The sequence below is a fragment of the Asterias amurensis genome, chromosome 17 (assembly GCF_032118995.1).
Source record: "Asterias amurensis chromosome 17, ASM3211899v1".
NCBI classification, from domain to species: Eukaryota; Metazoa; Echinodermata; class Asteroidea; order Forcipulatida; family Asteriidae; genus Asterias; species Asterias amurensis.
The window spans coordinates 2,635,685-2,743,400 of record NC_092664.1 but is presented as its reverse complement, the minus strand read 5'-3'; the positions used below and the strand labels follow the sequence as shown (position 1 = coordinate 2,743,400).

At 39.7% G+C, this 107,716-nt stretch overlaps 2 protein-coding genes across 2 annotated transcripts; both read right to left on the bottom strand.

Moving 5' to 3' along the window:
* Positions 1 to 8,404: 8,404 nt before the first annotated feature.
* LOC139949474 (uncharacterized) lies at positions 8,405 to 49,114 on the bottom strand. Its single transcript, XM_071947827.1, has 16 exons — positions 48,954 to 49,114; positions 44,327 to 44,734; positions 35,367 to 35,595; positions 33,968 to 34,012; positions 32,266 to 32,375; positions 31,723 to 31,790; positions 25,372 to 25,568; positions 24,014 to 24,100; positions 21,871 to 22,072; positions 18,071 to 18,342; positions 16,593 to 16,750; positions 15,914 to 16,073; positions 14,958 to 15,365; positions 13,299 to 13,530; positions 12,689 to 12,858; positions 8,405 to 12,049 (listed from the first exon to the last, which is right to left on the bottom strand). Exons 2-16 carry the CDS (start codon positions 44,627 to 44,629, stop codon positions 11,913 to 11,915), a joined length of 2,778 nt encoding a protein of 925 aa, XP_071803928.1. The 5' UTR covers positions 44,630 to 44,734; positions 48,954 to 49,114; the 3' UTR covers positions 8,405 to 11,912.
* A 640-nt stretch (positions 49,115 to 49,754) lies between these two features.
* Positions 49,755 to 107,279, bottom strand: LOC139950000 (uncharacterized). Its single transcript, XM_071948617.1, has 31 exons — positions 106,961 to 107,279; positions 101,278 to 101,488; positions 100,190 to 100,237; positions 99,009 to 99,101; positions 97,567 to 97,614; positions 96,328 to 96,541; positions 94,356 to 94,627; positions 93,244 to 93,404; positions 90,382 to 90,559; positions 87,403 to 87,744; positions 84,617 to 84,988; positions 82,274 to 82,399; positions 80,386 to 80,599; positions 78,420 to 78,691; positions 74,578 to 74,738; positions 72,519 to 72,672; positions 71,468 to 71,818; positions 69,871 to 70,251; positions 68,900 to 69,037; positions 68,016 to 68,214; positions 67,041 to 67,306; positions 65,503 to 65,654; positions 64,798 to 64,957; positions 62,814 to 62,989; positions 62,023 to 62,170; positions 61,297 to 61,701; positions 60,167 to 60,310; positions 58,448 to 58,643; positions 57,246 to 57,514; positions 54,895 to 55,037; positions 49,755 to 52,242 (listed from the first exon to the last, which is right to left on the bottom strand). Exons 1-31 carry the CDS (start codon positions 107,168 to 107,170, stop codon positions 52,042 to 52,044), a joined length of 6,405 nt encoding a protein of 2,134 aa, XP_071804718.1. The 5' UTR covers positions 107,171 to 107,279; the 3' UTR covers positions 49,755 to 52,041.
* Positions 107,280 to 107,716: the final 437 nt, after the last annotated feature.

The window sequence follows — 107,716 nt, the reverse complement described above, 5'->3', positions numbered from 1 at the left end:
TACTATAATAAGCGAAGAGTTCACACGGTCAGCTCATTACCATAATGCCCGCGAAAGACAAGACATGTCTACATCACACACCACCACCACGGACGCTCAGCGAGCATGATAGGTGTGCGTGATTGGACGTCAAAATGAATAATTCATTTGCCTCACATCCTATGTTGTTTGATAGGTCTGTCGAAAGACATACATATTCATCGGCTGCATACTAGCATATCTGAGAGCCCCCCCAATTTTTTCCACTTGTGGACATTTTTCAATACAACACGTTAAACCCGGAAGTTACAGACCCGACAAAGCTGTCGGCCTGACGGCCTCTGCATGCGGTTAGTTGTACGAGTGCGGATGACTTGCGTGCACAGTATTCGTACGATGTGACAGTGTGTACATACGGGTGGGTCATGCGGTGTATACGGGTGGGTTTACAGCGGCGTTTTTTCGGAGCGAATAATGCGACTGCCTTGAGCAAGGCTAGCATCAGTTAAAAATTGAAAATGCAGTGAGGTGTTGGTATTTTTAAAAAACGCAAGATCGCCGGACTTGTACGATCAAACGTTGCCCTGTTTTAAAATCACTGGCCGAGGGCCTGCAGTTCAGTGTTAAAAATAACAACATAAAATTTATAAGGCGCACAGTATCTAGAAGGTACCATTGTCAAGTCTCTGTAGAATTTGTAATAAGTAGGCCTATTGAAATTTTGGTGGTGGGCATTAATTTACTCTTCCTAATTAAAAACTGTATTTTAAAATGTTTAAGGTCATGTACATTTGTGTACATGTATAATGTACATTTTGACTGTCTTTTATAGCATTAGATGTATTCACACATACGTAATGTCCTGCCATTTTCAGCATTGTCACTCATTGTGAATGCCGACAGCCAAGACCAGGAATAGAGCTGCTTTGGCTCAAAAGTAGCTAAGCTCAACAGAATTTTAGTTACAAGCCAAAATACCATGTCACATATGCACAATATAGGACTGGTATCCTGCTCGTTCTTGCTTAATTAGCAGTCAATTTTAAAACAGCATTCCTAGTTTATAAATCAGCTCGGTCTCAAAAAATTGCTTGAAGCACAACATATTTATGCTAACAAGATTAAAGGTACCAACCTGGCTTAATTTCACAGAGCTGCTTTTAAAACACACAAAGTAGATGAGCACAAAATACAAGAATGCTTGCCAGAATAAGTTTACCAGGCACACGCACAATTTATGATTTGTATCCTCTTTCCCCTTCTTGCTTCTTGCAGAAATTTGTTCAGCAATATTGCCCACTTAAGCAGAGCAGCTTGGGCTCAAGAAGTAGTTCAAAACAAAATGTGATGTAATTTTACCAAACCCTGTGTGTTATTATTATTACATGTATCCTGACATTTTGTACTCGCTTCCGTTCTTCAATTAGTTACTAAGAAGATAGCAATAACCTTTGTTCAGTGTTTTTCTCGTTATCTTCTTCTTTTCAACTAGGGTTCTCGTGTTTTGTTTTCATTCGAAATGGTCGACTCTTCAAGAAAATATATTAAAATCAATGCTACTTTTTTATATATCAAACTGGTGCCAAAACATAATTTCCTGTGTGCTGTTTCACAATTTATTTTAATATAAACCACAAGGGAAACTGACTGGGTAAATTTGTAAATGATTTTATATTGATATCTGAAACAAAAAGTCGCATCCCCTTAAGGTGATCCCCTAGCTGCCGCTTCCCAGGTTGTATCGTAATTTGGGTGTGATCCCTGCATGGCTACACGGCAGTTAAAGGTTGTATGGCTTCTGACTGGCACCCCTGAACAAAGATATTGACAAAATAGGGACACTGCCAATATAGGGCTAGATAGCTCAGTTGGTAGAGCACCGGCACGTTAATCCGGAGGTCGTTGGTTCGAATCCCACTCTAGTCAATTCTTTGTTCAACCCCAAAAATAATTTATTTTAATCAAGTGTAGGGGTTAGTAGGGGTTGTATTGTGCATTTAATATTTTGTTTCAACTTTACTTTTTCATTCGACCAAGTCTTTGTTAAAGGAAAACCTTGCCTTGGATCAGACGAGTTGGTCTATAAAAAGCGTTTGAAACCAGTTGTTATGAAATGCATATGGTTAGAAAGATGTTTTAAAAGTAGAATATAATGATCCACACAAGTATCACTCAAAATTGCACGGTTTTCCTTTTACGTCGTGAACTAACACGGTCGGCCATTTATGGGAGCCAAAAATTTGACTACCAATAAATGGCCGACCGTGTTAGTTGACGAGTTAAAAAGAAAACCACGCAATTTTGAGGCATATTTGTGTAGACCATTGTACTTTTACAACATCTTTCTACCCATATGCATTTTGTAACAAACGGTTACAGAACGCTTTTCAAAGAACAACTCAACCGATCCAAGGCAACGTGTTCCTTTAACTGTTGCTACTCTAACGAAAGTGGGTGACCCAGGAATGAACTGTTTAAAAATCGATCCAATTCCATTATAGATGTGAACTTTGCATCGGGATAGAGAATTGTATACCCATTGTGATGATTCGTGGCAGGTTACTTACCTCAGTGTGAAATATAATTGAAGTACAGTGTACTTTTAGGGGACTACACAACATGAATATAGTGTAGTACTCGAGTATGAGTTAAAGTATTTGAGCAAGTATTCTAAAATTTGAGTACTAACAGACTAAGTCCATCACCAAAGTACCAAGATCTCCGAGAACAGGTACTTTAGCGTGCGTCAGCATTGTTTCATTTTGTCAACAAAATAATCCACGGAAATCTTACAAAGAATACAAATGGAACATTAACAGAAATTAGGACAAAAAAAAAACGTTTTTGAGGTATTGTGGTTCTCTACAATATCTACATGTACTACATTATTAAGAGATGGCTTTTTATATAGCGCGCATATATCCATCACTCTGTGCTGCTAAAGGCGCTTTAACATACAGTATTTTCCTGCAAGGTATGTTGGACTATGTTTGAGTTATGAGACCTCTTCTCCTTTAACATACAATGAGCTGTGTTTACAAGGAGCTGTGGCGCAATATGCTGCCAATCAAACTAGGAATACCAGGGCACTTTTGATAAGTGCACTGGGTTCTTTTATGTGCGTTGCACACCACATGGGACCAACAGCTTTTTTGCCCATCCGAAGGACGAAGCAATGGTTAAGTGTCTCGCTTTTAAGGACACAAGTGTCATGACTGGGACTCGAACCCACACTCTGCAGATCAGAAACGCCAGAGTTTCAATTTGGTGCTGTTAACCGCTCGGCCACGACACTTGCAGCACATTTATAAAAACAGAGACAATGAAAATAACAGATGGAGTACAAACAAGTAATTATAAAAAGGCATGTTGCAAAAAATGGGCAGTTATGATTAACTGTATCAATTCTAGTTACATTTGTCCACATTTCTCACATCATAACAAATCTATGTACTTAATTGTGGGGTATCGTGGCCGGGCGGATAAGAGCACTGAACTCAAGCTCTGGTGCTTCTGTTCAGCAGAATGTGGGTTCGAATCCCGGTCGTGACACTATCTTGTGTCCCTGAGCAAGACACTTAACTATAAATGCTTCTCTCCACCCAGGGGTAAATGGGTTCATGTGAGGGCAGAGATGGCTCTTGTGATTGATTATTTAAAGCTGAGTAGCGCATATTAATGTTGCACAGGCTGTATACTACCCAGGGAGCTGAGATGGTTTAAAAGGAATGAATTGAGGCCAAGTGACCAGGGGTAATAAAGATTTGGAAGGACTTTGAGACGCCCTTCTGGTGTAAAAAGCACTCTATACATAAAAACTGGTTATTATTTTTATTATTATAGTAATTATTATTATTACTTGAAAAAGCCAGACACTTAGTGTACCTCCCTAAGAACATGGGTACAGTAGTTGCGCCACTACTTTAATCAATGCCACTGTTGAGGACAGCAGGGGATAATACACAGAAGCCAGGTCTACAATCCCGGCCATATCTCGTTGGGCCCCCCTGCCCCCTCTCAATGTTGGTTCCAATTGCCGATCGTCTTCTGAGTTACATCAGTCAACATTGAGCGTTGTGAATGGGAAGTGCACAGTGAATTGTTTTATATAACGTTAGGAATGGGTGGCCCAGGCATTTTGGCCGGGATTGTATAGACATTGACAATGAGGATCAATTCAGGATGTAACCACTGTAACCACAGTGGAAAATCCAGGCACGTTGAGCACAGTAAGCAAGTATTGTTCGCAGCGGGAGTTTCTTTTTTCAAAGCAGTGGACACTATTGGTAGTTACTCAAAATAATTTTTAACAAGTAATGGCGAGAGGTTGATAGTAGAAAGCATTGTTAAAAACGGCTCCCTCCGAAGTATGTAGTTTACGAGAAATAAGTTATTTTCCACGAATGTGATTTCCAGACCTCAGATTTAGAATTTGGAGGTCTCGAAATCAAGCATCAGAAAGCACACAATTTCATGTGACAAGGGTGGTTTTTCTTTCATTATTATCTCGCAACTTCGACGACCAATTGAACTCAAATTTTCACAGGTTTGTTATTTCATGCATGTGCGGATACAGCAAGTGAGAACACTGGTCTTTGACAATTACTAATAGTGTCCACTGTCTTTAACTCCAAGCAGACCTTTAGGTAAGTTTCCAATGTTTACATTTCTGAACATACACGTACATGTACTCACTTGAGTCCAAGACCAATAGAACTACATGTACCTGGAAAGTCTGCTGCCACCTAGAGTCCTCACAAGTCTCCCATTTAAAGTGGAAATGACAATAATCACTTGTGTTCGTATGTAATGTATGTATACAAAGGGCACTCAAAGATGGGGTCCTGTAGCACCCCTTTGTTGATTTTAAATGTTTAAAGTTCATAGACCTACTCGTCTGGGAGACTACAACTCTATTTTCTGAAGTACTGACTTTGTAGAGCTTTAGTACGAAAGCAAATTGCCTTTACATCGCCTCCACATCAATAAAAACATCTTATCGTGTACTTACACAAAATCTTTAATGTACATACACATGTACATGAAAAACTTATATTGTATACTGTACATAATAAATCCAAACTTGTTTGTGTACATGTATCAATGTACACAATAACTTATCGTGTACATTGTTGGTGTAAGAGAGGTAAACATACAGGATAAATCCATAATTATGTTCTGTGTACGTACATGATAAAATTCAAACTTATTATGTACGTACACAATACATGTAACTCATAAAACGTTTGTGTACAAATACATGTTTAACATTTATTGTGTACGTACATGGTACATTTTGACTTATCATGTACGTACATGACAACTGGATTTATTATGTACGTACGTAATAAGTTATACATAAACGATAATTTTGGATTGTAGTCTATTTAGTAAAGAGCACGGTAACCAGAATGGACTGACATCATAGGGTTCAGTGAGCAAGACTTGGCACTCTTCTAGATATGGATCTATATTCTCAAATGCTCATTAGAGTCAAATGAGAAGAGTTGTGTAATTATTAGCCTCAATGATGATGGTGAAGGAGGTCATTGCCTCCTTGGCCTTGGTGCCCCTTCAAAAGGTTCCCATTGACTTTTAAATTCTCCAATAATTCCCCCTTGAAAAAATGAATGGCCCGGAAATATTCCAAACCTGTAGAATTGTATGGCTTTTACTATTGCCTACTTCTTTCCCCAAATTGTTTAACCCAAAGTTCAAAATCTTAATTTGTAAGAGGTCACGTTGCAATAAATACTCATGTGCGCGCTGCTGCATAGATTTAAGCTCACAACTTGTTTTCAACCTCTAGCAACTTTTTTATCCTACTGTAAGCAGGCATACAAATAACACTCTGATGCTTTTTGGCTAATTAATACTTACTGACTCTTTTATTTGGAACTGTGTATTTCTAAAGCGTTTCAAAGATATCTATCCAGAGAAGTGTCGATATGAGAATATAGTGCAAGAAAAAGAATAGAGAAGGACACTGGATTGGGCTCACAGTGCAAGATTTTGCACAGTGCAAGATTTTGCACTGGGCTAACCAGAATGTTCTGTCAAGGAGAGTAGACTATTATAGAGAAAAATGACCGAAAAGGGAAATAGGACAATTATACGATGGTCAGTGCATGGATGAAGAACATATGGTCAATGAGGGTGGCCAGAGGTCATTAAAATAAATGTTGGACACTGCATGGTATTCTGGGTAGGCAAATGGGATGGGCTGTGTTTGAAAACAGGGACCCTACAAAATACACGCTGATACACTACACCACCCTTGAGGATAAAAACTACAGCACACACACCCACTCTTCTCATGTATGGTTCTAACAAGAGCGATGAAATATAGACGGATATTTAAAGGCAGTGGGTCGACACTATTGGTAATTGTCAAAGACTAGCCTTCACAGTTGGTGTATCTCAACATTTGCAAGAAATAACTAACCTGTGAAAATTTGAGCTATTAACATTACAATTATACAAAATTGCAAAGGTCATGGGTTCGAATCCCACCCAAGTAATATGCCTGTGAATTTTTTTTTACAGGACTCAAGAAAGTGCTGAGTATGTGCTAACCACAGTATCGGTGTAAAAGGTAAAACCAAAACTAATTATGTTGTATCCCTTCAGAAAGAGCGGCTTGTCACAAAATGCCCACCAAAATGGCAACAAGATTAATTTGACTTTACTTCCAATCAACTAAACAAATTAAAGTAAAGATCACAACCTGAATTGACATTCTCCAATAATGCCCATATTGGGCAAATAGAATCTACACAAAACAAAACGTTTTCTTTCTGTTGACTGGTCAATAGAAACTCATCTACATCTGTAACTCCCATGCCTTTAATTGGCTTTTGGCGCTCGGCATGTTTAGGAAATGAGTGGCTCAACTCAATATTATGCCATATAGGCCTATGTATCTGGAACTCTCTACCACTAAAATCATCTTGTCTGTGTACCACACAATTCAAATCTCTTCTCAAACTCATCTTATGTCACAGGTTTTCATAGCCCAGGTTGGACTCCTCCGTTGCATGCAACGCACGGAGTCCAGGGTACATAACATTTTATGTACATGAGCACTTCATCGCACGGGCTATGCTACTCTAGTCTGCATTCTACTGTACAATCCCTACATAAATTCTGCATGAACTCAGAACTGGCCTGTTGATTCACACAACCCCACCCCAAATTATTTTAGGACGGGAGACGTCCATCCAGCTGAGAATATCATGACATCATGACGACGTGGTTAACAGAACAATAAAAATGGGTCGGTGACACGACTGTCAGAAATGGGCATGTGCTGACTAATGACAGTGGCCCGGGCAGGGTTTTAACATCGGTTTTCCCGCAGCATAATCGCCATTTTATTTTTTTCAGCCGACACACATAGAACAGAACCGCTTTAAAAACACAGCACAACAGATCAACAAGGTAAGCAGCGCTAAATAACTTGGCATTTTGGGTTGCACAGAACCGTCTTAAATCCCCCATGTAATCCACGGCGTGCAATACGAAATAAAAAAGCATAAAACTGTGTTAAAAAAATACATTGAGTAATAAATTCACACGTACCTTTTCACTCCTTGAAGATCCCGCTGTAGACTGACGGTCCGAATAACTCACGCCCTCTATAGCTCAGTATACAAGATCGCATAGCGCCACCTGTTGAGCTTAAAATCTGTCGCTAGTATGTGAAGCGCGGCATTATTGTGTTTAAAGCCAACACCCAACACGTGGTTTTTAGTGCGTATTATTTTTGAGTTGGGTTTTAAGATACTACGGAAAACTGTGTACGGGTATAATGTGTTACAATGAAACAAACTGTATCTCTGTGAAGTGATTAAAAATTAATTTTGGTGATACAAAATTTAATTTCCAACATAATTATTTTGCGAAGAGAAATTGTAATGGTTCGAGTCCAATTATCTTATAAATGATGGCAGAAATAGACAAGTTTTTAAAGGCACTGGACACATTTAGTAATAATTGTCAGAAACCAATATTCTCATTTGGTGCATAAAACCGGCATATTATGTAGACAAATAACGAATCTGTGAACATTGGTCTCAATATTGGTCATTGAAGTTGCAAGAGAAAAACGAAAGAAAAACACCCTCGTTGCAGTTGTGTTCTTTCAGATGCTTGATTTCGAGACCTGAAATCTAATTCTGAGGTCTCGAGATCAAATTCAAATGTTTTAGTGAGGAATGACTTCTTTCTCAAAAACATTGTTACTTCAGCGGGAGCCGTTTCTCACAATGTTTTATACCATTAACAACTCTCCGTTGCTCGTTACGCTCACATTTATTTTTGAGTAATTACCAAAAGTGTCAAGTGCCTTGGTAATAAGAACTAAGTGTAAGACACAAAAATACACCTGTGAACAATTATGTAGAATGGCAAATATTTGGCTTGATTAGCTGTCCTTTAATATCACTTTAAAGTTGTGCCGTTTAGTTCAAATTCAAATTACAGACTACTAAGAACAAAACACCCCATCCAAAAATACATGAATACTTAAGTAAATAAATAAATAAAGAAAACAAACAAATAAATAATGAAATAATAAATAATTAACAATAACAAATAGTATAACGTAATAATAATATAACAGAATTTGCCAAAAATTTCATTTCAATAATTTTGTTGTTGGTCACACATCCAATTCATCTAAAAAGTTTGATAAATTTATATAAAATTCTATTATAAGCTATATTTATTTTTATTCTATAATAAGCTGTAAACAACATACTGATAACTATTTTTCATAATGCCAAAATGTAGAATGTTATAATATCAAAATTTATAAGGGAAGTTGGCAATTCAACTATTTCCACCCATAATTAAGACAAGCATTTCCTGACCTTGACACCATTTCATAAGAGCTGTTTAAAGTAGCTAAGCACAATCAGAATAAGGCTCCAAGCCAAAATAGCATTCCTCATGTACCAATATTTGTAAATGGCATTCTGCCTATTCTTGTGCTTAGCAGAATTTGTTTTAAGCGGCTCTTTAAAATTGGGCCTCGAATTGAGAGCTGACAGCTCTTCGTTTTTTGAGTAAAATCATGTGCAAAACAATAGGTCATAAAAATTGATATCTTATACCATCTAAAACAAAACCTTAAAGCTGTAGTATTGTGTTACATATGTCAAATACAGGAGTGGCTTAACATAATCGTGACCGAGTGGTTAAGAGCACCAATTTCAGATCAGAAGAGTGTGAGTTCGAGTCCCGGTCGAAAAACATGTATCCTTAAAGAGAGACACCATTTACTTCGTCCTTCAGTTGGGGACGTAAAGCCATAGGTCCAGTGTGTTGTGTAATGCGTGTAATGCACGTTAAAGAACCCAATAACCTTATCACTAAGAGGAGGAGGTTTGCCCGTGTGTCTCTGATAGTGGCCATTGAAAACCTTAAAACCTGGAAAAGGTGCTATGTCTAAATACTTTTGATCTGATCATTTCAAAAATTTCAAGAAACATGTCTTAGAACGCTTCTGTCTATTCAAGCGCCAGCAGTTTTGCGCCAGTACCTTTTGGTCGATGCATGCGCTATCATAATATAGATACTATTAGTATTATTATCCCACGGTTCCTGTTGACAGGTTATTCAGTCTATATACTAATTACAAAATATACCCAGATTGCATCAATTCCCTTTTTTAGTACGAACAATATTGAGCAATATTACAGGCTATCATTTTCATTATGTACACAGCAAGATTCTATTGGCCTTTTTTTTTTTGGGGGGGGGGGGGTGAGGGCATTATCACGCCATGCAAAATTACGAGTCAAAAGACGTTCACAATAATGGATTTAAAGATCATGTCCCCCCCCCCCCCCAACACACATGCAAAATGCGTGTGTGAACTCCAATAATTGACCCCCTAGAACTTGTTTCAACTCTTTTTCTCGATAAACGTGAACCCCAGGGCTTGCATTGATGTGTCATGGCTAAGCGGTAAAGAGCGACAAACTGAAGCTCCAGAGTTTCTATTCAGCTGAGAGTGGGTTCAAGTCCCACTTGAGACACTTGTGTGTCCCTGAGCAAGACCCTTGACTGTATTTTTGTGTATTTATGTATAGATTTTGCCTGTTTATTGTTAATTCCATTTTCTTAATTCTGTAAAAACTTTGTAAATTTGAATGTTGTCAACCTTTTGGTTGTTTTTTATTCAGATTAAAATAAACTATTAATAATAAATTTGCTTCTCTTCACCCAAGGGTAAATGGGTATCTGTGAGAGCAGAGATGGTTCTTGTGATTGATTAAGCCGAGTAGTGCATTTTTTATTCATGCACAAGCTGTTGTATACTCCCCAAGGAGCTGAGATGGTTTAAGGAATGACGATGGCCCAGTGACCAGGGGTAATGATGTTGGAATGGCTTTGAGATGCCCTTTGGGTGTGTAAAGCGTTTTATGTAAACGATTATTATTTTTATTATGTTGGTAAAATTCCACAATACCACCAAAAGAAAATTCTGCATGGAGCACAATTTATCTTACCTGACTAGAATCTGAATAAGAAAGAACTTTCTACAAAGTTTAACATTTTAAACTGTTTACTTTACCCAACATTAAAGGCACTGGACACTATTGGTAATTACTCAAAATAATTGTAAGCCTTAAAAACTTGCTTGGGAACGAACAATGGGAGAGCTGATGATAGTTTGAAACATTGTGAAAAACGTCTCCCTCTGAAGTAACGTGTATGTTGAGAAAGAAGTTATTTCTCACTCAATGTTCAAAGACTTCAGAAGCCTTTTATTGGGCATTATTTTTTTGCAACTTGGATGACCAATCAAGCCTAACTCTTCACAGATTTGTAATTTCATAAAAAATGTTGAAATACACCAAGTGAGACTACTGGTCTTTGACAATAACCAAATGTGTCCAGTACCTTGAAGGGAAGGTTGATCTCAGTTTTATAAAGTGTAGTTTGACACTGGAAAGAATCTATCAAAGTCAACATTTGAACATCAGAGAGGTAATACTCAATTAAGTGGTCTGTGGTTCAGTGTAAAATTTGAGCCCCGAAACCATATCGTTTTCCTTTGTGATAACAATCGTGGATATCATTACTATTGTCCCTTTTGTTATATCCTTGAATATTGAATGTCGTCACACACCCCAAAACCCACTCCAGCGAGAACCACAGAGATTCTTAAGTAGGAGTTGAAACTTTGCATGGTGGAAATACGATATGGAAAGGTTTGCGGTAACACCATATAATGACTATCTCTAATGAGTTGGGGTTGTTCTGAAAAGAACCGTTGGTTTAACTCCACTGAACGTCTTCTGGCTTTCTCCAGAAGACAATCAGAGCATACTGATCAAAACGACGAGTTAAACCACAATTCTTTACAGGACCACCCCCAACTCATTAGAGATATAGTCATTACATGGCATTACCGTAAACCTTTCCATAACACAGAGATTCTATCCCACAGTTCCACTTGGCGATTAAAACGCATATCCAATTTACTCTTTTTCACGTACCTATCTCTGCATATTGACACCACACTGGTCCTCCCTGTGATTATTTACATGGTACACAGATGATTCTCAGACAGTTGCTCCACCCGACAAAACCCAATGGCTTGGAGTCTTATGAAGGGCGACTCACGGGCAAAAATGTTACTGGGGAGGGTTAATCTACATGTATAGACACTATGCACAATGAGCAGCGCACATGTGCGTCTCATTCCGCCATTTTGGGTGTCAAAAACGGGCACAGAAGGATGCTTTTACACACCTCCAAACAAAGGGCATCCACCATTTCTGCCTTTTTGGGGATTCAAATCCTTTTGTGCACGTTTCGACACCCAAAATGGCGGACAGAAGATGCATGTGTTTGTACCCTGTGCATTGTGTATATGTATTTACAGTCACTGTTTTCATAAATAACAAGTGCTTTCTTACTCAAATGGTGTAGCCGCTTGTGCAGTTTGTCTCATCTTCGCCACCACCACAGTCCCTCACTCCATCACAGCGCCACCAAGAGGGGAAACATGCATCATTTAAGTTACAGCTATCAACACCACTCTGGCAAATGTCACCTAAAAATGATACAAGTACGTCAACAAAATATGCACACAATGGGACAGGCTTGACTATAATCAATAGAGACATTCTTGGTAGTGTAACTATGTGAAATTTCATTTTGGGAAAGCTTCATTGTAGACACTGGACTATTGGTAATTATCAAAAGACCAGTCTTCTCAATTGGTGTATCTCAACATATGCATAAAATAACAAACCTGTGAAAATTTTAGCTCAATTGGTCGGCGAAGTTGCGAGATATTAATTATAATGTCACACAAAGTTGTGTGCATTCAGATGCTTGATTTTGAGACCTCAAAATCTAATTCTGAGGTCTGAAAATCACATACATGTACGCGGAAAATAATTTCTTTCTCGAAAACTACATTACTTTAGAGGGAGCTGATACCAAGTATGTCAGCCTTTGCACTCAAACTCTCGATTCATGAAAGCTTTGTCATGTGTCCGAATTGTCCAAACTACTTCAATAGAAACAATAAGGTATCTTTTGAACAAAGACTTGGGTGCGATTCACATGCACAATTATTGGCAACATTTGAGCACATTTGCCAGCAATTTTGAACAGTAAAAATGAAAGTACTAGACTAGTCCCAAAACACAATGACAATCTGGAAACGAGAGAGAGAAAGACATACCTAACTGTGTGTGTGTTTTCGCTGTATGCGTTTCAATGGTGAAATAGGATTCTGTGGGTTCTTCCTCCAGTAGATCAGGCATACTGGCGAACAGAATCCATGCCTCATTAGAAGGTATGGCGAGGGGATCAGGGATGACTGAATCAAACTGCTTATGTAGAATACTGCTCCTGTGGAAGTGTAATGCACATAAAAGCAGGTTAACAAAATAAGAACTCAAATAATAAATGGCAATAAGGTGAGGTTTGGGGTAGCAGCATGTTTATTGTTTAAACTGACTGGGTGAATTTTAAATGATTTGGGGTAGTACAAAGAAAATTTTACTATAGAGCAGGATTTGAACCAACGACCTCCGAATAAACATGTTCTACCAATAAGTATTGTTATTATTATTTTCTGGACAGTGTGCACAAGCAATAACTGGAAGACTTGTGTTTTTTCCCGAAACCTCGTCTTAGAGGCCTACAAGATTGTTACGATTATACGGTTACGATGGTCCAAAGTTGCGGCAGTCAAGTGCATTGCTAAAACATGGATGACACGAGCAACGTGTTCCAACAATCAAATGACAAGGATCTATTGAGTTATACAAAACTAACATTGTATTTACCTATTTCCAGCATCAGACCCGCTTCCAATTACAATAATTTTCCCTAAACCAGACGTGGGGAACTTGAAGCGAGTAAACTTGATGACGAGGGACATGTGCAGCGGCCCGGTGATCGTCCATGTGCAGCCATTGGAGGGTTCAGAGTACCCACCAGGCAGTGGTGGTGAGTTAATGACAGTGTGGTTCGAGAATGTTGGATAGAGGTGGGTGATACCGCAAGCTGGGTTAACACCTTATAGTAACGAAAACAGACAGTACACACAAATTAGAAAGGGTTTTAAGACACTATTGGTATTTACTCAAAATAATTGTTAGCATAAAAACTTACTTGGTAAAGAGCAATGGGGAGCTGTTGATAGTATGAAACATTGTGAGAATTGGGTCCCTCTGAAGTAATGTAGTTTTTGAGAAAGAGGTAATTTCTCACTCAAAAATTAAAAGACCAGGCAGAAGCCTTTAATTAAAATGCATCTGAAAGTACACAAATTTGTGCAGTAAGGGTGCTGTTTCTTTCATTATTCTCTTGCAACTTCGATGACCAATTGAGTCCAAGTTCTCACAAGTTTGTCATTTTATTATTATGCATTGGGAAAGGGCCTTCATCAATCGAGCAGGGGTCGAAATTAAGTGTATTTTCATGGTAGTCAGCAGGGCTAGTAACCAATAATTTTTAGTAGCCCTGATGAGATTTTGGTAGCCCGAAAGACACATTATGTCTCGAGTCACGGCTTAAACTTTATAATACACCATAGAACAGTTCTTTGTTGTTTGTAATGATGATTGTTTTTCCACTAGCCCGTCGGGCTATCAAACTGGAAAAATCAGTAGCCTGGCTGTAAATCTGGTAGTCCCGGGCTAGCGGGCTAGTGGCAATTTCGACCCCTGATCGAGAATTCTGGTCTTTGACAATTACCAAACGTATCCATCCTTTAAAGGGAAATTATATGTTTGGTAATCAAGCTTATAATTAAATAAGCCTACAGCAGCTTTTCGATAGTTTAAAGCATTTTGAGAAACTTTTCTTGTCAAATTTATGTGCGATGTAAAAAAGATATCAGTTTTTATTTCCCAAGATTTGAATTCAGTAACACTTCTCAGAATGAGTGCATTTCTATTAAGGACAGTGGACACTATTGGTAATTGTCAAAGACTAGTCTTCACAGTTGGTGTATCTCAACATATGCTTAAAATAACAAACCTGTGAATATTTGAGCTCAATCGGTCATCGAACTTGCGAGATAATTATGAAAGAAAACATACCCTTGTCACACGAAGTTGTGTGCGTTTAGATGGTTGATTTCGAGACCTCAAGTTCTAAATCTGAGGTCTCGAAATCAAATCCGTGGAAATTTACTTCTTTCTCGAAAACTATGGCACTTCAGAGGGAGCCGTTTCTCACAGTGTAATATACCATCAACCTCTCCCCATTACTTGTCACCAAGAAAGGTTTTATGCTAATAATTATTTTGAGTAATTACCAATAGTGTCCACTGCCTTTAAAACATTTGCAAACATTTGACTGCCAAAAAACAAAAGTATACTTTGCCTTTTAGGAATAAAATAAATTTTCCAGAGACCAAGGATTATAATGTTTGAAGTGCAATGATCATTCTTTGGGACATAAATTGTTTTGATTTTATTATCATTTTTTCTCATTACCTTTTCTACAGAACATGTCGTTACTCGTGGCTCCAGTTGGATACCTCTGGCAGTTTGCTGAAACCGCAAACGGTAAGAACGACCCTTTCAAATAGCCGCTCCCGGCCTCCATGCAGAACTCACGACACGGCACGACGGACGGCTCCCGACCACCGGCCTCGCAGCTCGGAAACATCGTCAAGCACATCAACGTCTCTACATCCTCTTCAGTAATCAGAACTGAGCTGTTAGACCCCATGGGGTTTGCGGAGGTGTTTGGGAGCCTGTTAATCTCCATCGGGTAGGAGGTGTTCGGGAGAATGGTGAGGAACAGAGACACGTCGGTTTGGGAGACCGGGTAGATGCTTGTGTATGGGAGGTGCTTTTGACATGTTGGTTCTACGAGCTCCTCGCAGTGTGTGGTGGGCTCTGAATCAACACGAAAAGGAAATTAATTTGAAAATATGATTCAGTGAAACTAAAAGCACTGGGGTGGATTTCACAAAGTAAGACTAGTATTATCTCGAGTTAGGACGAGTTACAGAAAGAGGTAATTTCTCACTAAAATATTTGAATCTGATAAAGCCCGCAAGCCTAAAGCCTTTTTGGGCATGTGAAAGCACTAAAATTTGTACAACAGAGTGGCTTTTTTCTCTTTCATTATTCTCTTGCAACTTTGATGACCAATATGAGCCCAATTTCACAGATCTATGTTGGGATACACCAACACCAAGGTGTCCATGTGTTTTTAAAATAAAGTAGTCCCAAAATTCTGCACTTGGCAGAAATGGCAGAAAAGAGAAAAACTAGAAAAGTCCATGCCTAAACATATAGTGTTTGAATACCGTTAGTTCCACTGAAGAGGGGTTCAAAAGCCAAATTCAGTTTTGCGATTCACTCATTTTCGAATAGATAGAGTCCTTATGAAAATGCCCTTGCATTGAATGCTTACTAAGATGACAAAATTAAACACATACCTTCTTTAACGGCTGACGATATATAATCCCAATATCTGGACACCCTGGTGTAGACACCAGAGAAGTCTGGCCGTCCGCAGCCAAAACCAAAACTTGTCAGTCCTACAACCCGCCATGATCCGTCATCCCCTTGGCACGACAAGGAACCTCCGCTGTCACTCTGTAAGAAATTATTGGTTCAAACAAATAAGTTTATGTAAATCTGTGATCTTAGACAAGCGTTATGTTTTTAACATATCGTTTGTAAAGAATTTCAATTCATCTAATGTACAATAATTTTGGTTTTACCCATGACACCGCAATGTGAGTTTAGCACTGAATACTCAGTACAGTCCCAAGCTCTGTTAAAAAATATCACATGCATATTACTTGGATGGGATTCGAACCCATCACGACCCTTGCAATTCTAGAGCAGTGTCCTACCAACTAGACTACCGAGATTGCCCGGTAGCTAGAGGCAGTTTGAATCCTTTGTTTTGGCAGCGAGTACCGCAACAATGATAGATGTTGAATTTGCATCAGGGTTAAAGAATATTAATTTTGGTTTTGCCCTTAAACTGGTGTGTGTTAGCACTGAAGAACTCACGCGAGTCCTGTTATTGTTCTTATTATTACCAATTCCGTATAAAACTTTTAAACAAATTGTTTGTAAAAATTCAAGTTCAAAATCTTTGCATACCTGACAAGAGTCGGCTCCACCAGTGTCTTTCCCAGCACATATCATATTATTGGTGATAACAGTGAAACTAACTGATATGTGTTCCCGGTACTGTCCGACACATACATCCCCATCAACGAGAGGTATCCTAACTTCCTGCAACACTGCTGAAATGTTACCTGGTACAATGGAAGAGAAAGTTCATCAGTTAAAACCTCCCAGGGCAAAGTATACCTTTGGTTTTTGGAACTGTCCAATTGCCTTATAGACACTGGACACTATTGGTAATTGTCAAAGACCAGTCTTCTCACTTGGTGTATCTCAGAATTTGCATAAATTAATCAAAAACCTGTGGAAATTTGAGCTCAATCTGTCTTTGAAGTTTCGAGATAATAATGAAAGAAAAAACACCCTTGTCACACGAAGTTGTGTGCTTTCAGATGCTTGATATCGAGACCTCAAATTCTAATTCTGGAGTCTCGAAATAAAATTTGTTACTTCAGAGGGAGCCGTTTCTCACAATGTTTTATACCATCAACAGCTCCCCATTACTCGTTAACAAGTGAGGTTTTATGCTCATTGAGTAATTACCAATGGTGTCCAGTGCCTTCAATCCTGTAGATGCATCAAGCATGATATTTGGTTCATGGAAAAAAGTAGAAAGATTTTATTGAGTAAAACCTAAGGGCTGACCTACATGTTCACATGGTGTTTACTCTAAGACTTTTCAGGCAATTTAAAGACAAATTTCCTGATTTTTCCAAGGGCAAACAAAATCAGACAAAAGTAGAAAGAATATCATGCATGATGTCTTTGTGAAATCCACCCAAGGAGATTTTAGAGTGACATCACCACTTATACCTAAAAGACATAATAAGCCATTTGCCTGTTAGCTTTGAATATTGTCTGGTACAATGACGTGCTTGATCACAAGTTACCACTTAAATTTGAATTCCTTAGACTATAGAGACGGTTTCTATGTCACATGATTAAGGGCAAGCTTTTGCATAGTTATGAAAGCGACTGTGAACACCCATACACAATTCTGAACGGGTGTGTATGGCACAATGGTACCAGGGTTTGCTCATCTGGAGGTTGCATAGGGTGCGTTCGTTTAGCTTCCCTGGGTCAACCCCCGTCTGCCCCGGTTTGTTAGAATAGCTTTGACGGGGCTCACCTGGGTCAGCCCCCAGTGCCCTGCTTGTGGAGTGGGTCACTTGGGGGTGACCTGAGGTGCATGCCGTCACCACGAGAGGGCAAGTGTGATTGTTCGTTTAGCTCTTGTCAGGGGCTCGCCCGGGTGAGCACCGCAGGGTAGACCCAGGGAAGCTAAACGAACGCACCCTATAAAAGCTTGCCCCGAACTGTTTGACATAGCAACTGTCTCTATAGTCTTAGGAATTCAAATCGAAGCAGTACATTGTGACTAAGTGATTTTACCAGACACTATTCAAATCTAACTTGCAAATGGCTTATATTCAATCTGAAACTCAACATACCATATTCCTGAGTGTTACCCCAGCCTGCAATGAAGCACTCGTCATATCGCTCAACCTCAAATGGCTCGGTCTCCACGCACACCGGCGACACGTTCTCATCAAATCTCACGCGAGGTGTGAACTTGAGCAGCGCGACGTCGTGGTCGTGCTTACCGGTCACGTATCCGGGGTAGACGTGGATGCGCTCGATGTACACCTTCTGCCTGGACGGTGAGTTCCCGTCAAGATCATTGTCACCGAAGATCACATGATCTAAGATGTAACCAAGCCCCCTGCAAAGATAAAGTTGCACATTTGAATATTCATACTCTCTTAATAAAGACAAGTGAAAAACCACTTGTTTGTCCGCCATGCCACTCTACGGCGGACAGCTTTTTTTAGAGTGAAAGACGGGTACTTTCAACGAACAAAGCATCAGGCCCAGATGGTATCTCTGCCAAGGTTCTGAAAAACTGCGCTGTAGAACTTGCAGCTCCCCTCGCCAAACTTTTCCGATTCAGTTTCAGCAGAGGCTATTTCCCCTCCCAGTGGAAAGTTGCATCAGTTGTTCCTGTGCACAAGAAGAATAGTCGATCTTGCCCATCAAACTACCGGCCAATTTCTCTCCTACCTATTATTAGCAAGGTGATGGAGACCATAATAAATGATCAACTACGGAAACATCTCTTTCATAACAACCTCATATCAGACAACCAATTTGCCTTCAGAAGCCTCCACTCTGCCCCTGATCTCCTCACCTTTATGTCTCATCGATTGTCCAGCACCTTAAACGAGAGAGGTGAAGCTCGAGTGGTCACCCTGGACATAAAAGGAGCCTTTGACAGAGTATGGCATCATGGGCTGTTTCAAAAACTTACTTCATTTGGAATCACTGGCCAACTGCTTACTTGGATGAAGAGTTATTTATCTAACAGACATCTTGAGGTAGTGGTTGCTGGGCAGAAGTCAGCCTGCTATGAGATCAGTGCCGGTGTTCCCCAGGGCAGTATTCTTGGCCCTACTCTGTTCCTGATCTACATCAAAGATCTACATGATGTGATCCGCCATTCAGAACTTCTTGCCTATGCTGATGACACTACAATATTCACATCCATCAAGAACTCACCTCCTGAAACAAGATCAAGCATGAGAGTAGCTGCTGCTAATCAACTACAAGAAGACCTGGAACGAATAAACATAAAGGCCCGGAAGAGCAACTGAACATAATCTTAGCAGTTTATCCCATCGAAGAAATGTTGCAGCAGCCTCCTGTTTATATAGGATGCAGTGCATCAAGTGCCCCACCTTGCTGAAATCGCTAGTCCCACCTGTAAGGCAACCTGCAGCTCGACTGACCAGGCAATCTTTGCTACTCAACAGATATGCTCTACACTCCCCGGTCCCTCAGGGTATGACTTTTCTTCCTGCAGCTGTGAAGATCTGGAACAGCCTACCATCATCGGTTATATCAGACATTACTATCCAGGGCATGCCAAGGTTTTAGCCAGGATTTGGTAAAAGGGTGTCCAAATTTGCTGGAAATTTTAAAACTGGGTGTCCAAATTGTTCACTTACAATAAGTTTGCATGTAAATGACAGATGAAACAGGGTGTCCAAATTAAAAACAGGGTGCCCAAAAGACACCCAGACACCCCTCTGGCTAACACTATGGGGCATGCAGTCATTCAAATGTAGAGTAAATAAATACCTTAAGTAACGTCCTGTTTTACGGCAATTATGATTGCCGGTGATGCTAGTTGTTGTGTCTCTCATCACTTTTTAGTGAGTGAGGCATAGTCCAATAACCAATATCTCCTTTCTTTTCTTCTTGTTTTTTTTTTTATCGTGGAATAGTATGTTGAAACAAGCTCTTAGCTATCCCTATGGGATATTATGCTTGTCTTTTCAGGGGGCTCTCCTTAAAAAAAAAAAAAAAAAAAAAAATAGACCTGAATAGGGATGATTTTCCAAGGAGGCCTTGGGACACCCAGTCCTTAAAGCAGCTAAGTAAGTACATTAAAGGCACTGTACACGTTTGGTAATTGTCAAAGACCAGTGTTCTCACTTGGTGTATCCAAGCATAAAATAACAAGCCTGGGCTCATTTGGTCATCGAAGTTGCAAGAAAATGATGAAAGAAAAAAAGAACCCTTGTTGGACGAATATGTGTGCTTTCAGATAAAAGGAATAAAAGACTTCTAGCTAGAAGTCTGTTAATAATTATTTTACTGAGAAATTACCTCTTTCTCAAAAACTATGTTACTTCAGAGGGGGTGGTTTCCCCTCTCCAATGCTCTTTACTAGGTCAGTTTTTAAGTTAATACTTGTTTTGAGTAATTACCAAATGTGTTTTTTTGCACACATTTATTTCATTGCTGCCCTACATTTAAACTTACACACTTTACAAAGTTTTATAAATATATTCAAATTATGAGTAGTTGACAGTATTACTTAGTATCTTAGGATATGAAAGTTTACAATGATTTAGTTAGATATATATTAGGAAGCTTTTAAAATAGGACAACCTTCCCTTTAAGAGAATAGTAACAGGCCATGTTCTCCCCGGTGGTCCGCTATCCAAAAATAGCAGTTAAAAAGTATCAGGACCAATCAAAACCAAGTGCCATCCGGCTGGCTAGTTCAGTGTTAAAAAGCACTGAATTAATTTGAAATAAGGACTAGTGAAAAAGTGGACGGACTTGCGAAATGACAAGCTCACTGGTCCTGCTTGCTGATTAAAGACAGTGGACACTATTGGTAATTGTCAAAGACTACTCTTCACAGATGGTGTATCTCAACATATGCATAAAATAACAAACCTGTGAAAATTTGAGCTCAATCAGTTGTCGAAGTTGGGAGATAATAATGAAAGAAAAAACACCCTTGTCACACGAAGTTGTGTGATTTCTGTGATGCTTGATTTTGAGACCTCAAAATTCTAAATCTGAGGTCTCAAAATCAAATTCGTGGAAAATTACTTCGTTCTCGAAAACTATGTTACTTCAGTGGGAGCCTTTCTCACAATGTTTTATATTATCTACAGCTCTCCATTACTCGTCACCAAGTAAGGTTTTATGATACTAATTATTTTGAGTAATTACCAATAGTGTCCACTGCCTTTAAAACACTAAAAAGTTAACGACAAACCCTGATGTAATTATCATTACCGCAGCTTTTTATTAATGAGTTAACTCTAGAACTAACGAGGAAAGTTTTTGAAAATCATAGAGAAATCTTTGCCGTCTCGGGACTTTTCAGCCGGAGATTTTACTCATTTCTCACAAACTACAGCACCTCAGAAAGTCGTATTTTAAGGGAAGCTTTCTACTATCATAATCGTTAAACAATGTCAGTTTAATGTAAATCTGTGGACATTTGTGTATCGTGACATTTTTTAAATTTCTTTTTATGCAAGTCGTCAGACACACAAGGCCTGAAGGCCACTTCATAGTGTGGGCTACAATTATTTTTTCCAGAGGCCGTTGCCATCTACTCCTAGGGCTGAAACAGGGTTACTTTTGCAGTCCATATGTAGGCTTGGGTATCATCAGTCCGAGGCCTGGCCGGTAGAGCAGAAAGCACTACCTCCCCAATTTTATGTAGCAAGTGTCACAACCGGGACTCGAACCCACACTCTGCTGATCAAACACCAGAGCTTGAATCCGCTGCTCTTAACCGCTCAGCATGACACGCCACATACAAAAAGAAAGTACTCACTCTTTCAGCTGTATACAGATTTTTTACCAAGTTTATAATACACGGCCTTTGACTAAAAACTTACAGCTCAAAACTCCAGCGACTGAGGACCCTAGTGATACTCACCCATCCACGCAGTGTGCAGCAGTGATTGCCCACTCCGGGTTTAGTATCGACGCAGCACACCTGTGAGCCAACTCTGACCCCAGTCGGTACTGCATGGATCCGAGCCAAGGCCAATTCCCCTGCTCCGCAGCATTCCCACCAATGATGCGCGCCTGGAGGGACGACTTGGTCCGGATGCCACATCCACGCTGATTTATGAACCCTGATGAAGAATAATGAACAATATCATTTTAGGCCATTCCCCAAAATGGCACATGTATAGGCCTGAGTGAGTACTTTCCCCGAGTCCTGTGAAAAAATATCACAGGCACTCGGGTGGGATTCGAACCCATGACCCTTGCAATTCTAGAGCAGTGTCTTACCAACTAGTCTATCAAGATTGCCTGGAAGCTAGAGGCAGTTTGAATCCTATGTTTTGGCAGCAGGTACCGCAACAATATAATAGATGTTAAATTTGCATCACGATAAAGATTAGTTGTGGCGGCACGTTTAAAAAAAAACGGCAGTCGCAACTCGACTAAACTTTCAATAGTCATGACTTTAACCCTAGTCACATTAACTGCTTGAATTTTAAAAAGCACTAAGCAGGCACTAATTTATCTCATTTGTATTGTTATAAGGCAGTTGACACTATTGATAATTCGTCGGTCGCACCACGAACTGACCTAACTGACACAAAATCACACATTTTCGCAAATTTGTTTTAAAACAAATTATTGACAAAGTCAATGCTGTTAACCCTATCAGCAAGTTTCAGTGCCTAATATGTAATAGTTTGGTAATTACACTAATTAGTATAAACGACGCATCGCTGGACTTGCCATTTTGTCATTTCACAAAGTAACCTATCTAGAAACGTCGCTTTACCAATGGTTAAACTATGCGCTACAGCGCTCGCGATTATGGCGCGCGTGCAAATTTTCGCACCACGAAGTGACCTAACTGGGGAGCGTAGTAATTTCACAAAGTGACCTATCTCGATAGGTCTCTATTACGCATTGGTTTGTACACAGCGCGCTGCAGGCAAAAATGAAATTTTCAATTTCACAAAGTGACCTATCTGTTTAGGAATTAATTACTTATTAAAATAGTTTTAGGGATTAAAACACATTGATAGTTCTGTATGAATAAAGTATTCAGCTTTGTTTTCGTCATAAAATAATACAATAAAGTTGGTAAGCAGACTCCGAAACAGCAGTTTCAAAAGTAGTGCAACTTCAATCGTGATTTTCTCTGAACACGTTTTTTAAAACAGTTAACGAGTTAGGTCAGTTCGTGGTGCGACCGACGAATTACTCAAAATAATTATTATCATAAAACCTTTCTTGATTACGAGCAATGAGGGGAGGTTGATAGTATAAAACATTGTGAGAAACGGCTCTCTCTGAAGTGACGTAGTTTTTTCAAAAAAGAAGTGATCCAAGAATTTGATTTTGAGACCTCGGATTTAGAATTTGAAGTCTCGAAATCAAGCATCTGAAAGCACACAACTTCATGTGACCATGGTGCGACAAGGGTGTTTATTTTTTCATTAATATCTCGCAACTTCGACGACCGATTGAGCTCAAATTTTCACAGGTTTGTTATTTTATGCATATGTTGAGATACACTAACTGTGAAGACTTGTCTTTGACAATTACCATGTCCTGAGTCTCTAAGTATTCTTCCATCAAACAAAATTATTAGTATCAGACGGACAGTTGAACACAAACACAAGACCACCGGACTTGTCTGGTCATGACTAGACCGAGGCTAAAATCATTGGCATCGGGCCTGCAGGCCAGTGTTAAATTCTAGCCTCAAAGGCAGTGGACACTATTGGACTGGTAATTACTCAAAATAATTATCAGCATAAAACCTTACTTGGTAACGAGTAATGGGGAGAGGTTGATAGTGTAAAACATTGTGAGAAACAGCTCCCTCTGAAGTACATAGTTTTTGAGAAAGGAGTAATTTTCCACGAATTCCACAACACTTCCACAAAAGAGATTTACACATGGTTGTACCCGCAAGTTTCCTATTTGTTATAGTTTCTTCCTACTTTCTACCATCATTATCTTGAAACCTTGTAAGTGTAATGTAAATCTGTGGAAGCTTGTGTTGTGTCGTACAAAATATACCCAAACCCTTTAATTATCCTCACCTTGTTCGATTTTAAGAATCGAAGGCCACTCTGCTCGACTTGTTTGCGGTGCTATAGTAGACTCTTGAGATGGCAAGCCAATAAACACTGTGGGTGAGAATTGTTTTTAAAAGTATGCATTAAAGGCAATGCAAAATGGTAAGTACTCAAGAAAATTGTAAGCATAAAAACTTACTTGGTAAAGAGCAGTGGGGACTCTCCACTCCACTGGAGAGCTGTTGATAGTATACAACATTGTGAGAAACAGTTTCCTCTTAAAGGCACTGGACAATATTCTTAATTACTCAAAATAATTGTTAGCATAAAATTGTACTCGTTATCAAGCAATAGAGAGCTATTGATGGAATAAAACATTGTGAGAAACAGCTTCCTCTGAACTGAAGTAACGTAGTTTTTAAGAAAGAGGTAATTTCTCCTCACTAAAATATTTGCGCCTTATTAATTACATTATTCATTACAATAATTGTTGTTGTTATTTGATTTATGTTTCAAGTAGTGCAAACAAATTCCCGTAGCATACAGTGCAGGTTTGTTATTTTATGCATATGTTGAGATACACCAAGTGAGAAGACTGGTCTTTGACAATTACCAAAGGTGTCCATTGTCTTTAATGTACAGGTTCCAAGGCTACATTTATGCTCTGGCTAAACTTACATGCAGGTTTTGGGTTACATTTATGTGCACTACATTTATGTGCTCAACAAAATTGGAGGAATTATTGGTTTATTTCCTTTTGCACAAACATACATTAAATAATAACACTTATAAATGAATAATGTAAATGGAGGTAACATCCAGGGGAGGTATAACCCTTCTGTGGTGGAGTCACCTAGACTGCTATATACTTATAGACCTTTCTTTTGCAACTTCACAGCCCGAGTTTTTGCCAACCTGAGTTTTTGCCAACCCAGATTGTAAAACTATGGAAAGCCATAAGTGCAAATCAAGAAAATATCGCTATTTTTGTAACAATGTAATCAAATTTGTTGATTTTGTTTTAAACAAAACAACTAATTATAAGAGGTATTTTATTTAATTGAAAGTTTGCAGAAATGTTGAATTTTGTTAAAACATCTGTTTTACGATTTAGTTAGTGGCTGTTTGTTTTTTAACAAAAGGAGGTCTATAGGTTCAAAAAAATATTAATTGCATGCGAAAATGCATAAAAAAGAAAAGTCTAGTATATAGCATGGAGGTAGAAAGTAAGGTGCACTGACTTATATAACATGGAGGCCCCGACTTAAAACTTTCGTCTTCAAGTTATCATTGGTGAAGGATACAAAGTCTTCCTACATGTCAAGTCCTTCCCCCACACAAGTCAGAATTGACTAGCAGTCAATCACAATAATACTACTTACCTCTGGTGACCCTTATCGACTGGCTGTCCACATTTAGTGAAGCTAGCTGCCCAGACCTCGCCGCTTCTCTCAAAATGGCTTCAATAGTCTCTTTAGTGCTTGTTTTAATATCCTCCGGTGAGTTGTTGTAATGGTTTACGTGAGACGTCGGGGGACCGTGCAGCTGGATGGTGAACTCGACAATGATACTCCCACGCCTGGAATTAAAGCGATAGTCAGGTCACTTTTTTTTATTATCGGGGCCAAATTTCATAAAGCTGTCAAGCAGAAAATTCTGCTTAGCAATTTTTCCAATTTCATAAAGCTGTTAAGCAGAAAACACTGCTTAGCAAACCATTAGTGGGGCACTATAGTTGCAACAATGCAATTACTTTAAGGAATTGTGGCTGTAAAGCAGAAAATACTGCTTAGCTTAAGCAAATAATTAGTAGGGCACCAGTTTCTGTTCAGCAACATTTTGCTGTGCTTAGCAAGTTGTTATGCTTGCTGGTTTTAAATGACATTGGGCTGGCTCAAATCAATTAGATTAATTACTACAAAAAAGGTAAAGTTTACATTTATTTTTAACTGTTCGTTCATACACAAAAAAATGTATAAGAGTGTATAAAATAAATGTAGAATTTCATTTCAAAAAGGGTTCGTTTTGAAATGTCACTGAACATCTGGAGCGAATATGTCCACACAGGAAGAATAATCCCAAATGTAATACACAATATGAGAAGAGTACACTACGGTGATGCTTCCCAGATTCAAATTTTTGAGACATGTATCTTTTTTACATAACCACATTACTTCGAAGTGAAAAGTTTCTCAAATTGCTTGTACTACAGCGAAAGCCGCTAAATAGCTAAATAGGCTTCAACCAAAGGTTTTGAATGCCATCAGTTTTAAGATTGATTACCAAACGTGAACCTTCCTTTTGATTCAATGCAGAAATCAAATAGCTCTAAAACACAATGTCAAAATTAAATGTGTTAGGCCTAAAGATAAACAATATACGTTATTAAAAAAATAATAATATATGTTTTGAAGTTAAATTATGCTCTTTACCGAACCGTTTACAATGTACACGTTTTAGAATTACAGATTGTGGTAACTTCATCACCGTAAAACTTGGCATTTTGAAGAAAAATATAACACCCTTCTAAATATCATGGCTCAATTTGTTATTTACGCTGCTTTACCAAATCATTGGTAAATTGACAAAGGCGTAGGCCGCCATAACCCTCTGGGCCACGCATTGATTTCAGCAGGTATCAAGATCGTTTACATGTGTGTTTAGCTCTTTCTAATGCAAACAGCATAAAGTTGATATAAAGGTTGACATGTTTTCAGGGAATCCTCCCACTCCCACATTATCTTAAAAAAGGAAAATAGGCTTACAACTTTGAATTCTAGAAACGCTGCTTCCATTTTATTAATCTAGGCCTATTTGAAGAAACAAGGCCTATCAACCTTACGGTAGGGGCCTACAAACTACAACCAAAAGTTTGTCGGTTACAATACTTTTGTTTTTAAATCTTAAAGACAGTGGACACTAGTGGTAATTGTCAAAGACCAGTCTTCTCTCTTAGTGTATCTCAACATATGAATAAAATAACAAACATGGGACAATTTGAGCTCAATCGGTTGTAGAAGTTGCGAGATAATAATGAAAGAAAAAACACCCTTGTGACACGAAGTTGTGTGCTTTCTGATGCTTGATTTCGAGACCTCAAGTTCTAAACTTGAGGTCTGGAAATCAAATTCGTGGAAAATTTCTTTTTTTTTCTCGAAAACTACGTCACTTTAGAGGGAGCTGTTTCTCACAATGTTTTATACTATCAACCACTCCCCATTACTGGTAATCAAGAAAGGTTTTATGCTGATAATTATTTTGAGTAATTACCAATAGTGTCCACTGCCTGTCAAATTCAGTTCATGGTCCACTCATTTTCAAATAGAACGAATGGAACGAAAATACAATTCTCTAACCCGACATACAGGGTATAAAATGCATTATTTATTCGAAAAATCCAATTTCCATGGCGTCACATTTCAAATAAGCATGGTCTGACAGAAATTTGTCAGCTCACTCCTTAATTTGTTATGATACTCTGGTGTTTCTGATCAGCAGATTGTGCGTTCGAATCCCCAGCCTTGACACTTGTGTCATTAAGCAAGACACTTAACCATGGCTTCGTCCTCCGGATGGGACGTTAAGAATTTGGTCCCGTGTGTTGTGTAACGCACGTTAAAGAACCTATAGTGCACTTATCGAAAAGCGAAGGGGTTCGCCCCGGTGTTCCTGGCTGGATTGGCGGCATATTGCGCCACAGCACCTTGTCAACAATTACTTGTGCTAGTAAAAGGAGTGGATCTCATAATTCAAAAACCTAGTGCCACATACCTTGCAGGAAACACTGTATGTTTAAAGCCATTATACACTTTCGGAACAGAACAAAAATAAAAGTTCACAGATTTACAAACAACTTGCAGGGTTTACAGAAGGTAACAGTGAAATACTTCTCTTGAAATATTATTTCATGAAATGCTTTACTTTTTGAAAAAACATTGAAACAATTATCAATTCTCGACATCGAGAACGGATTTATAGTAAACACATGTCATGACACGGCGAAACGTGAAACAAGAGTGGGTTTTCCCGTTATTTTCTCCCGACTCCGATGACCGATTGAGCCTAAATTTTCACAGGCTTGTTATTTTGTATATAAGTTGTGATACACGAAGTGTGGGCCTTTGGACAATACTGTTTACCGAAAGTGTCCAATGGCTTTAAGCGCTTTGAGACGCCCTTCGGTTGTATAAATAGCTATATAAATATCGAATATTATTATTATTATTTATTATTATATTCAATCAAAGCGGCAGTGAAATTTAGCTTTTGACTGGTTTTCCATCTTGGGAAAATACAGACCCATTTGTTTTTCATTTCCGATGACGTCATGGTTCAGCTTTTGTTTCAACCCAAATCACTTTGGTCTCCCTACATCATAAATCCAACGGAAGACAATTATCTACGATCACAAATTCGAATAAATACCGTCATATAAATCTTGTTGCCAAACAATACATTTATTCAAGTGATCCTTGTGACTTAATCATAAATAAAATGGTAGGAAATGCGATTGGAATTTCCAGTATTCCATGTCTTTGAGTGTTGGGGTCGACAGTTCAAGATCACGAATGTAATTTAGCATTTTTGTAACTCACTATGGACCATTAGCTCGATTAAATTTATAATGAATTCAACTATATAAACTAAATGAAATGTAGGGTTCAGTACATCAACTTTAGTAAACATTGTGTATAATAATACATTTCATAAAGCTCCCTACTTATTTCTTCCTCCTCATTCCAACCCCAAAACGTTGAACAAACTACTTAAAGGCAGTGGACACTATTGGTAATTACTCAAAAAGTTATTAGCATAAAACCTTTCTTGGTGACGAGTAATGGGGAGAGGTTGATGGTATAAAACATTGTGAGAAGCGGCTCCCTCTGAAGTGCCATAGTTTTCGAGAAAGAAGAATTTTCCAGGAATTTGATTTCGAGACCTCAGATTTAGAACTTGAGGTCTCGAAATCAACCATCTAAACGCTGTATCTCAACATATGCATAAAATAACAAACCTGTGAAAATTTGAGCTCAATCGGTCATCGAAGTTGCAAGATAATAATGAAAGAAAAAACACCCCCACACGAAGTTGTGTGCTTTCAGATGCTTGATTTCGATACCTTAAAATTATAAATCTGACGTCTCGAAATCAAACTCGTGGAAAATTAATTCTTGCTCGAAAACTACGTCACTTCAGAGGGAGCCGTTTATCACAATGTTTTATACTATCAACAGCTCTACCAAGTGAGGTTTTATTCTAACAATTATTTTGAGTATTTACCAATAGTGTCCACTGCCTCACCCATGGTGTCAATTTAACAACCCCGTTTGCGCACTATCCCCGGTGACTATAGAACCTACTGCACACCCCCCTTTGAAAAGGGGATCCAAGGTCAAATTGAGTTTTGTGATGGACTCATCTTCAAATAGAGTCCTCGTCAAAATGGGGGAAAAGTTACAAGTCTCGCAAACCTCACGTTAAAATGGTGCAAAGTGCTATTTTATTTAATCTCTTTCCAAAGTGAAGCTTTTTAAAATGACGTCATCAGGCATCGAAATTGGGTCTGCCTATTCCAAAAAGGAATTTGGGGGGAGTTCAAAAGGCCAATTCAATGCCATTTTGATTGAACATCATTCAAACTACAAAAATGTGACATGCCATCGAACACTTTATGTAGCAAAACAAATGCACGTAAAGGCACTGGACAGTATCGGTAAATACTCAAAATATATTGTTAGCATAAAAAGCCTATCTGGTAACAAGTAATTAGAGCTGGTCAACATTGTGAGAAATGGCTCCCTCTATAGTATAGTAATTTTTGAGAAAAAAAGTAATTTCTCACTCAAATATTAGAAGACTTCAGGCCTGAAGCCCTTTTTTATAGGCGACTGAAAGCACACGAAGTTGTGCAACATGCATGGGTGTTTTTTCTTTCATTACTCTCTTGCAACTTCGACGCCCAACTGAGTCCACGTTTCACAGGTTTGTTATTTGATGCAAAAATGTTTGGATACAAGTGAGAATACCAATTCGACAATTACCGCTGGTGTCATTGCACTTAAGGGTACCAACCACAGCTGTCATTTTACACCGTTTTAACGCTATGGTGTGGAGACTTATAATTGTTCCCTATAATGGCTCGATCTGTTGACAAATGACTGGATCGCAAAACTGAATCTGACCTTGGAGTCCCTCTTTAAGTAAACATGTACTAATCAATTTAGCGAAAGGCACGTAATCTGTCTGACAAGTCCGCGAACTAATGCAAGATCACCCCCAAGGCCCTCAGCACCATGCCGTCTAAATTGACTTCAATCACCGCTGCGTCCCTCACCGGAACACGCTTCGTGTCTCCTAATGTAATTTGTTACGCTCTTTTAATGCTCCCAAAAGAGACATGGAATGTTTGTGTATTATTGAATCTAACATTGGGGAATGTTTCTTAATTATACCTTAATATTATGGGAACCTTTTTTTTTTCAATGTGTGGGTGGATGTTGGAATTCATCTGGACTTGTAAATGTAACTTGTAATAGGAAAACAGATTTGTTCTGCCAACTGGAGTGATGGATTATACAACATGGACAATGGCCATGTTCAGTGTGTTTTACCACAAAGTACCATTTTTCGGCATTGCTGACGACGGCAAAATTGATTCTCAGATCAACAAACTTGCGTTATCTTTTTTTTTCAATAAAACTTTGGATAAAGTACAGCAGCTTTAGATACTAGGCCTTTAAATAAAAACAATTGAGAATCATTTTACCTCGAAGTAATAAGGTTATACTGGAAAAAATATATCCGTTTTTATCCCCAAAGTTGAATCTTAGAGGCGTTACTATAGCGTTACTGTTACTTTCTCAGATTGTGTATATTCAATCGCAAATTTTTCTTCCTGCGCTGACATAATCGCTCTGGATATTCGGTGACGTCTCAAAAACACGGACAAAGTGTTTTTGTGTGATCAATCATCTACATATAGAATAGTAAACCTGTGAAAATTTAGCTTAAAGGAACACGTTGCCTTGGATCGGTCGAGTTGGTCTTTGTAAAGCGTTCTGTAACCGTTTGTTGTAAAATGTATATGGTTATAAAGATATTGTAAAAGTAGAATACGATGATCTACACAAATATGCCTCGAAATTGCGTGGTTTTCTTTTTACCCTGTCGACTAACACGGTCGGCCATTTATGGGAGTCAAAATTTTGACTCCCATAAATGGCCGACCGTGATAGTCCGCGACGTAAAAGGAAAACCGTGCAATTTCGAGTGATACTTGTGTGGATCATTATATTCTACTTTTCAAACATCTTTCTAACCATATGCATTTCATAACAAACGGTTTCAAACGCTTTTAATAGACCAACTCGTCCGATCCAAGGCAACGTGTTCCTTTAACCCCTTCGAGGACATATGACAAAAATATGCACAAGTCTTTCAGAATTTTAACACATTGTCCTTAATTTTAACACATTGTCCTTAATTTTAACAACCGAAGTTACCTGTTGTGGATTTTGTAAGTTTTCAGATACAGTTTCTCGAATATTATGACTTCATTTCAATATTTCACAGAAAATTGTTTATAGTATTAATTTCAAAAACAAGAAAGCTTTCAGATTAAAATTTGTACCTTTACATAATAGCAAGTTCTTCTTCGTTTAGTGTATTAGTATTGAAAACTGTTATTATATTTACCGAAGTTGATAACAGAATAAAAATTGAAATTTATTTACCTCAACTTGTCTACCACACAATGTGAGTACGTGCTGTTCAACGCAGTCGACACAAAAACCTTGTCTATCTGAAAAAGAACCACAAAAAGCTCACATCAAAATAAAGCAAACGACGAAAAGCCGATTAGCGCTAACAACAAAATCCGTTAAAGACACTGGACACTACTGGTAGTTGTCAAAGACCAGTTTTCCCACTCGGTGCATCTCAACATATGCATAAAATAACAAACCTGTGAAAATTTGAGCTCAATTGGTCATCAAAGTTGGGAGATAATAATGAAAAAACAACCTCGTCACACAAGTTGTGTGCTTTCGATGCTTGATTTTGAGACCTCAAATTCTAAAACCGAGGTCTCGAAATCAATTTTGGGAAAATTACTTCTTTCTCCGAAAACTACGTTACTTCAGAGGACGCCGTGTCTCACAATGTTTTATACTATCAACCTCTCCCCATTATTCGTTACCAAGTAAGGTTTTATGCTAATGATTATAAAATATAACAACTGTCTTAAAAAAAAAAAAAAAAAATTAAATAATACTTACCGCTTTTGTAAAATTGTTTGAAAAAGCACGATACGTTTGGGACCTCCGATCGCTGTATGAGTTGACGTAATGCTGACGTAGAGCAGATTCAACCTCTATTCTTACTGGACCTGAAAGTTTTTTTTTTAAGAATGATGTCAATGGTTTTAGATATCAGTGCATTTTTGTGCATATACAATAAGGTAACACTGTATAGGCTCAACGGAAACATTTTGTAGGAAGAGTGATGAGATGGTTTGGCAGGAGTTTCTGTCCCCCGGGGATTATGTGTGCCCCCCCCCCCCCCGTATGGCGAACTGCGTATAAACTTCTTCTGATAGCGCCCTCTATTGAATCCTCCTCCTCCAGCCCATGTTAATTCCCCATAAGGGGGACAGAATCTCCAAGGGGACACAATTCCTTAGGACAACGACACATGTTACCTTTAATATTGGCAGTTCAGTGATCTTGAAATTTCTTACCCCCTTGAATCCAAGGGTCAATAGAAAAAAAAATTCCTCAAAGAAAATCCCTGAAATAGTTCTCAGAGTCCCCAGTCACTACCCCCGACTCAAACTCATCATTCCAATTGAACGAAATGAGAAATGACTCCAAGATGATGAGGCAAGGCAAACACATCATGCCGAAGTGACATGGAAGGTCGACTTATCTCCGAGAGCAATCGGATAGCTGGCCGATGGGGACGCCGATAAGATGACACCCAGTGACGGATCAACGAGACCACAAGGTTTTCCCTGGTTCGAATAGACCAACTAGATTCTTCATCAACACAAAATTTGTATTTTTTATAATTATTATATTTCCGGGTCTCATGCCACATTGTTTGAATTTTTCAATGCGGTACTCTGATAACACTATGAATAGTTAATAATAAAGTGAATGAATTATATAATATTTTACGACTGAGCCTAATTTCTGTGCACAAAAAGTAATGCACAAAGCACAAAACCATTTTGCTTATATTGGCCTACCAAATACCACATCACGTACCAATTGTGACTAGTTATCAGTTAATATTTGCTTTTAATAGCAACATTTTCTGAATCAGCAATTTTATCTGAATAAACCGGAGATTTGAAGTGCTTAAAGCTACTTAAAGTAAAAAAAAAAAATAGTAAACACGAATAAATTCTAGCTCATCGGAAACAAGATACCAGCCAAAATAGTTCATGTACCATTTGAGACAGCTCAGCAGATTTTGTGTTGCATTAATAGCGAGGTTTAGCTGCACGTTACGCAAGTACACGTGAACGTGAACGTCAAACAATGCTCATGTGAACGTCAAAAGCATGCTAATTCGTATGACGTCTGCGCGCACGTTACGTACCTGACGTGAAAAATCTAAACTTCACGTATGCTAAAAACGTGAGATTTTAACAACACAATAAACCTTTATCACGGTGCAGCCATCTTGAGTTTCTTCCATTGATATCCATTATACCAAACCGAGACTGGAAGAACAAAATAATCTGGTTCCTATTTTCAAAATGATTATTAGCATGCTTTATTGTTATTTGATACGAGGAACACGACCAAGATGGAGGCAGCATGATAAATGTCTACACGTTCACGCTCACGTTGTTCATGGAACGTGCAGCTAAATCCCCTTAGTGTCTATCTGCAATACGTTAGGCTTACAAGGCGAGGGCTCTCTAATATCTATACATTTTGATACGAAATACTGAAAATCGAAGACAATTACCTCTCTGACTTCTAGATACTTCGGATTCCTCAGTCGGGGATTTAACTGTATGTGTACGAAAGAGAACAAACCTCAATTTTCTTTTCAAGAGAAACCTCATTAACACGTACTGTTTGGGATATTAAAAGTGATATCTTTTTCCATAACCGTAATACTTCGAAGTGAAGTGATTCTAAAAATGCATTTAAGTTATAGCCTATTACGATTTAAACAATTAAACATGACTTTTTAAACCTGATTTTTTAAAAATATTTTGTATTAAATGCGCAAGTATTTAAAAAATGGTTTTCAAGAGATTAGGGGAACCCACCCCGCCCCTAAAAGGGAGCCTTCATTTGCATAAACGTGACGTCATGTCGGTAACCCGAGCCGTCGGGCCCCTGCTGTGTGCATAGAGACGTGTGCACTGTGTGGCCTGGTACATAGGCGCGTGTAGTTAGGGACCAGACTCTTTTTGCCGACGACATGTTTTAATTCCCGACGTGACGTCGATGGTAGGGGGGCGGTAACAATCCACAAAAAGGGGGGGGCATGACTTATTCGCTAATTACGTAAGTCAGATATGTCGGGAATAACCGAAACACATTTTATTGATGTTCAAATCAATACATATATCAGAAATAAATGAAAGCCAAATTAACTGTTTCATTTGAATTCACTGCAGCATCCCTTTAAAGGGGACATCTGGAATTTAGAGTAAACATTGGTGCGATTTGTCGCTTCCCACCATAAAATAATCTGAAAGGTACTTCGTTTACGACCACGCCTGACATTTGAACTAGCATTTCGGGGGTGGGGGGGGGGGCTCCAAATTCAACTCTATATGGTCTATGTACTATGAAGCAAAACTGCTTCCCATTATTATGAAACTCCTGAATTTGATACCTCTCAGTGTAAACTTGACTAACGATTACAGGGAGGCAATGTTTTGAGTTACATCATCCAGGTCTTATAACAATGAAGGACACCAGCTCGACAGGAAATATCCAACCACCTTGACACTCTATAACGTGGAATCAATGAATAATGCAATGACGATCAAAATCGCTTTTATTTTCAAGACATGGTAACGTTATAGGGCCCTGTCACACGAAACAATTTACAGTCAACCGGTTCAAGAGGAGACTTCATTAACATTTCCATGTGCTACCAAAGTGGTCCTGATGCCTCAAAGTTGCCTTTAGTGACAGGTATAACATTTTGTTCTGTTTCATATATACACTACATTTTATGACCAGCCTCCATTTTTTAAAGCTTTTTTTTTTACTTTGGCTGTGTCGTTTACGAACCAGTACAATTCACGACAACACGCTAAAAATATACCCAACTCTACAAATTTCACAGTAACGGCTTTCCGCAAAAGCGTAAATCAAATAAAAGTCTACCAAATTATACCAACCTGTGAAATAGCCAGCAAGAAAGCAACCAACTCCAACTAGAAGAAGTGTTACCATGACACCAATTGCCTTGGCAACGCATCTTCCTGTTGGTTTATCTTCTTTGTAGACCGTCCTCCAATATTTTGAGATCGGCAGGGCGAGAAAGCTTCCCTTACCGTTGGACATTGGTTCCTGTACAAAGGTCACCACTGTGTCACTGAAGGAGCATTTCACGTGGTAGTGCGGACTCTGCAAAAGAAAAGTAAAAAGGACACATTGAGTAAAAGGCAATGGACACTATTGGTACTTACTCAAAATAAGTATTGCCATGAAAACTTACTTGATAACGAGTAAAGAGAGCCGTTGATAGTATAAAACATTAATTTGATTTCGAGATCTTGAGGTACCGAAATCAAGCATCTGAAAGCACACGACCAATTGAGCCAAAATTTCCACAGGCTTGTTATTTTGATGGTTATGTTGGGATACACCAAGTGAGAAGACTGGTCTTTGACAATTACCAATAGTGTCCCTTGCCTTTAAAGCCTTTTATTATGCATCTGAAAGCACACACATTTGTGCAACAATGGTGTTTTTCCTTCCCTTATTGTCTTGCAACTTCGATGACCAAATGAGCCCATTATATCATTACATCTTTGCTATTTTATGCACATGTTAGGATACACCAAGTGAGAATATTGGTCTTTGAAAAAGTACCAGTGTCCAATGCCTTTCAAACGACACATCATCAGTAAAAAATGCAGAGGTGGGCATTCATCAAAGACATTTCTAGAAGAGGGCGTGAAATTAATAACATAGACGTAAAACCAGTCGCAGCTGAGTAATTAGTAATCACTGTAAACTCAAACAATCACCTCACCTGGTCAATATCACTATAAAGACAGCTGTTGGAACATTATCTAATGAAAAACTATATTGACAGAAAGACTAACTGGAAATACTATGGCGCATCAGAATTTGATCACTCCCGTGTGGACATTGTTTTGTTTGAACAGTCCAATTAGACGTTACCGAAACTTAGGTAACATTCTTTAAGTGGCACAAGGGGTGTACCATTTGTTTCGGGGCGCGTCTGGCATATTAAAACTGCCTTTTCGTTTGCATTTCTTTGAAACAAGCTCCATTTTAGCTCTCTAGTTATGCCATTTACCTTTTTTAATTGGTTATTTTTTACCGTCGTAATTAACCGCCTATAAATATTATCACCCCAAAACATTCCAATATGAAAAACGATTCATAGACCCTACAGGAATCGTTTACAGATTTTCAAGGGTTTATTGTCAGTTTGCGAAAGCCGTGGCCAGAGATACAAAAGACACATTCATACCACACGGTGGTAGCGAGACATTGCCAAAAATATGTAGTATGTCCACGCAGGAATAATAACTCCAATCGGAATGCACAATTTGAGAAGCGTTACAGTCAGTATCGCTTCTCATATTAAAATGTTTGGGATAAAAAGCGAGATCTTTTTCCATAACCGCAGTATACTTCGTTGAGAAAAAGTTTCTCAAAATGCATTTACTATCCAAGGCTGCTGAGTGTGCTTCTAACCAAATTGGCATTAATTTCAGAGTATTAACAAACACATGTAAAAGAATTAAAAACACCACTCTTTACCTTTCGAGTTGTCCCTCAAGTGGCTCTTTAAAAAGAGTGATGGTCATTTTATAATAATTATATTCAAATTATGAGTAGTTTACAGTATCACTTAGTATCTTAGGATATGAAAGTTTACAATGATTTAGATAGTTATATATTAGGAAGCTTTTAAGGTAGGACAACAATTAGGTTAGGGTGAAGCAGAGGCTTTTGTGCCTTAACCTACGGACAGGCACCCTAACCTGCTTCACCCTAACCTAATTGTTGTCCTACTTTCACTCTTTTAGAGGGGTTTCACTCCAGGACAGATGACAAATCACTCAAAAAGATACAAACTTAAATCTAAAAGAGTGGAAGAACACTCGCAAAAGAGTTGTTCCTCATATGGCTCTTCAAACAGTGCTTTTTCACTCTTTTGCATTTAGAGAGATGTACACACCCTTTAAGACAAACCCTTAAAGAAGTCCCGTGTGATAAGGTTCTCGAACCTAGCTATGTGTACAACTTAGAAATCGGAAATGTACCAAGGAAGAAGAACCTGGTGGAGAAAGATAAAGTAGGTGCTGCATGAATGTGTGGGCGAGTACGCAGCTGGGCCCATTCAAGCGAGCGGCCATTTTGACTGTAGGATTCGATGCATTTCCAGGTGACCCGTTTCCAGAGTCTTATAAGTTAGAATGAGTAAAAAGAAATGAGGTTGACTCTATCTATACATATTTTTTTTCTAGAATCCCAGTCATTTTGGGATCCAAGGTCAAAGTGAGACTAAACTAACGCATGGCTCTGAACGCAATGGTAACCAAATTGTGGCCGATGCTGACGAACCATAAAAACTACACTTTGACAATGTTCTAGGTACATACTTTTTGTAAGACACAAAACACAATGTCCACAGATTTACAGTAAACTCACACAATTTGAAGATAATGATGGCAGAAAGCCTCCCTTTAAATATTACTTGTTTTTTTCTATCATTATCTTGAAACGGTTTAAGTAAAGTAAGTCAGTGGACATTGTGTTTGTGTTACAAAAAGTGCCCAAATCCTTTAACGTGTTAAAGACACTGGACACTATTGGTAATTGTCAAAGACCAGTCTTCTCACTTTGTGTATATCAACATATGCATAAAACAACAAACCTATGAAAATTTGAGCTCGATTGGTCGTCGGAGTTACGAGATAAATATGAAAGAAAAAAACACCCTTGTAACACGAAGTTGTGTGCTTTTAGATGCTTGATTTCGTGACCTCAAATTCCAATTCTGAGGTCTCGAAATCAAATTTGTGGAAAGGTACTTCTTTTTCGAAAACTACTCCACTTCAGAGGCAGCCGTTTCTCACAATGTTTTATACTATCAACCTCTCCTCATTACTAGTTACCAAGGTAGGCTTCATGCTAATAATTATTTTGAGTAATTACCAATAGTGTCTGTCCACTGTCTTTAAGAATAAAGGGAAGGCATACGTTATGTAATCACTCCCAAACTTATCTGACCAAGTTTCCGTTTACATTGCTCCCAATCAAGCCTATACTTCAGCGCTCTTGTTATTTCACGCCATTCGTTAGATAATGATCTGTCGTGAGTGTAAGATCATATTAAATATAATTATTGGGAAAACATTAAATTGTAAAATTTTACTAAGTAATTTGTATTCTCAAAAGTTCAGATTTCAAATGGAGGTACGGGCGATTTGGGGGTTAGGTCGCCCCCATCCCAGTGGGGCAGAAGTGTCCGTGTCACTGGTCAGTGTCCCCCATACAGCGAACTGTGTACAAACTTCTTCTGCTAGCGCCCTCTTTTGACCCCTCCTCATCAAGTCCATGCTAATTTCACATGAGGACAGAATCTCCAGGGGACAGAAATCCCTGGGACACCAGCTCAAGAAAATATGCCAATTAAACAGAACAGTAAGTCGACATGGTCCTTAATCGATCACTCTGCCTTCAAAACCCGCCATTAGGAATTCTGCCTTGCGTACTGGGCCTTGCCAAGTACATGAGATATAGGGTTTATAGCCCTAGGTGACTTACATGTCCTGCCATCCCAAATATATGCCATGAAAGGGATTTTGAAATGTGAGTAATGGTCTAAAAGACAAGCTTTTCAGTTCCGGGGACTCCGTTTTAGAATCTGCTCTCTGTTCTTGTTGAAACAAGACACCCGGCGCTGGAGGGAATCTAGACCTAGGAAAAACGCGGGAAAGTCACGAATTGGGTATTAATTCTTTGTCTTGATTGCCGAGTTAAAATTCCCTTCTTTTATTTTTTATTTTCTTTCCGGAGACGATGATAACAGTTTTATAGCATAAATTAACTGATGATCTAGAAATTTTTGAGCTGAGAAAACAGCCGAGAATAAAGAAACCGGGGGTGGCTTGAAACAGTTCAATTGACACTATTGTTTCAGTGTGGATAATAGACTTGATTTCAAATGTCAGCGCTGTACTGGGAGGTCAGTGAACCCAGTCCTAGAATAAATCAATACTCATTAAAGGGAAGGTTTTTTAGTTTACCACTGTTAAAATTAATGGCAAAAGTATAACAGCATGCTTTCGATAGTATTATAGAGCATGCATATTTAAATTATAGTTTTATTTTATAGGCTAAATCTGCATAAATATATAGGATTTAAAGGCAGTGGGCACAATTGGTAATTACTCAAAATAATTATTATCATAAAACCTTCCTTGATTACGAGTAATGGGGAGAGGTTGATAAAACATTGTGAGAAATGGCTCCCTCTAAGTGACGTAGTTTTCAAACAGGGCGTGTTTGGCTAAAAAAGCGTCACAATTGCATAGAGCCGGTAACAACAAACTGCTAAGCACAGAAACTCTTGCTTAGCAAAAGTAGGTTAACAGCCAAAATACCGCACATTTACCCTTGGTATGACTGGTACCCCACCCATTTCTTGCTAAGCAAAGGATTCTGCTAAGCAGAATTTCCTGCTATACAGCTTTATGAAATTTGGCCCTGGTTGGTGAAATTTAGGGCCATGTGCTTGGAAAATTCTTGATAATAGGCCACGGGCCAAAGCCCCCAAAACCCTTCCGGAATAACCCTGAAGGACTCAGCAGTAGCACAACATGCCTAAGGGATTTAGGTGAGACAAACACAATACATGCATAGGGCATGACACCCGCTTCCAGTAAAAACAATGTTCTGTTCTTGAAATAATAAATAGGTTCACCAGTGAGCCCCGTTTTCTTGAAACAAACTGCATACCGTAGTCAAACGGTATAATCGCCCTTTGCAAACGTTCACGCGCGCCCCGTTTTCAGTGTAATAAATTCCGTTACCCGCTACATATTTCTATACTTTTACACGTGAAACGGGAACTAGGAAAGTGCCACTTATTAAAGTATAGGCAACTTTTGAACCTGTTACTTAAAAATAAAAGTAAATTAAAGGAACAAAACAAAGACATCCAGACCCAATAAAACTCTATTTGGATTTCGAGTGAAGAGGCATGGGAGCTCCTAGTTAAGGATTCCCTACGGATTGTACAGTGAAAGCAAAATGTCTATAGATCTACATTAAACTTACAGGGTTTGAAGATATTGATAGTGGAAAGCTTCCCTTCAAATTTTACTTACTGAGGTGCTGTAGTTTTTGAGAAATGAGTAAAACAATGTCATGAAAATACTTTTGTAAATGATTAAAATAATTATCGTCTCATGGGACGAAAATTATGTTCATGACATTGTTTTACTCATTTCCCAAAAACTACAGCACCTAAGCACGTAATATTTTCAGGGAAGCTTTCTACTATGATATCTTCAAACTGTGTAAGTTTAGTGTAAATCTGTGGACATTGTGTTTTTTGTCCTACAAAAGTTACATAGACCCTTTAAAGGGAAGGTACACGTTTGGTAATGCCAAAGACCAGTCTTCTCACTTGGTGTATCCCATCATAACCATAGAATAACAAGCCTGTGAAAATTTGGGATCAATTGGTCATCGAAGTTGCGAGGAAATGATGAAAGAAAACACACCCTTGTTGGACGAATTTGTATGTTTTCAGATAAGAATATAAGACTCCTAGCTAGAAGTCTTTTATCATTTTAGTGATAAATTACCTATTTCTCAAAAACTAAGTTACTTCAGAGGGAGTCATTTCCCACAATGTTTTGTACTATCAACAGCTCCCCAATTCTCTTTACCAAGTCAGTTTTTAAGTTAATATTTGTTTTGAGGTAAGTACCAAACGTGTACCTTTCCTTTAACTCTCCAAAACCACTTTAACAGCAATAATTGAACAAAACACTTGTTGACTCTTCGGAACATTTGATCCATGACTTGTTACACACTGTGCAAGTTTTGGGATTGTATTTCCAAGTCATGCGTATTATGTGTGTATTTTGTGTCACGAGAAGTGTTTGTTTATCCTTGACAATAATGAGCCATCACAGCATGATCTTAGCGGGAACTTAAATGTCACAGCAGCAGTGGATCTTCCCCCGCAATTGGAAAATGGAGGTTATCTTTAAAGGTACTGGACACTATTGGTAATTACTCAAAATATATTGTTAGCATAAAGGCCTACTTTGTAACAAGCAATGGAGAGCTGTTAATAGTATAAAACAACGCAAGAAACGGCTCCCATTGAAGTAAAGTAATTTTTGAGAAAGAGGTAATTTCTCAAATATTGCAAGACTTCAGGCCTGAAGCCTTTTTGGGGCTTCTGAAAGCACCCAAACTTGTACAACAAGGGTCTTTTTTCATTATTCTCTTGCAACTTCGATGACCAATTGAGCCCTCTAAACGCAAAGGAGTGAAAAGGCACTTTTTGAAGAGCCATATGAGGGACAACTTTTTTTCGAGTGGTCTTTCACTCTTTTCGATTGAAGTTTGAATCTTTTTTGAGTGATTTTTCACTCTGTTCTGGAGTGAAACCCCTCTAAAAGAGTGAAATGACCACCGCTCTTTTTTAAAGAGCCATATATAATTATGAGGGACAACTCGAAATGTAAATAGTGGTGTTTTTCACTCTTTAGCATTTAGAGAGATCGATTGTATGCATTATTATGTTGGGGCTAGTCCTAAAGTTAGGACGAGTAACTCGTCCTAACTCGAGATAAGACTAGTCTTAACTCCTTCAGAAATCCACCCCAGGATTTCACAAAGGTAGTCCTAACTTAGGACTAGTCCTATAAACAATGCTAAGAGATAGGACTGGTCCTAAGTTAGGACCAGTAACTCATCCTAACTTAGGACTGGTCCTATCTCTTAGCATTGCCTAGAACTAGTCCTAAGTTAGGACTACCTTTGTGAAATCCACCCCAGTGCCTTTAAATTAAAAAAAGGGTCTGAATTTGAGAGTCCAAGGACTCCCACATAAAGAAGACAACTACCGAGATTTGACGATATAAATTAAAATCTAGTTCACCACCAATTTAGACCGCGCAAGTCTCGGGACCTTCCATGGCCCAATTTCATGCTTAAAGGCACTGGACACATTCAGTAATTGTCGAAGACCAGTGTTCTCACTGGGTGTATCTTAGCATATGCACAGATTAACAAATCTGTGGTTTGTTTATACCCAATTAGCCATTGAAGCTGTTAGAGAATAATGCAAGAAAAAAAGACCATTGTTGCACAAATAAGTGTGTGTGCTTTCATATGGACACTATTGGTAATTACTCAAAACAATTATTATCATAAAACCTTCCTTGATTACGAGTAATGGGGAGAGGTTGATAGTATAAAACATTGTGAGAAACAGCTCCCTCTGAAGTGACGTAGTTTTCGAGAAAGAAGTAATTTTCCATGGATTTGATTTCGAGACCTCAGATTTAGAATTTGAGGTCTCGGAATCAAGCATCTGAAAGCACACAACTTCGTGCGACAAGGTTTTTTTTTCTTTCATTAATTACTTCTTTCTCGAAAACTACGTCACTTCAGAGGGAGCCGTTTCTCACAATGTTTTATACTACCAACCTCTCCCCATTACTCGTAATAAATTATTAATAATAATTATTTTGAGTATTATCATGAGTAATTACCATAACAATTATTTTATTCCTATCTGAAAGCACACAAATTCGCCCAACAAGGGTGTTTTTTCTTTCATCATTTTCTCGCAACTTCGACGACCAATTGAGCTAAAATTTTCACGGGTTTGTTATTTCATGCATTATGTTGAGATACACCAAGTGAGAAGACTGGTCTTTGACAATTACCAATAGTGTCCAGTGTCTTTAAACATGGAGTGAGGTTTAACACTATGTGCTCGATAAATGGCATAGTCTCCCCTTCTATTGTATCTTCATTGTGTTTTGGTAATCTTAGGAATGGTTTTGAGGGTAGTGGGGTGGGGGGGGGGGTTCTTTTGCACAAAGAACAGAAAATGGTTTTAAAATGGGAGCCTTATGGGAGCCATCTTTTCCAGATATCGGTCATGAAGTAAACGTCCGTATCCCGCCATCAATTTTTTGTTTTCGTTTTATAAAATAAACTACAAATGAAACATTCCTTTTGGTAAAAAAAATGAGTGTAAAATTATGTGGCTGGGGTGGATTTCACGAAGAGTTCAGACTGGTCGTTATATATAAGACGCAGTTAGGCCCAGACCTCTAACATAGGACTAGCCTTTAGTTTAAGAGTCATATTCATTTGGGCCTTATCCATAACTATACACCAATGTGTGTTAGCACTGTACACTCAATACTTTCCCAAATCACAGGCATATAAATCGGATGGAATTCGAACCCACGACCCTTGCAATTCTAGAGCAGTGTCTTACCAACTAGATTACCGAGATTGCCCGATAGCTAGAGGCAGTTTGAATCCTATGTTTTGGCAGCGGGTACCGCAACAACTTAATAGAAGGAAATTTGCATCGGGGATAAAGAACATTAATTTTTATATTTACACATAAACACCGATGTATAGTTCTACCTCCTTGTATGGGAGGGGATGGGACACCAATTCTCATATTGGTCTCATGGTATAAAGTTGGAATAGCATGTGTGTACAGGGCACAATTTCATAGAGCTGCTAGACACACAAATTTGCTTAGCATGAAATTTCTTCTTTGATAAAAACAGGATTACCAACCAAATTTTTATTTGTTGCATATTGCTTGTTACTGGTATTCAGCTGTTGTTTGCTTATTCTGAAAATCATGTGAAAATTTGGTTGTTAATCTTGTTTTTATAAAGGAAGAAATTTCATGCTAAGCAAATTGTTGTGCTTAGCAGCTCTATGAAATTGGGCCCTGTACTTAGCACAGTCTGACCATTTACAAACAATTCTCCCTCCGAACTGCGGAGGAGGATTTAGCTAGAGTTTATTGATTTCCGAACGAGTCACTCAAGCTTCTGACATAAGGGGGTGATTTAGAAACGTCACTCACCAACTCAGCTGTCTCCCCAGACTCCGTGGACGTTTCCTCAGGCTCGTGTCTGGTCCGCCCACCCATGCCGTCCCCAGGTCGCACTTCACCCATCAGCGAGACGTCTCCATCAGTGGTGGACAGCGAACTCCGATACGGGGTTTCTGTCTTGGCCGATTCGCAACTGCAACGGTGTAAGGCTCGTTCCTCGAGGAGTTGCTTGGCCAAATCAGATGCTGTTAATTCCCCGTTTCTGGTAGTGTTATCCACACGATAGTCCATGTCTTGGTTGCCAACATTCCTTGCAGCATCACACCCATTCATAGCCGCTTGATGAAACAAAACAGTCCGAAATGGCGTTGGAAAGGTTTACTTCCACATCAAGCACATTTGCACCCAAGTACGCCAATACTCCTCTGGAGTGATGTGCTTATTGAAAGATGAAACAAAGCTCACAGTTCAGTCCGAGATAGCATTGGCAAGGTTTACCTCTACAACATTTGCGCAAGTATGACAATCTGGAGGGATGTACTTATTGAACGATATACCTCAGATATTGAAGGATTGGCAACAAGTAGTGCGGTAATCTTCACTTATGAAGCAGTGCTACCGGTAGTAAGGAAGAAGAAGTATCAAAGTTTCACGTCAACATATACCTATCACCACGCAGGGACGGTTTGGTTAACACCAAACCGGTCTGTGTGAAGTACCGTGTTGAATGAACTGACACCCCCGCACATGTAAGATGTTCGCCCCCGGCACACCGTGCAGGGAGCCAGGGGATCGGAGCTCTCGTGTTGGTGAAGATCATCCAAACCCAACGTGTGGATCTTGTATGCGGGATCGAGTTTCAAGCAATGGGGACGGGGTAGCACTAGACTTGACTCAAGTCCCAATCCCGTGCCAACGCCAGAAAACTATAGTTTTGTGATACTCTGCAACCTGTTCCGCACGCCTCGAGACCACAAGTGCGCACTGCTGTACGGCTTGTTTGCTAGTTGGTGCGATAAGGGATCTCTCACACGAGAACGGGACTTGAATCAAGTCTAGGGTAGCACAAGCTGTTGCAGTGATGACTGGTGGGCTCAGCAGAACTGGGAATATAGGTCGCTTAGTGTTATAGGTTATTATTGTTTTGTAAGTGGAAATTGGAAAATCAACGAAAAAAGTTCTGCGTTTAACCCTAACCCCTACTGATATTTAAATCTACGATTCTATGTTAGAAAATAATTCCTTTTTAAACATCAATGACGGAAATAATCGTTTTGATTCCCGGCGTAGAATTTCATAACGCAAAGTAAGCACGAATCGGCGCTTGCGGAAGCAAGGAATAATTCTGCGCTTACGGATTTCACGGGTTAGCGGCGAATTTTTGCTTGTGCTCGTGCGTACTCCAAGGCATTCTGTGCGTACACAGCTGGAAGAGAAATTTGACGCTCGTGCACATAAGCGTAGAATGATGATCGTTAAAGGCAGTGTACACTACTGGTAATTACTCAAAATAATTATTAGCATAAAACCTTACTTGGTAACGAGTAATGGGGAGGGATTGATAGTATACAACATTGTGAGAAACGACTCCCTCTGAAGTGACATGTAGTTTTTGAGGAAGAAGTAATTTTCCACGAATTTGATTTCGAAACCTCAGATTTAGAATTAATTTGAGGTCTCGAAATCAAGCATCTGAAAGTACACAACTTCGTATGACAAGGGTGTTTTTTCTTTCATTGTTATCTTGCAACTTCGACGACCGATTGAGCTCAAATTTTTACAGGTTTTTTCTGCGTATGTTGAGATACACCAACTGTGAAGACTTTGTGCGTTTTTTCCGTGTGCAGTGTGTAACTTGACCTGTAACTTGACCTCATGTTTTTTCAAACTTCGCGCCAAATGCTAACGCTTAAATTTTTTCTTTCATTGTTATCTCGCAACTTCGACGACCGATTGAGCTCAAATCTTGACAGGGTTTTTTATGCTTATGTTGAGACACCAACTGTGAAGACTTAGTGTGCAGTGTGTAACTTGACCTCGTGTTTTTTCAAACTTCGCGCCGAATGCTAACGCTTAAAGGAACATAACTCGTCTAAGATCACGGATTAAAAATCAAACTTACACGGTCTATAATGATGATGATATAGGATCCCTTGAAATATTTCTGTCAAAAAATAATGTCAAATTTGATGGGAAATGAACAATCCAATTTCGCGTTTGGAGTTTATCGCTCAGTGAGCGTTTTATTCAATTTTTTTCACATCAATGTCATACAAACAAAATGTGTTGTCGGATTTTCACTATTTTCTGATGACCCAGATGGCCGATCAATCTCAAACTTTTACAGGTTGTCAGTTTATGCATGTGGTGGATTACATAAAGTGCTTACACCGCAAGCAACTGTTTCGTTAGCAAAACAAATTTTGTTAGCAAAACAAAATGTCAAAGACCAGTCATTCTCACTTGGTGCATCCCAACATGTGTATCTGTGAAAATGTTGACTAAAAGTATTTGGGTTGTGATGACGTTGCAATAGAAAGGTATATTGGAAATAATACTTACACACACAAACATCATGGAAGGAAACTCTAATTCCCCAGAATCATTAAACACGATAAATAACAACAAATGACTAGATCAAGGACACTGGGACATCGAGACGGTTTCAAGTTGCTTGGACGCCGTTAGTTTTACCGTATACCCGCGGGGTAATATCAGGTGGAGAGAATAACTTAAAGGCAAATAATAACCCTTTGGTTAAAGGCACTGTACACCTTTGGTAATTGTAAAAGACCAGTCTTCTCACTTGTTGTATCTCAACATATTATGCACAAAATAGTACACCTGTAAAAATTTGAGCTCAATTGGTCGTCGAAGTTGCGAGATAATAATGAAAGAAAAAACACCTTTGTCGCACGAAGTTGTGTGCTTTCAGATGCTTGATTTCTAGACCTCAAAACCTAATTCTGAGGTCTCGAAATCAAATTCGTGGAAAATAACTTCTTTCTTGAAAACCATGTCACTTCAGAGGTAGCCGTTTCACGCAATGTTTTATACTATCAACCTCTAACCATTACTCATTACCAAGTAAGGTTTTATGCTACTAATTATTTTGAGTAATTACCAATAGTGTCCACTGCCTTTAAAGGGACTTGACACGTTTGGTATTTTTACTTGGTGTAACCTTACATATAAATAACATAACAAATCTGTGAAACTTTGGGCTCATTTGTCGTTGAATGTGCAAGAGAATAATGAAAGAAGAAAACAGGTAGGAATATGTTATCGAGTACAAGAACTGACCAATACACCCATCGTGATGGTCTACTGACATTTCAGGCTGTTTAAAGGCAGTGGACACTATTGGTAATTACTCAAAATAATTATTAGCATAAAAACCTACTTGGTTACGAGGAATGGGGAGCTGTTGATAGTATAAAACATTGTGAGAAACGGCTCCCTCTGAAGTGACGTAGTTTTCGAGAAAGACATAATTTTCCACGAATTTGATTCCGAGACCTCAGATTTAGAATTTGAGGTCTCGAAATCAAGCATCGGAAAGCACACAAATACACAACTTCGTGTGACAAGGGTGTTTTTTCTTTCATTATTATCTCGCAACTTCGATGACCAGTTGAGCTAAAATGTTCACATGTTTGTTATTTTATGCATGTTGAGATACACCAAGTGAGAAGACTGGTCTTTGACAATTACCCTTAGTGTCCAGTGTCTTTAATCACAATTTTATTCCCCAAGGGCAAACAAATCAGAGGAATATCATGTCTGTTTTTGTCTGAAATATTTCCCTGTGTTATCGGATCGAAAAGACGCAAATTCACAAAGATGAGTTTTTAAATCATAGACTTGCTGATATTATTCGTGTATGCCATCTTATTCGCTGTGCCGTACTGCTACAAATGTTAGGTCTTAATTTTGGGCAATGCTGCAATCTGTTAAAGGCAAGACCGAAGGACAAAAATGTACATAATTTGATCCAGACCAATAAAATACAAATTCCTTTGTGCATTTTTATATGTCGAGTGAAATTAAAGGAATTTAATAATACCAAAAATAAAGAGGAGTGCAGAGAAACCGAACAAAAATATCTGCATTGTAACTGTCGCGCGGTCGTGCATCGAGTATGTTATGTTCAAGGGGTGAATAAAGCACAAAAACCTTCGTAGGTTGCCCAAGACACTGTATGGACACTAACGGTTGGTGTATCTCAACATACATAAAACAACAAACCTGTGAAAATTTGGGCTCAATTGGTCGTCGGAGTTTCGGGATAATAATGAAAGAAAAACGACCTTATCACACAAAGTTGTGTGCACAGATGCTTGATTTCGAGACATCAAATTCTAAATCGTTCATACGCTTGATTTCGAGACCTCAAATTCGAAATCTTTCATTGCTTGATTTGGAGACCCCAAATTCGAAATCCGAGGTCTCGAAATCAAATTCGTGGAAAATTACTTCTTTCTCGAAAACCACGTCACTTCAGAGGGAGCCGTTTCTCATAATGTTGACTATCAACAGCTTCCTATTACTCATTACCAAGTAAGGTTTAATGCTAATAATTATTTTGCATAATAATAAATTTAATTTTTAAGATTTTTAATCAAAACGGCAGGAATGGATTTTACCATGATTTTACCTTATCTTTGGCGCAAAAGTTCTTTGGAATATACTGACGATTTAGTTTGATGTCCAATGACGTCATGTTTCAAATTTCGCTCTGAAACAAGTATAAATAAAATGTCAATTTACACCATCTTAACATAAGGTTAGACACTTGTAGTTTCCGCCCACCTTTATGGGGACAATATCTAACGGAAAATGAGTGCATCACAGAATCCAAGTGACATTAGCCACGAGGTTTTTCCAAACCAAGTTTTCAAAGTTATGGAAAGCCATAAATGGAAAGCCATAAATGCGAAGCAAAACTTGTTCAGTTTGTAACAAATGATCACAAATATTAAACAAATAGTGTTGAATTTGTTGACAGCAAAGCAACCAATTGTGTTATGTATTTTTTCATTGGGGGTTACAAAAATGTTGAATTAAGCTCAATATGTTTGTATGTTAACACGATTGAATGTTTTGCTAACAATCGGCCGTCTATGACAACAAGTGCAGTTAAATTAAAAACAGAAATGTATAGCCCATGACCATGTGCCAATTTAAAATAAAACCAAAGTGCATCGTCAGTAATGGAGTGCAGATTTTACAAAATAAATTAAGCTCCCAAGATGGACGCCATGTTTAATAGTTGCATACCGCATTGCTTCAAAATAAGCGCGCCAAAATGGTTGCCCGTGTCCCAGGGAATTCTGTCCGCCGGAGATGTGGTCCCCCATTGGGAAATTAACATGAGCTGTAGGAGGATGATTCAATAGAGGGCGCTATTAGAAGTGGTTTGTACACAGTTTCCCATAATATGGGGGGGGGGGCAGAATCTCCAGCCACACTTGCTTGGACTCCAACTTCACTTCGAATTCTTTGCGCGTGGATCATGCATAATTGACTCTGGGCAATTTTTAAAACTGAAACTGAATCCCTCGACCAAGTCACCACAGTGACAGCTGGCACTGAATCATTGGTTTTTCATCTGCCACATCTTGAGAAAAAAAACTCCACTGGACCTGCTATTTCAGGTTATCCTGTACTGGGGCATCTGTCAACACCTCAAAGTGGAATCGCAGACTTTGGCGCCCAATTTAGCCTGGGGTTAGGAAAATAAAACTAGTTAGTCCGTAAGTGCTTAATTAATTAAATACCATCCACATCTCCTTCAGGATTTTTTCAGCATCCATAGAAAGTAAGAAATAGCAAAACAAAATTAATTTTTCATATTTCTGAACTTAATTTTTTCTATGCGCAAAACCCCATAGTGACTGCAATCACCAAGCCACGAGTCCATGTTCAAAAAATATAGGGGGCGCTTTCCAGAGATAAAATAAAAATACCTTCCAACAATTTCCTCTTCAATTTTAAATATATATTCTCCAATTATTTAATAAAACCTGGGTATACGAATACAAATGTTTATATACAGCAGCTTGCAGATAATATTCATAATCCATTGATTTCAGAACAATATAAAAATAATTCCGTAAACACATGTAGGATATAGTTTTGGCAAGATATAAAATATACAGTAGTAAAAATGGAATGTGGATAAGGCATAATCCAAAATCCACCACAATTTAATAATAATTATAATAATAACTAAAACGTGTAAAGGGTCATCTATCTAAGACTAAACTTGTTCCCAGTAAATGCCTGTTTTCTGGGTTTTTTCCACAGAGCTTGGGAAAGTTCTGAATTTACAGACCAGTAATCTCACTTGATGTATCCCAACGTTTGCATAAAAGAAGAAACCTGTGAAAGTTGGAGCTCAATTGGTTGTCGAAGTTGCAAGAGAATAATGAAAGAAAAAACACCCAGGTTGCATTACTTTGTGTGCTTTCAGATGAATAATAAAAGGCTTCAGCTGAAGTATTTTTTTTTTATTCGCGTAACAAGTTACCTCTTTCTCAAAAACTATGTTATTTCAGAGGAGGGAGCCATTGCTCACAATGTTTTATACATCTCTCCATTGCTCGTAACCAATTTAGTAAGGTTTTATGCTCACGATAACTTTGAGTGTCCAGCGCCTTTAACTTAAAAAAGTGAAGTTTAAAATAAAATAAAACATAGAATGGTTGGTTATCAGTGCACTGGTAAGAATAGGTTATACATGTACTTGGGTATTGAATACAAAAATAAAATAAAACAGATACAAAAAAAGAATTCAAAAAAGTGCAAATGGTACATTTCCCATAAGGGCACAATTTCATAGACCGACTTTAGCAGAAAATACTGCTTAACAAATTTCTGCTAAGCAGAAATGAGCACTGGATACCAGTCACATATTTCACATGGTAGTTTGGCTGGTAACCTTATTCAGGTAAGCATGATTTTATTGTGCTTAGCTGCTTTTTGTGCTTAAACAGCTCTATGAAATAGGGCCCTGATCAACACCAATGCAACCCAGTGCTGACATATGTAGCCAGTGATGAGATTTGCAAAAAGTGGAAATTCCTCAAAATTTGCTTTAAGGCCTGGGTTTCCTTTACTCTACAAAGTAGATCCAAAAGCCAGACTTATTTAATTTCGAGAAAAATACAGCATCTTGATCACATGGTCACATCATCATTTAGCTGTCGCAACCGAGACCCCATGCACAATGTCTCACTAAGGTTTTTATCCCTCATCATGATTGGAAGGTCTCTTAATTTCAGACTCCGTATCTCTACCAATCACGTCAATGTAGTGGTCTACGTCCTCCATTGGGGCATGGGTTCTCCAAAATAGCACATCAGGTATAACCTGGTCTTGAGCATGATGGCAGTGGTCAATAAAGCAGACTCTGCATTGAGCAACAGCAGCAGAGATTGGTGGAATGTCTCTATAAATCTGTTATTTGGTTGCAGGAGTTAACATCAAGGAGAAGCTAATCAATTGTATGCAGGATAGAGTTGTGTAGTGCGTCAGACATCGAGCCCGACTCAAACATTCGGCAACGTGACAACTTGGGTCGACTGAGTGAGTGCGTGGTTGTTACGGTCTGAATTCAGATAAAAGACTGAATTCCTCATCACTGGGACGATGGCCTCCCAACTTATTATTTACATCAGTCTAATCAAGTACCAGCAGTCCAAGATTATATCAGCAGTCCAGGATCCAATAACTGCATTTAACTACGAGAATATTTCAATTTTGTTAGCGACAGAATCCCCCTCGCCGCTCACCACAGCTAAGATGAAGTCAATAAAACTTGCCACCGTCGTATAGAATCCTGGGTTATTAGGCTTGCCGCACCCAGTGCCAAAACTAGTCACGCCAGCAATGTACCACCTGTTGTTTGTCCCTTGACATAATAATGGTCCACCACTGTCACCCTATGGAATGAGACAGACAGGAGTGAGATTTGAAGGGTGACGGCACTATGCCCCAACACACCTATGTTCCGACAACTTAACTTTGATCTGTGTGCTTTCTGACTGTCTCTCTCTATTTTTGTATTTCTAACGCACATAAAAGAACCAAGTGCACTTCTCAAGAAGTGAAGGGGTTCGCCCCGGTGTTCCTGGCTGTGGCTGCTGAATGCGCCATAGCACCTTGTAAACCATTACATGGTGCTAAGGATTAGGTGTCACAATTAAAAAACTTCGTCCTACTCACCTTGCAGTAAAAATACTTGCCGCTCTGTGTGTTTGTTGTGTTGTCATTTAGCCTTGTTTGTTGTGCTGTCATTTAGCCTTAAAGTAGTTTGATGTGTTGTTATTTAGCCTTTGAGAAAGACTCTGCTAAGGTCGAAACGTCGGGTCATTAACTAAGTTTTGCATTTATACCACAGGTCCTTTTGGTTTGTAAGCAGTTTGCAACAGCTAAATCTATTTTCTAACGTTACTTAACAGGATGTCGAAACAAAGGGTGTACTAGTTAGAATATAGGTTGGTGTCGGAACATAGGAGTGTAAGAAAATAAGAATATAGGTTGAGATGCAGCTGAACATATCGGTGTTAGAATAGGGATTGCAACAGCTAAATCTATTTTCTAACGTTACTTATAAGGATGTCTAAACATAGGGGTGTTTGAATTTAGGTTGGGGTCGGAACATCGGGGTGTTGGAAAATAAGAAAATGTGTTGAGATGCAGGAGCATATGGGTGTTAGAATAGGGTTTGTGGTGCCAGAACAAAAGCTCTTTTCACACTGTTATCCCCGTGGAAGGCCCTGGGACTTTCTTACCCCACAGTTACCCTGGCCCACTTTCACACTGTGATGTGACGCTATTAAAGGCAGTGGACACTATTGGTTATTACTCAAAATAATTGTTAGCATAAAACCTTTCTAGGCGACGAGCAATGGGGAGGGTTGATGGTATAAAACATTGTGAGAAACGGCTCCCTCTGAAGTGCCATAGTTTTCGAGAAAGAAGTAATTTTCCACAAATTTGATTTCGAGACCTCAGATTTAGAACTTGAGGTCTCGAAATCAACCATCTAAATGCACACAACTTCGTGTGACAAGGGTTACTTTTCTTTCATTATTATCTCGCAAGTTCGATGACTGATTGAGCTCAAAGTTTTACAGGTTTGTTATTTTATGCATATGTTGAGATACACCAACTGTGAAGGCTAGTCTTGACAATTACCAATAGTGTCCACTGCCTTTAAACAGGGTTCCGGTTGCCATTTCAAGAATACCCGAGGATTTCACTGCTCACCCCTACTCCAGAGCAGGGGTGGCTAATCCTGGGGTATGCCTAATCGCCGGTAAAGCAATCATAGAGTGAAAAGGCCGGCCGGCCGTTATTCCTCAAGGCTGCCCAGGGGAATAGAGTAGTATGAAAAGGGCTTTAATAGGGGTGATCAATCATAGGTTTAGGTGCCGGAACATGTTTTATAGAATATAATATGAGGTGACCGAACATACGGGTAATCAAATAAAGGTTGCGGAGCCGGAACATATGGATGTTAGAAGTTAGAATATGTGGTGGTGATGGAACATAGTATTAGCAAGTAACTTTCATTAACGGGACACATAGCCTTGGATCGATGAGTTGGTCTAATGAAAAGAGTTTGAAACTGTATATTATAAAATGCATGTGATGAGAATAAATGTCTTGAAATTGCGTGGTTATCCTTTCACTTTACCAAATAACACAGTTGGCAATTTTGAGGACGAATTGGCGCGCCGTGTTAGTTCACGACGTACAAGGTAAACCATGCAATTTTAAGGCATATCTGTGTGGATCATTGTATTCTACTTTTAAAACATCTTTCTAACCATATAGACAATTCCAAGGAAACATGGACATAACACCAAAAAATTGTGTCACAACTTTCTTCCCACTTAGAAGTTATAGCTAACATATAAAATCAATTCATTTAAGTTGACAAAGAATGGACCTAATTTTGCCAAATATTAAAATAAGAACTCAGCTTGGGCTCCATGAAGGCTTGGCTAAAGTGACTGGAAAAACTGTAATGCGACTGACCATAATGCGACTAACCATGGTTTTGCCATGTTTACCTATTAGATCAAGGTGCTAACCGTATATATTCCTGTTGGAGACTGGTGTATAAAAGTTGTGTGTTACATGTAGTTAAACTTTCCCAAGTTTTTTAGTTAGAGCAAACTTTTGAATTGTGACTAGTGCATTTGTTAACATGTCCTTTTTGTGTAATGCGACTGACCGCTTTTTACAACGTTATAACATCCAGAGCACAAAGCCCACAACATTTTTAATATCATCACTTCAAAGCCTTGGGTGTCAAGTACAAATCAGTTTATAAACTTCGTGGAAAATATACATTATCTCCCATAGAACTACCAGCACCAAGATCAAGAAATGACACAGAAAAGTGTAATGCAACCGTCCATGGAATTGCCCATATGCATTTCATAAAAAATGCTTTCATTGACCAACTCGCCCCATCGAAGGCAACATGTCCCAGTGACTTTGTGAGCAGTAGCTCTTAAAAACATTATCAATGGTATAGCTTTATATTGAAAATGATGTTGATTTGAGAATAAATAAATCACCTGGCATGTATCAACGCCGCCTGATGTGAGGCCAGCACACATAAGGGAATCTCCCATAACCACATCAGATGGTGCCATCGACTGGCAATCAGTCTGAGAGAGAACCGGTACCTCAGCCTCCTGGAGCTCATTAGAAACTACACCTGTATACAAAAGAATACAAAATGGTTAAAGACACTGGACACTATTGGTAATTGTCAAAGACTAGCCTTCCCAGTTGGTGTATCTCAACATATGCATAAAATAACAAACCGCGAAAACTTGAGCTCAATTGGTCATCGAACTTGCAAGATAATAATGGAAGAAAAAAACACAAGTTCTAAACCTGAGGTCTCGAAATCAAATTCGTGGAAAATTACTTCTTTCTCGAAAACTAAGGCACTTCAGAGAGAGCCGTTTCTCACAATGTTTTATACCATCAACCTCTCCCCATTACTCGTCAATAAGAAAGGTTTTATGCTAATAATTATTTTGAGTAATTACCAATAGTGTCCATTGACTTTAAGGGCACTGCTGTCGATTTCACAAAACTCTTCCTAACTTAAGACTAATCTTAGGACTTAGGACGAGTCACAACCCTGCACTGTAGCATGCAGACCTTAAGATTAATCCTTAAGAGTTACTCGTCCTAACTTGAGATAAGACGAGTCCTCACTCTTTGTGAAATTGACAGCTGGACACTATTGGTAGTTACACAAATAGTTGTTAGCGTAACAACTTAATGGAGAGCTGTTGATAGTATACAAATACAGAAAGGTTTGCAGTAACACCATGCAATGACTATCTCTAATGAGTCGGATTGATTCTGAAAAGAACCGTTGGTTTCAACTCCTATACATTATATACAAATACACTGCTTCGAGTGCTATGGTGAAACCTATGACTCCCGATCGAGGTGATCCCCGGAGCATTCTATTTTCCAGAGGTCAGCCGAGGGAAAATGGAATGGTCCGGGATTACTCAAAACAGTTGTTAGCATAGAAACTTACTTCGTATCGTGCAATGGAGAGCTGTTGATAGTATACAAATACACTGCATCGAGTGCTTTGGTGAAAACTATGACTCCCGAGGTGATCCCCGGAGCGTTCTATTTTCCAGAGGTCAGCCGAGGGAAAATGGAATGGTCCGGGGATGTCTCAACATAGTTGTTGGTATAAAAACTTACTTGGTATCGTGCAAGAGAGAGCTGTTGATAGTATACATGTACAAATACACTGCTTCGAGTGCTATGGTGAAAACTATGACTCCCGAGGTGATCCCCGGAGCGTTCTATTTTCCAGAGGTCAGCCGAGGGAAAATGGAATGGTCCGGGGATGTCTCAACATAGTTGTTGGTATAAAAACTTACTTGGTATCGTGCAAGAGAGAGCTGTTGATAGTATACAAATACACTGCTTCGAGTGCTATGGTGAAACCTATGACTCCTGAGGTGATCCCCAGAGCGTTCTATTTTCCAGAGGTCAGCCGGTCAGAGGGAAAATGGAATGATCCAGGGATTACCGAGGGAGTCAAAGTTTTAGCCACAGCAAGAGTACAAGCAGTCAATATTTCTTTTATAGCACCCCAACAGACTATTTATCATCCTCTTACACAGAACATTGATACGCACATTTCAGATACACAGATGCACAACCTACATGTATTTGGTTCATAAGGTGGGTAAAAAGACGTCTAGGTACTGTGCGAGCCATGTGATAGTGTTCGGACTTCAGACTATCACAAAGCACGGAAACATGCAGCGAGCTTGAAAACTAGCAAGTATGAAGCCAAATTATTTAAATTTATCTTTAGTTTTAAAAGCCCTACTCTGCAATCTGGGGAGACTATATGGTAATATCTCAATTTCTGATAGGAATTGATAAAAAAAAAAAAATAAATAAAAAATAAAATAGGAATTTCCTTGTTTTTTAAAGACACTGGACATTATTGGTAATTGTCATAGGCCAGTCTTCTCACTTGGTGTATCTCAACATATGCATAAAATAACAAACCTGTGAAAATTTGAGCTTGATTGCGAGATAACTATGAAAGAAAAAAAACACCCTTGTCACACAAAGTTGTGTGCTTTCAGATGCTTGATTTCGAGACCTCAAGTTCTAAACTTGAGGTCTCAAAGTCAAATTTGTGGAAAATTACTTTTTTTCTCAAAAACTACGTCACTTCAGAGGGAGCCGTTTCTCACAATGTTTTATATTATCAACAGCTCTACATTGCTCGTTACCAATTAAGATTTTATGTTAATAATTATTTTGATTAATTACCAATAGTGTCCACTGCCTTTAAGGGGAAAAAAAAAGAATTTCGTTTCAAAATGAAGGAATCACAACACTTACAACTCCTTTTTCTACTTACCAAATTGCTGCTGATACCCCCATCCAATGATGTAGCATATTGTACCCGGCGGAACCGTAGAATTGGCTTCTGGTAAACAGGCAATGTTAACATGGTGATTAAGCTGCACGGGGTTGGCAAGACGAACAAGGGCCACATCGGCTTGCTCGACGGCTCCAAAGTCCAGCGCGCCAATGGGAGTGTAGACGTCTTTCACTTGGATCTCAACGTTGTAGGGAGAGGGGTTGTCTAGTTCAATGCTACCGAGGACTGCAGTGTCGAAGAAACCTCTGAAAACATCAAACACAGGCGTATTACTCTGGTGGGATTCGAACCCACAACCTTTGCAACTCTAAAGCAGCGTCTTACCAAGTAGACCACCAAGATTGCCCAGGAGCTATATGGAAACAATGTTCATTTGATTTGAGGCATTGCTTGGTTAGGTATCAATTTGGTTTGCGGTAACACCATTGGTGTATCTACTTGCTAGGTAGATTTTGTTCTTTAGAGAACTTGTCTTGCTTTATATTCTACTACCCAAAAATACTGTAGTCTTTCGAGAGACTTTTCACTTCTGAAAAGAACTGTCCTGCTTTTAAAATAGTAGCTGGTCGGAAGGTAGACATTCCCTTCACATTCTGTAAGGCTTGGGTATCATCCACTAGGAGCCTGGTTGGTAGAACAGAATGCATTACCTTCTCAACTTTTAACGTAGCAAATATGGTTAAGTGCCTTGCTCAAGGACACAAGTGTTTTGACCAGGATTTGAACCCACTCTGCTGCTGACAACACCAGAGCTTGAGACACGCCAAAACTAAAGTGTCCAAGCGGACAAGAGCACCGTTCAAGCTCTGGTGTTTCTGATCAGCAGAGTGTGGGTTAGAGAGCCGGGACACTTGCATCCTTTAGCAAGGAACTTAACCATTCGTGCTGCGTAACTTGGATGGGACGTAAAGCCGTAGGTCCCGTGTGTTGTGTAATGCACATAAAAGAACCCTTTGCACTTATTGCTTAGAGCAGGGGTTCACCCTGGTGTTCCTGGTCTGATCGACAACATATTGCACCACAGCACCTTGTAAACCATTACATGGTGCTTTAAAGTAATACATGTATGTCTCATACGTTGCTCCACACACCTTGCAGGAAATAATACTGAGCGCTTTGATATGTCCCTAGGGGTGTGATAAAGCTATACAAGTATAGAACAAAGTACACAATCTTACAGACAATGTGCCGCTGTGATGGCCCAGTACGGTGAAATGAGCGACGCCCCACACCAGTGTGTCTTGTTTTTTGAACTATCTCGTAAGGACACCATCCATGGCCAGGTACCAGCAGATGAGGGGGATCCACCTACGATGCGGTTTGCTGGACGTTCCCAATTGCCTTTAATACCGCATGAAACAGAGTCATCGAAATCTGTGAAAATGAACAGTACATCAACATTTCTTGTAAAATATGTTTTTATTATCAATAATCCTTAAAGGCACTGGATACTATTGGTAATTACTCAAAATAATTATTAGCATAAAACCTTTTTTGGTAATGAGTAATGAGGAGAGGTTGATAGTATAAAACATTGTGAGAAACGGCTCCCTCTGAAGTAATGTAGTTTTCGAAAAAGAAGCAATTCTCCATGAATTTGATTTCGAGACCTCAGATTTAGAGTTTGAGGTCTCGAAATCAAGCATCTGAAAGCACACAACTTCGTGTGACCATGGTGTTTTTTTCTTTCATTATTATCTAGCAACTTCGACGACCGATTGAGCTCAAATTTTCACAGGTTTGTTATTTTATGCATTTGTTGAGATACACCAAGTGAGAAGACTGGTCTTTGACAATTACCAATAGTGTCCAGTGTCATTAAGGCACTGGACACTATTGGTAATTACTCAAAATAATTGTTAGAATAAAAACTTCACTTGGTAACGAGCAACAGAGAACTGTTGAAAGTATAAAACAACTTGGGAACTTGCTCCCTCTGAAGTCACATTCGTTTTGAGAAAGAGGTAATTTCTCACTCAAATATTAAAAAGACTTCAGGCCTGAAGCCTTTAATTATAAGCACCTTAGTAAGCCGGGGTGACTAGTGAAATATACTACTAGTCGCGCCTAAATAGTTGCGACTTCGACACTAGTTGCGACTAATTTTTCATTCCCAACATGCATGGCAGCATATTGTTTGCCGCAGGCGCAATATATTAAATTTTACACTGAAAGGATTGAAGGATTGTTTCACTGATGTCTGATTTTGTGTTTCGTAAAGTAATGTCGTATGGTCATAAGGAACACAATGGCAGACTTTTGGATGCTAGGTGGCAGCAGACTTACCAGGTAAATTTCCATTGTTTACGTAGTTCTGAGCGTGCGCACATGACCGAGAACAATGGATTTTACCTGCTAAGTCTGCTGCCACCAAGCGTCCCAAAAGTCTCCCATTGGTTCACCAAGCAGGAAATTGCGACTATTTTTGCAGTAGTTGTGGCGGCAGTGGACACTTTTTGTAATTACTCAAAATAACTATTAGCATTAAACCTTTCTTGATTACAAGTAATGGAGAAAGGTTGATAGTATAAAACATTGTGAGAAACGGCTCCCTCTGAAGTGACGTAGTTTTTGAGAAAGTAATTTTCCACAAATTTGATTTGAGACCTCAGATTTAGAATTTGAGGTCACGAAATCAAGCATCTGAAAGCACACTGACGTCGTGTGGCCAGGGTATTTTTTTCTTTCATTATTATCTCGCAACTTTGATGACCAATGAGCTCAAGTTTTTACAGGTTTGTTATTTTATGCATATGTTGAGATACACCAAGTGAGAAGACTGGTCTTTGACATTCACCAATAGTGTCCACTGTCTTTAACATGTTTAACAGAGTAGAGAAATTGCCTCAGCGAGATCATACACCACTGGGAACAAGGTTGAGTTGTACTGAACTCACATGATGCATTGAGCCAGGGAGTTGGGCAATTATCTTCATCAATTCCTGTTGGACAATCCGGGAAGGTGTCGCAATACCACCACGCAGGCATCGAGGTCGGGCTCCCAGACTCTCCTAATTCATCAATGCACAGTGAAGCCTCATCTGAAAACAAACACATGTAACAATACTGCAGTTTTAGGGACCATTCGGATAAGTCAAAATCTTTTTACATAAACACATGTTTCTCAATTGCTTTAAAGGGTCTATGTACTTTTTCCTAACACAAAACACAATATCCACAGATTTACATTAAACTTACACAGTTTGAAGATTATGATAGTAGAAAGCTTCCCTTGAAATGTTACTTACTGAGGTGCTGTGGGAAATGAGTAAAACAAATAATTTTCCTCTCAGTTTTAGCATGTCAAATCGTATTAACCAGTCATGCTATGTTTTTGGTATAATACCAAAACTGGTTAACGGTATTTTACATGCCAAAATAATTTTCGTCTCTCTAAGGAGACGGGAATTAATTAGTGACTTGTCTCAAAAACTACAGAACCTCAGTTAGTAATATTTGGAGGGAAGCTTTCCACTATCATTATCTTCAAACACTGTAAGTTTAATGTAAATCTGTGGACATTTTGAAAAAGTACCCACATCCTTTAAACTATCAAAAGTTGCTGTAGGCTTCTATCAAATGTTTTTATTGCCATTAATTTTAGAGTGATTACCAAACAAATAACTTCTCTTTAATAAATTTCTTTGTAAAAGTTGGGGAGGTAGTGCTTTCTGCTCTACCAGCCAGGCTTCTGATGGATAATACCCAAGCCTACATCCGCATGGACTGTAAAAGGGGGTAACCCCAGAAGTAAAGGCAACGGCCCCTGAAAAAATAGTTGATTGTAACCCACACCTTGAAGTGGCCTCAGGCCTTAAGCGACTGGCAAATTGCATAAATGAGCAGGATACCAGTCACAAATTGTACATGTGACATGGTAGATTGGCTGATAACCTCATAAGCATAATTTGTTTGTGCTAAGCTACTTTTTGTGCTTAAGCAGCTATATGAAATTGGGCCCTGAATAAATGGAATGAAATAATAGATTGCTTAAGGGGTATTAAAATTTCTGACGGATAACTCTTACCTTGAATATTTGTTGCGTGGATCTCCAGCTTAAATCCTCCAAGCTGCAACTCGTCCTCCGAGCACATCGCCATGCCGATCGTAGAGAACCACACCCAGGCTTCTCTGGACCGAACCAACAGAGGTCTCCCATTGACGGATCCATTATATTGCTCTACGACTGTACTCAAGTTCCCTGGATTGTTACCGTGACCGACGGCTAGCACGTTGCGGTCGTTCACGGCGTACTGAAAGGAGAGGAATTTGAAGAGCAGTCCTTGTGACGTCACGGGTCCTGTGATCGTCCACGTGCAGCGTATCGATGCGTCGTACGATGGGTAGTGTGGCGAGTGTAAGACCACATGTTGATCTTCGGTGACGTTGAGTTGACCATTGTCGGCACTCGTACTGCATCTGGCATCCTGGCCTGTAAAGGTGTGTCAATTTAAATGTTTCTTTTTATATTAATATTTTATTTATTTATATTATGTGTTTATAACACACCTCAAGCCTCAGCCCAAGAAAAGAAACTTGAAAAAGAAAGGAAGTTTTTTAGTTGCTGTTCACAGATCACGTCAATAGCGCTGTAACCAGGCACTATTTTAAAAGACTAGTGCCCGGCAGGCACTATTCCTGCAAAAAACACGTACCAATCACTAGACTATATTAGATCACCCCACATGAATGTGTTTCAGCCAACCAGAATACAGAACAAGCAAGAGGTGTGTTATAAATAAGTTTAGATTACCATGTACACATGCCACTGTGTCTGGGGTTGGTCCGACAGGGAAGAACCAGCAGTCTATCACCCACTCTAGGGATGGCCCCTCAGTGTTATTGAAGACACCGCTACAGTTGGCCAACATCTTCTGACAAAAGTCTCGGCAAGGTACCAGCTAGATCAGAAAATAAGCAGAGGATGAAAGGTGTAAAAACATGATTGCACACGAATACATGTTTTATATACTTAAAGGAACACGATCGGTCGAGTTGGTATTTGAAAAGCATTTGTAACCGTCTGTTATAAAATGCATATGGTTAGAAAGGTGTTTTAAAAGTAAAATACAATGATCCACACACATTTGCCTCGAAAGTGCGTGGTTTTCCTTTTACTTTGCGAACTAACACGGTCGGCCATTTATGGGAGTCAAAAATTTGACTCCCATAAATGGCCGACCGTGTTTGTCAACGAGGTAAAAGGAAAACCACGCAATTTCGAGTGATACTTGTGTGGATCATTATATTCTACTTTTAAAATATCTTTCTAATCATATGCATTTTATAGCAAATGGTTACAGACGCTTTTCAAAGACCAACTCGACCGATCCAAGGCAACGTGTTCCTTCAAATAGAGAAAATATAAAGTAGTAGTAGTAGTACAAGCAATATGACCCCAAAATGAAAACATAAATCAGTGAGATTAAACAGAAGGGCAAGAAAAATATAAATGCACGATACATAAGCTATGTTAAATAAATAAAAAGGGAAGGAAGGCTATTTAAAAATAAAACAAATCTGGAAGAGCCTGGTTTAGGTTACCGGTGGTTCACATCCAGGCATGAGTGTCATAGACAGGAACTGGAAGCAAGCCGTGGTTCCTTCAAACTGGCCGAGAAATTCCTGGTAATACGTCTGTGAAGTGGCGTAGGTATTGGAGTACTGGACCACACTGGTGTAGTTCGAGGGCTGTAGCGTCTCACAAGTGGGTTTGGGGTCTAGAAAACAAAGACGGACATAAATTTGATTTGATATATCATATCATTTTGGTTGAGCACATTCCTTAGGTTTCATCCTTAACCACTTCACATCGGATGACGTCCATACACCCTGACAGACTTGCAGAGAAGGTTTTTTAACGCCAAGAACAACTCCGGATTGTCCTCCATTTTTCGCTGACATGCCATCGGCTGACATTTTTGTGTATCGTGTCAAGGCAGGCACCAACCAAAATGCACTCTGTTTTTACTCAAACAACGAGTGACAACAGTTTCTGGAAAACATGCCTTGTAAAATTATTTCTTGGATTGTTAAAAAGGAAGGGAAATGTCAGAAAAAAAAATGTATGTACTTGTTTTCCAATAAATAGAGTCCTCATATGAGTGGCCAAAAAATTACAAGTCACTAATCTCACATACTGTGTTCTTTTATGTGCATGTGCAAAACACACAGGACCTACGGCTGTACGTCCCGTCAGAAGGATGCAGCAATAATGGTTAAGTGTCTTGCTTAAGGACACAGGTGTCATTACCAGGACTCGAACCCACACATCTGCTGTAGAAACAGAAACACCAGAGCTTGAGTCCGGTGCTCTTATCTGCTCGGCCATGACACCCAAAAAGTCCGTACACGCAATGTTTTTTAGACAGACTTGCCATTACACGAATCACCCGTTAAAGGCACTGGACACTATTGGTAATCACTCAAAATTAATTGTTAATCTACTTGGTAATGAGCAATGGAGAGCTGTCGATAGTATAACACATTGTGAGAAACGGCTCCCTCTGAAGTAACATAGGTTTTGAGAAAGAAGTAATTTCTCACTGAAATATTTGAATCGAATTCGAGACCTCAGCTAAGGCCTCGGATTCAAGCATCTGAAAGCAAACAACTTCGACGACCAATTGAGTTAAAATTTTCACAGGTGTGTTATTATGCATATGTTGAGATACACCAAATGAGAAGATTGGTCTTCGACAATTACCAATAGTGTCCAGTGTCTTTAAATGCAGACTTGAGTTTGACATTGACAAACATGGGTCTGTACTCAACATTCCTTTTGCACGTTTCAAGAACACTCAAGGTTGCTATGGATCTGGGATGGCTTTTCCTCGCTCGTGGCCGAGTGATTCAGAGCACTGGATGGTGTTTCTGATCAGCAGAGTGTGGGTTCAAACCACCCAGGCATGACACTCATGTCCTTAAGCTAGTTACGCAACCATTGCTTCGTCCTTCGAATGGGACGTAAAGCCGTTGGTATCGTGTGTCGTGTAACTCACTAAAAGAACCAAGTGCATTTATCGAAAAGAGAAGGGGCTTGCCACGGTGTTCCTGGTTGGATTGGCAGCATATTGCGCCACAGCACCTTGTAAACCATTGTCCAAGAATTAGGTCTCATAATTCAAACTTCTTTCCACCCACCTTGCAGTAAAAACTTGGCGCTTTGTATCAAATATGGTTATTATCATTACCCATTTGCAGGGGTAGACCGGGGGAAAAATTATCATAGTGTGAAAAGGCTGTCAGTTTTTCAACCCCAGGGAATAGACCGTATTGAATATGATGTCACCGTTGAAATATCTGCCCTATAACATGGCGTCTGTGCGTGTGTGTGTGTGTGTACATGTGCCAGAGAAATCAAACCCGGAATATTACATGCTGTGTGCTTCATTGATGTACGTGTTTGGACGCGCATACGGGTTGACCAACAAGATAGCGACTTTAGTAGCAAAAACAGGGTTAGTCAATACGGTCTATAAAGTACATGAAGTGTGAAAAGGGCTTTAGAAAGTAGTTTAATACAAACCTCCAAGCATGGCCGATTCTATGAAGTCAATGTAAGGCGAGACCTTTGTGTAGAACCCTGGGAATGGTCGTGATCTACATCCAAATACTGCACTAACGATGGCTACTTGGTACCAGACGCCCTCATTGGTCCTGCATACCAACGCACTACCGCTATCACCCTACAAGTTAACAATCAAAAACACAATCCTGAGTTTGCTACAAAAGAGTAATAATAATGGCCAGTTTCAGTTAAGGAGACTGGATGAGAAAGTGTAGATTTGTGGATAAAATAGTACGTACAGCAGTGCCTTGTACAGCAGAAAGCACTACCTCCCCTCCCCAAGTGCCTTGCTTGAGGACACAAGTGTGAAGACCGGGACTCGAACCCACACTCTGCTGATCAGAGCTTGAATCCGGTACTTGTAACTGCTATGCAGGCCATGACGCGCGTGGTGTTTTTTATCCCATTGTGGGACCTTTGCCGAGTTTCTTTGTTTGGAGGAGCATCGAAACAAACAAATAAAACAATTAAACAAACAAACAAAACAAACAGACAAACAGACAAACAGACAAACAGACAAACAGACAAACAGACAAACAGACAAACAGACAAACAGACAAACAGACAAACAGACAGACAAACAGACAAACAGACAAACAGACAAACAGACAAACAGACAAACAGACAAACAAACAACAAACAAACAAACACATAATACCGTACACTGCATGGGCTCTCTCCATTGGTACCACGGGCACATAATATGTTTTCAGTGACGATACCATACAATCCAAGATGGCCGACAGCTTGAAGACAGTCAGTTCGCGTCATGAGAGAAACGCTAAGCTCTTGCAGCGTCGCTGATGCCTCAAACTCTACAAAGAAAACAAGTAAAAGTAAATGATTTTGAATGCTCTTCACTGGCTCCCTGTTCAATATCGCATTGAATATAAATGACTTTTTTCATTCTTTACATCATGGTTCCACTCAGTAAATTTTCAATTTATTTATAACCCGTTAAAATCTGTCTAGATGCCTATCATCCACTTCTTCGTTACTTCTTCGTTACCCACAACATTTGGGGAAATAGGGCTTTTTCTCATGCTGGTCCACTACTTTGGAACAATCTGCCTCTTAATATCCATTCCATGTCATGTATTCATAAGTTCAAAGAGGTTCACACAACCTACTTTGTCACTGCTGCTTTTCACTAGATACACATGTTTTCTTCCTTTTGCCATGAGCATCACTTGTGATGGACACCGGCGCATTATACATGTAAGTATTCTTTTTATTATCTATTATAATTAAAATATTCTGAGAGAAAAAACACCCTTGTCTCACGAAGTTGTGTGCCTTCACATGCTTGATTTCGAGTCCTTAAATTCTAAATCTGAGGTCTCAAAATCAAATTCCGGAGGGAGCCGTTTCATACAATGTTTTATACTATCAACCTCTCCCCAGCACTGGTTACCAAGTAACGTTTTAGGCTAATAATTATTTTGAGTAATTACCAATAGTGTCCAGTGCCTCTAAAGGAACACGTTGCCTTGGATCAGTCGAGTTGGTCTTTGAAAAGCGTTTGTAACCATTTGTTATAAAATGCATATGGTTAGAAATTAAAAAGCGCTATTTTTAAAGTAGAATACAATAATCCACACATATTTGCCTCGAAATTGCGTGGTTTTCCTTTTACTTTGCGTACTAACACAGTCGGCCATTTATGAGAGTCAAAAATTTGACTCCCATAAATGGCCGACCGTGTTTGTCGACGAGGTAAAAGGAAACCATGAAATTTCAAGTGATACTTGTGTGGATCATTGTATTCTACTTTTAGAATATCTTTCTAATCATATGCATTTTATAACAAACGGTTACATACGCTTTTTCAAAGACCAACTTGATCGATCCAAGGCAGCGTGTTCCTTTAGGTGTAGACTCGCAGAAACAATCTTCACTTTCATCAACGGGTGCGTTGATAAGGTTCCCTGTGTCGACCCTAGGGTGCTCATTCGAGTGAGCTCCTGACAAGAGCTAATCGAACAATCACTCACCCTATCATGGTGACGTCATGCATCTCGGGCCAGCCCCAAGTGACCCATTCCACAAGCAGGGCACTTGGGGCTGACCGGGGTGAGCCCCTGGAACGTGTCAAAGCTCTTCGTACAAACCGGGGGAAGATCGGGGGTCGACCCTGGGAAGCTAATCAAACGCACCTAACAGAGTGACGTTACAGATAGAATTAAATTCCGATTAATTACCTGATGTTGTATTACTGAATCCCCATCCAGCCACGTAACACAGATCCGACGTATTGCTCACGGGCGTGTTGAGACAAACCGGTGTCACGCGTTCAGAGTACGTCACCGGAGTCGCAAACTTTAGAACTGCAATGTCGTTTTCGATCGTGACGGAATTGAAGCCTGGATGTGTGTAGACAGACTCCACTTCGGTCTCTGTGTGATACGCAGACGTCTCGTTCAGTTTGTCATCACCAAATACAACTATCAGGGAACCTATGATTAACCTGCACAGTGAACAAAAAATCATCTTATCTAAACTCTTCCATGGCATGTCATGGCCTAGTGGTTAAGAGCACGGGACTCAAGCTCTGGTGCTTCTGTTCAGCAGAGTGTGGGTTCGAATCCCGGTTGTGACACTTGTGTCCCTGAGCAAGACGCATAATTGCTTCTCTCCACCCAGGGGTGCATGGGTACCTGTGAGGGCAGAGATGGTCTTGTGATTGATTTAGCTTAGAAGCGCATGTTATTTGTTGCACAGGCTGGATACTCCCCAGGAAGCTGAGATGGTTTAAGGAATGAATTAAGGCCCAGTGAGCAGGGGTAATAATGTTGGGAGAGCTTTGACTGTTTGAGACCATAGAGTTATATATAAGAACTAGAGGGCGCACTGGTGATGCTGCTTGCACAAACGCGCAGGACCGCAAGATGACAAGTGCGCCATTCTGTACGCGCGTTGAATATGAAATACACGTTTGAGTTTTTTTTATTGAACGCTCACGTGATGCTGTTTGTTCAACTTACAAAATGGCCGCACAAACACACGCTGTGAGATGGCTGTTTTGTCAACTTAGAAAATGGCCGCCTGCGTGCATGCCGGGGCGCGTATATAGGCCAGTGCGCCCTCTAGTTCTTATATATAACTCTATGTTTGAGACGCCCTTCGGGTGTGTCAAACAAAATAGTGTACAAAAAACAGATTATTTAATAACTTACGATGGTTCAGGGACACAATGCGCAGCTGTAATGGCCCACTGTGGGGCGATCAGTGACACTCCACAAATGTGTGTATTGCTCTTCAGTCTGCGCAGAGACCCCAGCCAAGGCCAGCTTGTAATCTCACCATCTGTACCACCGATGATACGAAATGACGGATCGGCCGAACGAACACCGCAACCATCTTGGTTGATGGTATCTATAAGGGAAAGGGAAAAAGGCCAGTGTTTCTACATTTTGCAAGTCACTTTCAATAATAATAATTATTTGGGGTTGAACAAAGAAAACTTAGGTGGACTCGAACCTACGACCTCCTGTTTAATACGAGTGGAGCTCTACCAACTGAGCTATCTAGCCTGATGTTGACGGTCTCCCTTAATAGTCAATATCTTTGGTCGGGGTTGCCTGTCAGGAGCCGTGGCAACTTTATAGGCAACTTATGGTTTATTGAAACAGAATTACGAAGTGAACAGATGTGTTTTAAAGACACTGGACACTATTGGTAATTGTCAAAGACTGGTCTTCACAGTTGGCGTATCTCAAGCATAAAATAACAAGCCCGTGAAAAATTGAGCTCAATTGGTCGTCCAAGTTGCAAGATAATATGAAAGAAAAACACCCTTTCAGATGTTTGATTTTGAGAACTAAAATTCTAAACCCGAGGTCTTGAAATCAAATTCGTGGAAAGTTACGTCTTTCTCAAAATTTACGTTACTTCAGAGGGAGCCGATTCTCACAATGTTTTATACTGTCAACCTCTCCCGTAACTCGATACCAATTAAGGTTTTATGCAAAAAAAAAATATTTTGAGTAATTACCAATAGTGTCCACTGCCTTTAAGTAACAGTTTTAAAGAACTGGCGGTGGAAGCTTAAGATAATTACCGTTGTATTCTGGAGGGGCTAGAGCACATCCTTCTTCATCCACCCCTTCTGGACAATCGACTATCCCATCACATATCCACCAATCAGGAGGAGTGTAAGGGAACTCGGTGGAGGTTTTGTTGCACATGGATGGTACAACTGCAGGGAATGGTTAGAAGTTGATCTATAAATTTCTTATGGAAATGGTTTAATAATAATAATTAATAATAATAATAACCAGTTTGTATATAGGGGCTTTCACACCCACTCAAAGCGCTTCAACATCATTACCCCTGGTCACTGGGCCTTAATTCATTCCTTAAACCATCTCAGCTCCCCAGAAGTATACAGCCTGCAACAAATATGCACTACTTGGCTAACTCATTCACAAGAACCATCTCTGCTCTCACTGGAACCCATTTACCCCTGGGTGGAGAGGAGCATGTAGTTAAGTGTCTTGCTCAGGGACACAAGTGTCACAACTCCCGAACCCACACTTTTACAGAATAACAAGAGCTTGAATTTGGTGCTCTTATCAGCTCGGCCACGACGCCCCACCCTTTGAACCCCAACTAGCCATTGGTTATGGCCGAGAATCTGCAAATCACGATGGTACTTACTGATAATTTTCTCATACCACAACATCAAATCCTGGAAACAACTGTGAGACCCTTGTCTTTCCCTTATCAAATAAGGGTTTCATTGTGTCAGCAATATTTTCAAAACTGTCACAAAACAAGCAGGAACTTCCATAACTGTGTACATGCGTGTGTGGTACATGGAACATCCCCTACACGGTCCACCCACACAGAGAAAACGGCCGCTCAACACATGTACGCTTCCATGCGTTGTTTGATGTTGAATTGACTTTCAACCTTTAAATCTTATGTCATTTTTTTCTTATGTGGAACATGTGTTTTTTTCATGCATGCTAATATGCAGGGCGCCTCTGGGCAGTATGCGGGCTAAAGGGTTAAACACTTTTAACTTACGAGTTTCATTAACAGCATACATTTCCAAAGAATAACCTCGCGTTGGTGTTACTTTAGTTGCTGTTGAAAACCTTATCCACATCGTTGAACCGGCAGACACCACCAGTTCTACGACGTCTCCAATCTGTAGGAACCTCACTATTGTTGTTGACTTGTTGTGGGCGTCATTGCCGGAACCGAACGTCAACAACTCGCAACACTCATTCACAGATAAGTCTAGCACCTTAACTACAATGCGATGGTTAGGCGGTGCTGAGACAATTGTGATGCAGTCTAGGAGAGTACCGTAGAAGCCGGAGTAGTTGTTGGACTGGAGCAACATGGGGTCGACAGACGGCTGAAGAAAAATCTCAGACTGGTTTCCACATCGGGCGTCTTCATCTAATAATAATTGAATACCAACCATTTATATGGAACTTTACGAAGAAATTTAATAAAGGAAGGGATGAAAATGAACAGAAACTAAAACAAAAATATTCCAACAACTAGCTAAGAAAATATACGAGTGGGTGATGAGGTATCAACATTTACTACACCTCATACCGATTCATGACAGAGAGTCGCGTTCTCATTGGTCCATTCATCATCACGTGCCAAGTGATAATTTTGCTTACTACCAAGCGCGCATGTGAGTATTCACGCAAGTGGTAAATGCGCATGACAAGTAATAGTTCCGCGGGAGCTATTCTACTTGTCATGCGCACAACCATTGGGCGACGTCATCCCCAGACGCTATTGATCGTGGCACCATTTGGAGCAACGCACGAACAGCGCTCTATAAGCGACATACAACACATGAACAAACTTATCATGTGCATTTTGTTCCACAGTAATCATTTTCTCTTGCTCAAAACTCGTGTTCCGGTAACTGAAATTGAAAGAAGTATAGTAAAACAAATATAACATGGTTTATCTCGGGTGACTAGTCGATGAGCTCCCCTCCGTATTGGAAGTTGACAAACTAGTGCCCGAGGCGAAGCTGAGGGAACTTGTTTGTCAACTTCCAATACCTCGGGGAGCTAATATCGACTAGTCACCCTCAAACCATGTTATCTTTGTACAATATTTCGCTTGCGGTAACACCACGTGTGTATCTATTTGCCAGGGAGAGTTCGTTCTTTAGAGAACACATATATAGAAAACTAATATATCCAAAAGAGGAGCAAGTTATGAGGTTGTTGGAACAAAAGTGTACTAAACAAATTATTGACTTGTTTCTCCGCAATGAAATTGCTGACATGCGACTCATCTAGCTTGATCGCATCACAAATAAAAATATTACTAAGTTCTGAAGCAGTGGTTTATCCCACCAAACAGGTGTATCAAAGCAATGAGGATTTGTTTGCGTATGCTTTCATAGGGCTTAAAAAGGCTTCAGGTCTGAACTATTTTAAAGTTTTAGTGACTGCCTCTTTCTCAAAACTACAGTACTTCAGAGGTAGCCGTTTATCACAATGTTTTATATACTTTTAACAGCTCTCCATTGCTAGTTACCAAAGTAAGTTTTGAGTTATTAACGATAGTGTCCAGTGCCTTTAATGGAGATGTTACTAATATATTATATTTGAGGGGAATAGTTTCTCAAAATGTTTTGTACCTCGATAGCAAAGCATCTGATCCTTCGTTCCAGCAGCTGGTAACCAAGAACACCCTACAACGCCCCTCAGCGGCATACCAGTGGCGTTCCCATACACATCTTCACATTGACTGACAACCTCGTCGCAGTACTCTCTGCAGAGAACCCGTGAACGCCCGTCCTCCGTGCATTGTTGGAAAATCGTCATGCACATGATCTGCGTCATGTTGACCGAGGGGCATGTTACGTTCTCTTGTAGGATAGCAATCACTGGTTCAAAGAACTCTTCAGTGGTTCTGAATGTCTGGTCGTAGGGGAGAACACCGGAACATGTTTCTGAGTGGATTGGTTCACATTTGGCAGGATGTGGATCTAAGGAAGGTTAAAAAACATCTTTGTATTAAAAATGAAGCAATTATAAATCAAGTTAACAGACTTAAACGAACACGTTGCCTTGGATCGGTCGAGTTGATCCATGAAAAGCGTTTGAAACCGTTTGTTATAAAATGCATAATAAGCTTGGGCGATATCGATTTATTTTATTCACGATATATCGCCGACAATATATCGGGATATTCGATATAATCGTGACTAATTAAATTTGATATCATCAGTCTTCAAACTCCAAGTGAAAGTTGTAGAAGAGACAGTCATAGCATTAGAGGGGTGTTCTAATGACCTATTCTTCTGGTTTTACTCCAAACCTATGGGGTGCAAGATGTCTCAGCTCGCAAATACATCGCGACACTTAATCGATAACGCGATATATCACGATTATCACGATTATCGCCCAAGCTTAAAATGCATAATGCATAATCCTATCTGAAAGCACACAAATTCGTTCAACAAGGGTGTTTTTTCTTTCATAATTATTTCGCGACCTCATCGACCAATTGAGCCCCAATTTTCACAGGCCCGTTATTTTATGCTTATGTTGAGATACACCACGTGAGAAGACTGTTCTTTGACAATTACCAAACGTGTCCAGTGTCTTTAACTTGAATATTTAATGAGTATGCTGCCTAGATAAAATAAAACAACTATCAAGTTCACATCAGATCATAGTACCAACCTCCTTTAATGACATTGGTGATGTAGTCCATGTAGGAGGAGATACGCGTCGTAACGACCGGATGCTCGGAACATCGTACACCGAGGCTTACAATTCCAACTATGTTCCATCTACCATCGGCTCCCTGGCACATCACTGGTCCCCCGCTGTCTCCCTGCATACATACAAACATAGACAGATTAATTAAACTGTTTTATCCCTCACTGAGGAAACTAACAAAGAACTGTATGCATTTTTTGTTTGTTTTTATAAGATATTACCCAACTCACAAGCTGGATGGCCACTTCAAGTTAAAGGCAGTGGACACTATTGGTTAGTTCTCAAAATAATTATATAAAAAAAAACCTACTTGGTGTCGAGTAATGGGGAGAGGTTAATGGTATGAAACATTGTGAGAAACGGCTCCCTCTTAAGTGGAGTACATGTAGTTTTTGAGAAAGAAGTAATTTTCCACGAATTCGATTTTGAGACCTCAAATTTATAACCAAGCATCTGAAAGCACACAACTTCGTGTGACAAGGTTTTTTTTCTTTCATTATTATCTTGCAACGTCGACGACCGATTGAGCTGAAAATTTCACAGGTTTGTTATTTTATGAATATGTTGAGTTACACCGAGTGAGTAGACTGGTCTTTGGCAATTACCAATATTGTCCAGTGTCTTTAAGGGCTACACTTAAATGATTTGGGCTATCCACCCACATTACTACATGTACATGTATCCGTCATACTTATCCACGACTGAAAGTCAAATTCTCACTGGTCAGTTCAACATCACATGCCAAATGCAATCTTTGCTGTCTACCAAGCACGTGCAAGTAATGATGCAAATTGTAAATACGCAAGATGGGAATACTGTGGCCCGGGAGACAGTCTACTTGTCATGCGCATGGAACTTCTCCGAGTGTTGTACGCATACGCGTATAATGCTCTAACGACATCCAACACCTGGGCCCAATTTTGCTTAGCATGAAATTTCTTCCTTGATAAAAACAGTATTACCAACCAAGTTTTTATTTTTGTTTACATATTACTTGTTACTGGTTTTCAGCTGTTGTTTTCACGTGGAAATTTGGTTGGTAATCCTGTTTTTATCAAGGAAAAAATTCCATGCTAAGCAAATTTTTTGTGCTTAGCAGCTCTATGAAATTGGCCCCTGAACAAACTTATCCTGGATGCAATTTTTCTCACAGTCATCATTTCCACAATGCTCCAAATAATAATGTTCAGGTAATTTAGTTATGTATGAAGTTTAGTCAGAAAGTAAAACAAATATGTCATGATTTATTTCACGTGAACAGTCGATTTGAGCTCCCCAAGGTATTGGAAGTTGACATAATATAACTATTAAAACTATTTTGTCAACTTCCAATACCTACATGGGGCGCTTATATTATCGACTTTTCACCCTTAAGTCATGTTTTTTTCAAATGTTTTTCTTTGTTATCTTGTTTACAAACTAATAATTTTGTATGCTTGTTAATTTGCATAATTTGTTAATGTATGCTGACCCACTGACCCTGTGCTTCGAATTGGTTTAGATTATATAGAAAAACATCTGATCAGCAGAGTGTGGGTTAAACTCCCCAACTTGTGTCCTTAAGCGAGACACTACACTATTGCTGAGTCTTTCGGATGGGACGTTGAGCCGTTGGTCCAATGTGTTGTGTAACGCATGTAAAAGAACCCAGTGCACTTATCGAAAAGAGAAGGGGTTCGCCCCAGTGTTCCTGGTCCGATCCGCAGCAAATTGCGCCACAGCACCTTTTAAAAAAATTACATGGTGCTATCAGAATTAGGTCTCATAATTCAAACTTAGTCCCACATCTTGAAGGAAATACTGTATGTTAGAGCGCCAGGAGTGCACTGAGTGACGAACATGTGCTCTTTATAAGAAGCCACAGTTATTATCATTATTATTATTAAGAATTGCAAACAAATTGGAAAAGGCCCTTGTGCCCCCGTTCCAGGCGCTTTGGATTGCGGCTCTCCAAGCCAACGACGGCCTTGAAAAAAGGCGAAAAGGAAACAAGGTTGTGGGTATGCAGAGGCCTACTTACATTACACGCAGTTGAGGACATAACTGAATCCGCTGGTTTCATACACAATACTCTATCAGTCATTGTTAGTCCCCAGACCTGGAATTTCTGGTACCATTCATTGCATTCTTCAATTGTCACCATCACCATGTTTCCTTCCAGAAGATGGTTGGACTGATTCCCTAATCATTGGAAGAAGACGAATAATTAGTAACAGTAACAGTAACAGTAACAGTAACGGTAACGGTAACGGTAACGGTAACGGTAACGGTAACGGTAACGGTAACGGTAACGGTAACAGTAACGGTAACGGTAACGGTAACAGTAACAGTAACAGTAACAGTAACAGTAACAGTAACAGTAATAATAATAATAATAATAATAATAATAATAATAATAATAATCCCTTAATCCCTTTACCCTCTCTTTTTCTATAAATGGATATGTAATTGTTTGTACTTGTTTTATGCCTCTGAAGAAGGTCCGGTTTGGATCGAATAGTGTGTGCTTTGATATTGCCCCTTACGGCGATGTTATAAAGTGCTATATACATGTACGAACGGAGTATTTTTATTGTTACTCTTATTATGGGAATTTCACGTAGCGAGATCCTTCAAACAGTGGAGGTGTTGTGGTCGAGCGGTTAAGTGCACCGCCACCCAATCTCAAGCTCTGACCTGTTCAAGGGAGTGTGGGTTCGGGAGTCGTGCCAATAATGTCCTTCAGCAAGACACTTAACCACTGCTTCGTCCTTCGGATAGGACATAAAGCTGTAGGTCCCGTGTGTTGTTATAACAACTACATGTATCAACGCACGTAAAAGACCCCAGCAGTACACACTTATAAATCATAATAAAACACAGCATTTGTAAGGCGCACTTTCTCTGTATACACATTCAAAGGCACCAGTCCAGGTCAATAAAAGAAATCTCAGATGTGTTCAAAGGCCAGTCTCAAAAGATGTGTTTTAAGGGAGTTTTGGAAGTGAGAAATGTCATGTGTTTCTCGTGGACTTGGGGTGTCGTGGCTGAGCGGATAAGAGCACCAAACTCAAGCTCTGGTGTTTCTGTTCGGCAGAGTGTGGGTTTGAATCCCGGTCGTGACACTTGTGTCCTTGGCACTGAACTATAATTGCTTCTCTCCACCCAGGAGTAAATGGGTACCTGTCAGGGCAGAGGTGCATTACGTGTCCGGCCCTCTAAAACCCGACCCGACCAAACCTTGTATCTGGTCGGGTCGGGACGCATACTTTTGGAGGTTTTTAAAGTGAGAAAAATCAGCTGGGAGTTGGGGGATTAAGATTGTTATCACCACTAATCCGATAAGGTTTGACAAAGACATCCTGCCTGAAGGAATCCATGTGGATTTATTTCAATTGAAGACTAAGATATTGATTGTTACAATAATTAAAATGATTAAAATTGTAAAAAGTTAATTGGTTTTCTTTTTTGAATGGTAAAAATCCATCCATGAATAGCAAAGAACGGTTATTGTTTGTGTCAACTTTCGTTCCGCCAGCTGCGCCGTACGTGCGCACTAATACTGTTTATAGATAAAGTAGTGCTGCGAGGCCCTGTCCATGACAAACATGCATGCGAACGTTTTTAAAGGCAAACTTGTTCTTTCAATTAATTTTATAAAATAAAACATCGGGAAGAAATTCTATGAGTGACAAATAACTTGTCTTTTTAACCGCTGCACTGGCCCTCGAACGTCAGCAAACACGCATAGAAATAGCACCAGATTTCACGCACAACAGCAGATTTCAAGCCCGCTAGTCGTTGTTCTTTGCGTGCGACACAAAAATACAAGAAACATTGAACGCTAGAGGGCGTTTCAGAACAATGCGATAGCATGAGATTAAACGCCCTCTATTGGTAAAATTACGCGAACTAGAAACACACACGCCTTGAGAAAACGACTTGACGTGTCTGCACATGCTCCCCCACGATGCATGCATAATAGTATATTAACGTACATAACATACATCATGTACAGCATAGTCGTCGCGCACATGGATATATATTTTTCTGTCAACATCGTGTCAAAACGGAGCAGTTGCGTGGGAATTTTAGCGTCTCTACGATAAACTACACAACCAGCATGACCATTAGTAGCCGTATGAACAAAAATGTTATTTCATTGTGTATTGTAAGATTTGTTCTTTTTTTGTTTATTTTGTTCAGTTAGATGAATGCTTTCTTTTTCTGTGGGTTAGTTTTTAGTGCATATTGGATATAAATACGATAGTTAGGAGGCAATCGATTGAAAATTGAAATGGACAAATTGGAAGAACTATTATTATTTTTTTTTTAATTGCCGTCGGGCCCTTCGCAACTTTTTGATGATTGCCTTGATGCCCTTTGAAATTTTTGAAAATTGCCTTGGTGCCCTAAATTTTTACACACAAAAAAGGCCAAAAACAACTAAAGTTATGATAGGCTCTACTATACTATGTTTGCCCTAAGACTTTAACCCGCTTCGCAAATTTATGTGTCTGCAATTTAAGCGATTTTTTAAATTTTGCTGTTGGATACAAAATTTATGGACTGCTATGCAAAATTTTGATTTTGCTATAAATAAAAAAAAATGCGTAACAGTTTTGCTACGCAGAAATACTGGACGAAATCGTTCCCATGTAAACATGGAATGCTTTTAAAAGCTGGCCAAGAGCGTGGGTCTTGTAACGTTGTTTTGCGTCATTTCCCTTTGATTATTAAATACTGTAAGTAGTCACAGTTTGCAAAGAAAGCTGCAATTATACCTTCCATACTGGGCTTTGAACTGCTTACAATATCTTTTGCCCAAAAAGAAAAGAAAAAAAAACACTTTTGTACATGTATATAATGTATAATGCCTGATCAAAATCTAGAAGCAATGTACAATAAGCTTAATTTACCCATTAATGACAGAATTACGTAAAAAGTACACATTTTAAAATACACATACTGCTCAGTTATTGCCAATGGCCATTTCATGTAGCTTTTAAAAGTAGTTCCAGAAATCATCCAGTCAGGCCCGTCCAGAGCAGGTTGTTTGTTTAAGGGATTAGAGGGATTATCACAGTTGGATGCCAGGACAGTGTGTTTACTTAAGGATCCTCCAAAAGTATGTGTGAAACCAGCAATATTTTTTAAAGGGCTGGACACGTCATGTGATTATTGTGATTGATTAGGTTAGTGCGCTACATATTTGGCGGCACAGGCTGTATACTCCCCAGGGAGATGGTTTAAGGAATGGTTTAAGGAATGATTTTAAGGCCCAGTGACCAGGGGTTATAATCTAGAAGCACTTTGAGACTATATAAAAACTGACTATTATTATTATTGTTAGACTTTGACATGTTTGAGGCAGAGAGTTCCAGAGGTGGGGGCAAGATTAGAGAAGGCCCTATCACCATAGAAGAGGTTTGCCTCGGTGTGTCTTGCAGTGCAACTTGCTTCAATTTTGAAGGTTGCACTTGAAAGGAAGAAAAAGAAGAATAATGGCTTCTTATATAGCATTCAGGTCCGTCACGCAGTGACACTCATGGGGCTCCAACATTATAACCCCTGGTCACTGGGCCTTAAATCATTCCTTAAACCATCTCAGCTCCCTGGGGAGTATACAGCCTTGTGCAACAAATGCGCTACTCGGCTAAATCACAGGTCCATCTTTGCCCCCACAGTTACCCATTTACCCCTGGGTGGAGAGAAGCAATTATAGTGAAGTGTCTTGCTCAGGGACAAAAGTGTTAGAACGGGATTTGAACCCACACTCTGCTGAACAGAATCGACAGAGCATGAATTCGGTGCTCTTATCCGCTCGGCCACGACTCCCCACTTACCTCACCACTTTCCACCCGACTTAAGCCTTTGACTTACCTCCAAACTGTGTGAACCCCCAACCCACAGCGTAACATGTGGAATACTTCTCCCTGATGTTCAAGTCATCGTCCAAACAGACAGGCCGAGCATACGGAGTAAACCGGACCGGCTTCGCTAGCTTCAGCAAGGCGATGTCATTGACGAGAGTCTTCCTATCGTAGCCCGGATGGGGGTACATTCTCTCAATCTCAACTTTCTGGTGGTGCGGCGACGGTTCCGTCAGTAGGACGTCTCCGATGACGACGTTGTTGATGAGTACTCCCATTGAACTGGGGAAGATAGAGGAGACAAAGTCAATCCTTCCATGGCCCATCTTAAAGGCACTGTACACGTTTGGTAATGGTCAAAGACCAGTCTTCTCACTTGGTGTATCCCATCATGAGCATAAAATAACAAGCCTGTGAAAATTTGGGCTCAATTGGTCATCGAAGTTGCGAGAAAATTATGGGAAAAAACACACACTTGTGTGGTTTCAGCTAGAAGTCTTTTAATATTTTAGTGAGAAACTACCTCTTTCTAAAAAATTACGTTACTCCAGAAGGAGTCGTTTCCAACACTTTTTTTATACTATCAACAGCTCTCCAGTGCTTGTTACCAAATCAGTTTTTAAGTTAATATTTGTTTTAAGTAATTACAAAAGTGTACATTCCCTTTAAGTGCAATAATAAGAACAATATAAATCTGTTCTTTTCGATAATGGAACTGGGTTCTTTGACATGCGTTACACAACACAACGGCTTTGCGTCCCATCCGAAGGTCGAAGCAATGGTTAAGTGTCTTGCTTTAGGATACAAGTGTCACGGCTGGGGATTCGAACCCACACTCTGCTGATCAGAAACACCAGAGTTTGAATTTGGTGCTCTTAACTGCTCGGCGACGATGGGTCCTGCCCATACAGAAAAGGGTTGCTGAAGGAGCTGTGCCCTCAGTACACTATCAGCAATAAGATGAATTCACAAGATCAATTTACAATTCATCCTCTGATATGCCTTCTACCTGACTTTCCCCAGTCTTGACACTTGTGACCTTAAGCAAGACGCTTTAAACCATTGCTTCGTCCATCGGATGGGACGTAAAGCCGTTGGTCCCATGTGTTGTATAACGCATGTTAAAAAACCCAGTGCACTTATCAAAAAGAGAAGGGGTTCGCCCTGGTGTACCTATCTTTCTGTATAAATGTGTATACTAGGCGCCTTGAGTACCTTGTTGGTAGATCCGGCACTATATAAGACTTTGATATTATTCAACCAGGCAGGCTTATAAAATCAAATGGCTTTTCTAGCGTCCATAACACCCGCTTCAGACAGGCTCTCCAGAGTCGCGCCAAAACAAATTCTGAATTAAGTACAAGAAAGTTTCAACGTCTTAAACAGTTAGGAGCGGCTGGACGCACTAAGAGTCGAAAGATCGACTGTTGCAGTCGTTCGGAACGACTCTGGAGCGCCTTGGCTTCAGAGGTCCACCTTTCATGAGCCAAGCCAATGTAAATTCGCCTGTGTTAGATGGTGCAAGATCCGACCTGCTCCCCAAATGCTCAGAGGGGGAATTCCAGAGGCACAAACTTGCTCTTGATCTAAATAATAATAATAACTTGCGAGGCTTATCATCCGTACCCGCAGCTAAGAGCTGAATTGCGAAGGATGCGGCTAAATTGTACGACAACAAAACTAACAATTTTAAGTTAGACGAAATAGCTGAAACGGACCACGGAGCACAGCCAGATATCGAAGTGTTGGATTTTTTCCCGAGATGGTCTGGAAAATCCTTGTGGCACAACAGAGAACCCTCGCCCATACAACTATCATATGGCCCTGGCCGGGAATCGAACCGGGGTCACCTTAGTGAGAGGCAAGTGCTTTACGCACAAGCCAACCATCATGACCATGCCCCCCTATTTGGTTCGGCATGACCCTTGCACGCCTCTCGGGTGAAATGGGTGTTAGAAATTTTCAGTCTGACTCACTTTGGTGTTGAGACACAATGCGCAGCCGTAGTTGCCCATTGGTCAGCGATTAGCGTTGCTCCACACGTCACTAATCCGTCCGGCCTATCCAGCTGTAGGTAAATCATCCATGGCCAGGTTCCTAACTCAACCTTAGCCCCATTCACTATCCTGTATTGAATGCTGCTAGGAGATGCAGAAGTCTGGATACCACACGTTGGTGTATTTAGCACATCTGTGAAAGAATCAGAGGTGAAAGTCATTGCTAATTAAAAGGTCTGAAACCTGATTCTGACTTCTTCTTTTTTATATTTAATTTTATTCAAAATCCAACAGCGCAAGCGCCAATAAAAGGACGGACAGAATAAATAAACATTAACAAACAGTAAAATGTAACAGGAAATTAAGGAAGTAAACACAACTTAAAAATACACACATGGCAAGAGGGTATAACCCTAAAAAGGAACACACAGAAAATATGAATGACCCAAAATGGACTAGAGTGGCAAGATGAGTGAGGGGGGTGGGGGGGGGGGGGCTGGAGCACTTGCTTGACTTGGACTTTGAAGGCAGAGATGGATTTGTGGAAAATGTCAATGGAAGGGTTGGTTAGGGTGATTGAATTAAACAAGGAGGCGAGACAGTGTATGAAGCCCTTTGTAGTTGCATTGACCCTGATTTTAGGACCAATACAGACCAGAGTAGAACAGGGGACTTTAAAGACACTGGACACTGTTGGTAATTGTCAAAGACCAGTCTTCTCACATGGTGTATCTCAACAATTGCACAAAATAACAAACCTGTGAAAATTTGAGCTCAATTGGTCGTCGAAGTTGCGAGTTAATATTGAAAGAAAAACACTCTTGTCACACGAAATTGTGTGCTTCCAGATGCTTGATTTTGAGACCTCAAAATCTAATTCTGAGGTCTCGAAATCAAATTTGTGGAAAGCTACTTCCTTCTAGAAAAATACGTTAATTCAGAGAGAGCTGTTTCTCACAGTGTTTTATACTATCAACATCTCCCCATTACTCGGTACCAAGTAAGGTTTTACGCTAATAATTATTTTGAGTAATTACCAATAGTGTCGCCTGCCTTTAAGGGGAAAAAGAGAACAAAGAAGGTACATGTATGTTGAAATGATGGCACCCCACCAGTTTGTATACTTTTGAAAACAATTTTAGTTTTGTTTAAACATGTTAAATGCTGTTCCCTTAAAGGCGCCGGACACTGTTGGTACTGTCTCAAAATATTTATTAGCATAACAACTTGGTAACAAGCATGAAGAGGAGTTGCTAGTATTAAACATTGTGAGAAATGGCTCCCTCTGAAGTACAGTGGTCTTTTAAAAAGAGGTAATTTTTCACTCAAATATTAAAAGACTTAAAGACCTTAAATAAAAGTCTGATAAAAGCCCAGGCCTGAAGCCTTTTTAATGCATCTGAAAGCAGACAAATTTGTGCAACAAGGGTGTTTTATCTTTCATTATTTTATTGCAAATTCGACAACCAATTGAGCTCAAATTTTCACAGGTTTGTTATTTGTGATGCATATATGTTGGGATACACCAAGTGAGAATACTGGTCTTTGACAATTACAATGTGTCCAGACACACAAGGCCTGAAGGCTACTTCAAGGTGTGGGCTACAATTAATGTTTCCAGAGGCTGTTGCCACCGACTCCTAGGGCTGAAACAGGGTTACCCCTTTCACAGTCCATACGGATGTAGGCTTAGTTATCATCAGTCCGAAGCCTGGCCGGTAGAGCAGAAAGCACTACCTCCCCAATTTTACGTAGCAAGTGTCACGACTGGGATTCGAACCCACACTCTGCTGATCAAACACCAGAGTTGAATCCGGTGCTCTTAACCACTCGGCCATGACACGTCTTTTAAGTAAATCCAACATACCAGGGATTTCGCGACAGTCCATCTCATCCAATCCCGAGGGGCAATCAACGACGCCATCACAAATCCACCAATCAGGAACCACAACTAACCCAGCATCAGAGGTGACGTTACAAAACAATGATGCATCTGTAAAATCAATATAAGGTTTTCTCATAATAGATTTAATCAATCATCAATCAATTCATTCATTCATTTAAACTTATATTTATTTCCATACTTCATGAAAACAGAGTACAAACAATTCTTTTTAAAGGAATCACCAATAAACAAGAAGCATCATCTGGAAGCTGAGGCTTATGTAGGGATGCCTGGGGACAGACAATAAACGGGGACAAGAACGAACGGACAGACAATTAGAACAAAGACAGACATGATGAAGACAACACAATGAGAATAATTAGAATTGCAAAGGTCGTGGGTTCGAATCCCACCCGAGTAAAAATGCCTGTGATTTTTTTCACAGGACTCGGGAAAGTACTGAGTATACAGTGCTACACACATCGGTGTATATGGGTAAAAACCAAAAATTAATATTCTTTATCCCCGATGCAAATTTAACATCTATTAAATAATAATCCCATTAATAACAAAAATAATAAGAAATCAAGTAATAATAAAAAAGCGTTAAATGTATAACGCCTTCTTGCTGGACACTGCGTACGGCACCCAGAGGTACCAGCCAACAAAGTCATCATGTTCTAAATTGTAAGGCGCCAGTCCAACAGTCTTTGCTCATGGCGCCGTACAGTAGCCTTTTGAAAAAAGGTGAGATTTAAAGGAACACGTTGCCTTGGATCGGACGAGTTGGTCTATCAAAAGCGTTTGTAACGGAAATGCATATGGTTGGAAAGAGGTTTTAAAAGTAGAATACAATGATCCACACAAATTTGCCTCGAAATTGCGTGGTTTTCCCTTTTACTAAGCGAACCAACACGGTCGGCCATCCATAAATGGTCGACCGTGTTAGTGGACGAGATAAAAGAAAAACCGTGTGATTTCGAGGCATGTTTGTATGGATCATTGTTTTCTACTTTTACAACATCTTTCTACCCATATGCATTTTATAAACAAACGATTTACAAACGCTTTTCAAACACCAACTCGACCGATCCAAGGCAACGTGTTCCTTGAAGCAAAGTTTCGAAATTTGCTAATGAAGTAGATTGCCTGATGTTCTGAGGAAGATGATTCCACATCCTTGGTGCTGCGGTAGAAAAGACACGACCCCCCCAACTGTGTTTGGTTCTTAAAATGCAAAAACATGTAGGCTATATTGAGACTGAGACTTAGTCCTTTCTAGCACTAATTTATTGTTTTACAAGGTGCTGTAGCACAATATGCTGATCAGACCAGGGAGTTCAGGGCATCCCCCTTCTCTTAAAGCCATTGGACCCTTTTGGTACAGAAACAAAATAAAAGTTCACAGATTTATAAATAACTTACAGGGTTTACAGAAGGTAGTCGTGAAAGACTTCTTTTGAAATATTGTTCCATGAAATGCTTTACTTTTTGAGAAAACAGTAAAACAATATCAATTCTCGTTAGCGAGAATTACGGATTTATTTTAAACATGCCATGACACGGCGAAACGCACGGATACAAGAGTGGGATTTCTCCTTATTTTCTCCCGACTCCGATGACCAATTGAGTCTAAATGTGCACAGATTTGTTATTTTATATAGAAGTTGTGATACACAAAGTGTGGGCCTTGGAAAATACCGTTTACCGAAAGGGTCCAATGGCTTTAACGCGCGTTACACAACACAACACACGGGAACTACAACATGTACATGTACATGTACAACTTTATGTCCCATCCGAATGCCGAAGCAATAATGGTTAAGTGTCCTTCTCAAGGACACAAGTGTCACGACCGGGACTCAAACCTGCACTCTGTTGATAAGAAACACCAGAGATTGAGTCCGGTGTTCTAACATGTATTTGCTCGCCCATTAACTAACATAAAAAACTGACAGCATGTCATGGCCTAGCGGTTAAGAGCACCGGATTCAAGCTATGGTGCTTGATCAGCAGAGTGTGGTTTCGAGTCTCGGTCATGACACCTGTGTCCTTAAGCAAGACATTAAACCATGATTGCTTCGAAAAGTTGGGGAGGTAGTGCTTTCTGCTCTACCAGCCAGGCTTCTGATGGATGATACCCAAGCCTACATATATGAACTGTAAAGGGGGTAACCCTGTTTCAGCCCCAGGGAGCAGGCGGCAACAGCCCCTTGAATAATAGTCAGATAGTTAATTGTAGCCCACACCTTGAAGTGGCCTTCAGGCCTTGTGTGTCTTGCAACTTGCATAAACAAAAAGTAATACAAAATGAACAATACTTACTAAATGAATGGATGGCGTGTATTTCAAGATCAAATCCAGTTTTTTCTTCAGAGCAATAGTCCGCTGATGTGAACCGTATCCACGCTAAGTTCCCCGCTGACCAAAGTACCTTCGGTTCATCTTCTCCACGAAGCATTGCAAATATCGTTGACTTATTGCTGGCATCGTGGCCGTTTCCGATCGCTAACAAGTCCGACATCTCAATATTCAACTCGCGTGTTTTCACAAGAACCAGGTGATCGGTTGGTACAGTGATGATGTAACTGCAGTCTAGGTAGGTCCCGTACGGGTTTGGGAAATGGTGCGACTGTAGTCGCTTGTGACTGTTTGGATTAAGCTCCATGGTTAGCTCGCCACAACGTGAATCTTCATCTAAATGAAATGCAAAGAAAATTCTTGATTAATAATTGTAATGATATGGGCCAAATTTAAAGCGCTGCTTAACAGTAAGCAAATTTTTGTGCTTACTGTCAGACTGTAGCAGAACAATTCGCTAAGGTGCAAGCGTATTTCACAGGTTACCATACAAATTAGGCGGCCATATTGCGTGTATATTCGCCACATCATATTGGGTGTATATTCACCACATCATTCCTCCGCCCCAACATGGATTTGCATTGTGACGTCAATTATTTTCCAGGAAAGGTAAGCATGCCTTTTCGTGTGCTTTCGCTTAGCAGCGCTATGAAACGGAATTCGCACAGTTAGCACAAAATCATTGCTATAAAATAGGGCCCACGTGGATGTGTGGGGTGTCTCTGGCTGAGGAGCTGAGGAGAAGAGTTGTAGTGGAGGGGATCAGTACTGTATTAAAGACACTGGACACTATTGGTAATTGTCAAAGACCAGTCTTCTCACTTGGTGTATCTCAACATATGAATAAAATAACAAACCTGTGAAAATTTGAGCTCAATCGGTCGTCGAAGTTGCGAGATAATAATGAAAGAAAGTACACCCTTGTCACACAAAGTTGTACGTTCAGATGCTTGATTTCGAGACCGCAAATTTTAAATCTGAGGTCTCAAAGTCAAACTCGTGGAAAATTACTGCTTTCTCGAAAACTACATTACTTTAGAGCGTTACCAAGTAAGGTTTTATGCTAATAAATATTTTGAGGAATTACCAATAGTGTCCACTGCCTTTAATGAGGAGGCACAAGAGGTGGTTTGGCCATGTGGAGAGAAAGGAGGATGCCAACTGGGTCAAGAGGTGTACCAACATATTGTGGGTGGGCCCACACCCGTTGGCGACCGCGCAAGTCGTGGAAGAGCTCCTGTCAAATGACATGGAACTGCATGGACTCATCGCAAGGGACGCGACGGACAGGGCCAAATGGAGGAGAGGGGGAAAACAGGCCGACCCAGAACAGACCGGACAATGTCCTTAAAATTGACATGATGATGACGTAAACTTTGCCTATGATTTTTTTCATAGAGCTTAGGAAAGTATACAGTGCTAACCCACACATCAGTACATGGGTTAAACAAAAATCAATATCTCTTACATCGTTGCGGTACCCGAGTCCTTACTCTTTTATGTCCATTCATACACTCAAAATATTGTTACTCAACATAATCATTAGCATAAATACCGGGGCCCAATTTCATGGCTCTGCTTACCGCCGAATTCTGCGCTGACGATCGCGATTCCCCGCTTACGTGCAATCGCCGAATTTCTGTGCTAGCCTTGTAAGCGTAGAATGCCTAGTAACGTGAAGTACGCACGCGCATACGCCAAATTTTGCCGCTAACCCGTTAAATACGCTTGCCGTAAGCACAGAATTCCCTGCTTCCGTAAGAGCTGAAGCAGATCCATGAAATTGGGCCCAGCTTGTTAACGAGCAAAGGAGAGCTGTTGATAGTTTTAAACATTGCGAGAAACTACTCCCTCTGAAGTAACATAGTTTTTGAGAAATAGCATAATTTCTACCTCAAGTATTTTAATCTGATAAATTTGTGGAACAATGGTGTTTTTTCTATTATTATGCTCCTGTAACTTTGACGAAAAATGGAGTCCAAAGTTTCACAGATTTGCTAGTTTATGCATTATGGGACAGACCAAATATTGCCAAGTGAGACTACTGGTCTTTGACAATTACTAAAAGGCAGCCGACTACACAAAATGCTGGGATTGATCTCTAGTTGTGACGAACTGACGCGTACCTCATCCTAACTTAAGATGGGTTCAATGCCTCCCAACGTCTATGGATAATAATAACAATAGTGGCTTCTTAAATAACGCTCAGGTCCGTCACGTAAGTGACGCTCATGGCGCTTCAATATTATTACCCTTTGGTCACTGGGCCTTAAATCATTCCTTAAACCATCTTAGCTCCCTAGGGAGTATACAGCCTGTGCTGCCAAATATGTAGCGCACATAAGCTTATCAATCACAGGAACCAACTTTGCCCTCAAAGGTACACATTTTACCCCTGGGTGATAAGAAGCTTATGCTTAAGTGTCTTGCTCAAGGACACAAGTGTCACAACCGGGATTCGGACCCACACCCTGCTGAAAAGAATCATCAGAGCTTGAGTTCGGTGCTCTTATCTGCTCGGCCACGACACCCCCTTGGAACTTAACACGAACTAAGTCCTTAGATTAATCGACGGCAGTGCCTTTAACCAAAAACATGAACAAATTACTAAATACCGCCTGAAGACGAGCAGAGTATACTGTTCGAAACGTCGAGACCAAACCAGCTCTTTTCAAAAGAGATTTTACTCATGGTTGTACCCACAAGTTTACTATTCATATTATATTTATAGTAACTCTTAAATACCTCACCTTTGTAACACATCATCTGATCCGGATCCGTGGCTTCCGGCAGCTTCTCACATTTTGCTATATCCATGAACTGGATGCCCATCACCTCAGCATAAGCCTCGCTACAATTGGCTGCTACTGTTTGGCAGTATCCCCTGCAAGGTACCAACGCCCGACCAGCCGAACATCCAGTGTACAATAGAGAGCACACCAACGTTGCAAACTCCGCACTACACGACTGGTTTATGGCCAGCATGGAATCGGCAACAGCATCGATGTCCGATTGGTTCGTGGTAAAAACGGAAGTATACGGAAGAAGACCTTCGCATGTATGGGATGTCAACTCTGTACACATTGAACTATCTGTAGATTGAATAATAGAGTAAATCAATCAGGAAGGATCTTTGATGAAAGAGGGTCACCATTCAGTTTTTGTCAGTGTAATGTTGATTTATAGGAAGATTATCAAGAAAGATACAATAAGAGTCACCAGTGAAAGTTTCAGTTGTATATAGTATACAAATATTGAGTGTCAGAGTGGAATGGGAGGAATTCAACCGAGCAATAATATTCCTTCCATTCCACGAATTAAAGCCACTCAATATTTGTTTTATATAACTGACATATAGATCCTCGTCATTTGATGTATTTTAAAAGTATAACATTATGAAAAATCACACAATTACTGACAACCAAAAATCATATAGCGCCGCGTAGCGGCAACAATGCACAAAATATCGGATCACAACCTTTTGCATAGGTGCTCCGTTGTTTTAGCAGAGGCGCGGAGGCGCTGTACTGCGCACAAACATTGGGAACAAGGATGATTCTAACTGTTGAATGGGAAATGCTATTCCCCATGGGCAAATAGGTCTTTTTGATCGCTGGTGAGGATGGGAGTAATAGTGAATGTCTCGTGAAGTAAGTTCCACCAATCAAATGACAAGGATCTGTAGGTCAGTTATATAATGTATACTATTGACATGATTGAGAACACTGGAAAACCTGTGGCATAGTTTTTTCAAAGAAAGTCAGATCCATCCACAGTTGGTACGTGTACTCCAGCATCTCTGGCTGAAATGAGGGCAGCATTCAAGGGACACCACAGATGTTTCCAAAAGTCACCTGCAGGTGATCTTAGGAGATTTAAATTTTTCGACAAAGTTTAATTTATTTTTTATAACTACACCATACAGTTTCGCTATTCCTTTCGTCGTGGTCGTGGTGGTTTTTAACGGCCGTTTAAGAACTTGTGCTCACTCTTTCATTCATTTCTAATCAATGGGGTACTTCACAGGAACAAGTTTTACAGGATGCTTTATCATTTTAAACATTTTTAACAAGTAGACTTTCAGATAAAACTAACACATATATTTTTTTGTATACAAAATGCAATGTATTTTCTATAGTTTTTATATATATTTTTATTTGATATGGTTTTTGATGTTAAATTTTTATGACGTTTTTGTCCTTGTGCCCTTTTGTGACTTTGTTATTTTCATTGTCTGGATCACCTTTAGATAGTGATTCTTTTCGCTTTTTGGTTATCCGCAGGCTTGTTCTCTGTGTATTGTTTATTGCCTATTCTTCGTATGTACTGTTTGCCTGGAAATAAATAAATATAAATAAATAAATAAATAAATAAATAAATAAACAAATAAATAAATAAACAAACAAATCAATTAAATAAATAACACAATTTCAACCAAACAACATAACAATTAAAATTTATATGGTGCTAAACTCCATCAATAATTACCAATGGAAAAAGGCAAGTCTTTTAAACTTTACGAAATGTAGATAGAGTAACAGATTCCTTAATGGCAGTTAGGGGATTGTTCCAAATCATTGGCCCAACAGCCACACTGAAAGCCTTTTGACATGGAACTTTGTTTGCTCTGGGAACAATCAACATGATCAATAGCCTTGCTCAAGGCAGTCGAATTATTCACTCCGAAAAAAGACTGCCGCTGTATAAAAACCCACCCGTATTCACTGTGCGTAACATCGCACGACACGATGCCCCCGCACACTATCCGCATGCAGAGGCCGTGAGGCCGACAGCCTTGTAGGGTCTGTGTTGAAGCCACTGACCTCATTACTATAATAAGCGAAGAGTTCCCACGGTCAGCTCATTACCATAATGCCCGCGAAAGACAGACATGTTTACATCACACACAAGTATGATAGGGTCCAAAGGTCGTGATAAGGGAAGTGCGTGATTGGACGTCAAAATTAATAATTCATTTGCCTCACATCCTGTGTTGTCTGATAGGTCTGACGAAAGATATACATATTCATGAGCTGCATACTAGCATATCCGAGAGCCCCCCCAATTTTTTCCACTAGTGGAATTTTTTCAATACAACACATTAAACCCGGAAGATACAGACCCAACAAGGCTGTCGGCCTGACGGCCTCCGCATGCCGTTATTGGTACGAGTGCGATGACTTGTGTGAACAGTATTCGTACGATGTGACAGTGTGTATACGGGTGGGTCATGCGGTGTGATCGCACACACCATGCACAGGGTATACGGGTGGGTTTACAGCGGCGTCTTTTCGGAGCGAATAATGCGACTGCCTTGAGCAAGGCTACATGATCAAGCGAGTGATGTCAAGTGTGGACAGAAGACATAATGGAGGAGTGTAATGTGACAGTAGGACAGAAGACATCATGTAATGTGACAGTAAAGTGGAAATATATCAAGGGGTAGTTTAGTTCAAGGCTTTCAAAACAAGAAGAGCAATCTTAAAATGGATTCGTTCTCTAATCCAATGAAGTTCCCTAAAGCATGCTAAGTGATGGGGTAATATGTTCTCTCAAGGGTGTGGAACATAATATTAAACGAGCTGCACTACTTAGTAATCTTTGAATTCTCTCTAATTCATATTACATGGCACCAAATAATAGAGGACTAAAGCTCTGACAACATGATGGAGAGTATCCTTATAATCCAGGTACTTTTGATGCTGTATGAAACAGTAGGCTATACTTGCCATTCAGTGATGGAGTTTCTCCAGCTATTGTACTTTCAATGAAGTCCACGTAGGCGGATACCCGAGTCGTAACAACAGGGAATGCAGTAGAGTTACATCCGACACCCAAACTAATAATCCCAGCTAAATACCACCTAGCGTCCTCTCCCTCACACAACAACGGTCCGCCACTGTCACCCTTCAAAAACAAAACAAACAATGTAATTTGAACCAAAGCTACATCGTATTACTGTTTTCGGGCTTAAAATAACCCACAGCACCCATAGCAATAAAGAGAACAGTAACAATAAAGAGAAGAATCAATCAATCAATCAGTCAATCAATCAATCAATCAATCAATCAATCGGTGGGAATTTTTTAAAGCGCCCAAATCAACCAAAGTTGTTCAAAGACACTCAAGACAGTTGGATGAAATTAATTTTGATACACTTGTTGGAATAGAAAACATTTGAGGAGTTTCTTGAAAATGTGAATAGTGTTAGCATCCTTGATGTGGTTAGTGTTCCATTCTTTTGGTCCAAACCAGAAGAGTGAGCGATCTGCAAATGATACAGCATGGGTTCTGGGCACGATAATCTAATGGGAAGATGTGGATGATCTAAGCTGTCTGCGTTGTGGTTGCAGTTGCAGTAAGTCAGATATGTAGGATCCTGGATGGCGACTGTTTATGGAGAGCTTTGTACACAAGAAGAAGAACTTTGAATTTATTACGCTGTTGGATAGTGAGCCAGTGAAGAGCAATGAGTTCTTAGGATGGGTGAAGTTTGGCACACTGAGCTACATCTTTCGAGACCACACCCTTCCTTTATCCCTGAAAAGACACGTATTCGATCAGTGTATCATACCTGTCCTATCGTATGGTGCTGAGACATGGACGACCCCTAAACGACTAGAGAAGTAACTTAGGGTGACAGAGAGGGCTATGGAAGGATTATGATTGGAGTAACAAAGAAGGACAGGGTGACAAACGAGGACCTAAGAAATAAATCAAGAGTGCAGGATATTATCAAGACGATCAAATCAAAGAAGTGGAGATGGGCAGGCCACCTAGCAAGGAGGCATGACAGCAGGTGGGCATGCAACATAACCAACTGGACTCCAAGAAACTGGACAAGAAGAAGAGGGCAAGAAAACAGAAGATGGAGAGATGAACTAAGTACATACAGGGGTGTTGCTTGGCAACAGACAGCGCAGAATAGAGTGAGATGGAGAGTTGGGGAAGAGGCTTTCCTCCCGCAGTGGAGTGAAATAGGCTAGACAACGACCCATAGTAGTTACCGTGGTGCCCTTTGCGTTTGCTGTGGTACCCGCTGCAAGGTTCCAATACAAACTTACAAATTACATTGTAAGTAGGCTGTCATTGCTGATTTGTTCAGGGAATCAAATTCAAGATCTGGTGATTAAAGGAACATGTTGCCTTGGATCGGATGAGTTGGTCTATAAAAAGCGTTTGAAACCGTTTGTTATGAAATGCATATGGTTGGAAAGATGTTTTAAAAGTAGAATATAATGATCCACACAAGTATCACTCAAAATTGCACGGTTTTCATTTTACGTCGCGAACTAACACGGTCGGCCATTTATGGAAGTAAAAAACTTGACTCCCATAAATGGCCGACCGTGTTAGTCGACAAGGTAAAAAGAAAACCATGCAATCGCAAGGCATATTTGTGTAGGTCATTGTATTCTACTTTTACAACATCTTTCAAACCATATCGCTTTTATAACAAACGGTTACAGAACGCTTTTCAAAGACCAACTCGACCGATACAAGGCAACATGTTCCTTTAAGTCATCGTATTTTGCGTCATAGGCGGCAGAGGGCGTGCTTCATGCGAGCAATGAAACCTTGAAATTATCCAAAGCACCCACAGCAATAAATTGCCATGCTGAATGTGCTTTTGCTGTGGTGCCCACTGCAAGGTTCCACTACTGAACTTATATTTCCCGATGGAAGTGTCCCCTACTACTGGAGGAAAAGGAGAATAAAAACCCTTGCATTTAGAAAAGAAGGACAACTTTATTGAGTAGAGGGCTAACATACATGGTACTGTATATGATTTAATCATAGAAACAGAACCCGGAAAACGCTGAGTGTCTCATTGTGCGTGTGGTTTTGTTGTGAGACCATTTTTATGGACGCACACATGCCATTTTCGTAAAGCGTGTATGGCAAAATATTTTGCCATACAATTTTGCCATACAATGACATCATCATTGACCAATGAAAACACTAGAAATGGTCTATGTGTGCTGACCCATTTTGCCATATGTGTGTGTCACACGATGATAATTTTGCCATACGCGCGTATTGCGCGGTATTGATACACCGCGTCCACAGACGACACACTGGGTGGTTGAGCTCAGCGTTCTCCAGGTTCTATTTCTATGGATTTAATCGACTTGTCAGTCTAATTAATAACAATTATGCCAATAACTTGTACATACATGCATATAGTGCAAATCACAATAATGTCTCACTGTGCTTTAAATTTTTTTTGTAGTGCCCTGGTCACTGGGCTCATAGCATTCTGTTAATCTTTCTCAGCTCCCTGGGAAGTGCACAGACTGTTATGGGCAACCATATCGCTCCGAGGGCTTTTACATATATACACAATGTCAACGTCCACCCTCACAGGTACCCATTTATAACCCCGGATGAAGAGAAGCAACTGTAGATAAGCATCTTGCTCAAGGACAATTGTCGGTGTCACGACCGGGATTCAAACACCACGCTGATGACTTAACCACCAGAACTTGCTCTAAACAACTCGGCCATGACACACAACAAGACGCCAATCGAATATATGATAAAGCGTAGGTAAACTCGAGTAATTCACAAAATGATTTTCCAGAACATACCCTGCATGGACCAGCATCTCTGGCATTCTCCGCAGGCTCAGCACAGATACTTCCTTGGTTAGGAGTGAATCCAATCCTCTTGAAACCTTCATAGCGTTGAATACAGTGGTCAATGTCAACAACTTTCATCTTGGCATCAAGGAGGTCCAGAGAAACATTTCCTGCAAACAAATCACAAAACCGGGTTCATATAATAATAATAATAATAACAATAATAATCATCGGTTTTAAACCCCGCTTTTCACACCCCAAGGGCTTCTCAAAGTGCTCCAACATCATTACCCCTGGTCACTGGGTCATTTAATTCATTCTTTAAACTATCTCAGCTCCCTGGGAGTGGGTATACAGCCTTTGTGGCAAATAGGCGCTACTCGGCTAAATCAATGACAAGAACTATCTCTGCTCTCACAGGTAGCCAAGTCTGTGTGCACACAGTATCCAAATATCGCCGGACCGAACCACGTCCCTAGAACAATCCAAGTACGCCAAATCCGTTTGTAGTTTGTCCTCGTTTTAAATACGTTGCCACTCCATCTACACTGTAATTGCAAGCAGGAATAGCTACCAAAATTCTCAAAGTTTTGCAGCCGATTTCACGAAACTCTAGAATTAATCCTATCTCGAGTTAGGACGAGTAACCCGTCCTAACTTAGGATGGGTTCGGTGCGCCCTACGCCCTTGGATACGGACCTTAACTCGTCCTACATGTAAGTCCTATTCATAAGATTAATCCTAAGTAAGAAAGAGTTTGGTGCAATCGACGGCTGGTGCACCATTCCGATCGAACCCATCCAAGCCCGTCCATGAAGTTCGTTAACTGACTGAAAAAGTTGCTACTATGTCCATTCTGTTAACGAACAGTTCAAGCCCATTTGCTACATTTTTTTCAGAACATTGTGAGAACGAGTTCGGTGTGATGGGGGCTTACATGTACATGTATATAGCGCAGTATCACACCTCATAGGCATATCAGAGGTATGTGGAGCTACGCTTTGAAGTATGAGACCTAGTTCTTAGTTGCACCGTGTTTTGCTTGTGCGTAAAATTTGTCCAAGCCCGCGTGCGGCCAGGCCTGTCTTGAAAAGAGTTTCTAAAAAGCAGTGGTAACTCACCTCTGAACTCAGTTCGCCCCCATCCAGCAACGTAACAATTACTGTGGCCCACAGCAGCGGCTCCACTCCCATCCAGACAGGCCGGCCCAGTGAGAGCAGTACGCTCAACCGGCCAGGCGAGTTTCAGCAGGGCCAAGTCGTGGATGTAAATGTGTGGGTTGTAGCCGGGGTACACGATGATACGCTCAATAGGTATAAGCTGATGGTGGGGAGATTGGACTTCGATGTGAGTGTCACCGACAATAACCTCGTCAAGGAGGGCCCCTAAGGAACTGCATTTCAGACAGAGGAAACAAATGTTTTAGATTTATCATTATGCAATTTGAAAAGATCAAAGAGAATGACATGTGACATGACGTGTCGTGGCGGAGCAAACACAATCACGGGACTCAAGCTCTTTTCTAGGCATGTGAAAGCTTACAAATTTCTGCAAAATCAGTTGGGTTTTTCTTTCAGTATTTATCAATACCAATTGATCATTGAGCCCAAAATCTCCACAGATTTGTTATTTCACATACACATTAGGATGTACACCCAGTGAGAATACTGGTCTTCGGCAACTACCAAACGTGTCCAGGGGTGGATTTCACAAAGGTAGTCCTAACTTAGGACTAGTCGTAGGCAATTTTAAGAGATAGGACCAAGAGATAGGACCAGTCCTAAGTTAGGATGAGTAATACTGGTCCTAACTTAGGACCAGTCCTATCTCTTAGCATTGCCTAGGACTAGTTAGGACTACCTTTGTGAAATCCACCCCAGTGCCTATAAATAGAAAACTTACAGGTAGAACTATATGAACAATGTGTAAAATCTCTTTTGGGAGGAGTGTTGGCTCTGAAAAGAGCCAGTTTGGTCTCGACGTTTCGAAGAGTATACTCTGCTCGTCTTCAGGAGAATGCTGGACTACAGGTGGTGGTGGAGCTTACTCGTTCTTCTCGAGACCAACACTCCTCCCAAAAGAGATTTTACCAATGGTTGTACCCGCAAGTTTACTATTTTTAAGAGTAACTATAAATGTAAATATGAATAGTACACTTGCGGGTGCAACCATGTGTAAAATCTCTTCTGAGCGAGTGTTTTGGTTCTAAAAAAAGCTGGTTTGGTCTCGACGTTTCGAACAGTATACTCTGCTCGTCTTCAGGAGAATGCTGGACTACTGGTGGTGGTGGAGCTTATGTATGGCTTTAGGGATGCACATTTAGGCGGGAAGGATCCAAGCTGTTCTTGTATTTATAGTTACTCTTATTCTCCACACCGTGCAAAGTTTCACCATTTACTATTTATATTTACTTATTTTTTATTTTATTTTTATTTTTAATAGGAGCAAATGTGAACCATAGCCCAACAGACATTGACATGGTCAATGAACAGAATGAAATTTGAATCAGACTGAAGGATCTTAAAAGAAGAACTCTGATGGGCTAATCAAATGGTTCACTGCAGCTCTCAGATTTACCAGAAAAGAATAACAGAATAACAAATATATGGTATCAAGGAAACACTGAATTATGTAAGAAGGAGGTGTCCATGCACACGGCATTTAAATGACTGAATCCCTTCCTCAGTAATGTTGCCAACAACAGAGACTGTTCCATAGGGGGACGGCAGTGTGGATGAAGCTTCTGTCCAAGCAGCGAGTTCTTGCGGCTGGCAAAGAGAGAGCATGTTCAGGCAATGAAACACTGAAGCGGGTTACTTCTTATTTGTAACACCATGCAATGCTTCAAAACACCACGAATGTCCAGTGCCTTTAAAGCCTATTGAACCCTTGCACAGATGCCACACGTTGCGACTGCGCCCCGCTCACCATTGCGGTGGCCAATAGGTTTACGTGCAAGCGCTGCAGCGCCTAAATGTGCACTTCACTGAATAACGCACAGTGACATTGCCCACCAAAGTGGCGCATCCAAGATTATTCTGATGACGTCAGGTGAATTGGGTCAATTGGGAGAAAGAAAAGAGTTGTACTTACTTTGGTGAAGCCACGCAGTGTGCTGCAGTGGTTGCCCATTGGTCTGCGATGAGTGTAGCTCCGCACATGTGTTTTTTGTCCGCGTCGCTGGTGTTCACCAGAATACGGAGTGAGAGCAGCCAAGGCCACTTCCCAGTCTCCACGATGTCACCTTGTACAATGCGATTAAGTGGTGGGTCATAACCCGGCCGACTACCGCACGATTTCTCTTCATCTAATACAGTCAAAGAAAAATGGTAAGTAACATTTACAATAGCAATATGGTATGAGGTACATGTATGATACGTATATTAGGTTTCTGATCAGCTGAGTGTGGGTTCGAATCCCCAGCTGTGACACTTGTGTCCTTAAGCAAGACACTTAACCATTGCTTCGTCCTTTGGATGGGACGACAAGCCGTTGGTCCCATGTGTTATGGAGCACATGTAAAAGAGCCCAGTGCACTTAACAAAAACGAGAAGGAGTCGCCCCGGTGTTCCTGGTTCGATCGGCAGCAAATTGCGCCACAGCTCAAAAAGTGAAGTATTTCATGGAATAATATTTCAAGAGAATTCTTTCAACATTACCTTCTGTAAACCCTGTCAGTCATTTGTAAATCTGTGTACTTCTATTTTTTTTCTACTTGTTTTTCTGTTCCGAAAGTGTCCAATGGCTTTAAAGGCGGTGTACACTATTGGTAATTACTCAAAGTAATTTTAAGCATAAAAACTAACTTAGTAACAAGCAATGGAGAGCTGTTGATAATATAAAACATTGTGAGAAAGTAACGTTTTTTTCAAGAAAAAAAGTAATTTTCCACAAATTTTATTTCAAGACTTCAGAATTAGATTTTAAGGTCCCGAAATCAAGCATCTGAAAGCAATTCAACCTTGTGTGACAACTGTGTTTTTTTCTTCCATTATTATCTCGCAGAGTCGTTGACCAATTGAGTTCAAATTTTCACAGGTTTGTTATTTTGTGCATATGTTGAGATACACCAAGTGAGAAGACTGGTCTTTGACAATTACCAAAGGTGTCCAGTGTCTTTAAAACAAAGAAGTAAGGAGGACCTCAATGTGCATCACATCATAATAACATTTGTTTTCTTTGATGATGGACCCTCAAAAAAGATTTCAACAGCATCTGAAAATATTGTATGCCAGTGTTTTTCTTGGCCTTGTGTGTAGATTGGGACTGCAAAGTTTGTGGGCATTTTCCCATCTACATGTACGCCATCAATGAAAAGTTTCAAAACTGTACCTTCAAAAGAAGATGTAATCTCCGGTAGTGTGGGTGCTGGACTGCTGCCTGTGACATTCAAATGAATTATAGAAAACATAAAATACAATTTAGTTCAATTGAATTATTGTGCAAGGAAAATAGCATGCAGCAAAGAAAGGGTAGACCAACCAAATGGGGGCTGGGAGTAGGCCTACCCAGGTACAGACCCCTAGCCCACCTTTCGGGATGTGGCTCTCAAAACTAATGTACATGTTTACCACTCACTGTAAGGCCTGGGCAACTTTACTACTCGTCTAGTCGCGCCTCAAATAGTCGCGACTTTGACACTATAGTCGCGACTAATGTTTAATTCCTCAGTGCATTGCGGCATACTGTTTGCTGAATGCAGGCGCAACTTAGTTAAACTTGTGCTGAATTTTTGAAGTTAAATACATGTAGTTGTGAACGTCACAACTTGCTCACATTAGCCGTGACTACATTGTAGTAGTCATTCAGCCACCGAGTAGTTGAAAAATGGTAGGCCTAGTATTGACTCGACTAGACAATCATTAGTCGCGACTAGACTGACACTAGTTACCCTAGATTGCACCTAGGCTTATTCACCATTGATAAGACCGATGTTAGAAATAAAGAAGAGAGAGCCATCAAAACAGCCCAAGGTGGGCTGTTATAATATATCCCTTTTTGCACATTAACATAGGTGAGCGGCGAGCAAAAACAAATGATTTGTCAGGCATTCATTCCCATAGTTTCAACATGGCAGTTTGTGTAGGGACCTTTTTCATTTTTCCTGGGTGGGAAATACAAATAATGAACATTTTAAAACAAACATAATGATTTAGGCCTTAAATAATAGTAATGAAAAATATAAAAAAAGGAACTAAACATAGACGGCTCTCCGTCATGTCCGTTGCACAAAAAGTGCAGTGCCAGTGGCACCGACTCAAACGTCGACGTCCTACCCTAGACTTTATAAGTAAGTTACATTCAAAACCAGATTAGCAGCATTGCTGCTTGCAGAAATTACTTCCTTGCAAATTCAATAGACTTTTAACTCATGTTTTGTAAGTCGGCAATGCGATGGCAAGACACTTTTTAGACAGTTGAAGACACTGACAAAGGGGTATAATAACCAAGGAAGTAGCCATGGATAATCTTCCGCACGTCGCCACCAATTTATCCGCCGTTAATTAACTCCAAAACCACTGAATTTTGTTCTTACCTGAGAAGAAGGGTTACCGCATATACATCCAGAAAAAAGAGAGAGAAAAAAAAACAGGCCGGAAGTTGGTGGAGAGGTCGTAAAATTTTTCCGTAGCCATTACTACCTCCAGATGTGGGCCTAACACTAACATGACTAACAGTACCATAACCAAATTCAAAACGGAAAGCTAGCTGTAGCCAGCGCTAGGAATAGGATTGCAAATTTACCGCACACGCAAAGCAAAAAATCAACTTACCAACAGCACCATTCGTTGTAGGGTAGTCAAACTCATGCTTGCCGTCTGCAACTGCACCTGAAGAAGGCCTTCGTGTATTTGGAGGTAATGGTCCTAAAGTAAAATAATAACTTTTGTGAAAAATACACTATGAGTGACCGTCTGTCACCGTTGTCTGTCACTTTTCCACGTCGGATAGTCAGACGACATATCATGCGTGTGCGTTGAATCCGTGTGGAGAAGACACTTAACAATAACAAACCGAGTATGGTCACTGGAGGGCGCTCTCTGGAGGGCCCTCGCTGATGGGCGGGGTCACAGCTGTACATGACGTGGGGTGCGCCAAATTTGTATAGGATGCGTCAAACCACGGCCAAACTAACTTTTATCTCAAAACTCTTTTAAATAAAAAGAGGTTTTTTTCTGCACTACGATTATTATTGCCACACTAACGTAGTGCTTTTAATGTGGATTTTTTTAAAGGCAGTGGACACTATGAAATATGTATCTCAACATATGCAAAAAAAAAAAAAAAAAAATGTGAATATTTGAGCTCAATCGGTCATCGAACTTGCGAGATAATAATGAAAGAAAAAACACCCTTGTCACACGAAGTTCTAAATATGAGGTCTCGAAATCAAATTCGTGGAAAATTACTTCTTTCTCGAAAACTATATATGGCACTTCAGAGGGAGCCGTTTCTCACAATGTTTTATACCATCAGCCTCTACCCATTACTCGTCACCATGAAATGTTTTATGCTAAAAATTATTTTGAGTAATTACCAATAGTGTCCTCTGCCTTTAATTCTAAATCGTCCAAAAACTGGGAAAATTCAGGAACGTAAGTTGGCAAAAAGTGCAGAAGAAAAAATTCCGGACGAGGTAAAATTCATGCGACAAACAAACTACGACTATGACTATTTTAAAATCTTTTTTAATAATAAAGCTTTTTGGGTCATGTCATGCACATAATATATTGGGTAAATTATAGTAACATTTTTTTTCTTCAAAACTGAGATCTCCCGAATTCTGAAAAAAAACTGTTCTCCGCGTTATATAAAGTAAGACAAGTTCCCCAAAGAACATAATCTACATCTGTAGCAAGTAGATATAAATATATGCACAATAATGGTGTCACCGCAGCCCCCCCCCAAAAAAAAAAAAACAAACAAACAAACGGAGAATTTACTTGATGTTTACCTGGTGCGCTGGTCGGTTCTGCTTCGCCCAATCCCGCTGAGTGTTTCCCTGTTATACGGGAAAAAAAATAAGTGACACAACACATCACATTGATTAGTTCACTCTGTATCGTTGGTCCCTTGCTCGGGACCTTCCCAAATTCGGGAGAGTTCGGGTGGTACAAGAAAACAACAAGGGCACAAAAAGGATATCACCATCATTTCGTTGTAATAATATTCTTATCCGGTATTGCAAGCCGAAAGGCCTCAAATGGGCCTTTTAAAAAAATAAGACAGTTCTCTAAAAGAATAAACTTTATCTGGCAAGATAGATACATGGCGATGACTAGAGCAAGCTAGTCGAAACGTTGAGACCAGTTTAAGAACGGACTCAGCGGTAGCTAAGCTAAAGTAGCATTCCCAGTCTATTTTCCGTACCATCCGCCCGGGCATTAGTTACAAAGCAGGACAGTTCTTTTCAGAACTGAGAAATCTCCCGAACAATCTACTCCACGGTTGAAGAACGAAGAAAGACGGTTCTCTAAGAACAAACTCTACCTGGCAAGTAGAAACACACTTGGTGTTAACGCAAACCAAATATGACATAAGTCCCAATTACTATGAATCATCATACTTAACTGAACTTTTGTCTTCCAGAACACGCCCCTAAATCAACCTTAGATCTTCATCGTCATCCCAGTTTACCAGGTCCCCGTACCAACACACGATACGGCGATAGAACCTTCTCAGGATATGTGCCCCCATATTATGGAACAGTCTCCCCTCCTGCATCCAGAATGCTCAGACAATTGGCAGTTTCAAAACACAACTAAAAACTTTTCAATGGTTTCCATCAGTGCCAATGAGATTACAATTTGTTTCTCTCATAGTCTAATGGTATTGGTTTCTTCTAAATAGCATGTTATATTGTATATTTAGTGTACCTTTTGTATTGTTATTGTATATTTCTAGCTTTTATTTTCCCGTTTGCTTACTTATCTTCTTCTTTTTTTTTTTGCGAAGCGCTTATAAACTTATTTTTAGTATAAAGCGCTATATAAATGTAATTAGTATTGTTATTATTATTAATTACTAATAATACAATCTTACCAGTAACATGGCCGATCATAAGGAAGACTATAGCAACCAAGATGCATAGCATAACAACCATGACGATGATGACATTTCGTCTAGAAGGAAAATGGCAGTCTTCGCTAAAAGTGCTGCCCACATCACCATAATCCATGATTGGTTGCTGAAACTTTAACTTGTGGTTGTCATCATGTACATAGGCAAGATTGTCACATCCGCCCTTTGATTTCTGGAAGAAAGAAATTTCATCCGTCTTAGAGAGAGTACACGAATAAGCTCTCCACCCAAGAAAAGTACGGACTCCCCGTAAACCCCCTCCCCCAGTTTTTAAAGGCTTGTGTGTGTTTTTGATTACGAAGTTCGCCACAAACAAGTCTATAAAGGTCACTTCTATACAAGAAGAAAACTTAATGAGAAAAAAAAACTCGGGAGCTGAAAATAGAAATACTGATATTCCTCTTAAAAACTGTCTTAGTATAGTTTAAAGGCAGTGGACACTATTGGTAATTACTCAAAATAATTATTAGCATAAAACCTCTCTTGATGACGAGTAATGGGGAGAGGTTGATAGTATAAAACATTGCGAGAAAAGGCTCCCTCTGAAGTGCCATAGTTTTTGAGAAAGAAGTATTTTTCCACGAATTTGATTTCGAGACCTCAAATTTAGAACTTGTCATCTAAACGCATGCAACTTCGTGTGACAAGGGTGTTTTTTCTTTCATTAATATATCGCAATTTCGATGACCGATTGAGCTCACATTTTCACAGGTTGGTTATTTTATGCATATGTTGAGATACACCAACTGTGAAGGATAGCCTGTCACAATTACCAATAGTGTCCAGTACCTTTAAAAGTGATACTTTTGGCAAGTCTAATGTACACGGGCGTCTTCGCAAATTTCACTAGATAGAGATGGTAGTAATCTATTTGTTGTCTTTGATAATGAGCCCTACACAAAACTTGTCAGAACATTTCAACACCATCTGAAAATACGGATTCGTGATCAATTTATCATGGGTTCTCGCCATTTTCTGGGTTGCATCAATAAACACGTGCTCGTGTATGGTAACTCAATTCCAAACAAAAAACTTGTGACCAAAAGTTAAAGCAATAAACCTTTTCTGTTGAGGGTCAAAGGTTAGTGATTGATGGTTATTAGGGATTTTATTGCAGTGGTTTCCAGCGTTGTACTTTTTGGGCAAAAATAAGCTTTCGTATAGACACACTAACAAATTCCTGGGTTATGTGTGCATGGTTTTCTGAGTTTGCACAATAGCTTTCATACCGTTGACTTTATGATTCCCAGGTTATGTGTGAAGCAAAAGAGTCTTCTACCGTTCATACCATTCACTTTTAACAAATCCCCGGGTTATGTGTGAAGCAAAAGAGTCTTCAAAGTTTTCAAAAATACCGTTCATACTGTTCACTCTTAACAAATACCCGGGTTATGTGTGAAGCAAAAGAGTCTTCAAAGTTTTCAAAAATACCGTTCATACTGTTCACTCTTAACAAATACCCGGGTTATGTCTGAAGCAAAAGAGTCTTCGAAGTTTCCAAAAATACCGTTCATACCATTCACTCTTAACAAATACCCGGGTTATGTCTGAAGCAAAAGAGTCTTCGAAGTTTACAAAAATACCGTTCATACCATTCACTCTTAACAACCACCCGGGTTATGTCTGAAGCAAGAGTCTTCAAAGTTTTCAAAAATACCGTTCATACCGTTCACTCTTAACAAATACCCGGGTTATGTCTGAAGCAAAAGAGTCTTCAAAGTTTCCAAAAATACCGTTCATACCATTCACTCTTAACAAATACCCGGGTTATGTGTGAAGCAAAAGAGTCTTCAAAGTCTGCACAAAACCATTCATACCATTCACTCTAAACAAATTCCCGGGTTATGTAAGAAGCAAAAGAGATCTTGCAGTTTGCTCATATATACCGTTCGCAGCGGTTCACTCTTAACAAATTTCCGGATTATGTGTACAGCAAAACAGTTTTAATCCATGACAATTTCATTTCAAAAGGTGGTTTGGCGGGTTTTTTTTCCACCGAAATTTCGGGGCGAATAATTATGTTCACGCAGGAAGAATAATTCCCAGTAGGAATACACAGCCTGCGAAGTGTTTCCGCGGTAACGCTCCTTCAGTTGTATCAAATTTTTGATGAAAAGTGAATATGATTTTTCGACAACCTTATTACTCCGAAGTGAAATGTCTCTCAGAATACCTTGTTTAAATCAAAGTCGCTGTACTTCTAATACCACGTAAGATTTTACCCCATTTATTTCCAGAGTTAGTTCCAAATGTACATGCCCTTTCAAGGCACTGGACGCTATTGGTAATTAATCAAAATAAGTGTCAGGAAACATACTTGGTAACGAGCAACGGAGAGCTGTTGATAGAATAAAACATTATGAGAAACGGCTCCCTCTGAAATAATTTTTGAGAAAGAGGTATCTTCTCTCTAAAATAATAAAATACTTCAGCTGAATTGTTTTTTCTTGAAGCCTTTTTATAGTTATAGTCTATTATGCATCTGAACGAACACAATGCAACAATGGTGTTTTTTTCTCTCAGTGTTCTCTTGCAAACTTCGATGACCAATGAGCCAAAATTTCACAGGTTTGGTGTTCTATGCATATGTTGGGATACACCAGGTGAGAATACTGGTCTTTGACAACTACCAAAGGTGCCCAGTGCCTTTAAGTGCATGGATGTCTACTGGAAACGTAAGATTATACAAGTATTATTGACATTGACCGGGGCTTACATCCAAGCAGACAAGTCGGTGTTGAGTTATGACCATCCCCTAGTGCCCACCTACAAGCCGTGGTGCCAAGAAATAACATGACCACATGTTCTTTTCCCATCAGGGTTAAGGTTAAACAGTTCAACAAAAACCACTTTTTACCCCAACATATCTAACATATCTGCACATGGCACAAACAAGTACATATTTTGTTGACCTTTCAATAAATAATGGCTGCTCCTTAGTCTTATTCATGTATCATGGATTACTCTTTTGCAAGATAACACATCGAAAGGAAGGCAACATGAAGGAAAACTACGAAAGACTGAACGGGACAGCTAGAGCGCGAAATCAAGTCATATATGACTTAGTGCAATCATTAATTTATGACGTGAAGAAACTAATGGCAATACAAACTTGTGGTTATAGAAGGCTAGCAGACGAGGAGCGTTCCATATTACAGTATAACATCATGTTGAAAATATATCACCTCAAAAGTAATGTGGTTGTGTAAAAAGAAATCAGTTTGTGCTCCAAAATTTGAACATGAAAAGCGTTACTACAGTAACGCTTCTCGGATTGTGTATTCCTTTATATGGATCAGTCTCCCTGCGTGGGAAATAATCGCTCCAGATTTGTCGGCGATATCTCAAAAACGCTATCATCTTTGGAATAAAATTTCCACAAGTCAGTTTTATTGTAGGCCCTGTCACATTCTCAAAGGGTTCTTAAAACAATCAAACGGTTCCAAAAAACTAAAGGCACACTCTCCCTTTAAATTACAACAACAACTACAAATTATTATTGTAGGCCTACTTTTCGAAACTATAAAGAACTTTTCTATACACAAACTAGACGAAATACAAACGCGGGCTTTAGCGCACTGGCACCGGACACTATTGGTAGCTACTCAAAAAAGTTAAAATAGAAATTTACTTCAACGGGCATTGAAGAGTTGTTGGCAGTATCAAATACGTCATGCTAATTCACTTTCGATTTCAAAATATCACTCAAAACACACCTTTTCCATACAACTTATTGTGCTTCCTAGGGCATTTGTTTATTTCTCATTGCTTTGTATTGTTAATTTTTGATTGCTTGTAATTATTGTTGTAGGCGTTGTGGTACCTTTTAGTGTAAGAACGCTATGTTAATGCTGAGATTATTAATATGAAGCATTGCGAGAAACGGCTCCATCTGAGGTATAGCGGAGACGGAGAGAATTTCTCACTCAAATATTAAAATATGTTCAGACTTTAAAGCCCTTTTAGGCATTTGAAAGCACACAAATTAGTGCAACAAGGATGTGATTCTTTTTATTATTCTCTTGCAACTTCGATGACCAATTTAGCTCAAATTTTAACAGGCTTGTTATTTTTATGCATATGTTGAAGTGAGAAAACTGGTCGTTGACTATACAAAAGGTGTCCAGGGGTCGACTTCACAAAGGTAGTCCTAACTTAGGACTAGTCCTAAGCAGTGCTGAGAGATAGGACTGGTCCTAAGTTAGGACCAGTAACTCATCCTAACTTAGGACGGGTCCTATCTCTTAGCATTGCCTAGGACTAGTCCCAAGTTAGGACTACCTTTGTGAAATCCACCCCTGTGCCTTTAACTCTCAACAAAAATACTGCATGCCTACTTTTAGAAACTAATGGACTTTCCTAGACTAGATGGACGAATGAAAACATGCCCTTAAGGGGCAAATACTGAAGGAATTAAGAAAACAACCCGAGGAAGGCAGAAACAATAAAGGGCTGTGTGTCCCACTGATCACTATTGACCTCTTCAGAATTTGCCGGGCTAGAATTTGTCCGTTTTGCATTTTGTTGAAAAAAAAGGTTTTAAAAATCGAGTACTTCTTTTTACGGGACTCAGGGAAAGTACCGAGTATACAGTGCTAACACACATCGGTGTATGGGTAAACATCAAAATTAATATTCTTTATCCCCGATGCAAATTTAACATCTATTATACTTATTTTTCGATCCATTTGTATATTTTTGTTCGTTTTGTTACCTTAAAATCGTTTCGGTCGTTTTGCTTATTTAAAAGGCAGGAAAGGTAATACATTTACGAAACAAATAAGAGTACATCATAATAGTGTACTTAATAACAGCAGTAACACGGAGTTTTGCAGAATATTGACATCAAAATTACATATTAAAACAGTTCGGCAACAAGTCACAAAATGCATAAAGAAAAACTAAGTATTGGTTCTAATGAAATCTGAAGCGAACTTCACACGGAATATATAGCAAATTATAACATACCATTAATACCTTTGCGTGTGGGAAGTGTAAAAACACCTGTTATGAAGCTTTAAAAGCTTTCAACCAAAGAGGGGAAAAGGCGCACGGCTCTCGGCAGAATGAATGTGTTGAAAGACACATAGGCCCTATAAAGGTTCACTATTTATTTTAATCAAAATTTAAATTCAAGAAAGGTGTAAAAACGATATTGGGGCTCCAAAATGTAGAGTGTACTATTGGTAATTGACAAATAACATGCAGTAGTCCTATCCTCACTTTGTGTATCCTAACATTTATAACAAACCGAAAATTTTGGCTCAATTGGTCAGCGAAGTTGCAAGAAAATAATGAAAGGAAAAACACCCTTGGTAGAATTGTGTGCTTTCAGATGCCCGATACTGAAGCGTTCGAGTTAGATTTTTTTTTTTTTTTTATATTATTTATAACTTTACAATGTTTCATACAACTCTCCAGTGCTCTTCGCCAACTAAATTTTATCTCATTATTATACCCTTCCTGAATGGTCCAGTCCTCAATCGAAAGAATATTTTTCAAAATTAATGTATCGCTTATTCCAAGGGATGAACTATTCATTTCGGGCCATCACATTATAAAAAATACCAAAGATGAAAATACGAGCAGACTAAATCAGATTTAACAAATCATAAACAAATCGTGGAGGAAAAACCGCCTTTACCTCATGTTTATCGTCCAATAACACCGGTACATCATCAAGGCTTGTCCCGTTCACTGTGGTGCCGTTCATCGCGCCGTCACGCCCCACCAAACCACCACCAGGTGGGACCCGATCAGCCGGTGTTTCTGGAGTCCCAATTGATTTCATTGGGATAGTCACTTGTCGAGCATCACGCCCATTCTCAGCATTGCTTTCATTTGCGACTTCCATGTTGTTTCTCTATTCCTCTTGTCTCTTCAAGGTGAAAAACCACACCACAAAGGTTCGTCAGTGAGGTGAAAAATGACACTGACTAAGGACATCGAGCATGTGAGACCAATCCTACCTCCATCCGTTTACGACATCACACTACATAACTCTGTCAACAAGTTCGCGGGTATTCAGCTTCCAATACCAAGTGGTATAGGGTATAGACGTGTCTTCAAGTCGTTAAATGTTTGTTGCAGCATGGTTGCAGTGATAGAGAAACGGCTCTCATGCAACTATCTCGAGGCTGCTGCTCTGTGCAAGACTACACTCACTGTATAAGCTGTCAATAGGAAAGCGATTGGTAGACTTGTGTCCAAGTCGTTAAAATGTATGTTGCAGTGATAAAGAAACGGCTCTCGATCACGTAACTTAGTATCTCGAAACTGCTGCTCTTTGCAAGACTACACTCACTGTATACAGCTTTCAAAAGGAAGCGTTTGTTAGACTTGCGTTCAAGTCGTTAAATGTCTGTCGCGATGATACACACGCAACTATCTCCAGACAACT

What these genes read in the sequence shown, in the direction of transcription:
- LOC139949474 (XM_071947827.1), bottom strand. Translation starts at nt 44,629, where the DNA reads ATGAATGGGTGTGATGCTGCAAGGAATGTTGGCAACCAAGACATGGAC. An exon ending in GGGTAACACTCAGGAATATG is followed by an intron (nt 16,751 to 18,070) that starts GTATGTTGAGTT and finishes CCATTGTACCAG; the next exon opens with GTAACATTTCAGCAGTGTTG. An exon ending in GTGGAGCCGACTCTTGTCAG is followed by an intron (nt 16,074 to 16,592) that starts GTATGCAAAGAT and finishes AATTTCTTACAG; the next exon opens with AGTGACAGCGGAGGTTCCTT.
- LOC139950000 (XM_071948617.1), bottom strand. Translation starts at nt 107,170, where the DNA reads ATGGAAGTCGCAAATGAAAGCAATGCTGAGAATGGGCGTGATGCTCGA. An exon ending in ACACGCCATCCATTCATTTA is followed by an intron (nt 82,400 to 84,616) that starts GTAAGTATTGTT and finishes TTGATTTTACAG; the next exon opens with ATGCATCATTGTTTTGTAAC. An exon ending in CATTGTGTCCCTGAACCATC is followed by an intron (nt 67,307 to 68,015) that starts GTAAGTTATTAA and finishes TTCACTGTGCAG; the next exon opens with GTTAATCATAGGTTCCCTGA.